General features: G+C 36.5%; 3 protein-coding genes across 4 annotated transcripts; 2 read left to right on the top strand and 1 right to left on the bottom strand.

The window, feature by feature from the left end:
- Window positions 1-79,153: 79,153 nt before the first annotated feature.
- On the top strand, window positions 79,154-81,250 carry LOC123005197 (glucose dehydrogenase [FAD, quinone]-like). Its single transcript, XM_044398850.1, has 3 exons — window positions 79,154-79,331; window positions 79,377-81,013; window positions 81,206-81,250. Exons 1-3 carry the CDS (start codon window positions 79,154-79,156, stop codon window positions 81,248-81,250), a joined length of 1,860 nt encoding a protein of 619 aa, XP_044254785.1.
- A 19-nt stretch (window positions 81,251-81,269) lies between these two features.
- LOC123005188 (glucose dehydrogenase [FAD, quinone]-like) lies at window positions 81,270-83,452 on the top strand. Of its 2 annotated transcripts, XM_044398842.1 has the most exons (4): window positions 81,270-81,659; window positions 81,705-81,749; window positions 81,807-81,920; window positions 81,987-83,452. In XM_044398842.1, the coding sequence occupies exons 1-4, from the start codon at window positions 81,428-81,430 to the stop codon at window positions 83,405-83,407; spliced, it is 1,812 nt and encodes a 603-aa protein (XP_044254777.1). In that variant the 5' UTR covers window positions 81,270-81,427; the 3' UTR covers window positions 83,408-83,452. The 2 variants fall into 2 exon arrangements, with proteins under 2 accessions (XP_044254777.1, XP_044254776.1); XM_044398841.1 differs by having other exon boundaries at window positions 81,705-81,920; window positions 81,987-83,451.
- Window positions 83,453-101,708: 18,256 nt separating this feature from the next.
- Window positions 101,709-130,672, bottom strand: LOC123005591. The gene is made up of 5 exons (XM_044399402.1): window positions 130,306-130,672; window positions 117,111-117,170; window positions 106,796-106,870; window positions 103,246-104,227; window positions 101,709-102,627 (listed from the first exon to the last, which is right to left on the bottom strand). The coding sequence occupies exons 1-5, from the start codon at window positions 130,435-130,437 to the stop codon at window positions 102,482-102,484; spliced, it is 1,395 nt and encodes a 464-aa protein (XP_044255337.1). The 5' UTR covers window positions 130,438-130,672; the 3' UTR covers window positions 101,709-102,481.
- Between the last annotated feature and the right edge of the window lie 13,507 nt (window positions 130,673-144,179).

The raw sequence follows: 144,179 nt of genomic DNA, 5'->3' as shown, positions 1-144,179 counted from the left end.
AAATTTTCTCTTGAGATTTTTTAATGATGAAAATTACGACGATAAATCTTTTCGTCGTGAAACGTACGACGACGCTTCGATCTCTCTGTTTTAATCAACGAAAAAGTTAAAAACCGTGAAATTGGACGGCACCGGAATATTCGAAAAGCGCGCCAATTAATCCGACAACTCACCATGCAATCTTTACCCGAACGAAATGGAGCCCAATTTTACGTTCTAATGCATATTCATAATCCACCGAAAAAATCGAAAACCCCAAAAAAAAACAATAATTACTGAGCTTTTGAGATTTCGCTCCAAGTCGTGTTTGGTTTTTTACTGTTTGATTAGTATTCACTTTCGGAAATGATTGAATCTTTATAAGTAATGTTATTAACATAATATCTCGGAAAGGTTAATTGAAATTCTATCGATGCACTCTTTTCGATTACTATTATCTATGCAAGAAGAAGAAGAAGAAAAATCGTTGTGTGAATACCGAGAAATTACACAAAAGCTATTATTTCACATCTAAATTCATATAATACGATGCATACCAACTGCTCGTTGAGCACCTCCGTATAATAAATAATAAACAGTTTGAGAATTTTTTCCCAAGACGATCTCAGTCCGTATTTTTCGTTTAATGAATGCATTAAAAATTGGGCAACTCTCGGCACACCAGTTGGGAAATTTATATTATGAATAATAATTGCATATAACGAATTACACGACTCGCATGTTGGCAGCAAATTACGTAGGATCCGAACCCATTTATCGTCATATGAACAGCGTTAGATAGCTGTAATTTAACATTTTTAACTCGACTAACATGCAATTAAAATATCCTCGCTGTTAATAAGTTCAAACCTACTACCATGTAACTCGAATACATAAATCGCTTGTAGGCCAGTCAAATTAAACATTTTTGCCTGAAATTCAGTGGTGTATTAACCCAATTTTGTTTTTTACATTGTAGTGTTTGATATAGCATTCTCTTCGTTTCTTTTTTTATTAATTTTGTTAATTCAATTAACATTATTATTATTATTATTATTAATGTTAATTCAAAAATAGAAAAAAATAGGGGATGATTTAAAAAACAATGACTGTTGATTCAAAAAGATTTCTTTCTCGCTCTCTCCTCAACAAATACGTAATTTTGACTAATTTTGACAAAACTGAGACCATTAAGCAATTCATTTTCGATGCACATTATTGCTACGCGTTTAATTTAAGATTAGGTAATGTAGATCTAAGGTAGTCTTTTACTCTCTTCAATGCTGAAAAGGATCTTTCACCTGTAAAATTAGTCACCGCTTTAGAAACAAACATTTTCAACAAAATCACAGGATTAGAGGACTAGTCGTCAATATTTTTCAACTTCAATTTTTTTAGTAAATCCAAATGTTCATTAGACGAAAGATCTAGAGGTCCTTGATTCGAAGCAATTTGCCTTCCAAGTTATGATGAAGATGTTCTTGGAAGTTTCAACCGAAATCATTATTTTCATTATTCATTAATCTCTAAATACGACTCTCGCCTCTTGGAAAGCTCAGCTTTCAGCTTGTCGATCTGTGAAATACCTGGATGCGAAATTCATCTTTTCTGTTGAACCCAACGTTTCGATCTCCTCCTGTCTCATCGAATTGTTTCAATCTCTTCTTCCTTTTTCTAGTGACATACTGGTAACTTACATTATCACATAATTTGATTACTTGCAGGATCAATATTCACAGTTTGAAGTTTTTGGTTCACTTGGACGTACCTAGTATTGTGTTCCAAAAACAGGTCATAATAGCTTTCTAAGTCAAGTCTATAATGTAATTCAAGAAACCCTTGTGATTGTGAGCCAACATTGTTCCAACAAAAAATAATGACCGTGAATTTATTTTGCTCCGACAAACACGATTTGATTATTTCCTTAAAGAAAAAAAATCTTTCTCTATATTTTGTGCTCCTTGAAATTTTTGCGCCCCAAGCCTCGGCTTCTTAGGCTTCTGCTATAATATACGCCACTGCTAAAATTGAAGAGTAAATTTGAATAACAAGAATATTTTAGTTTTTGGAAAGTCCAAATAACTTATTTAAAATCGTTCGTCTTTTTCCCCATTTGTCCTCATTTTTGCAAAACAAAAAGAAAGCTTCTCAAATCAGTCAAAACCTAAAGAACTATTTGCTTGGCTTGTTGGATTTTTCAAATCTTAGATTCGTTTAGAGCGTTTCACTCTCAACAGGTGTCCGTTTGAATAGACAAAAGGGGAAAACAAGAGAAAAATTAATATTTATAGTAGAGTACCATCACGTAGGACCTCCTCCGCGTTATTAATATCGTTCCGGGAACGAAATGTCGTTGCATTTGTCTCCGTGATGGTTATATGCAGGCAGCATTTCGTTTGAATACAAAGTTGGCGTGCTCTTAAGCGATTTATTTAATGCATGGATCTGGAAGCACACGTATAAGCTCATAAATCGGTCAAAATTACATTTTCAAGTAGCAGGAAGTGACGTTTTCATTCGGGAAATGTTGTTTATTGCGTATAAATAAGGCGACAGAAGTTTTTCATCACGTTGTAATTATGATTCGGTGTGTTTTGAGTCGCAAAATTTGTGTTGTCTGGACCCTATGACGTCTGCGAGTGACATTTACACACACACACACACATACACACACATGTCCATTTCGAGCGACCCCACGACTGAAATTCGAATAATTTACATAAAAAGAATATTTGTCGATATCAATGACAGATATCTATTCTCGAAATGAAAACGTCTGGTGTGTGAGGAGAATACGAGAATAAGAAGTGAGGGTGAATTGACGAGGATGATGTTTATGTATATCCTTTAAATCGAAACACGTGTCAATAGAAGGAAAAACAGACGCTTGCTGAAAAATTCCGAGGGAAAAAATAATCGAAGATAATGGTATTTTACGATTACGATCGGACTCGTTTAGGTCTCACTGTGTTAAAGTAGCCATAAGTTTCTTTATGCGCGTTATTCGTGTAATAGTATAGGAGACGTCATGTGGCGATATTTGGCATAAAACCTTATGATTCTGTATTAAACAAGTCCGGTGGACGGTTTAGGCTCATTATTCTGCGATTTATTTTTGTTTGAAATTTTTAATCAAATGAGAGGAAGGCAACAAGTTGTCGGAATATTGAAAATTGTTGCGACAAAGGCAGTGCAACAATGCTTGATGACGAGCGCAAAGTTGATTATGAAGACGAAGAAGAAGTGGAGAAGAGCGATGATTCGTCCGACCTTGGCTTAGGTATTGATTGATGGAGGTCGTGGTCTCGGTGGTTGGGTTAAAAGGCAAGAGATGGCTATGTTTTGTAATTGATCCGTAGTTGAATAATTAAGATGAATTTCTAGTTTTGGTATGTTTTATTAATAAGTCGTTTGAGTTATTAACGATGTTGTCGGCATGCGGGGTGTGCTTATTAATTCAGGAGTTTGATGAGCAAGAGTCGTCTCATTATTGAGTTATTTAGCGAAATGCATCCAATATTCATTAAAGGTTGGAGTTATCCGGCGTTCCAAACGTGATTTTATTTTTTAAATGATTAATGAAGTCAGCCATAATGCGATATGCAAGACTAACTAACTCGAGAAGGAGGAAGAAGGACTAACACAGATGTTAAGTGGATGGAGACCTACATTATTGAATATGAAGAGTTGTGGCTCTTTCGATAAAAACACCATTAAGGAATGCATTTATTTAGTTTATTAATTGCAAGAAGCCGGGCTTTTTGACAGCTCTAGATAAACAATTTATCTTGTTGTTGAAAATTTAAGAGAATCACTCGATCCGAGATATAATTGGAACGCTTTATCAACTTTATGAAGACGTTTATACTTAAAACCAATTAAACGAAGGGGGGAATTATTGTACTTGTACAAGAAGCCGTATTCATCCCGACGTCAACCCTTTTCATCTTTCGTCTTTCGATCGGATTCAATAACTTTATACATATTTATGACCACGGTGTTTAAAAAGCAGTTTAAGTTAATTACTTGCGTTAATAACGAGAGACCCGATCTTGATTTAATATGGTGGTCGCGCTGTAAGAACTTGTAACTGTCACATTCTGTGCCTTATCGCGAGTTCATCTTCCGATTTATTAATGTTCCTTTTAAATTCGTATCGAATACTTCGATTGTCCATTACATAACAGTCGTTCTAATCGCTTCTCATAATATGCATAATTTGAAATTAATTTTTTCATTCCTGATGAAAAAATCACAACAGTGGCGCAGCAGAGATAGAGTTTAGGGGGGGTTTACTTATGTAAAAAATTTTAAAAAAAAATATCTAGCACAGTATGCAGTCAGTGATGGTAAAATAGTAGCATAAACTGAAAATGCCCATTGTGTCACCAAAATAGCAAAAAGCTCTTACGCGTTTTTTTTTTATTTTACTTATGCTTTGTTCACTTATTTGTTCTTATGCTCTTTCTCTTTCTTATTATGCTTTGCGTTATTTTTTGCTCTTATATGCTTTCTCTCTCGCTCTTATTATACTTATTAAGATGTGCACATTTTTAAAATTTTGCGCTCTTATGCGCCCGCCATCTTTTATTGCTAATTTGAATTAGTATTTGAATTTGAATTAATGAAAAATTTCTGACTTAGGCGGGGTTTGATCACCGGGCCTACCTGGCGGTGATCTTATGCCGCTACACCACGATGCCGCCAACAGTTTCAATGTTTTAATTTAATATACATTCATACAGACTTAAAGTATGTTTCTTGCATTTTCACAACGTTTTGGTAATTTTCAAAGTTTCTTGAACCCCCAAAAGCGCAAATGGTTCAGTTTTAACGTACCGTTAAAAAAAAATGGAAATTTTAGGCGATTTTCAATATTGCTATAATAACTTCGGAATTATTGACGCTAGTCCTTTTTGTTTGGTACCGCTGGAAAGCAAATTTAATTTTTAATCATAATTATAGAAAAAAGGTACATAATTGTCTTACGTTAAATACGAGTAAATATCAAGAAAAATGCTGATAAAGTAAAAAATATCCAACATATTAATTCAACTATAACTTCTAAACGATCAAAAATTTTACAGTTTTCTCAACGCCAATGGATTTCTCGGAACATTCTTTATACATAATATAGTATGTATACATAAAAACATTATAACGTTTAAGCTACAGTTTTGCCGCAATTTACAAAATAGTATAATAATTTTATTGTTTCTAAAATATAATTTTAGTTTTAGATTATTATTCTGGTAGGATGGGGGGGGGGTGTTTAATCTCCAAAACTCCCCTCTCCTGCGGCGCCACTGAATCACAACAATTTGAAACGAGCTCTACGTTTAGCTTTGGACTGTTGGTGATGTTGTTTTCGGGATCGATGGGGAAGAAAGCTATTTCGTACGTGGAGAGAAAGAATAATAATTTGTAATAACGTGAAAAATCTTGAGTTACGGCCGGAGTTGTATTGTGTAAGGGACAATTCCACCCGGACCAGGGACGAAATATCGACGAGAAGCAAAGAAGTGACTTTTATTTTTTGCGTCCCGTATACCTAGTTGTGACATTGTTATTCAAATTTTGATTGGGAAATGATGGAAACAATGAATTTCCAAATAAAACAACAAATTCTCAGTCCATTACAGGTTGTATTTATTGAACAAACCGCAACGTTAACTAGATTTCGTTTTATGACCTGATTTGGTTGCTGCAATATAGATTGTACGTATTTGAAAAAAGAGAAAAATGGTCGAGTATAAGATCGATAAATGGTTCACATTGGCGTAAAATGGTACGAGTCGGGTTTCGATCTCCATAATGGGAGTTGAATCGAGCCGTCGATGGTCAATATAAAGATCATATCTTTTGTTTTAAATCCTCCTATTTATAGAAAAGTGCCCGGATTTATGTTCATTAGAGAAAGCATAAAATCGTTCATCATCCTAAGCATATCACAACAACTTTATGGTCCAATATATAACTGTAAATTTATTAATGCTCTCCATGTGCTCACACCATTCGAGCTTCGCTCTAAGGATGAATTGCCATGGTTGCGGCACAAGTACCGCAATGCAACAATTATAGAAGATATAAATAAGTTGCTACCACTACTAGCACCACCTTAAAATGTCTTATTAAAAATGGTCGCCTTTTTGACACAAACAAATTAATTTCGCTCTGATTTATACCGAGTGTTGGGGCGGATTTACAACTTATGATATTCTCGGGACGCGGAGGAAATTATTTAGAGGCTATAAAGCGTCCCAGGAATGTGTGTTACCGCAGCTGGACGCATCTGATACGGTCAGTTTCTTGGCAATGCAAAACTCGGAGTTTGTGTTAATTTTTAATTGTCGAGATGGAAGTGGGTGGCGGTTGGTTTACTCGCTGCTGTTCATCGTCCATTAATAAATAACTAAATCGGTGAAAAGGAGTTTTGTTTCTCGAAGGTGTTATGTGTGCGTACCGTTTCTGAAACATTCCTATGGTAATTGGGGGCCGTTAAATTTTATTGTAATGTTCGTTTGCTTTGTAGCAGTGTAGGAGTAACTGAATATGACCTATAAATTAGAAATTACGTACGAAGCCGCGTACTTATTTTATCTCATCGTAATTTATGGACAAAGGGAAAATAAAAGTTGAACTTTTGAATAATAAAACGAGCGGATATTACAATTATTTATGACGGATGGGAGCGATTCGGGAAGAAGGTTTCAATTATTTTATTCGTATACCTTATATTTTTTTCCCGTAATGAAACGATCGACCGGACATTAGGATAAAATTTATGAGTGTTGAATGCGGCCAAATTGGGAAATAATGTTTCAATTACGAGCTCTCATTTCCTGCATTATGAATTATCCACGGTTTTGATTTAAACCATGGTCGTAATCAAGCTTCCCTCTCGCTGCCACCCCCTACCAATGATTACATTGCACTTCGATTAAAATAGTTGGAATTTCACAAGTTTTTCAATTAATTCGCACCTCCGTCTATTCGAAGAGAGTTTCCTTTCCGGTAACAATAAACATTCTTCGCCTTTTACCTAAAATTTCCATTGGAACAGAGCCAGACTGATTAAAATTTTCGATTAAGTAGATTAATTAGGATGGAAACGTTCGAATTTGAAAGCTTGTAATTCAGAAAACTCCCATTTCCGGATTCACAGACCAATTTTCCCTTGATTAGTACGACTGGCAGACGCGATTCCGCCATGTTCAATTATGGATATTACCTACCTGTTATTGTTAAACACCATACCACTGATGAAGATTAAATGATAGGACAATAATTGAAAATACCACATTTTGTCATTTTTTTTATTTTTCAAATGAAAAACGTAATATTACAGGACATTGCTATATGTTCTGATTGCTTGCCAGATGGAGAATGTTGTCCTCCTCCTGAAAAAATAAACGTTTCTATAAAAAAAATCCTTTAACAGTGTGTGTGTTTGCCGCTCATTTAAATCTCCTTTTCCCTTGCTTCTTTCCTTTCGTTCATCAAACAAACCGTAAATCACGCCAAAACAGATAAAAACTAAAACATATAGCGGCGGCGGCGGCAGTAGCAGAATTCCACTAACACGGGTGCCAACGATGACGTCTTATAAATCAACTTTGAACGTCGGTAGCACCGTCACACGTCAAATAAAAGCGACTTTAGCCGTTAACATTTCGACTTTATTGCGTTTTCTCTGCGTTCCTGCAGATTTGGGGATGTTTTTATTATTTCGTTGCCTAATCCTCGCTGAATCCTTTCATTAGTCTCAGACGAGGCCCCAATTTGGTCTCGGACTTTGCGGTCTAATTAGAAACACTGGAACGGCTGAAATTATAATAGATGGCGACGCCGTTTGAGCATGTTTCAGTGTAACTCCGTTAACAAACTTCGAAGCACACATGTACCTAGTGGAGGTCAAATACGTATTATTCGAAAATCGTTTAATAGAATTTCTCGGCTGTCTTAGGCGCACGTATAATTAATCAATCACGCGAGTCGGTCCAAGCCAACAATTAACGTTTCATTTCTTTGTATGTTCTTCTTGTTTCCAACATTTAAAAGATATGTAAAGTGTAATTAAAAACATATGCTCTTTATTTATATGAAAGGTTAACATGGATGAATTGATTTATTTTGCCGGTCTGTAGCAAACTCTTAATGTAATCGTAATTTATTTATTGCGTTTTTATCTAATATTAAATCCTTATGTAAATATACGTAGCGTTTTCTTTTTTGGTCGGACCAGTACCTATGTGTTGAGAGAGAAGCTGTCTACAGGCCCACCGCTATTTATTATTGAGTATCTCGGCCTAAGTGCCCACTTACATGCAATTGTGTAGTAAACATGAATTTTCTTGAATTATTAGCGATGGTTTCTTCTTGACTGTTTTTGCCGATTTTTTTCTCGTTTCGAACGCACATAAACATAAATATTGATTAACGAAAAAATACTCAAGACCCCCTCCCTGCATCAATAAATTATTAATTATTTATCGAAGTCGAATCGAGATCGCTACACTTGGTAGTAGTAATTCCAATAATATCCACCACGTTCGAAAAAATCGCTTGATGAACGATATACCGTTAAGTTAATTATGAAGAACGAGAGAATTATTATTACGAACGACAACGTTATGCCTATCATCGCCGCAAAATGGAATCTCTTCTACTCGTAAGACGATAAATTGAAAACGGACAACTGTTACTAAATGAAATTATTACCTAGTCTGGTTTTGGCGTGGCTGTAGATCTGCGAATGCTAAGAAAAAGAACAAAATTCACGACAAAATCACTATAAATCAAGACGAAAAACGAAAAATTGCTTATGACTTGCCTCTGGTAGAGAAACAACGAAACCGATCCTTGACGACAAATCTAGTTCAAGCTTCGTCAAAAAAATTAACTTTGAAATTGGAAAGTTTTAATTCGTGCAATTTATCCATTTTCCAATTAAAAAAGCGAGGAACGGATTAAAATTTTTAATTGTCATTCATGGGGGCACCACCGCGAGACGCTGCCGAATCCGTTGAATTAGAAGTTATAATTCATTGGCTTTTTTCCGATTCTTATTCAAACCAAAATCCGGCGAGATTACGCCCCGAATAAAAATTCCTCCTCAAGATGGAAAGCTCGACCTCCTCCTCCTTTCCGGTGCCAAATCAATATCTAATCAAAACTGTATTTGTAGCTTTAAATCAATGTTTATTCAACTAGATGGGTTTGATTGACTGCTTTGCGAGTTCATTACCATTGGATAAATATTGGTCGGTTGGGATATCCTGCTGATATTTGGACAACATCATTTGCTCCTGCGGAAATATGACTCCGCTGTTCTTTTTTAATTAAAACCTCTCGACGGTGTCGATGATATGCTAATTAACATATTGTTCACGTGATGTTTAATCAGATCACAGCCGGAACGAGAGCGTACTTTATTTCGGGACACAAGCATTTAAATTAACCAAATTTATACCAATTAAGTTAACAAGACATCCTTTGGAGTAGATCTCTCCAAAGTGTTATTTATCGTTGAACTCGCGACGCATAAATCCCCTTATTTTATTACTTAACACCTCCCCGAGTCCAATTAAATAGGAAACAGTATCGGGTTCCCCAATAAAACTTGAATTTACATTTGTAATTCGATATGTGTGTTTTACAAATCAGGCGAGAGATAAAAGTTTCTGTCAACGTATTTTGCCATAAAACCAGACGATTTTAGGCGTGTACACGGACCATACAAAACGAATACATTTGTACGGGACGTGTTTCACTCGACTTTTATAATAATGTGTGAAATGTAAGCGGCATTACACGATTTTATCCAAGAGATAAAAACCAACTGGCCAAACAATCATTCAAACCATAATAACGCCTCTTTTTGCCCTCCTCGGTATAATGACCGCAAATAGAAGCACACCTTAATTGTAATAACAGGCATTTACCGCACACGTAACGTAAGTTTGAGATTACGGTAATTACTTCGTTGCCCAAAAAACACAAAGTGATGGTCCGCAGAGCGTTGTTTTTGTAAATTCCGCCATTAGTAAAACTAGAAGTTTGTTTGGCTTTTGAGGTTACCTGATAAAAGCTCCTCGGCAAAAACCTCACCGGAATAATATAAATTTCATTATAAAAGGAAAACCCTCGGAGAAATAGCGAGTTTATCCCACCGGTGGTGGATTTTTGTGGGTGTTTTAATGAATCGGCGTTTTCTCTACTTAGCTGGCCTCTGTTTCCCGTCGAGAACCTTTCTGTTTTTACTCGACGGCCCCTGTAATTTCGCAGATATCGCGTCTAATGGGACTCGGCCCCATTGTGGCCGATGAGTCGGCAGAAAGCTTCGGGAAAATGAAAACGGATGTTTTACAACCCGATCGACGATAATTGAATTTTATTAAAACACTGTTTTTTGCCTCCGGTGGATATTATTCGAATAATAATTTTTACGGTTTGGTGAATGCCGAACGCGTTTTATTTAAACAAAAATGATAATTAATTCTGTCACGAGGGAGGGCAATTTTGCGTTCTGCCCACTCATGTTCGAAATCCGCATATACACACGCCGAAAAAAAATTAAATAAATAATAAAATACAGGCTCTTTTCACGCGATGCTGATTACAAGCAAACCAACAAGCGCGAGGATAAATGGGACGATGTCAAACCTCGTTCCTTTGGTAATTATCCGTTAATGAGACGATATGGGATTGCGAGGCGGCCGATCAAAAAGAAAAAAAATTGTTATTAAGAAAGCGATAAAACGCGGATATTTAAACATTTATTTGAAACTCATTTTAATATGAATCGGACCGGCGCACGAAAAAATGAATCGTAAACAAGAAATTTGAAATTTACCGCACGCAAATCGCCAATCGCAATTTTATACGACTGTCGTAAAACTGATAATATGAGGGGACTCACGTCTCGCTCGGCTCGCCATGCCGTGTGTTGTAAAAAGCCGATTTCTGTCTTCCGCTTCCTAAAAATTTGATTAATTAAAATAAACGACACTTGATCGCAGATCCGTTTTTTCGTTTTATTTTAATTAAAAACCTCCGGGGCGTAGAATCTATTACCGTCGTAATTATACCGACGGAATCTAATTTATATTAAATATATCGAAAATTGGATTATAAAATGGCGGAGTTTAGTCTAAATCGTTTATCAAAATCACGCGCCATGAAATTATACTCGCTGTTCATATAAATTATTCACGTGTCCTTTTTCTCTTTCGGCCTTGTGAATTTATGACGTTCCAGATGAGAAGGGAATCATTGTTGATGATATTATGGCATTATACCACACGAGAGTAAAAAATTCCTTGTGCGTTTATAAGGTCGAGCAAAACCTAATATTCAAGACTTGGTTAAATGTTTCCGCAAATGTACCGCGAATATCGTTTGTGTTTTGATTTCTCTAGGGAAATTATGGTGTTGAATGTACGAGACTGTTTAGCAAAAGGACCTCGTACACTACTCAGTATACCTACATCATTCTTAGATTAGCTCAAACCCTAAGGGCGACTTGTTTATTAAAATTTTATTTCTCATACTTGAAAAACTTACACGAATTTAAGATATTGTTCGAGTTTTACGTCAGAAGAGATTAAATTTGACCGACGAGACGTAAAAATAATTCTATTATTTTTACGAACCCGAAGGAAGGCTAATTTAATAATGATGATTTAGCCGAAATTCTGCTACCAAGAAAAAAAAATAATTTGGTTGAGAATCACTTCATTTGAAAATTCCTTGTACAAATACTTGATAAAAAGTTTCAATTATTTAAGTAGGGGTGTATGTAAGCTTTGCGCGTTCGGAAATTTTCTAATTTAAAAAATTACAGTCATTTTCTCCGAGTTTAAGGATATAAAATTTAGATATCGAGCGGAGATAAGTCCGACTCGATTCACAAATTATAGGGAACGACTAATTTTGGATTATTTAAAAATGCCTTCTCATAAAATCTTCCAGCTACCGACGAATTATCGCATTAAAGTGCTTTTTATAGGTTTAAGAGATATTTTTTCCGAACCAAACGAGAAAGTATCTCATGAACGCCAGTTGGTGTCTATTCTGCAGCCCCCCGAAATTGGCTATGTGTCGAGACTGCTAATGTAGCAGCAGTTTTATTAATCTTTGCCACCCTCCCTGCACAGACTTCCCCTTGGAAATCTCTGTTTATTAGAAACATCGCAACTTTTTTCGCATTGTCAGCCATCCCGACTTTAATCGAATCCAAACACAATTAAATTTTTCGCCAGCAATAAGTTTTAATCACGTTGACATTAATTAGTCTAGTGCGATAAATAAAACGGCCGAAACAATTTGCAAATCATTTCGATTCACGTTGCTTTTGTTTTGACAGTGAATTAATTTAAGTCGTGTTCACGGCCATCTTTAGGTACTTGAAATTCAGCAACGCTTAATTTATTCATTCTCATCTTGAGTATTTGTTTCTCCGGCGTTCATTATTAGAAGATCATAAATTAATTCCGGAGATTAATTTATTAACGGAGTGGGTTTGCGCCTTGAGCGACGGCACCTCATTGTTGCTTCGCTTTCGACCCTTGACCCGACGTGTCTCTCCACTCTGCGGTGTCCCGATGTTGGTTTTAAAACCACTTTTTTTTATTTATTGGGGTTGCTTAAAGTGCGCGCCCGTCGCGAATTAATCTCATCACCAAATAAAGAACTGTTGCAAGATATTTCGAACCCTTTCTGTGACCACATCCGTGGAACATCCTGATGTTGCGGATGCTGCGTGCGTGCTATGCCCTGGGGGACCGTCAGGGGGCCTACACACGATAGGGGATATGTTATAGAGAGCGGTGGGAGAATCTCAATCGATATTGCTAGTTACAATGGACCGGGGACCGGCCTTTTCTTAATTGGATTTCATTAAACCGATCGCCTTAGAAAAGAAAATTGCTAACAAAATCTTACATTTTCTCGGAGGGCTTCAAGGCGAAATAATTACCACCTGGACGGAAAATATCCGCGTCTTTGAGATGATAATAACCGTACGTCAAGCGAATTATTCAAATTGAATTCCGACAAAAAAACTTTTTCCTCCGGGAGCGAGAGAAAGGCCGTGTTTGTTTTAGTTATGATGGAAGTGTCCACGGATAATGACTTGATTGGCGCTTGCAAACATCAAACGCCGAGCCTTTGTATGCAAATCTAACATCGGAAAGGGGTAGGTAACTCTTTTCTTTCGATTATATTAAACGTGGAAAAAATAAAGATCGCATCGATGTTATCGTTTTTATATTGGATAAGAAGAGTGGACGCGCCTTTTATATGCAGACTACTTAAATATCTGCCCCTGTAATTACGGTTAAGGTAGCCTAAAGGGATGATCGCATAAACCCTAACTGGCAGTCGCCTGTAATTGCACGGTTCACACCCTTAATCATGTGGGACGCTTTTGGCCATAATAACATCGAATGAAATGGTAACGTGGCCGTTATTATTATACTCAAACACATTTTCGAGGGTTGCGTGCTTTATAGGTTCATGAATATAAAAACTTAAATTGTTAGAGAGACGATAGGAAAAAACGAAAAAGCTTGCGGCGATGGATGCTATGGAAAAGATAACACGCATATGTAAACTCGAGTTTTTCTATTGTTCTTTTAGAATTTTTAATTAGGATATTTCCCGAAAACTTTCAACATTTCATTATTTATTTACAAGGTATCAAATTTGTCAAAAACTTTAACAGCCATAAACATTAAATACACCCTCTAGACGTAAAATTAATTACACCATAAATTTTTTAATCATAATTAATCGCTCCACGCTAAATTTGATTTTACACCGACATTAATTAATTTTGTTGACAAGACATGAATGATTTTAAAGGTGTTTTACATTTTTTCTGTCCTCCCAACAGATGACTTTCTGTACTTTTGTATAAGTAAGGTCCGTAACCTTGTTATACGGCAATCGAAAATTTGAAAGATACTTCAACGTCACGTTTCCTAAAAGCTTCCACTTCTTCTAAAATTCCACCGAATCGCTGCTCTGAATAGCAAACACTTTGACTCGATTGCTCTTATTGTTCTTTGAAAAACTAACGTTTCGAACAATTAAAACTTTTTTTCGTTTCTCGAGACATTGCAATTACCTTCGCGTTAATGTAGTTCCTTATCGACACAATTGCGTTTGACCAAGTACTTATTATGTAGAAAAAACAAAGGATAAGATCTGGCAAAGTAGACGCGTCTTGTGTCCGCCCGAGATATTTTGCCATTAATTCTCGTTATCTCACGACCAATAAATCCTAAATTAAGAAGATAGTGTAAGAAATATATCAACGCTATATAACAATAATTATAAGCTTCTGATCATAAATAATCCACCTGTTCGACGACGCTCGAAACGTCGTCGCGACGCTTGAAAAATATCGCGAGTGCTTCAACTAAATTAAATTATTTATACTGTGCGTCGGCAATAAATAGCGGCGAAAAGAACGACAAGTCGTTAATATTCTTTTATATGCTGAGAGTGCATATACGGAATTTTTAAAAGGCGAATACTAAATCATTTTTTTATTCGCATTTATTAACAACAACTGGACGTCTTTGTGCGCTGCTTGCAGACCCAGTGTGACGTCTTTCTGTACCAAAAGAAAGGAATAATCGCCGAAAATTTAATTGTTCTTGCTGGATATTCGCATATAAACACGGTTTAATTGGTACGAGGCAATATTTATGGACGCAAGAATGCATTTTTCAAAATGTCAATTAAATTTTTAATATTTGTTTCGGGAAAAAGTCGCTCGTGATGTATTACCGCCGGTTGCGTTTTTGATAATTTTTTGACATGTATTTGTGCCCTGCTGGAAATCTGTCTTATCAATCAATTGTTTTCTCGTGTCGGGATTTGAGTAATGTGCGCTACCTCGTAACCCACGGGGGGCTAGAGCTGTATATACCGCGGTGTGACTAAATGTCCTTATAACATCTTAGAATCGCGTTATGTTGCACACACGTACAGTATCACCGACAAGGATCTAACTACGACTTGCATGCGATAAATGATGGATGAAACCGGTAAACCCTTGTTAAAAATAATTGGCCTTCATTAATCCACTGCCGAAAAAAATACTAATTTTTCATTTCGGTGATTTATACCGCATGCACTATACGATTATTTTTCTCTAATACTTTTCTAATTAATTTTCGTAACGAAACGAGATTTGAATAAATCATCGTTATCGGCCGTGTCTTTGTATTTAAATTTCTGTTTTCCATTCACGCATTCGTCATGCACTTACCGTATTAAATATCAATAGTCGATCTAATGAAAAAAATCGGATTAAACGAGACGCCACGCTGTTCTTCCCCATTTAAAATTCAATAACGTTTTTTAAAAATAAAATGGTTTATAAACCATATTACCGACATCCGTATGACAGTAATCTGTAACGCATTGTCGTTTAATATTATGTAAATCTCGAAAACGATATTTCAGTCAATTCCTGGCGACCGCTGTATTTCTAAATTTAATCCGAAAACGTTCTGCATTTCAATCTCACCTCGTACTCCTCTCTGATAATATTTTTGCAACAGGTGAAGTTGCCTCAACCGTGCAAAACTAAAATTATCGTCGAATAAACGGGGCATTCCACCTTTATGTCGGCACTTTGTGTGATGCATCATAAGCCACCACTACGCCACCGTAAAGAGCTCACCGAGACTACTGCATACTATAGTCTCCATCTCAAAATAAATTAAGCAAGACGAAACTAGAATAATTCTCATAAAATAACCCATTTCGATCCGATATCGGCAAAGAAAAATCCTCTCCTTGGTTCTCGTTCTCCGATTTAAATCGAGAATAATCCTCGGTTGTCGTGTCTTGATCAAACCGAGATGATTTTTGCCACCATTCAATCACTGACTCTTTTATATCGTCCCATTCACAATCACGGCCTATTCAACACCCGATATACACCAACTAATCCGATATCTTCGACTTTTCGGCGACTCCTCGACTTATATCTTGTTCTAAAGCTAGAAAGAGAATGAGAAACACCATTATGAATATTGTAAAAGTTTGCATATGGTAATTTTCTTCGGTGCATTATGTGACGGGGTCGAGAAGCCGTCGTTGAATCGTATCTCAGAATCGCAAATTTTTCAGGCCCTCAGGAAAACCCGGATCCCGGTACCGGCGACTATATTGCCATTATCATGGCCTACTTTCTCGCGCAATTATGTCGCAATGAAGCGACGTTTTGTTGCTAGAACATTTCAAAAGTGTCTCTTTCTCTCGTGTGGCCACCGAGGACGACATTACCATAAAATGTCGACGAGTCTACCGTAAAACCCGCGACTTATTGTTGCTTATCATATCCCTGAATACAAATTCACTGCTGAAATTTACGACCTTTTCCCGTATCGTTATATTTCGAATATAAAGTACACGGAAAACGCAGATAAAAAGCGACATATTTATGCCGAGTTAGTATTTTGCCGCATCCACAATTATGATGCCACTTCCATCAAAACTCGACGATAAAATAAAAAGCTTTAGCGTTAGCGTCGAATGCTAACGATAAATGACTGCGTTAAATAACTATTCTGTTAAATGAACAAAGTCATAGACAGAGGCGGCTCGTCACTCTTGTAACGTTAGATCTTGATTGGAAAAAGCCCTCTACTAAATTAACTCGGAGACAAAGACGTACGAGATCGAATTAAACGTGCGTGATAAACATCTCTTTGAAAATAAGGAGGACTTTTTGCTAGGATCGATGAACCGGAGGAGAAATTTTTCTTATTTACACAATATACATTTTCTTTTTAAATTAAAACAATCTTATCTCTAATATAACCCATTAAAATTCTTCTGCATCGTCTATATTTCAAGTTAGTCCAGAGTGAATCTAATTCATATCATTCATTATCTTGACTTGTCGGAATAGATATTCTTTTGCTTTAATTGAGCCGTGCTGAGACAAGTTTGCCCATCCCAAGGGCGCTGTTTGTTTTTACGACTAACATTTTATTACCTGAACAATTTTTTCGATTTCTTTTATCCTTTGGTAATATTTCTCTGTATTTTACTAACCTGACTTGGTATCATTAATGATGCAATAGTTTCGCTTCTGCTACATAATTGGTTCAATGAAGATACTTTGAATGTCTATATAAAATACATGAGTTATTCATTGTCGTTACACAAAGATCATTTTACATGCCATTTTAACATCGCATATGTTCCATACATAATAAATGAGCGAGAGAAGATCACAAGTGCAATATTTAAGTAAAATTTGCATCTGTTATATGTCGGACTTTATCCGTGAACTTCTTATACTTCCGTTTCATGGCAAACGACTCATTAAAAAATTTATTCGACACGCAATCAAAAAATGTCGAAAAAATTAAATTCTCACCTGTTTTATTAATTACACGAGACGTACAATTTAAAATAATTTTTCCCAACGACGTACCGAATAAAATTATTTTTTTTATTTCCCTTGGTCTCAGTCGAGAATTGAAGTTTCCAGTTTTTGCGATGACTCAATTTAAAATTCACATTAACATAGACGTTACCGTATTTCATCATATTTTTTTGTATCTGTGACTGGAAACCGCTATCCTTTGAGCTCACCATATCAAGATATTATGACAATTGAATGCTAACTAAGTGGCAACAATGCATTATTTATAGAAAGTTTTTCCCCTCAACTACTCATATTGTTGTTGTAAAAATCTTACACAAAAGAAATGTTTAAAGTCGCTGACCACAACAATGCTAATACGAACAAATGAAAACAAAGTATAATTAAGTTAGCAAAGGAAAAGAAACGATACCATTAATCATCTACAAGTTCTCATTATGCATGTGCGCTCTTCCTAATCCACCATCTGCATCACACACCAAACAAAAAATTAATTAGCCACTACCGGGCATGCATTCTCGATACGCCGATGGTCAATTAAAAGAATATTTCGAGGAGAAAAACATATCGTGAGGCGCTAAGAATAGAAACGGACGTTTCAGTCATGCTAATAACCGACTTTTTCTACTACAAATAAAACCACGACACGAGCAGCTATCCAAAAGCCTCCAGGATTCATACATGTTGCAGCTATTTTCTCAAACCTCTTATTTACGAATATCAAAATCTTATTTGAACTTTAGATATATTACGCGTATTTATAAAATATGCTATACAAATGTAAAATTTTGTGAATACCTACTAATAAATCCGACTTTTATAAAGTGCTCTTTTCATCTTTCATTTTAATTGAAATGTAAACATATACCTAGGCAATCAAAAAAAAAATGGAAATAATATTAAAAATTTTGCGTCTCTTAAAATTTTACCATACAGTGAGCGGCAAAATTATTAAAACTGCAATCTTATTAAAACTGAAGATATTTTGATTTGGAAAAAAAGCTCGAACAACTCAATTTTCTTTTAAAAAAATACACAATTTTCAACTTGATTTAAAATTTTACACTTTTTGGTTTTTGAGTAATGACGCCATCGACATTTTTTTTAATGGAAACTCCAAATGTTTTTAGCCAATTTAATAGATCTTTTAATTATCGAAATGAGAACAGCAAAATATTAAATATTACATAAAGTTTTCAACTGTAATAAGCTAAGTGCATAAAAATAGCCGATAAAATTTTGACGTTTTGCTCAGAAATATGTTGTTGAGTCAATTTGACACGTAACAAAATCCCGAGTATGTAGCACAAATGATTTTGGGTGGAAAGTTGACGAGAAATATTTCTTCTTAGCAAAACGTTTTGACAAAAAACGTCAAAACTTTATCAGGCTATTTTTAAACACGCGAGATATTCGACATGATTATTATCTGAATAAAAAATAAATTTTGGAACAAATTATTCATTGTTTTGTATTTAAATTGGAACAATTAAAAAAGAAATTACAGTTTTGAAATAGTATATTATGATACGAGTTTTATAAGAAGCATTTTGTCATAAAGCAGTAAGTGCGACAAAATGAATTATAAACGAGATATCATACAATATTTTTTCTACTTTGCACTTTTTAACACAAAAAAATAAAATTTTTGGATTGTAGGGAATTTTGCGGCAGTTGGCGACATTGCGTGGTGACTAGGTGGCTATGAAATAAATTAATTTGAAACGTCATTATTTTATTCGTAAAAATGAATTTCGAAGGTGTCGAAGAAGTTTTGCAATGTACGGCGTTAGAAATACCGACCTTGACGACAAATACGATGAACACTTTACTCCCTGTGAGTTCACACGCCAATATTGTTCAGTAAGTTGACGGCAAAACCTACCTAACCACAAAAGTAACAGTAAGTACCTTTTATTTTACTTTGTCCTATGATCTAAAGGTATGCGTAAGCACCACTATAATCATGTTCATTCGGAATATTTTTTGCGATGATTAATTAAACCAAACACAGCAAAAATTTCGTATTTGAATAATTTCATTTGCGTTAGACCGATTGACACTGACAGTTCGATGGAAAAACGGTTAGGTCGCCAACATTATAAGATTAAATTTCCCTCTTTTTAGTATAATTTTTATAGCACTGTTTTTGTTCATTACGAAACCCAAAACAGTTTCGTAATGGACCTTAGTACGAACGCAAAGAAGAAAAAAAAAAATATTTGTCTAAGCATCTTTGACATTAGTGACTAATAAATTCAGAAGCGATTAAATTTTGACATATTTTTAACCGCGGCAAAATTTTGACATTGGCAAAAAATCGCTGTAAAATAGACAGAAACCATAGTAATTATAATTTTTTGATTGTATGAAAGTGAATCCAAAAAAAGTGAAATAATGTCAACACAAAACAAACATACAATTTTTTTTCGTATTTTTGTTCGTACATTTTTGTCAAAACAAAATATTTTCAGTTTTAATAAAATAATAAAATTAGATTGAGAAGCAGACCAAAACGCAAAAAGCAGTTTGTCCAAATTTACATTTTTGCAAGAGAGAACAAAAACTGTCTTTCTTTCAAGAAATAATTTTAATGTTTTATATCAGTGATAATACCTAAATGTGAAAAAATTTGTACGAATTGGGCACAATTGGACACTAATTTTACGGCTGGGGTACTTAGGCATTTTACAAAAAAACTTTAAAAACCTTTATCTCAATTCATAAAAACATGGGCAAAATGCATTTTGAAACTCTGCTCCTCAATTTTGCCGCTCACTGTATAATTAAAAAAAAGTTGTTATAATATTAAAAAACGGCAAGCAAAAACTCTATTTTTTTCTGTTCCATTATAAAAAGAAAATAAAAATTCTTACTCTAACTTTACAATTTCAATATGTTTGGCTTATTATTTTAAGGAAAATTGTTCTTATTTAAAAGAGTTTGTTGAATTAATGCAAATGAATGAATGAATGCGTCACAAAAAACGGTAGCGACCACATTTTGCATTACGTTATTAAAAAATATTACGGTGGTGTTGACTATCTCAGTTCAAAAATTTGGGACCGTTTTTTTGTGACGTCATTCGCCATCATATTACGAACTTAATATTACGGCACCGCTTTGTAGGAAACCCAAGCTTAAGCTTAGAAATATCAATAAAAAAGTTTCTAATGAACAGGACTTTTATTTTCTTTAATGAAAAATCATTAGTTGGTAAATTGTGAATGAAATACAATGATGAAAAACTCTTTTTTAGCAAATTTTGTGTAAATTATTAATTTGCTGCCCTATACAACCTGTGCCTAAATCAACCACTCTTCAAGAAAAAATATTAACTACCACTGGACTAAATTTTTTATTGTTGTTATGACGTTTTTTATCAGTTATCGACGTTTTTTATCATTATCAGTATGGGATGGAAAAACGGGTTTTCAAGTAAAATTTTAAAATACTTTTTAAACAATTTACTTCCACAGTTTTTCAGTTATTTTTGGATCATGTATTTTATTTTTATGTATTTTAAATTTAATCGGTAACATAAATAAATTATTAAATTCCCTAAATGTGCGTTTTTTACCATTTATCTACAGAGTGAGCTCAGAAAAAGCTTACAACTAAGTTTGTGAAGTTATTTTTGAATTTTGAGCTAATTCTCTTAGGGTTTGGTGTCGAATTGCGCCTACTTGTCGCACGTCCCTATTCAAATTGCAAACCCGAGTCGTTCCCATTGTCACAAGTGATTATTTGTCGGAATGTGGTGTCATGTCGACGTCATGTAGTGTCATGTACTTGGAATAGCGGTCCGTTTCGACGACACAATTGTGCAAACGCGCCATCCATCGGTCGCATGTAAATTAACGCCTGAAACAGGAGAACGGTTTCAGGCGCGCGAATTGTGCGTCCGAAATCCGATCTAAAAACCCTTCTCCTTGATTAAAACTTTAAATTAGACGAACGTTTTGCGATGGAGGTGAAAGTATAAATAAGAAATGTCCGTGTTTGTAAGTAGCGGTTGGCTTCTGGCTTTGACATCTTTATTTGTCAGCGGGGGGTTGCACCAACAAACGGCAGCCAACCGATTCTTTATCTACTCGACATTTTGTGCATTGAAACTACACCGACAAGTCACAGAACTAACGTTGAAAATAAAGTAAAAACAGCGCGAGACACGAGATGAACGTCCCTTGTGTATAATTCATGCGTGAGATCTAACGTGACCAATTAACTCGGGAAAAATCCGCTCGATTCGTTTGTCAAATAAAATTTAAATTTGTATCGCGATTACGTTAATGCCTTTTCTCGATGCGTAATCACGACGCGACCATAAAACAATATTTAGAGAGGCGAGCAAATAAGCAATGAATTTTAATGCGCCAACCTTGAATTATTGTAAAGCTGCGGATCGACTAGGCGTTCCTCCTAATCCTGAAAACGTACTAATGAAGCGACGTGTTGAAAATTCTCTCGCCTGAATTCTACGACGAAGGTGCAAAAAGCGAATGAAAATTTTTACTCAAAGAGTGTTGACCTGAAATGAGAAAACCTTGCGTTGGGAATTACACAGCTTTAAATTATTTGTCAGCTCGTCGCTTATACTGCTAGATATAACGCTGGGAATTTATTAAACATTAACATTCACGTAAATGTTCCATCGACTTTGCTGCACAGACTCGATGAACTAACAAACATACCAGTGTTTAGCTCAATTCGTGGTGCTAACAAGTAACGAAGGGAGGAGATAAAAATTCACGGCAATAAAGCGCAATACATCATTCTAAAAAGTAATACATCAAGAAACATGACTAAAGGCAGGCATTTTCTAATTTATTCTCTGCATAATGAGTTCTAATACTGTATGATCTGCGTGGGGTCCAATCCGTCTTCGCCTTGGCGTTGCTTCATCGTAATTGGCGCCTTTAGCGTTAAGGCACTTCTTCAACTTTTTCTTGATGTATTGACCACTACCACTAGTCGATTAAATCCCAAATTACCGAACGCACGATTCGATTAATTATCTCCTATAAAGTATCCGCCATTTTTCGTCATGATGTTTACAGTTATTTGACTGTTTTTAATATTTCCTCAAAGCGGGTGGTGCAATTAATACCCGAGTGCAATTTACCAATGCATCATCCAGCAAACAAGTGCATATAAATACCGACCCGGGTGACAGTCCTCGCCATTTTGCAGCTATTCTCCCGTATAAATATAGTTCCCGTGCAATATTATTTGCACATAGTAAATGGGGGGATATTAATGTATATGTTTTATTGCGACGATATGAACGCAACGAGAAAAACATTTATGGTGTTTTATATCACGTTTACATGGGACGTTTTATAATGCGTCACGAAAGGAGTAATAAAAAAAGCTCAATCTGCAAATTTTTCATCTGAAAATCGCTGCTCCTATGTCAACGAAAACATAAAAATACGACGCTCCAGGTAGCCGTCGTACGACACAAAAAAAGGTGTGAAATTCTTTCTTGTTTACACAACGTCTCGCACAACTGAAATAATCCGCACAGTTTTCACACCAATGGCACTTGGATACCGTGCTCGAGGAGGCTTCACAAAACGTAGCGAGAGGTTCAAAGCTCCCGCGAGCTAAATTTTTATTTATATAAAAAGTTTTAAATTTAGAAAATCCATAATGGACTTTCAACGGAATCATCTTTCTTTCAAATATAACATTTCAACTATTTATAAAACACAAAAGTTGTTTTTTTATCATGTTCAAGTCGTTTGTATATTTTCCAGTAAATGTAAAGAAAAATAAACATTTTGTCAGGTATGCAAATCCTGTTTGTTTTTTTCTATTAAGTTTGTTGTTTTTAAAAATACAAATACATAATTTTTGTTTTTCTCATCGTTGCAAAAGAATTTTTCTCCTTACTGAATAAGTGAATAGCCTAAACAAGATCGTGAGAAAACAAAAGATGGATTTTTATTTTCAACGTTTTCCGTTCATACATTTATATTCTGCTTACGACAATAAAATTTTAGAGCTCCTTACTCTAAATGCTACTAAGTAATCTCTTACTTTATATTATGTAGATTTGAAATTTGCTAGACGTCCCAATCCTCTGTCTGTGATGCTTATTCAGACTCAAAACCTATCTGGAACAAAGAGATAATGTTATATAAACATATATTCTGCTTTGGATTGATTTTAAAACGACCGAGAGTAAAGTTTCATACCGCTTCAAGTCTAGAAATCTTGAATACTCCTCGACGTTTGGAAATTTCATTTTAGTCTCTGTTAATTTAAATTGTTTACAGAGAAAACCGGCAAAGTTTGCCATAAGGAGTTGAGAAATTTGCAAAATCCATAATGATATGAAACGTAATGATTCCGGAAAAAAATCATAACATGATGTCTTGCTTTACTTATTGTTTGTTTTACTGGTATAACCGTTTGCATATTTTAAAGACGGGCAGAGTTCTGAATTATCGCGCATTGGTTTTGTCGCAGGTACGCCGTTTTTTAATTATACTTTTATTTATAACCCTCATAATTTCGATGTAAATGGCTCGGGGTCGGACCGATGGGTGGTTTTTAAAAATTTAATTTCAAATCGTGCAATATCCAATTAAAGGTAAATTATAGTAATAAAATCGGTGCACGACGCACCCGACACCAAGATCGCTGCCGACTAAAACAGATGGCCTCTTGCATGCCACAAAAATCATTAATTTGTCAAAATTTCACCGAAAACAACGACCAACGTTTGTTGCTAATAAACGTCATCCGTTGACTTTTAAATGTCTTCTCCGTGTCTTATGTACGATGTGTAGTGACCTCACGTAAGCCCTAACCCGGAGTGGCTTTACCGCCCGGAGTTGCACCTGGAATATGAGCCAGTCGTGCAGTTTGTGTATCGGTACATTCCGGACTTGCCGCCACCGCCAGAACGCTTTTCCATACATATTACATACAGTTCGCTTTCTGAATATTCAATCCTCTCGTTGGGCCCCCCGAAACATAAACCGATTAGGTTTGAAGAAGAGAGAGAGAAGCGTCGGTGGCGTTGAAAGCTCGTTTGGAAAACCGCGAATTTCGTCATAATCTCTTCCGGTAAATAATGGCGTTTCGGGCAAATGGCCGCCTAATCCCCGGAATTTCGACATTAAATAAGCTTAATTCGTACCGATGCATGCCAATTTAATATGAGAGACGGATGTGTATTGTGCATCGGTTAGCAGCACGGCGGTTTAGGCACGTTCCGGTGCACATTCCATTTTAATTTTTAAAACCCTGTTTACCACTAGAATGGCCACTAAATTTGCAATTTCCGGACGCGATTTTACGTGAAAATTAATATTTTGCAGGGATAAAGCGCGACGTGATTGCAGACAAAACGGATAAGGTTATACCGGAGCCGACAATAATGCTTTTTTTCTTTTTCATTTAATTTTATTAGTCGATTCGGCTAGAAAGTTTTCATGAAAGCATTCCCGCAAAAGCCACATTTCCATTACGAGCATCGGACTGTATCAAACTCGACTCGCTGACCAAAGAATCGTGGAAAATTGATTCGGTGCTTTTATTTGTAAGTTTATTTTCCCCTGGATGAAATTTTAAATCGAAAATATGGACGAAAAGCTCGTTTTACAACCGTAGGTTAGAGCAGTGAGTCAGGAGTTGTAAATGCACAAGTGCAGCTCTGAACAAACTTCACTCGGAGCCCAAAAGTTCAATTACTTTCGTCGTAAAAATAAAAAAAAAACAACACAAACGACAACTTAGAGGGTATATTAAAGTTGAAACATAAAAACACGGACATTGTGGAAGTTTCAGACGTTGCGGTTCCTTTACCAGATATTACTTCTTTGTTAATTGTTCCTTTGTAGTCCGATTCCACTCCAACTCTCACAGTCTGTTCATTAAAGTATGGCGCTTCAAACACAGAAAATCCAAAGCCTTCAGCTACCACTAATTACAGTATTTTAATCCAAGAAATCCGGAAACTTCAAAGTGTGTATCTACGTCTCAAGATTCTCGACGCCACCGCCGAAAATTCCCTCATTCCCTATTAAAAATTCGACTTTTTAGGACCCCTTTTTTGCTTCTTCTGAAACAATTCTATTTTTGTCGCTCCAACATCACTGATTTGAATATGAAAAGGGATGATCAGCTTGTTCCGAACCTTCTGCTTTCAAATCAGCGAACCATTCAGAACGTTATTCGGGATTGCGAGCTCTCGCGCGCAAATAACAAAGAAAAACTCGTGTGAAAACAAAAGATGAACCATGTTTGCTTGCCGGAAAAGTCGTTCGACAACTAACAAACTGATTTTTGCCACATTAAATAATAAAAAGCTTTCTTTAAATAAATAAACTTCAGAATCGATGAACAATCCAGTAACACAGCTGCAATTAATATCCTCAAATTTAATCTAGCCAGTTTTTATTAGATTTAACATCACAAATCTTGTTTTTGACTTATGACGTATCGATTCGAAATTACATTAACTTTATATATAAAAATGTCGGATAATATTTCACTAGGAGTATAATATTGTTTGGTTATACATCATCCTGTTTAGGACAAGAATAATATTTCAGTCAATCATCGAAGAAATAGGCTATAAATCGTTTTATTTATATAAAACGCGATATTGGCACCGACGCTCCTTCCGCATAATTCAACCATTTTTCTTGGATTTTTTTCAAAAAACGTACCACAAACACGTCTCATACTCTCATAAAATAAGTCGTGACGGTTTTCAAAGCTTGTTCCGCTAAAAGTACAAAGCGCACGTAAATCGACTACGCATTACGCAAATAGAATATGAATTCAACAAAACGGAACGTAGAAAACGTCAAAGATCACCGTGTATATAGCACAAAAAGGAATATTCACTGCACGAAACTCCAGACCAATTTTATCGCCGGATACCCGGACCTGACTTTTCCCGTTGTACAGTCCGAGACGATTTTATGTGACATCGAGACGCAACCAGCAATACACACAGACATTCTTTAAATGTTGTGACAACCAAACGTTTCCTTCACCTGTAACACGAACAAGCTTCACCTTTAACACTTCATATATTATTACCAAGACGTCGTAAATTAAAACGACAAGAAAAAATACCTGTCACGTGACGACTACCTCACACTAAATTCAAAAAGCACCGCATGTGTGCACCAGCTATTCTCACACACGATGTCGAGAATAAATTAAAATTTAGTTAAGTGTACCACAATGAGGATTTTCTTCTCGAATTTCCTCGACCGAATTATAATTAACCGAGTGTCACGAGAGGTAATTGAAAACATTTATCGAGGGGGTTATTTGCGGATGCGTCTTGTGTTCAGTCACGCCACTCTTAGCAGCTTACCGCTCAATTAACACAACGTTGAGTTGGCAAGCTCCACGTCAAGAAATTAGAAATATTACCGACGAAAATCTCTTTTATTTTCGCCCTAATCCGTTCTAATACCGTCCGCGATTAATAAAATTCGAGCACGTGTTTGGAACACCGAGGAGGTGGTTTGAATCCGCCCCTGGAACCGGGAGGAGTCGTCGTGCTATATGAATAATGAGCCGGCTCTACTAGAGGTAGAACAGAGAATTAAGTGGGTGGAAGACAAATTCGAAGCAGACAAGTGGATGAAAGATGCACGTCTGCACTTCCAACCGGTCTAATTGCACACAGGGAGGAAAAAATTTATCCAAATCCGGGATTTGTCTCGAAAAGGGGATTTATAACTTGACACTTTCAAGAATATGACGTGCATGTTGTTTTTGTCATCACGCTAAGTTTAGCAAGTAAACGGGGATGACGGAGGTCTGCGAGAAGCAGCGTCGGGACGCCCACCGACGTTGAACGGCCACACGCATACATCATCTTCATGTCGCCTCGTACATTTGTTATTGTCAAACTTCCAACTTATACTCACCTTCCATCCCGACAGCTCTTTCCTGTTTCGGGATGTTCTTGTTACTGTTATCTCTTCTACACGTTTTATTAATGATCGAAGACGGTTCCTCCTATTTTTACGCGGGGACAATTTCCGGACGATAATACCAAAAAAAAATAAATATTTAAGAAGAAAGTTTCAGAAATTTCTTTGTGTGACAGAATAAAGTTAGCGAATTTCTAAACTACACAGCAAACTCAACTGCAGACATAACCAACTTCTCACAACTTCTAACTAACCGCATCCCGTGTCATTTGCGGAAACATCGGAACAATTTAATTACAGTTTCTTTCATTGCCAGCTTTTCTAAATTGTTGCTTTGAAAGTTTTTCAAGTGGTCACAAAAAATGCAACCAGAGATCGATAGTAAAAGAAAAGCTGCAAACTGAATCCCTGGACCTAATCTGATTTTTATATTACGAAATACGACTGCACCGAGGGTAGGATAACTCGGGAAAGACAAATTGAAAATGACAGTAAGCTTTTTATTTCTCTCCGCGATTTTTTCCGAGACGACCGATTGAAAAATAATTTTCAATAAAAACGTCAAGAACAAACGTTCGATCTTGGAAATATTTCTCTCTCCGGGTTTTCTATAAACTCAATCTCGACGGTGCAATGATGTACAGCTTCTTCGGATCCGCGATTGGAGCGTTCTGATATTAAAAACTATATTTCAGATTGCCGAACATAAACCCGGATGGAATTCTTATTTATATATTTAGGTACGAAATAACTCCCGAACAAGGTGCGAACACTGTGGCCTAACTAAGTGTTATGTAACTTTGAAGAGTCAATATAAGCCAGGCGAGAAGGATAAATTTCCCCTTTCCATCCGGTTTGACGCTCTGAATAGGTAAGGTGTGTAAATGGCTTTTCATAAAGAGGAGATTTCACTTAGGTATCTGTAGATTAGAACCTTGGTCAAGAGTAACTTCTGAAATTGCTTTCGGGTAAGTTGAGTAAGGACTCGGTCCCCTTCAAAAGCAGTCATTTCCGATTCCTATTGTAGGAAGAGATGCCCTCACAGTCCACGCCTTCATCAATCTTCTTGCACTTTAAGAAAATTTTATGAGCTATTACAAAAATTCCCCCAATTTCGTCAAAAGTGGATTAGAAATAGCGCGTGTCTTATTTACACGGAATTACTGGGGTCGAATCCTTTGATTCTCCAAGTAATTGCAATTTAATCGAAGGCAGGATTTATGCGACCCTTGCGTTCGGTGGCAGGTGAGCTGTTTCGTCATTTCGGTAACGATTTTACGTAAAACCGTCATTAATCAGAAGACACTTAAAAATTCGGCAATTTCCGAACCTACGCTATCTTGACGTACCCATCGGAGTTACTTGACAGCTGAGAGATCGCAGGAGGCCGTTCGCAAACCAACATACACTCACGCTTGAGTAATGTTAGTTTAGAACGGCGCTTAATTACTTGTTCGGAGGCGGGCCGAAGCCCACCCACTTCGGCTACTTAGCCCGAACTACTCCCACCTCCCGAAAGTTTTCTTCAAAAATTTTAAATGCTACAAATAAAAACCAAACCGATTTGCTGAGTTGTACAGGTTTAATCAACTACAGTAATCTCTGATACATACATACTTTCTCAATCACGCAAAAATCCACCTGATGCGATTTGTATTTTTGATTAAAATAAATACTTATTGAACACATTAATAAAACATACCTACAGTTCTTGTAAGTAAAAATGTTGTAAAGGAATAGAATCTTTAAAGTGCATTAAAAACGAGGTGGTAAATATGGCATTATTTTCAGTCAAAAATTTGAGTAATAGTATATTAAAGTACAAGTTGCAGAAGGCAGAAGCACAAATTTGAAATTTCGAAACGAGCCGCGTGGCGGCGAGTTGAGGAACAAATGAGTGCTTGAAGAACCTTCTGCAACAAGTGCTTTACCTATACTATTTTTTCTATTTCGCCGCTTTATATTATTTTATAAATTAAAAAACGAAAATTATTTTTTTTTCTAGAGAATTTTGCGACAGTTGGCGACATTTATGTGTGGAATAATTTTAGGCGGCTGTAAAAAATAAAAATTATTCTTATCTTCCCATTTGAAAATGAATTGTGAAGAAAGTCCGTCACTAAAATTAAATTATAAATTAAATTAAATAGAAAAAATAAAATTTTAAATAAGTTAAGGTCCAAACGTGGTAGGCCATCCAAATGGCGTTTGATTTTTGACATTTCAGAAATGTCAAAGAAAATACTGAAATATTGTGTATGGAGCAGTGTGCTCCTCCAGAAGTAAGAGAACCTGCTATAAACGCAATTGAATACTAATTTAGCAAAATATGCGTAACTTGACAATTTGTATTTTTAAGGTTGGCTATCTTGCATATTACCGCCCAAGAGAAGTAATATTATTACAGTGATGGTCAGTGAATTTCGTCCACCCAATTTCTGTGAATTCACAAAGATTCACTGTAGTCTGTGCTTTATTGTCATGATAACTGACATTCAAATACGTATTGTCAAATTTAATCAAATTCGAACATACGAGCAGTAAGTGCGTTTAATAAAATAAAAATTATCTCTCTGGTACAAGAATGTATGTCTCTATACTTGTGGACATACCGAGGACTACCATTTCAAAGGACAAAGGTAAAAAATAGCAAGAAGCATCGATAATTCTGTCAACATGACAAACGTTAATCAAAATTCTGAAATAAGATTTGGAAAACCTAAAGACTAGTTTACACTTTTAATCTGTCAGGGAAATTGGGTGGACGAAATTCACTGTCCATCACTGTACGCTTCATGAGATTTAATGATGTATTTCCTAACTTTTAAAAGGTTAGTAATCTGCATATTACATTAGTGATTGTGAATAAATAAACTTTCATTCATGTACATATTTTGTGTTACTCAAAGTATTACTGTCCTAAGCAGGGGCGAGCTGGAAAATTTTTATATGGGGTGCTTGAAATGAGGGCTCAATACAGGTTGTTTCACATAATTTTACGAGGCCAGCGCTTATAAGATGCAATCAATAATACATATTCCGATACGAACTTAGGTAATTACAAATTTTGAAAAATTGGATAATCTTCTCTAGTTTGTTTATGCTTTCAAAAACTACAACGTTTTTAGTTAGTTATTGATTTATGCCCACAAATAAATTCAAGTAAACGCAATATCTTAGATCGAGTGATTAAAAAGTGTGTGACATAATTTTAACCACGAATATCCCTCTACAAATTAGAATAGACAGCACCGTATTTATTGAGCCATCTCAAAATATAGAAAAATTACAGCTTTCCAAAAATCAGTATGAGAAAATGATTTTCTGAAAATATTTTTATTACCGTTTATCCGATTATTATGAAACTTTGCATGTTAAAGGACAAAAAGACACTCTTAGATTTGGTGTAAACGAAAGTCTTGTGAAAGCTATATATTTCCAGTAGCAATGGGCCCTATTTTGGATCATAACTTTTTTTGGTCTATTAACCCATATTTTTAATACCAAAAATTGAAAGTTCAATCATTTTTCCATAAAAAAGGTACTGTTGTAACGTGCTTTCGACATTTTCTTAAAAATCGGCTCTCTGTTTCGGCGTTGGTTTGAGTTGATGAATCAAGAAAAAAATAGATAAACAGATTAACAAAAGTTTATATCGGAAATCTACGTGGACGAAGTCACAAGTGTAAGCTAGTCTTTGAATACAAAAACGTATGTCTGTTTTTGAAGTAATTGCACGTGAAACGTCAAATTAAATTAACAAATTGAAAGGTAAAACTGCAAAATGGGCTGGAATTAATCGCCGACGTATAATAATAGGATCGTTCTTTTTGAAGGTAAATTATAAATTTGATCATGCCACTTTACGTTTTGACTTTTGACAGTACGAGAAACTTCCCTTATTATAAAGTTAGATGGCGGTCCATGAACAAATTAGAATAATACTCAAATAAGTCAAAAATAACATGAGCGCCATTGACCGCTGAGCGCAATTACCCGTCGCTCCCCTATAAATGTACATACCTAGACAGCATTAAAAAAACTGAACTTTAAATTGATGTTTTTGACAATATATCATAACTTGTACAGTCTTATTTGTAAAAAGCCAAATTTGCCCGACGTAAACTTTTATTTTTTTAACTTATGCAATTGTCATGTTTGTCCCAGTTTTTTATGTTCACCGATGGTACAAATATAATGGACGTTTGTAGCTGGAAATGCTTGAAAATTTAGGAATCGAATGTGATGTGTTCGCAAAACCCGGTCTAAATAAATGTCAACCGTTGAAACATGACGTTATAATTTAGTTATCTGGATTCGGTTATAGCGGTGAAATTAAACATGACGTTCCGCGTTTACCTGGCCGAAAAAAAATTCTCGCGTGTAAAAATGTTGCGGTCATAATTATGACAGGGGACTAACGTCAAAAGCGAATTCAATTAAAACCTGTAATGCATGTAATCTAATTGCTGTTAATATAATTTTCATCGTAGAATAAATTGGATTGGTTGCGGCGGTCATGTTATCTTTTAATAACGTATCGAAAATGACAAGAGAAAGCGGCTTTTGCATCGCAAATGACTTATTTTTTCCTACAATTGAGGGATTTTCATAGTGCATGTGGGCGGCTTACGTGTAAGGAATTGTCGAGTTTCGTCGAGTGGCATTATTGGATAGATCCCAAAACAAACACTTCTAATGAGTAAACACGGCCCTGTTTATCTACGACAAGCGAATGTCATCCACTTAATCATTCCATAGAAACGTCTCTAACGGATAATTAATAAATGTGACGCCAGTGCAGATCATTAATCAACAATTAAATCCCCCAAATTGACGTAATCTCAGACGTCTCTCCTTTTTCGAAAAGTCAAGAGTCGAATTTTCGAGCGAGTTTTCAATGATGGGACGGCCGCGGATCGTTTGGTAGCCACGCCTCGATCGAAAATATTCAGCCACTTATTTCGTCTCAATATAAATAAACATACGACCATCCGTTTCAATTAGTGTAACAGATTAGCTGTTTGGCGGTCTATTTTTAAGATACGATCGCTTTTAGCGACCACGAGAGTAAGAAAAAGCGAGGGTTGGTACTAAATGCAGAGGGTGGCCTCATTCTCTAATCATATATACGTTACGGCTGTCATTGTCAGAGAGACCAGATGCCGGAGTCGAAGGCAAACTTAGTTAGGTAGAGCCGGATAAATTAGCAGTAATTACAATTGAATTGAAGTTTAGATTAGATTTGCGCCGTTTGGACATAACGACTGTTTTATTGCTTCCGAATTATTTAACTACGTGTTAATAAGCGCCCGTTTTTGTTTCAAACATTTGCATATTGATGGTTAGATCGTTAACTACAATTTAGGTACGGATTTCTATATGTCCAAACGTCCCGGGGAATTTTATTGCAGCTCGTGAACGACTTTAATATGGTTCTTGTTTATTTTCTAACCGTTTACTCAAAGTCTTAAAACTTGTCTTGATTAATTTTTTTTATTAACTCGGGTAATAAACTTGAGCTTTAAATTTGGTAATCATCACTGGCAATTACCATAAATTACCAGTGGTGCTAACGCACGTTTTGTGAACAATGATCTATTCACTAGAAATTCGTTTAACATCTTGTTAACAATTTAATTATTTTCCTCAAATAATATCCACTCTGGCCGTTTCCTCACACTTGACCACACAAAGACACCATTCAATGTTAATTTGTTTTATTTTAAGAAAAGAAAAATGCCTCATTTGGGTTGCTTCACCCGGTATATAAACAGCATTTAATTATTCCAACATGCCACGGATCTGAAAATAGTCCCGACTGCGGTGGACTTGGAATTTGGACTCCATAAACTAAAACATGTATAAATGTCGCGATAAAATCGTCAAAAATTTTTTTCGTCGAAAGTTGGTAACCCGTCTGGAGAGGAACAAGTTAAAGGCAACTCCGCTAAGTAACAGCTTAATCTTATTTTGAGTAAATAGAGAAGTTTGGAATTGAATTGTATGAAGCGAAGTTCGGCTGCTGATAGTTAGGAAACTAAGATAACCGAATTTTTAGTACCGCGAGTGGCTCGTATAAAACCAAAAAAAGGGTTTTTAGTTGAGCTAATTTCCGAAAAACAACAGTTTCTTGAAATATACGATCGAACGTGTTTTGGCCAAGTTGACTCTCGAGGGATTCGCCACCTCGTTCTGAACTTCTCAACAGTTTCAGTTTACTAAGAAATTTATAGTCGCATCGTAATTATTTGGCACAGTTTCCAGCATTTTCTGCAAGTTTTCCACTGGTACAAGAGACAATTTGCCGGTATGTTGCCACATTACCATTTTTCTCCAGACATGTTAGCTAATGAAATTTAAAGCCGCTGAAACGAGTTAATCTCGCGACCATTAACAGCTCTAATTCCTGAAAAATCCAATACGCAGAGAGATCCAGTTTTTTTTGTGTCTTCAATGTGCAGATAAAGTGGTCGAGGTTGTAATTTTCCTTTAAGTACGACACAAAGATTTGTTCCAAGCTCCTTTTTCAATAAGTTTTTTTTTGTTGTATGTGTTTCGTAAATGTATTTTCTGTACAAACCAAATGCAGCCAAGCAACAAATTTATAACCTCGGTAAGAATTTAATGTTAATGGAATGTGGTCTTGGCGAATTGAAAAACAAACCCCGTGTTTTAATGGACAATAAGATGGTGCTTTCAACCAGACGACTTCTTATGGCTGAAAGTCAAACTTGTGTGCAACGAGTAAGTTATAATTTATAATAACGTCACAAGCAATGAAATTAAATAGACGCGGTTCGAGTTTCTTTACAAAGACGAACGGGATGGTCCCAGTTTTTCGACGGGCTACTTAATTGCAACGAACCAAACCTGGAAACTGGAAACGGCCAAACACGAACCAATTTGTTTCTATTTTATCGTAACAAATCCACGATTTCCGGCTGGATCATGGAAAATCCTGTTTCCTCCACTTTTATCGTCTAATACCATTCGAACACGTCGAATTTAAAACCTGGCCACCACTTTTTCCTATCATCGTATATAAATCGAGTGTCGCAACGGCTCGACTCGACTCTTCTAATCTATATAAAATAGCGATCCTTCGAAAATAGAATACACGAGCAAACACTTCCGGAGTGCTTGCGTTTGTCGTGTTAACGCAGCAGCCGCTCTAAATCAAAGTCGATAAACTAATAAATCCGAAAAGGCACTCGAAACCCTCCCATCATCTTTGAAAAACACCGCCACTAATTACGCGACTTGATAAGACGTTTCAAAAACAGACTGCAACATTAAGATAAAAGATAATCTCAGAAGGACTTTATAACAACTTTCAGTGTTTAACTTTGTATAATCTCGAGTGTTTGCAGGAGCGATCCTTTAAATATTGATTGTAATCCGAAAACGCCGAAATACGATTAAAACAAACACGCCGTATATCGACGACAAAACAGATTTGTGTTAACAAGACTTTGAACTACCCACATTTTATACTTATCGGGCGACATTCTCTTTGTTTACTTGCTAACTGTTTCGCGTGATTTACACTCTACCGAGCCACGAATCGATCGAGCTTTGTAAACCTGGCCTTAAATAAGAATATATACAGGATGTATCAATTTCAGTAGCTCGACTGCCTCGAGGCCACCGTAATTTTTGCATTTTTAATAAGAATATATTTTCAATATCCGAAGAAAATCGGTAATTGGTCTATCGAAAAGAGAAGAGAAACGTGGAAGAAGCTAAAAAAGACCACACAATACGTGTGTTTGGTGTTTATTCTTGGAAAGTTCGTTTGCCAACATCTAATCTGACGTAACACCTACAATTAGGCTTTTGAAAAGCAAACATAATTGGAGAGAGTAGCTCGCTTCACACTCGACATGGTTTTAATGAAGAGATGATGGTTCGGTATGCAAGTAATTGATATTAAAGTGTTTTATTTCCTTGGTATTTTTATTGGTCGGGGATCGGTCTCTCCATCTCCACACAAATGATCTCATTATGTGATTCAGTTGATGAACGCATCTCTCGCGATATTAAGGGTAATTTTTTCCCCTCCTCGCGCCAAAAAACACAAAACATGTATAAAAGAAGATTTATCTGTAGGTATTGTGCGAACCTCTCGCCGGCGCTATTTAATTACATAAGTAGCAAGAGTAAGTAAAGCTTTAATAAATATCTTATGGTAATTGCGTTAGTGTATTAGCAGCGAACAAACATGAAGGAGCGTCTGCACATGTACAGGAAGATTCCCCGGCAGGCAAATATCATCAAAGCAGAACTACCGTAATAATTCGGCAACAATACCGTGAAACACGATGGTTCGAGATCCTTTAGCAGCAGGCATGCTAATTTGCAGATCCTTCGCTGCGAAGGACACAATGAAACACACACTAAATAAGAAGTCCCCCATCATAGCCTCCATAAAGACCACCATTACCGGTCTAATAAGGGGGGATACGGCTCCATTACTTCTCAAGCGCACTGACTCGATGTATTGTCTAACGGCCCAAAGGCATATCTCTATGTCCCTCGCTAAATGAGAGAGCTCTTCATTACTGACGACTGTTCCACACCACCAACCAATCGATCACAAATCTTATTCGTACTCAAAAACAAAAATAAGGTGCCAAAGCAAAAAGCTCGTTTCTTCAGTCGGCTGAACAAGTGAACAACCATCGCCGGGTCCCATTTATCGCGACCTCCGACGTGAGCTAGCGTTTAATTATAAATTAAGTAAATTTGTGATGTTATTTAAAGCCAAATTGCTTAATTTAAAATGCACTAGCATCAATTGTTCCAATTTCGAGTTAATTAGGACCGCCTTTTAAAATATTCCGAGCAAATCACATTAGAATTTCAATTAATTATTTTGTTTTTTAGATGCTTCACGGAACCTTGATGTTTTTTAATTAAGACGTTGCCTAATCCGGAGCAAATATACATCACATCCAGATGCACAAACGGACTTTGAATTGCCTTATTAACACAATTAAACATTTTATGGGAAAAACGACCAACAATATACTTATCCGCATCAGACTCGACGGACGTTTCATGAATTTACCATCAAAAGAGAGAATAATGTAATAAAATAAATTATTTAAACGTGCCGGTATATACGTACATAATCTTGTAAGTCGCGTTCAAACATAAATGACCATAACTGATAACACAGCAATAATTTATAACGGTCTTTTTGTTAATCTGCATACCTGTCAACAGACCCAAATGGAATCTCTCATTTGTATATATTTACTTAAATAAATTATAATTTGAAATAAAAATCGATTTTTACTTTTCCCTTCCTCTAATTGCGTGTCCCGTAATGAGCTCGAGATCCACGATTTGTCATTGACCGTCATTTCTAATTACAGTAATTGGTCGTGTAATTGCAAAAAGCATAATTATGGAACAAATCAGTGCAAAATTGCCCCAACATCATCTCATTGTTTTTCCTCGCCCAATTATACTTCTAAAATAGGAAATAACGGTAGAATAGCAAAAGAATCGAAGATTGTGTCGTTACAAACTTCATCATTGCAAAAAAGACAATTTAATTAACACAATTAACAAGCAAGTGGTAATTCGATATAATTAACGGGCATACTTCGTCTCAGCTCCGAGTATTCACCCCGGACGTGTCCTGCGTTTAAAATCGGCGACGCGAACGACACATTGTCGTGTTGTGAAGGTTCTTGTTTTTAAAATGCGTGGAAAGGCAAAAATAAAATTTTTGCTTCGTGTATGTGAAATTTTTTGGCCGTTTTATCGTTAATTCCAGTGGCGTGTGTGCGCGTATCAATCGTTCGATTAATACTCTTAAAACGAGATTTTTATGTGAACATTGCTCCGAAAGCTGGCTCACGCCACGTGATAACACGGATGACTGTTCGTCAACCGGAATCCGCGACGACTCCTCTTTTTCCACATATGAAAAAGTTGCCGCGTTTCTACCGATGATGGGTTTTGGGTCGAAGACCCACCCGTGCCCGGCGCGAAATAGGGAAGAGTCATTTAGGTTCTTAAACTCTACATTCCTCTCTACTGAAAACTAAGTTGGTTCCCGGTCATGGTCGAATTGGTTCCCGGCGATCAGGTCGGTCTATTAAGCAAATTAAATTATTCAGAAAATAGGAATGTAATTTTAAGTACCGGCGACGTGTTTTGCAAAATCATTATTGTTGTAATATATCTTATACGGGATGTTTATAAATGCCTGGGCATCAAATTGGCTTTGCAAATTATGTCAACATGTTTTTGACAATCATTTGCTGCTTGACTGATATTCTCAACTCAACACTTTCAATCTGTTAAAATTATCGGTTGAATAAAAATTCAAATGAGCAAAAATGAGTATTTGTTAAGTGAAATTTAACGTTTGTCCGTAGGAATAAAAAAAAAAGTGTAAACAACGATTCCATATATGTAGGTGTACTACGACGTATAGTCATCACAAGAAGGCAACAAACTTAACATAGGTAACTTGATGCCCAGGCATTTATAAACACCCTATACAATAGAACAATATAAAAATAAAGCATTAACACGCTTGGAGTTTATTCAAGAAGTTTTGCTTTTAGTTGGTATACTCATACCACATTATAATTGTATTATAATTACGACTGAACTAAATAAATTTACTTTTTTTGTTGAAATTAATTATCTCCTTCGACTGAGTTCACACAACAAGTGCTCTGTTCTTGTCAATAATGTAGTGAGTGCAAAAACAATATTTGGATATTCTCCCTAAAAATTTGTTCATATTAAAATAGTCAAATGCATTTGGTCATTGTTATTATTTATTGTGTCGAAAATATAATCATTTTATTATGAGTTGCATATTTGAAAACTGAAAAAATTCTGTTGTTGCAAATTCGATCCAACAACGTTTTATGCACATTTCTAAGTTTCTAGGACCGTAACGAGTGCAAAAAACGTCTCACATTTGGTCCAATTTAGTTTTTTTTATTTTTTGAGAAAAAGGACATACAGGGTGCGCCAGAACTCGCGCCCCAGAGAAATATACCATGTAAGGTGAGATACCAAAAATATGGAAAAACAATACAAGATCATCAATATCATTATATAGACATAAAAAAATGTGAAATGTCGAAAAATGAATGTCAAATTTTTTTGACAGATAGAATTTTTTAAACATATTTTTTATGTTCCTGGTATCTTATCTTACTCGAATTTTTTCTCTGGGCCGCAAGTTCTGGCGCATCCTGTATTTACCAACATGTAGCATCTTATAGAAAAAAATCGATTTTACATAAAAAAGCTCTCATGCTTACGCTTTCTTTAAACTCATTGAACCGGACCAATCTTCCGAAAGCAGCAAACTAATGTCGCTGCGCCACCACTCCTCCAGCCAGTGTGTCTGCTCGAGAAGAGTCGAGTTGGTTCCCAAATTCAGTAAGCTTCTCAACTGAATTGGTTCCCGGTTATGGTCGAATTAGTTTTCGTCGCTATTATGAAGTATCACCGCCATATTCCTCTTTAGGCCAATTTGAGTAAATTGTACATTCAAAATTAGGTTTGTTCCCCGGACGACAATACAAGCGAGATAATGACAATAGAGGAGCGGTCTAACTAACGAAATGAAATGGGTCTTTTAGTCGTCGGCGTTATTTCTCTCCAGACGGCTGTATTGCCGTTATCAGAAAGCTGCAGGCTTATGCTGTTGATAACAAAGCTTAAACGTGCTTTGAAGTATTGTGTACATTTTTGTCGACGCTCATTGGGGACTTTCATATTGCCTTCCCGACTGAAATATTAACTCGAACAATTTTCAAAAAAATTCTAATGACTCATAATAAAAATTCTTTATTCAAGAGCCAACTCTACGATCCGTCATAATTCGCGCAAAGTGGCGCCACATTCCAAATGAGCAAAGAGCAAAAGTCATGATTAATGCTGACTGAAATGCGAAAAGGTTCCAACAATCCGAACCAAATGAAATTTTACTGCTGCATCCAGGAATAGAGGGCAACTTATGCGGATGCTTTTATACCAGAAACTTTTCTCTGTAGGTATCACTAAATTAAAACATTATTATAAACTGCATTGTAGGAACTCATCTCAAGTTGAAAACAAGTTTTCAACTCGATTGTGCTTTATGTTTTTTATTACGAAATTATTTGCCACCTTCAGTTATAAAAATAACTAGATATTTCACTGCTCTTTTATTGGACGACGTGCTACGCTTCTGTGCAAAAACTTCCAACTAAAACTTCACAGCAACTTGCCTTTCTGAATTGAAATGAGTTTGATAATATTCGATATGAAGTAAGAAGCTGATAAATGAAAGCCATTTCAAATTTATTTCTCCTAAACTAGAAATCTAAATAAATTCAATTTCCCAGTGACGTCGTAGAGAATTAAACACAATTCTGCTTCATCTCAAATTGACAAATAAAAATATTAAACCGAGATTTGGAAAGGGTGATTTCGGTGAAAAAGGTCGGTCCTTGTGAAATACGAATCGTTCCCTTTTCAACGCCAAGACAGTGGCGTACCGCAACGCTTCCTATATAATTGAGGACCGTCTGGCTTCGACCGGAAATATCAGATGACGAGACGGCCGCAATAACGATTGAACTCCTTCCGAGGGAGGACTTTGATCGAGCCTTAGCAAAGGAGTCGCTTTCTCGAATTATTGAAGTCTCGGCAAATCGGCCGGCTTCCGCTTCTTTTACATCGTTGAACGCATAAATTGATACGGGGAACCTTCTTCTAATATTGAAATGTATACGCGGCCGAGAGAAATATGGTGGAATTTCCGGTACGATGCTCCAGCAACAGTTGACTCTCATCGGAAAATCGATCAAAGAAATAATCTACGAGTTAATCCCCGAAAAGTTTTAAGACCTTTTTCTTAAGCTCGGAATTTTTTCCTTTACGGTACGACAGTTTCACTGATCCCTTCTTATCTTTTCATCCTTTATGAATTATAGATAACATTTTTTACCAGATTTATCCCTTTTCCGGATGTCCGTTTCCGTTATTACTTTAATCATAGGAACCATTTGACGCAATTCATCTGGAGCTTTTGATTTATTGTATCGAAACTAATCCGACACTCTCTCGGAAAATTCTCGGACTTTTGTGTCGCTGTCGGTGCTTCCAAAGCCAATCTGCGGTGATTGGTTCTTCGGGAAACGCTCGAGTGGAGCTTGAGTGATGCAAGAGGCACCAGGACAAAGCTCGCTAGTAGGCAGAAGGTGTAATTCAGAGTCAGAATCCGAAGGATTGAACTGTGTCGTAAACAGATCGTGTCTCCAATCCTCTTCTCGACAAATCCCGTCTGATCCTCTTCAGGAATAGGGAACAGGATCAATTCCTAGTTTAAAGAAGCGTTTAATTCGTGAATACATTCACTTTACGTATCTGAATTTCGCTCCAATTACTCCCGACTTCTTTTTGTTTTCTCGACTTGCAAAAACCTCCCGAATGATTGAAAACCAGAGATTAAACTTGTCATCGGTGGGATTCCTTTCTATATTTAATAGGATCAATACAACATTGAAAGGGCTACACTGTTAAAGCCCTTCGATTTTCGGCCAACTCTTCCCTAATCCGGCTCCAATTTCGCCGATTTGTTCGCAGTGCACCATTTGAGTCAGTGTTACAAGATTAATTTTTAAAAACGGCTCGAATTTTCATCAATTTTTTAAACATCAAACGTGCAGCTTTCTCGATAACGGTGTAGTTATAGGGGTTGATGGGACAAGTCGGGCGTTCAATTTTATTCACATCACATCAAACCGAAATTGACTTTCAGGCCAGCGAGCCGATAAAACGTTCCACGTTGTCGATATCCGCGCGTTAGCGAGAGATTTTTAAATAAAAAATATTTTAATACACCTTAAATAAAAAATATTTTAATACACCTTACAACAGGGTCAAACCGAACGAAAGCACAAGACTTGTGTCAATATTATCATTTTTTCACTTTCCTCACTTTTTCGGTTTGTTGTAATTAACCACATTATACGGTACGATGCAAATTAAAAACAAACAGGCAACGCAGAAATAAATTTACTTTCGCTGTCTTTTTACAGGAACTCGTTATAAATTGAACAATGGAATTTAATTGCTTTACCTTGTTATTGCCTTCTAAATGGGGTGAGGAATTCCTTTAGATACTATAAATTACTGTACCTATTTATTCTATTAGATCAAATAAAACAAACTTGCCAAAACTAATAAATATTTGTTCGAGCAACAACTTCGTTTCCGAGTTTTAATAATATCCTATCATGCAATAAAACAATTAACCTGTTTAGGATGTCTATAAAACTTTGACTCATTAACCAAATTGCCTTGTAAGTTTCGCAAGAAATCATGTCAAAGATGGCGATTAGTTACTTGATTAATTCGCTTCTATTATAATCCAAACCGTCATTAAGATGTTGATAAATCGTTGATTGCCCTTTGTATAGCGAAATAACTATACTTGAAATATTCAAATTGATAAGATGCGAGGTGGAGAAAATAAATTTCCGGCACTAAGCACTGAAGGTCGTAACTCTGTCAATAAAGCTAAACCGTCTAAATTATGAAAGAAACAAAAGTTGCGTCTGTAAACTTTTCCACCACCGCTTAAATAACTTATGATCTATCTGTAAGAAAAAGTTTCCTTCCACTCGGACCCTAAAAATTGCTTTCACGTCTGAAAGCTAATGTTGCACCGTAATGCAGGAGTTTAAAGCTCGACGACTGAAATCCAAGCTCCTTTTCTTTCCAACGTCGAAAAAGTTACAAGGAGACGTCGAAGAGTTGCGTATGGGTGCGTCCGTGTCGATTTTCGTTTCAGTCGTCCAGATGGCGTTCGAATTCAGGCCGTCGCAATAAATTCCGGACTCTCTGGTGGTTGTAGAACTGTATAAGATGCGAAGTTGAGGAGCAGCCAGCGCATGGTGGAGGCGTTTTATGTAGCAGTAAATCCAGTAAACTGCTGGTCTGCGCACAGTTTGTTTACACGAATGCTGAAGCACTGAACCATATGTAACATAGTGTGGCTAGTTCCCACTTACGGTTACAATGGCTCGTCCGAAATATAAGACACTTAAATGAAATTTATCACGACCACTCCTTTGTATTACTAAACTTAAATGCACTTTATACTATTTTATAGCGAAATTTTACCGGAGATGCGATAAATAACTCTGTTTTTATGATCTCTTCAAGTAAACATATTTTTCAGACAGGAAACTTCTTTTCGGATCGCTCGACCTGCCAGACCTCATTACCGACAATATTAAAAAATACAACTTTCCTAATTAAATTCCATAATGCGACCCAATTAAGGGCCGGCGTCGCGGCGCGACTTTCGACGCCAATCGAAGATTGCCAAAGTAAATTATAAAGCGGAGACGTGTTTGCGTTGAGAATAAAGCAAAGAAGGATGGTTTTTCTGCGAATCCAGAAACTCCGAAGGACCCGGAGGCGACAGCACGTGTTTCCGAACACACGCCATCAGCATAATCCACAAGAACAGACAAATAATAGCGGGAATAATCCAACTCGGCTGAAACAGAATAACCAATCAGGATTGTCACTGCAGATGTTCGCCGCGCGATCTGAATATTCAACGCCATCGGGCGGTCTCCGGCGATGGAATGTTTGCGGATTGCCGAATTATCATCATCTGCGTGAGCCCCAGAGATAACACGGCCGAAAATGCGCAAAAATTAACCGAAAAATATTTGTTTATCTCGAAAAACGGTTTTCGCGTGTAGGTGGTCTAAATCTAATGAGTCGTGTGTGCACCACCTATACATATCATGGCGAGACAACGGCAAAATAAACCACATAACGTAATGAAACCAGTAGTTTATTGGTGGGAGCTTCCAAAGCACGCAACTCCTATTAATTATTGATTAATGCTAATGGACCGAGTAAAATGTAATCTTTAAAATTATCGACCACATTTCGTTATAAACATGAGAATACACTACCCCGACCGCATCAGAGGCGGCGGCGATGTGATGCAAAACAAGACTTACGGGATGAAATCCCTCGCATCGGGAAGAGCACTCTGTTTAATTAAAATCCGGGTCAAAACTATAACTAACAGAACGAAATTCGAAAATATCCAAACTTTTAAAATATGCATTTCTTAACGACTCGAACCATATTTATGAGCGCATGCACTTGCACGCAAAATAATATAGCATCAGGTGCAGTAAAACCTTTTAAACGATCACATAATGACGAACGAGCGCTTAACTTTAATTTGTTCGCCAAGGATCTTAAGACATCAACAGTTACTTATTTAGAGTCGTTAAATATCACAATTAACTAAATGTTACTTTTTGTCGAGAGGTGTAAAAGCTGCAAGTAAATGGCAATCTCGAAATTTTACCACCACACTAAAACTAATTGAAGCAATCATAAAATTTGTAATTTTTGTCGATAGATCCGCCCATTCTATACTTCGATTAAATTCTTTTGAGATAAATGATGCCCCGACTTGTAGAAAATTACATAAAAACATTAAACAAACTAGTTCTAAGTTCCTTTAATAAGTAAGTTTACAAAGAAGGATATGCAAGTGCAAGAGCTTTTAACATGTTATTTTGTTTTTATTTCACTTTGAAAAAATGCGTCAGGTGGAGTATTTTTCCGAAATAAAACATACGGCAACGACACTTTTCGTTGAAAGTTTCGCTTGTAAAATAGATGTTCTTTTTAAGGACGTTCCGTAGGTTTTTATCCTTTTTTTATAATCGGGCGTCAGGCCGTCTGGCAAAAACGTTGTTCTCATATATTTCTTTAACGTGCATAAGCAAAAACGCACGTTGTGTATCCAGGGAACTCGATTCCAATCCCTTAGATAGCAGCGTATCCCGTTTTTTACTGGCCTTTTTATGGACACCTTTTGACATTTGCACTTTTCGTTTTACTGCTGACTTGGGACGTACGTGGTGGCTACTTAGGCAGTTTCACGGTTTCTCCGTCGTAAAAACTTTTTACTCATTAAGTGTCGACGCGTCATAATTCGCGTTCGACCATTTTTCAAGTATCGGTTTCCGGTCAATCGGACGAGATATAAAAGGACGATAAAAATAAAAGAAGAGTTTTTCGAGTGGTCCGACACTGACAGTTGTCTAATAGATTTTAGTCTCACTTAATAACGCCGGTCCTCGACAGGAGCGTTAACCATTAGTCAGAATTGACACCGGAAAAATAATGCTACATAGGTCCAAATGAAATATATCGACAACTACTCTACACGACACCCGGACTCCATTACGAAAGACCTCACACAATCCGGAGGGTCGAAACGATGATAAGATCGGTCCCTTCGGAGATTCCGTTTTTAATGAGGGTCAAGAAAGTGATTTTTCTCTCGTAGTCGCATCATCGAAAAAACGCAATTAAAACTCTTCAGACGCGACGGCGACGACGACTTTCATCGTCATGAAAAATTTATTGAATTTGAGATTCGTTACAAATAAATACGCCCTCGAGGTGAGCAGAAAAAGTAATCAAAGTTCGCAAATTGCTCATTGTTAAGTTTAAAACAAACTTTGCTTGTTTTCAAAAGTTTAATCGATGAGGAATAAGACGCTCAAAGGTAAGGCTTAAAACGCCAAACATTAAAGAACAATTTATATTCGCTCTTTAAACGCGGACCCCATTTTCATCATTTTCGCCGAAAATTAGTTTCGGATTATATTGAAAAACGCTTTCTGAATTTTTTCTTCCATTTACGACAACACGTTTCCTTTTTGCGCTTCCTAACCCAATCAGTCAAGACAACTTTGAAGTGACCTTATCAGGCGGATGTTGATTTGATACGCCGTCTGAGCTTACGCCTAATCGAATAGAAACTATTTACTTCATATTAAATGAACGTTGAAATAAGATACTGAAAATAAAAGGGACGAATGCTACCAAAACGAACGCACAATAACGAACCTAATACAAATAAAACCGAACAACCGAAATAAATCACAAGTAAACGGAAATCGACACTGCCGACCTGATTACCTTTAACCGAAAAAAAGACCACACGATCGCACCAAATTAAAATAAATCTTATCACAAATCGGAGTTACCCAAGGCTCCTTTCTAGAGCCATTCCTATTTCAGACTCGGTCATTCACAAAAACTCTATTTTCATCGGTTTAATTCAATGAACCTTGTTATAAATTAAAAGAAAAAAATAAATTGGCACGATTCACAGATCCCTACATTCATGTCGGAGAGGCCGAGAATAAACGTTGAAAGAACATTGTATGCATGCCTGGAATTAAGCAAATGTTCCACGACAAGACACCCAAATAAAACCCAACGAACGCAAAAGGGACAAATGCCACGACGGCCGACTCTGGATTAACTCCAGAAAAGATTTATTTCTTTTCATTACATTATACAGCCGTATAGAAAGCTCCACATACTATGGGGTGACTGTTTCGTGCACTTAACCAAATAATAATTTACCGGTTAGGCATTATCCGCGCAAGCAACTCCGAGTTCCGGGGCCATAAACAAGGGGACGGTAATGCAGAATATGGGCTTGTAGCGGTAAAGTTATTCCCTCCCACGCCTTCTATCCGTATATGTATTAATTATTGCATGGCGCACGTGTTCATTATTCCATATAAGCTTACAGGTGACACGAAATAAAGCCCTCTTCGCATCTACCATCGTTGAGGACTCGCACTAACTCGATGAATAAACTAACTATACGAAGGCAGTACGTGCACACGTCTCCGCGAGGCTGAAACAAGAACACAACGAAGAACATCGCAGTGGTAACAGCTAGTTAGTTAAGGGATGATGTAATTTGGCATAATCTGATTGCCACAAGCAGATTTGATTATGATAATGGGGTACCGGGGGCCTTCGAAAGACCCAAGAGATTGCGCCGCTGTCCTGAAATTTATATCTTATCGAATTATGAGAACGCTGAAACCTTCCTCTTCGCCCGAGACCAAAAACTATTCGACGAGAGAGAGAAGGAGAAGATTTAACGTCCCCGGAGTTGTTAAATTTAATCACTGAAACAGCCGACGACGAATGGTAATTTTGGCACCCGAAACGTGGCTCATTTTTCACGATTTTCGTTCGATCATGCTTACCCGGAAGAGCCCATGACGACCCGTCATGAATGTGTTGGTCATTGACCCGTTATTTGAATAAATAAATCGGAAGAGACAATGACAAATCAGGCGCGATATTGCGTGACGGAATTTTTCCCATTAAAATTTTTTTATTTATTTACTACCAACTCAAGGATCAAGATTCGCGCTGAGGGCGCCTCTCTTGTTTGTTCGAATAGAAAATTGCTAAACTTTAATTGGTTATGGTGCACGGGACACGGCTGTGCCAAACTACTTCCCAAACTACCTTTTTCGAGTGGCGGTTTAACGGCCGTTATTTTTATTATCGCTTGTTTCTTCTTTATTGTTTTTTTCATTCTCTCCTCTTCTTCATATTTATGATTAGAAAATTAAATGGGTAGCGGCACGTCGTTATTGCCTTTGTTTGTGCGTAAAACAACCCCATTACGTTCAAATTACCAGCCATAAATCAGAACAACGCCGAATGAGTTTTGAATTAATCGCACCTTTCATAATGCAACTATTAAAACACTTCTAATAACCCTTTGTCTCGACGAAGAAACAATCATCGACGTCTTAATAACTCGGTGTTTGCAACCCCAGGAATCGATTCCCTGGTAACATAAATATGAAATTTACGATACACTTGCCTTTAAATGACCCTACTTAAAGCCTTAATAAACCGACATGAAATAGTTTGATAGAATCGATAAGTTTCGAAAACTTTTCAGGTGTTTCAGATAAAGTGCCGATATTTCTCTGCCCACTTTCGTATCCGCTAATGCCATTTTTTCGAACTACACATGCGATATCTGCCCTCCCATCTGGCGGGCTTCTTATCTGAACAATGCCAGTTAATTACCGAACTTGCTACCTGGCAGCATGACGTGACCGCCGCAATGTTTGCTCAAGTTCTTGTCTTGTGGCCTCCCTCGGGCCGTGTCCCTCTTGGTGTCCGTTGGCCTCTCGCCCACCGATAACACCGACACGGGAAATAAAACCGCACCATAGCGACTTTTCGGTCAAAAAATATTTCGAGAGCAGACAGGTGGTTGTGGGTGCAGCGCAATTTGACTCCAGTTAGATTCGGACGCGATTAATTAACGAGTTAACGGTAACGTTAAGATTATGGTCACGCTCTGTTTGTTTGGTGTTATACATAGAAGAGGAAAAGAATGATGCATTGTTCCAGTCACCCGATGAGATCATTAAACCGACAAAAAGCAGTAAAACATTCACTGGTAGATCTCTTAGGATCAAATCATGTTCTTTAATGACAATGATTCATTTTAAACGTCTAAATCGTAACGGCTCCTGTTCGACTTTACATTATTCCATCGTGTCAGCAGAAGAAAGTTCTTTATCTCGTCCCAGTTTCGCTCGGCGACTTGTCTATTCGACTAGAATTCATCACAATACTTGTCCGCTCCTATTTATCATCCAAATGCGAAGCTACCAAGCAAGAACAACTCCTCTCCTGAGGAGTAAAAAGTCGCGGTGACGAGCAAATGATAGAGGAGATCCTCTCCTCTATTGATATTTCGGAGCGAAATTTAATCGAGCCTTCGAGTCCCGTCTTTACCTCAAAAACGTTCCGAATAAATCACAGTGATTGTAGGTGAGTTATCGACGATTATCATCGACATATTTGCTTAAGTACGTGGCTGCGTTCGAAAACAAACAAGACGATCGACGTCCGATGAAGAATTGTATATAAAACTCCTCGTCGTAATCCCTATAATACCATGTTTAGATTGCATATACTCGACATGTCCTACCTGCAAATTTATTTTTATTACGGGTTGACTACACGCTTTTATTTATAACTCAATTGTTGCAGATCGGTCGAGCATAAAAGCGCCAAACCCCAAATTATGCATTTCACGTACCTATACAATATCATGCTCGTTATCAATTACATCTTTCGTTGCAAGGAGAAAATTCTCGCCCCGAAAAGTAACGCTACGTCTTCTCCAAGCACAAGACGCCAAAAGCTCCACACAACGGTATACACTAACAGCGCAAATTGCATTGCATTTCAAGTGCCACTTTTTATTAGTTTGTGACTGGCATTGCCCTGCTCTTCACGTACGCGCTTGGAATTATTTCGACTACAAGGGGAGGTGTATTTCGGATCTTTTCCGATTTACACCAGTTGCTGGAATTTCTTTGTGTACTGAGTCTACAAGCCAACATTCATGAAACAAGATTCGACAAAGACTAAAATATCAGATTCTTGTCGTAAATTTTTTTAACTAATAAGTTATTAATAATTGTGACAGCTACCGAAGCGATGAACCCGAAACGGCTAATTGGGAGATACCTCCGAGAAACGAATCTTATGTCAGATCGAAGAGCAAACACCATGTTTAATTCATTTTTAATTAATTATTTTTAATAGTTTGACTTGATTTTTTATCTTGTAAATTTCTTTCGTTATTTCAAAATATTTAGTCGGATGTTTTTGCGTCCCGTGGAAAAAAAAATTATTTGAATGCGTGCCGCACGCAGTTGTCACCTTGTTCTCGGACGAAAATTACAAATTATGTCGTAATAAAAGTCATCTTTATCCTGATTAGCATACAAAATAAACTAATTAAGCTATGATATCCCTCCCGAATAAGACATAAATCAATTAGGAGAGATCTCAGTTTTAATATCGACGATTTAGATGAAAATTCTTTTAAAATGAGCCAGGTGATTACGTTGTTTTCTTCGGCAGGTGTTTCTTTCATGGCTGAATAGTTTCAAGTTCTAATTGCAAAACAATTTACTTCCAACTCATCCAAAGAGGAAAATAGTGTTTGAACAGGTGCTTTGCTGAAATCGAAAACGGAGAGAGGCTTAAAATTTAATTGTTTAATTGGAGCATCAATAAGGCAATTTTGAACTAAATAAAGTTGAACGAGGCTGGGTTATTTACTCTTTGATGATTTCTTTGTGGCATCATCTGAATTAATTTGATCGAGCAATGAGCAACATAATCTTGTTAGTAGCGGCTTTATCGCGAATTTTCCCCGCCTGCGCCAAATCCTTTTTAATTGAAAGCAGATCGAAAGGTCGCGCTACAACAAACCTGACATGTTAACTTCTTTTCGCCGATAAAATACGTCCACTTTTGCTTCATGCAGACCGTAAATAAACCCAAAGCACACGATTTTAATTTATAGACTTGTTCCTTGTGTTTGGAAGTTTTCTCTTTTTAATTCGTTTGCATAAATTTATACATAAAAAAAGAACCGAAATTTATTTTATTCGTTACCGAATTTATGACTTGAATAAAACCCATCCTATCCTTTTCATAATTTTACATCCGAAGAGAGGGATTAATTGTTTGTTATTGCAAGTCCGGTTATGCGGATTATTTATCATTTCCCTCTCTCTGAAATTGTCGCACAGGCTCTCTCCGCTCGCTCTTCTTTGCCTTGTTTGAACGCGCTCCCCGATAATCTCCAGGACAAAACTCTTCTGATTTATGGGTTCAAACATGGACATCACTTCACCTGCATTTCGCGATTTATGAGTTTGCGGGATTCATCTTGCCTGCGCACAACTGATAGTCGACGACTGGACCTTACTACAAATTTCCTTTCTACCCAACTCCCGAAAAAAAGATACTGTTTTATTGACGTTTTGTATTCGAAGCGGCATACGCCGGCAAATTGCCACAATCGCAATAAAACTGAGCTAAATTGCTCCAAGAAGCTTTATTTAACGCATGTAAATGGACATTAAAGAAAGGAAAGGGATATGTGAGGGATCCGAGCGAAATAACACTCCGTGTGAGATTTTTACTGCTTGTTTTTTATTTTTCCAGATAGTTGGTATGGAAATCTTTGATAAGGATTATCTTGGGTTTCGTGTTGGAAATGCTCGTGTCCGTCTGATGTGCGGGCAAGCATCGAACCGATCACCTTTTATCCTGAACAAGCCAGCGTTGGTGGTTCATTGGTGGTTTACGTGACATCATATCAGAGCGAATTACCGTCAACCAGCATCCAGCAACGTCTACAACCATCATCTCCATGGCCGGTTAATCGCGTAAACACACACCGCCGATAAGACAATAACGACTCACGTTCACTTCATTGAATTTCAGCAAGATATCGATCGATTTCGGGACCGACTAATTTTTTTACCCCGCGGACACGAATGGTCCTAACGCTTGTCATATGCCATTACACGGGAAAATTTTCGAAAAATTTGAGTTCATCGAACCGAAAGAGGTGGCATTCGTTCTTATCTCTTTAGAGATACGGTCCCGAGATTAGTGGAATATTTCCGCGGTGGTTTCCTGTGGTGTGCGATTTTTAATTAATGCTTCACGTGCGAATTCTTCGGATTTGTACACACGAGACTATTTACATAAATTGCGCCTTAGAACGAGGAAGAGACGACGTTACACAAAAGAAACGAAATGTTTGAAAAACCAACAGAGAACCCCTGACCGGGCCGAACAATAGTCTCCTATTTAACCCAAACAAAAAATTCAGGTGCGACCTTTAAAAAAAACAAACTGAGTTATAATTTACACCTTCGAATCCTTGGCTCCGGTAGAGAGAAAACAGCAGGGAACAGGTCCAAAGTGGCATTCCCCGTCATGTTTCTTTTATTGTCAAAGATTTAATTAATTTGATCTTTCGGTTGGTAGTCTTGTCGATAAAGACGATGCTCACTTTAGATCTAAGCCAAAGTAAAATCATAAATTCTTCACCAACTTCAAGTTGTCTCTACTTTGCTTTATCTAGAGATAGCACCGATACGTTCGAGAATTATGCAGCCGGAATGGCCTTGGCAATGTCCGATTCGACTTATTTATTACTTTTATCCCCCGGAATCTGATTTATATTGCTCAAATTGTAAAATAATGCTGCGACCGCCCTTTAGGTGCCACTTTCTTAACGATCGATTGATTAAAATAACAACATACATACGCTGTGTAATTATTTCCCCCATCATTAGTATTAAATATTTGTGCAAGTCAAACTGGGACGTATTTATTAAACGTCTTATATTTTGCAATTCTCTCGGATCTGGTGGTATTAGCGTTTGAGCTTTCTCGTCGACAGATTTAAATCTGTTTGAAGTGACCTTAAGGCGACTTTAAAATGAACTCGGAGGTCTTAAAGAATCTGGAGCGGCAACATTTCTCTTACGAGCAATTTACATTAATTCATTTAGAATGACTCTAAAATTATACTAAGTGAATTTAAAGTAACTTTGCGAAGAATTTCAGAACGACTTTGCTATAGTTTCGACGCTCGATCTCTAATTATTATCGACCAGACTTTGAATATTCTTTAAATGTCGACTAAATTACATTTTGCTTTTGTCTCTTGTTATCGGTAACCATCGAGGACCGATCTTCCTCCATCCCTTCTCAGTATCGCAGATGTCGCACCAATTAGACCGTACTATTTGTAGACGTTAGATCCGCTTTTATCTGTTAATCTCACAGATGTCGTTGGCAGTTGACGCTCTCGGACGCGTGCAGTGCCATTTCATGTTACAAACACTCGCCGCAGACAAATCTAAACGGTTGCAAGAAATTTAATTAAATTTTTTGCGGGGAACATGACGAGTTAGCGTCGCTATCTAATAATAATAATCTTCGATGACTATGTGCGTTTTACGTGAGCACATAGTAAAATGCATTGCCTTTACTGTTGGAATAATGAGTGAGTTGTTAATTTAATCAAGGGAAGTTTTGTGAATCGCTTTATTTTTGCATGACTAATTTCAAGATGAACAATAAAACTACAATTTAAAGTTTATTTAATTTAAAACAATTTGCGTATGAGTCATTTTAATGTAATCTGGTCGTATTTCATGGTAATTAAATTGGAGCCATCTCAGTTTAACTCTACTGCTCTGAAATCCTGGAGGAATGCCTGTTGAAAAATGTTCCTCAATGTCATATCCGCCATCAAACGTGGATTCCTGAAAAAGTCAATTCTTTAAATCAGTCGTAATAGAGTGATAAAGGCAACAATTTGAGAAATGTTGTTCATATTTTTCACGTCGATTAAGACACTATCTTTTAAAATCAAATAGAAATATTTTAAGTGGTGGCCGGAACAGGAATTCTGAGAATCTGTGTGTGTCCTCGTCCTGATGTTGAGTTTTTTCGTTCAGGTGTTAAAATTTTGGCTTTGTTGCTTTCGGGTGGGTAAAATATTCCGGTTCGTTGGTCCTGTCAAGTGCATGAGGAGTGCATCAACGTCAGTGATATGATAATATCTCAATCAAGTAAAACCAGTCGATCGGGAATATGCAGGTTTCGAGAAAATTAATTTGATTTCTTGCAATGTGCACGAATTAATTGAATATGTTATTTCCCAGAATGTAATTAAACGAAACAAACGTTCAGTAATTACTTGTAGGTACTTGTTTTATGTGTGCTTTAATTGCTAATTTAAATATGAAATTGTAGAAATTAGTTGCCAACTGGAGATAATTAGTAAACGACGAACAAATTGTGCATCTATTAAAATATTCTATCGGGTACGAATTAAGTTGTATTAGACGCAATAAAAGATCAAATTCTTTCGGTCATTACTGTAATAAAGGGGTCGTTAGCAAGTGCTATAAAATATATAAGCAAAGTTTACGGCCGTTTTAATTGTAGGAAAGGAGAAAGATTTTATCATCCATTAAGTAGTCGAGAAATCACGTTTTTAACTAAGATGACACTCAATCGACTAGAGTCGAAAGAGAACTCTCGGACTAATCCGGCATCATACAAAAATCCATTAAAATCCATAGTCCGAGACAATGAATTATCAATCTTCCTCCTCACAATGTAACTGATTACGTCCCGACCTTCATTAGTGCTCTTTTTTCTCGAGTTTTGTTCAATCTGCTACTGAAATTTTAATCCGCCGTGTCCGGACCTAATTAAGATGGAACAGCAGAATTTGTTCCAGTACTCCCCGTAAAAAATAATTAATGTTGTTTATGTTGTAACGGGGATGCCCCACTCTGAATTTCATTCATTTTCATACGCACACACTGAAATAATTGCTCCACTTCATTGTTTAAATTCTCTTGTCCTTTTTGTTTGTTGACCGACTCGCCCAGACATGTCCATTATCAACGGCAACAAACCATAAAGAATTAACTTTTTTTTCTCAAAAATCGAATGTGGATAACCACATGTGTGCATAGTCAGCATAAATTTAACAACTTTTAACAACTCTATAAAGTAGTAGCTTAAAGACATGTTAGTTTAATGTACTGATAAGATTAAAGTAAAGAGGTGAAAGCTCGTTCGAAATTTTAAATTGACAACTCTATCCTAAACCCATCTAAAACATTAATAAATTGTATTATCATACAATCGTCGACGTTAATTTATTATGCTATTGTCGACCAGATTTAATGGAACTTGTGTGTAATAGTTGATATTTTCCGGAAGCCATTTTACTTCTCGTAATAGATAATTGCACCAATTTGTAGTAAAATATGGTAAATAAAAATTCGAAGTAATTAAAACATTGTGAAACACCTGAACGTAATGCACAATTTGCATATTTTCTCTCATGCGCTGTAATTAAACTATTATAAATAACAGTACACCTTGATATATCAATGGGTAACCGATCAAAGCACCTTAACTCAATTAATATATGCCGTTTATCAAACGGAAACCTTGGTTTAGTTCTACTTGACAACCGATGTGTTATCTATGAAGTGTCGGACGTTCGAACAAGTGCAGTTTCTTGCGCAAAATTAATAAATAGAGCGACTTTCACCGCAATTATTGAGTGTTGTTGTATTTGCACACTTAATTAAAACCTTTAATAATAGCTAATTTAATTGTTGATCAATTATTATGATTACGTTTTTTTCAATTCATGAAAGGTCAAATCAGCCAAATTTAGACAACGGTATTTTAATTTAAGTTTTGCTCGATATGGTTGCAAATTGCTTCAAAAAGTTAGACAATTTCAATATACCAAAAACAAAACAGTTAGCCAGAATAAACAAGGCACCGTGTCTTTCTGATTTTTGACTAACTATTACTACCTAATTATTCATTTCTCCATTTGACGAAAAAGATGAATATTTTAATTTAGTATAAAAGCATTATTTGCAAAATCACAAGGAAGCTAATTTCATTTATTTTTCTGATATGTATTAAAAAAAAATGTACATACGTATTTAGGTAGGCATTTGAAACGACTTTTCCATAGGTAGGTTTGTATTTCCAATAAAGCTAAATAAGAGCGCTTTTCTTGAAGAAATATAATAAAAGTTTGTTTTGTACAATAAAAGATCAAAGCCAAAAATGAAAGTAAGCTACATCTAAGGTATGTATTTAAATTTGATGTGAAATAATATTATTTTTTGATAACAAAATTCAATTTTATAATAAAATATGAAGAGAATTTTTGTTCATTTTGTGCTAAAAGCAAATCACTGAAACGTTTTATTTTATTTTAATATAATAAAAATTTGTACAGGAGCGAACATCTGTGTTTATTTAAAACAAAAATATAAATCGTTTATAAATACATTTTTGTGATATGCACAACAAATGGATTTTAATTAAATAGCACAAAAAGCTTAGTTTTGTGCAATGTATTCGATCCAGGACCGTCTGATTGATGCGTGAGGGTAAAGTGGGGCGCTGGGGCGCCTTAATCCAATTATCCATTGGCTAATTGCCTGTCAAAGTAAATGTACGAGTCCGGCACTGCGGTGTATGTCAGATCCAGCCGGTTTATAATATAACGAACGCGGTTACCGGTGCGATCTCAATTATTCATAAACAATTGTCGATAGTCGATGATAAATGTCAAGGACTGGTCGTCGAATGCAATAATCTCCCAGTTGTCAGGGCAGTCTCTGCATGTGTATTTGTCATGTAAGAACTCGCATGTCTCTGCCAGCTTTTTGCTCCCGCTATTTAGAACATGTTTCACATGCTAACTCCGATAACTTGTTAGTTTGTATGTGGAACATGTCAACTGCATTATATTTAGCCATAGGTTATGTTCACTTTAAATAAGCCACGTTTCTCTCTTCTCGACTACAAACATTCGCTCCGGGGGCGACTCTCGACCAACCATCTTTTATTTATACACATCTGTAGATTGTAAGTATTTAGATGAAGAAAAATATCGATAAAAGAAAAAGAAAAAAACCTGCAAATCACTACCAACGAACGATTGTTGTCAAACGACTAATTTGAATTTTTACAAACAAAAAAATTTGATATCAAAGCTTTTATATCAAACACTCGACGAAATCAACCGGAAGTTGCCATCTTTGATTCCGCACATTTCCCAGTTCAAAGCAATACGAGTATTAAAATTAAACTTGCCGTCAGAGTGCTTTTTAGTTTCTTTTTAGTCACGAATTAATATCAAACGGGAAATTGATTACAATTTGAAAACTCCAAATACCGGCAATATGCGACAGAGATTGTGCAATAAAAATTAATGACATAATTACAATCTACTCGACAAGACTGAATAATTATAACAAAATTGCATTCTCTTATGATCTGACGTTTCCTGCAAAAAAATCTTGCCAACCTCCTATTAATATAAAGAAGTCTTGACGCTCTGCAGGTTCTGCATTAGCGATAATTAGTGAGAGATCTGACTTTGGTGCATTTCAAATTTGCATCTTGCGATTCATAACACGACCGCAAGAAGAAGAAAAAAAAAAGGAAAAGATCCTTTCGTAGCTGAAAACCTACTCGGGAAAGGATTGAGAGAATTCGGAGAGCTCACTCTTGAGACGAGACCTCGCGGGGACAAACAAGTCCAAAAAATTCTAAAAAATAATTATTCAAGCCGTTGTGATTTTTATTCCGGAATCTAAGAAAGTAGGAGAGAAATCCTCCGCCTCCAAGTTTGATAAAAGCGAAAAAGTCGAGTGATTAATTAAAACAAGATTTAACAAATGCTCCCATTGGTATGAAAAAAAAATTCATGAAATCGTACAAGAGCCGGCGCTTTTGTAGGTTTCCCAAAAAACTAAATTTGTGTTAATAATCAGCTTATGAGCGGCTTTGTTTCGTTTCCTGTTGAAATCTAACACTGGAACCGAGTCGAAGACCCTCATCTTCGTCGACCATGTTTTCGGTGCCACCAATCAACAATCAACATACCGTCACTCGATACTCGACTCATTCTTTGATTACTCAGGGGGTCCCCGCATTATTACATGCCCCGGCACTTGATCTGATGGGCACTCGACTCGAAAAAACCCCACCATTGGTCGGATGGTTGCATCCTGTTCCTGCGACGACCAACCAAAGCGCTACGTGTCTACCATTGTTTTTCCTTGTGTTTTCTAGCTCGGGTAATTAACCGGAAGTGGCAGGGCGGATCGTGCTATCATGCATTACGTATACGTTCAACACACATCTGGGTGGAGTCTCGATGGCGAGCCCCTCGACGGAAACCCTTTCGACAGTGCAATTTTCAAAAGTGCTTGCATCAACGTGAACTGCCTTATTAGGACTCTTGTACGAGAATGCTCACAATGACATATATAGGGGCGATGGAGGAAGAAAACTCCTTTGTTTGATCCAACTCTGGCATACCACATCCCCAAATGAATAAAAATTCAAAATGCGTTAGAGAATCTTAATGATAACCCTTTAATTCATGACCACCTTAATCAGGATCCGCCCCGCACAATTAATCTGCCACACGCTTAATTTTTCAGATTTTTTCAGCTGACTCGACGCCATCAGTGTGGTTTTAATGACGTTTCGTTTCTCATCGCACCCAAAAAATAAACTCATACGTTTTAATTGTGTAATTAAATTTTATCAATATGTTCTTTCCGAGTAAAAATAATTAAGATTCAAGACATTTTATCACCGGATGAGACTTTATCTCTCTTTTACTGCTAAATTAGACACTATAAAGTACACGCTCCAAGTAGGATGATAGGTACGAAGCTAAATAATTTGTCAGCTGTTGAGCACTGTTGTGTTAGTGAATAGAACCGAGAAGTTTCGAGGTCGAGAAAATGTATATTAATTATATCGTGAAACTGAGAGAACTATCACTTTAGTTCGCCCTTTCTAATTAACTCTAACTGAATAATTAATTTGATATAATAAACAAAATTGGATTAAATAAATAGGTATACGTGGGATTCAAGAGCCCAAAATTATCAAAACATGTAATTAGCTTTTTCAAATTTTTGGCCACGAAATTAATTTCAAACGCGGTGGGAGTGTTTACCTAAAACAACAACGTTGTCAGTCCGTCACGCCCATTTATATACACAACCTATTAGTAATCTACATAAAATTATAACGGTTGAGTCTCAATATTCTCCACAAGATGAGGAAAATATAACATTGCCACAATTCAAATAAATCAATGAGCTGTTCGTGCTCAAGTCCAATTATAATCAGATTTTCAATAAAACAAGCAGTGAGTTTTTACTAGCGGAAACAAAACAGATGTAACAAAATTTGTCAAAATTTTGTGCTCCCAGAGCCGGCAATTTGTGAAAATTGGTTAAATTTGGGTGCGTCGTCGAGACCCACCTGTCAGCCGGTCCACGCGATCATCTCTCGTCCCGAAAAAGGCGAACAAACCTAATAGAAATGTCCCTGTGTTCTGTGTTAAATTATTCATTTATTTAATAGTGGTATATAATTTTCTTTAATAAATTCCATTTGATGGTAGATTATCTTATGCATATTAAAATCGCTATTAAGCGTATTTGTATGTAAAACAGGAAATCGTGTGAAATGTGAAGCACGGACATATCCATGAGTCGGCGGTTTTTCTTCCGTCGCGAAAAAATCGCTCAAGTTTTTTCTCGTTCTTTCCCTTCGAACATCGTTGTATAAAATTACAAAAGTGCCATTCCGTGGGTACGACTCATTGTGCAAATCTCTTATGAAATTTGCCGACAAAAAGTAATAAGAGATCCACAAAGGATCCGATTTTAAAAGGGGTTTGACCCTTCAGCGAGCACGGTAGCCTTTGCCCCCTTTGTGTGCGCTCAACCGAAATCTGATAAATTCCTCGGTAAAAAAGAAAGACTCCCTAATTAATTCCCCTGCTCTTTATGAAGTGTGGTCGCGCATTGCTCGAAGAGATGCTATTTCCTCGCCTTTTCCTCTCCTAATGAAGAAATTTGCATGAATGCGTGGGCGTGAGCGATTTAGAAAGGCGCCACTTAATGTTATCCGATAGTTGTATAGATTGTGTTCTTTTGCGTTACTACGAAAAATCTGATAAAACCGAAGGGGTTCTGACGCACGCGAAGAGGAAAACGTTCACGTCTAAATTAGCCCTCGACGGGGGTCGCAAAACCTCGTCTATAACTACCCTTTTTATCCTCCACGACCCGAGAAAGAATCTATAAACCTTCCAAGAAAAAATCTGATATTATCTACGCTTTTTTGTGCATAAACTCACTGCTCTTACTAAACTTTTAACTTGATTTTCTTGAATTTCAATTTAAAATAAATTGTGCATCATAATAACGAGAGACTCGACTACAACTTAATTAAACTTGATAAAAATATGTACACGGAGAGACGCTTGTTTCATAGAATAATTTGATTAACTTCTCATTCATTCGCTTAAACGGAGAGATGGCTCTCTGGGAGTTGAAAGTGTTGTCGCGAGGAAATTTTCGACCCTCTCTTTTTCCATTAGTTCGACTCGTATACACAAAACATTTTCGTATTTATGGCTCCATCAACATCCCTCGACCACCACCTCCGAGTCATAATCATTAATCTTGTTGGTGCTTCGATAGGGGTTTTTCAGCAGACACTAGATGCTATAACACGAGAATCGAGAAAAGAAATAAAAAATGTTATTGTGCAACGACACTACTCGTAAGGGACCGGTGCACTTGTATACTCTGCAGAGTTGCAGTCAACGACAGGAGAAGTAGTGGAAAATGAACTCTCGTGAGGGCTTGTATTACCTCGTTGAAAGAAGAGACTCAACTCTTTTTTAAATGACGAACTTGCAACCCTATGCTTCGGTATTGTGATCGATAAGGAACTGTTTTCAACCATTGAAGGGAAAATACTCTAATAAAACGATAAACCTCATCCTTCTAAAAAATGTATTACATTTTTGCTTTATTCGCTAGTAGATAAGTGGATATTCTTACTGGTATACAGGATGAATATAAGGTATGGCACAAAGCGGATTTTATTAATCATTTGTTTCCAGAAAATAATAATTAATATAAATTAAAGTAATATAAAAAATGTGATCGTATTTTGAGAACGAAATTTTGTTTTATTTTTGAGTTATGCGTTTTTTTGTCAAAATTTCAATTTATGTAAAAAATTCAAAAAAAATACAGTAGATAGTTGTTATCTTTAGATCATAACCTTCATGAAAAAAATGGTTGCCATTTAAAAATATAAAAAAATGTTGAACCTAAAAACCAGAGAAAATTTAGAAAAATTTTATTCTTGATAAAACAACACATTTTTTATAATACTTTATCATTCATCAATTAGTTTTTCCAAAAAATAAATAGTTTAAGCAAAAAAACGTTTGGTTTCATACTTTTTATTCACCTGGTATATTTAATACCTTTATAAAAAGAAAAAAATTATTAGTGTCTGCCACTGAATCTAATTGAAAAGAGGAATCAAAATGAATTTAGTACGAATTAATATTTGAAAACAATGGGATATAATTAATTAGAATACTCGTAAATATTAAATTATCTGCATTGCTCTAAAAATGAGATTCTACTAAAATTCGCGATTTTAATTTACATTTAGTTTCGGAGCTTTTGAATATTGGTAAACTCCATCCGTGTCAACTAATGATAATAATGAATGCTTTAGCCACAAAAGCGCTTTTCCATCGATTGAAAATAATTCGCAATCAATTTATTTAGTGTAGATTCGGTCCACGTATTCTATTATTACATTTTCGTTATTCATTATTTGTTGCATGTTGGAAAATGTTTTTTCGTTTGGTCGAAAACCCGTCCGAAGGCATTTTTAGTACCTTCCGGTTATGGATGATGAAGCACCTCCGAACACGACGCACCAAACTGTCTATTCGGCCCCGTATTAACAATGAATCATTTAATAACCAACATAAAACATGGTCCCATTATAAGGCCGTCCTTCGACGATGGTTATATGGCTCATTATGTTAGAAGATGACGGTCGAATTAAAAAGCGAACGTTATCGGCTCCGTTCCAGATGCAATCGGACGTTTAGAGAGAATATTTCTAGCGGAATGATTAAAATTTATAGCTTCATTAGAGGGAGGCTAGCACCGAATCTGTATTATCATCATCGTCTAGTCTCTGTATCGGAGCCGTTGTTCCTCGAATAATTAAATAATTCAATTACGGCGAATTTTTCTTGCTCTCGCTCGGAGAAGGATTATTTAATTTAAAACAGTTCCCCTCTCTTGCGACGCTTTCACCAAAGAATGTTAATGCGAGCTTTATAAATTTTCAAAAGAAATAATAATAAAAAAATAACAACCGACAACAACAAAAGCGAACCATTTGCTTAATTGAATAGACTACGAAAAAGTTTTTCACTTTGAGCATTTCGCGTATTCGATGGCACCCACTTTGAATACAAAACTTAATTAGTTGTTTTTAATGTAAATTAGAGAATTAAGAGTCGCTCTATAATTAACTCGACGGAAAAAAGCTACGCATCTATACTCCGTGATTACAGGGTTGAAAACGACGCCTTGATCAAGGTGTGGTGTTAAACGAGCCATAATTACATTATTAACACGAATAACTAACTATCTTTAGATCGGAAAACATAATTTTTTTGACAAGTCACTCGCAGGACACGACGAATCTAATAAACGACCGGGACTCTTGGGTGGCCCGGAAAAATATATATCGATATTATACCGACACTAAAAACGATCGCTTCTCTTTACTTGACGACGAGCTTTTGCAACATCATGTGCAAATGATTTTAAAACTTACAGTGGTTACGACAAATAAGAACGAATTTATGACTGTGCGATGCGAAGTTTACAAGGACATTTGTATTCTGTTTTCGTATTTATTGCTTCGTTAAATGACAGGTTTATTTTTTATGCAACCGAATTATTTTCTTGCGCCTATTTCATATTTTAATGACCAAATACTTTCGGTAAACGTTTCACTTTGCACTTTTTAGCCCATTTCTAGTCACTTTTCCTTGTCCATTTGGTTCTAAATATTTTTATTACAGTCATTACAACCTGCCACACACGTCTACGGACGTTAAAAAACTCTCTTCGGACCAAATTACCAAATTAAAACTCTTCTAATTATATACAAGAAAGGTGGTCGTGTCATAGATCATAATCTTTGATCATACTCTCACTAGGTCTTAAATATAATTTGAGACGTAGCAGTAGCACTAACTTGAATAAAACAAAAACTATAACTAAATTGGTAGACGTAGGTGTTTCAATATATTACAAAATATTAAAAATACTTCAAGCTCGTTTATCATCAACAGACACTTAACAACTTATAACGCAACACAATTTCTTTGGGTAAATGTTAATTTACACCTGCTTTATTCAAAAACAAAAAGATGTTATCGTAATTTCAGACTTTCGTGCAAACATCAAATTAGGTGCTCACATGAAAATATAAAGAGAAACATATGTTGGCAAGAGTTAAACCGTGCTTTGAAAACACCTGATAACAGTGATATTTTTTCTCCTGTATATGGGATTAGGTCCTTTTTTATATTCCGGTCTTAAATTTGACGAATAAAAGGAAGACGCGTGCTATAGTATAATGTAACCCAATATGGCGTAGTGTGTGGCTTGTGGAATAATTTTGAATTTGTTGTTTTTTATAGACCCAAGCCGGTCATAACCTGTCTAAATTACGAGTATGAGATTTTTTCGGAATTTGTATAGGTGCCAGGTACAGCTCCGATATAACAATTCGTTCTTTATGTTTATAAGACAACAGACAACATAAATGCCTACACTTAATTTCGCCATATTTATGCGAGTTCTCTCTCGCTCCGTTTATTAACTCGAAATTAGAAAACATTTTTTCAAGTTAAATATTGAATCAAATAACAATAACTATTTATCATTTCCTTATTCCTCGCAAACACGTCAGAATTTTAAACAATAACGACCCGACCGAAACGTGTTTCATCCGAATTTATAGCTAATAACGAGCCTTTTCGTTTTAATTATGTTGGGGACATAATTTGAATTTATAAATTCCCATCAGCGCTCATTTGTAACGTTGCTTATAAATAGCTGATAATTGCCGCTTAAACGGTCGTTTAATTAAATCGAAAGAAATAAACTGATCCTCGTTGAAAACTCAACGACCACGCCACGATAAATAAAACAAGAGAAAAAAAATGATCATGGCGCGCAATTCAAATTAAATCATCGCAAGAAGAAATCGTCGAGGACACCAACTCGTCCCATTACAAGACTTAATTCAACAACAAAAGCCTTTCAACGCGGATGACGTTAGCGTTATACCTCGTATTTCCTACATTGTTATCGCGAGAATATGGCAAAACCGCACTTAATTTTACTTTATGTCTTCATTTAAAAGTGCTCCAGCCAACTAACGTACAATTACATGCATAAAAGCTCATTGTCTACGACCTGAACGGCACGAGGCGTGCTTAAAACTGATTAAAGGTCCACGACACCCTTAACACACACACCACCCATAACCGTTTCTTGCGTTATATTTCGACTCACCTTCGCAATATCTGACAAGCCAAACGGCCGTTACGTGCGATTTACAACGCACAGCTTTTGCTCTTCGGGGCAAACTGACCATTATACATCGTCACTAATTCATTCCGCAATGCTCAATTAGAAAGATGTGTGAAAATGCAATAAAAAGATGACGATGCTTGTTCACACGTTTGGTTTGCGGTATGACAATCCTAACAATTGCAAATTTCAGAAAAACATAAAGAAGTTTAGACTCATTATTTAAAACAATATTTCTTCTAGAAATTATAAAAAAAAATAATTTTAAGTTATATTTAAAGTGAGTTAGATATAAAATTTTAGGAAAGCTTTTAAAATTGTTGGATACATTTATCCCAAGGATTCGTTTTGCCATTTGTGTTTTATCACAATTTTAACTAAATATTTGGGAATAAAGAAATTAATACTATTTTCACTTAGCTCCACTTTCATCCTCTTAAATTAGTAGGTACTTAGTACTATATCGAAATTAATGTTTACAAAATGACTTTTCAATTATTCAGTTAAAGTTAACATTCTTTGAAAAATTAGAAACTCTGCAGTCCGTGCTACTTTTTACGCAGAATGGATACATGTTTACAAGCTGAAGAAAAACACTTTGACTACCTTTAACATTACTTTTTTATTTCTGCTGTTTGATAGTTGAAATAAAAGTTTTTAAAGTTTTTGTCTAACATTTTTTTGCAATATTTTTTCTTATAACACCTTACAGAAAGAACTTTTGACTTTTAATGAAATTACTTTTATTCGTTATTTGTAAAACAATAAATATCGTTTCTAGCAAGTTGAGCTTTTTGTATTTTGTGTTGCACAACATAACATTTTGACGAGAACTCTACGGTGAATACTGTAAATCTATTCTTTTAAAAATGTCATTTTATTTATTGTAACATTCTTATAGGTAAATATTCGTACTTAGATAAGTAAAAACGAAATTTAGTTTTTAAAACGACTTTATCCTTTTTTTTTTCTTATAATATAGCAAATTATGTAGACTAAAACAAATACAAGTTGGATATACATAAATACGAATATATGTATATGTTAAAAAAATGTTTATTAAGTTTCATTCGAAGGTATACCTACATGGTGTCAATTTTAAAAGTTTCAATCGGCAATATTTCTAGCACTAAAAAAGTTATTGAGAATCACTCAAAATCGTTTCGGTGGTTCCTAGGGGGCATCAAAATGACATGGAAAGTGACGCACCTCCACCTACTCTTGAAGCCACAGCCACCCCAAGTTGAAAATTTTAAATGACACGATCCTACTTTTGCCCTTTTTTAATTATTAAAAAATGAAGACTTTAAATTTTCATTTTTTTATTATATTCAAGGGTGAGTGGAGGTGCGTCACTTACCATGTCATTTTGATTTCTCCTAGGTACCACCGAAACGCTTTTGAGTAATTCTCTATAACTTTTTCCGTCCTAGAGATATTGGCGATATCAACTTTTAAAATTGACACACTGTACACAACGACGTGACGTAGAGGAAACTGGGAAAACATCATATACAGTAGAACCTCTATAATACAAATTAATTATTGCAAAAGTAGTCAATTGAAATATGTGTATTTATTGAAAATGTGTGAATATAAAGTATGGAGCCAAGCGGTTTTTTTTGTAATCACTTGCCGCCAGAAAATAATAATTAATATAATAAATTAAAGTAATATAAAGTACGTATGTGAACAAATTGTGTTTTGTTTTTGAGTTATGCGAATTTTCGCATTGATTTCATCAATTAGTTTTTCGAAAAATGAAATAGTTTAAGAATACTTTTTATTCACCTGGTATAAGAAATCATATATGTACTTAGTATGAGTCTATTTAAAGTACATTACAACTTATATATACAGGCTGTATTATGAAAAACGCCCCAAGCCATAACTTATTTTTAAAGTTGTGACAATACTTCTTAGAACAAAGTTGAACATTTTTTGTCATCTATCGTTTAGAATAGATGCTAAATTAATGCTGTTTTCTGTTTCACCGGAAATCACATCTACTTTATTTTTTTAAATGGAACAACCTGTATATTTTACCATTTTGGATTTTTGTTTAATTGTCTTTTAATAAGTTTTAGTATCATATGCCTAAAACTAACCGTTCGTGAGATATTCATCAAATAATGTATTTATTAAAGTAGGCAGTGGAAAACAATAATATCAAGTAATGTTGACAAATATTATTCCTTTCCATTTTCTCTTACTGTTTTTATACTTTTTAAGGTAATCATGGATGATAATGGTTAACAGACATATTTTGAATAAAATAAAAATTGTGGGAGAGCACTAGGCTTTTACACTGGGTGATTTCTGATGAGAGACGTTCCAAATCGTCGAAAATTTAAGCGACTTAAAGAAAATTTGAGGATGTTTTGGGCTTTTAGAAAACCCAAATTAAAACATCTCCAATTTCAAAGAGATACAGAATTAGATAGGTATTGAAGAAAATGCAAGAACATAAATTTAAAAATTGCAAGTAACGTTGGCTTATCGCAAGCAACTGTTCTAATTTGGGTTTTCTAAAAACCCCAAACATCCTCAAATTTTCTTCAAGTCGACGAATTGGAACTTCTCTTATTGGAAACCGCCCAGTATAAAGGCGTTGTGGTCTCCAACTATTTTTATTGCTTTCAAAATATTCTTGAATCATGTCTGTTAACACATTATCACCACAACACCAAAAAGTATAAAAATAATAAGAGAAAATACAAAGTAATAATATTTGTCAACATTATTTAATATTATTGTTTTCCACTGCCTACTTTAATAAATTTGTAATTGACTCATATCTCACGAACGGTTGGTTTTAGGCACATGGTACTAAAACTTGTTAAAGCAAGGAATCCAAAAGTGGTAAAATATACAGGATGTCCCATTAAAAAAAATTAAGTTGATGTCATTTCCGGTGAAACAGAAAACAGCATTAATTTAGCATCTATCCCAAACGATAGATGACAAAAAATGTTCAACTTTGTTCTAAGAAGTATTGTCATAACTTTAAAAATAACGGAGTTATGGTTTGGGGCGTTTTTCATAATATAGCCTGTATAATTTTATATCAAAAATAATACATAAATATCAACCTTACCATTCAAAAAATTATATAGCTACTTTTTGTATTATCTAGTGTGATTTGTTGCACTTGCTCTTCGCATTAAGTTCGTATTAAAGAGGTTGCACTGTACCAAAAATCACTTTAATCTTTCTAGTATCTTACTGATAACTGAATAGTTCTCGTGTTTCGCACGTTTATGTTTCTAACAGAAATTAAACTTTACAAGAAAACCGTTTTTATTACGCTACTTAGAAATTGTATTTACTATGTCGACTTTAGGTAGGTAATTGCCAATTGTGTTTCTTATTACCTGATAAAATAAAGACGAATGGTTTAGCGAAATGGCTCGAGCAAATGTTCCTGATTTAAAAAAAAAGGAAATGGTTTTAAGTAAAGAAAAATGAGAAAATTACAAAAAACTTTTTATTACATGTTTTTAATCTTACATCGCAACAGAAATAAAGTTAAAATAAAACAGTGTAATTTTGTTTTATTTTACATGTACGAGTGAAAATATCATTCCATTCCTTTCATTAAAAGTCAAAAACATTTGATCACTATCACATCAGTATTAAAAGCTTTTTGTTATTAATTTTTCCATGATGCATAATCCATTTTAATGCATTTTTTAAAGTAATAAAACATCATATTTGCCATCGAATATCGAATTATTAATTACATCCATGGAAATAAAACGCCAACGAGACACGTCGTTGATGACACAGAAAGCAGGCAATAGCGACCCGCTTATCACACAATTACCCGTTAATTTAGCGCTATCTCTCGCCCCGTCACTCTGTTGTGACATCCGACTTTAAAAACAAAAAAAAAAAAAATTGCCTCCCCCATCAGGTCCGGAATGAGGATGCGGAAACAATGCGCCGTGAGGAGAACCTGGATGTTGGCGATTTCCTCGGTCGAAACAATTCCGAGCACGCCATCGGGGCCGTATTTGTGCCGGTCTCGAGGCTTAGCTATGTGTTACATGCTAGTTTAATCTTAATCTGCGATCAATAAACGTGGCACTTTAACACCATATCTACGCTTTAACTGTGTTTTCTCAGCTCGAAAAGCTCCGGGAAACGTCGATTTATTCCAATATGTATCGGCATCCCGACTAATCTCTAATAATGAGTCCTTAATCCTGCAAGCCATTAGCGGTGTCGGTGTGTAAGGTGCTCGTAAATGTGATTGTGCAAACCTATTATTTTACGACTTTATTACACGTTGTGGACTCGTCTCTCTTTTGAGATTATTATTGCGATATCCGCGTTTGTTCTCTACTGTGTTAATTATGTTTTTATCTGATATAATATTCCTCGACTCGTCTTATCTACCAAATATTTTAGCTCTTCCACACGAATTACAGACAGGGGAAGTTAAACAATGAAACGAAATGTACATTTACGAAATTATTAACTAAATTGGGACAATAGCTGTAATAAATTCGGGACGAGATCTATAAGATAACACTTCTAACACCATGTGTCAAGCGAACCTGTAGAGCAGTAAATTATTTCAAACAATTAACACATGAGAAAACACAAGAAAACTATTTTAGTTCAAAATAAATTGTACAAATTCGACAAATTTAATTTGAGGGACCGGAAGCTAACTGCTATTGATATTTCATTTGTACCAATTATCGGCGTAAAATCTCCCACGGGCTATTCGATTCATTTTAAATATCGAATTCCGCTCTCACGTGGAAACCCTAAAACAATTAAAACCTCATTTTTCAGCTCCAAGTGGGTCCAGATTTTAGTTACTACAGATTTTTGCACTCTCTCATATACCCAAAAGTTCTGTACTTTGTAGACACAACTTATCAACTTACCTCTACACCTATTAAAACTTTTGTCGCAGACCAAGCTTCTATACGCTCCCATTTTTTCTACAAACTACATAGAATCTTGAATGTTCACTCTATTTTCCGGATTCTAATAAGTCCAGTAAATGATAATGCAACGGGATGGAAAATACACAGGACTTTCGAACGATTGCGAGCTAAAAGCCTGGAATTATTCGGTTTCATCCCTCTGCTTCTGAGGGAATCGTCCCGATTTGTCCGGAAGAACCGTTTCTTTATATAAAGTCCAGCAACTCCCGTTACGTTTATTTCGTTGGTAATTGCGGATGTCTACGTTTTATACTTTAATTGAATTGCTAAGTAAACTGAATTCAAGTTTTTACGAATGCCGACGCGGTATAATCTACCGGTCAACACATGGTCGCAGATTTAGTATTATTGCGACAGTCGTGACACAAATTTATAATCCTCGATTATTACACATTTTAGTTTTTCGCAGTTTGAGCGAGAAAAAACCAGAAAGGACTAAATGTGAGCCGAAGGAATGTCATAGGTGCCTCCATTTGGTCATCTCTGCATTTTTCCGATTAGTACTTCAACTTTTTCAACGATTAGAGGAAAATCGTCGATAATGAAACGATTCCGATTGCGCGTATCTTCACATAAAAACCCATCGCAATCACGTCGACTTTAACACAGCCAGTGTTTTTAATTAGGTGGCGAGGCTAAAGCCCGAACCGCATATGAATGTTTAGCACGTCGCTCTTATTGTCTCAAAAGTGGCTTTTTGTCAGCGTCAAGTATAATCGACATACTTCTTCGCGACGTCTGGCTTATTAACTGCGCATTTCCAAGTGAAAACCGACACGACAAAGACGAAAGCTCCAATTAAACAGGTGACGAACATCTCCAATCAGAAGCGATTCCGCAATAATATAATTAAAGTACGTTTCCTTGTTTTCGAGACATTTGAATAGATAAAAGCTTGTCCTTTTTTGCGTTAGAGACGAAAATGCCGCTCAGACGCCCTGCTTACCCAATTATACAACTAATTATCATAAGTGGTGATAAAACCTGATGTTAGAAATGAGCTTCGGAGCTATTAAAAACAGAAACTAAATAAACATTTATCTTTCTTCGACAAAAAGTGAAATAATGAAGGGACGAACTACTTTTAGCCACAGGAAGATAAAACAGAGCCATCTCTACGAACTAAAACTAACTTCTCATCTAGGAGAGCTTTTTAATAAGGGAGACCGTAATAAAATTATTTTTATTGGACTGGTCGTAATGAAATAATTATGTTGTAAGTCAACGTGTCGTGACTTCATGACTAAAGGTAATTTGGTTATCCCTGCAGGACGTTTCAGTAATATGTTTCTGGCATGATTTTTGAATGACTATCAATTGTAAAACATAATTTACTCAAAACGATTAAAACCGTCGCTGATTATTATTAAAACTGCGTTATATAACCAGTAATTTACTAAAAATAGACAATTACAGTTTCAATTAACTTGGAAACTACTCGTCCATTAGAGAATTTTAATGGTTCTAATGAAAGAATTGTGCATATCATTACGAAACTAGATCTACAGCAATATGAACTCATCCGTGGCTCATATTGCCGCTTCTCACGCAACTAAATGATAAGTAAAATTCTAATGGTTTCCTTACACTTGTTTTTCCCATAATGCATAAACCTTTATGATGGAACTGTTTTTTGAGGAAAAAAATCTATTAAAATAGTGCCACCATCGCGCTCCATAATCCGATGTGGTTTTTTCTAACGAAGCGGTTAAAAGAATGCGTGTTTGCGTGATGTGAGGCAGTTTCACTTTTATCAAGGAAGAAGCGACAGGTACCTCAATTACCGATTTTCAAATACGTGGACTTTACCTGTATAATTTATCGTTTGTAATTACCGGTCTTACACCCGAACGTGTCACAAGAAAGGTTATCGGTTTAATTGTTTCCACTCGACTCGACGAAATCCAGAATTACCTTTTTCGCTATTTGGTTTAAAAATCATTGAGTTAAATTGAGTCATTACGTCCCTTGTGATCATAAATTTTTTATAACTTGTAATCGGTTATAGTTGGTAAGATATAATTTAATAATGGTTGTTATAGCAAAACATGCGATGTAAAAATATAGTAATTAGATGAGAGATAATATCGAATTGCGGATAGTATATATTTGGAAAAATCAATGTTTGCTTAACTTTTGTAAACACAAATTATGATGAAAATAACATAATTTTGTTGTAACTGATTTCCGTGTATTATCTTGAACTCGAATAAAAATTAATTATATGAAATTTAAATTTGTTTCTGTTTAAATGTATCTCTTTGGTGAGTAGAATTAATTAAAAGCATAGCTACACGGAATATTAATATCGTTAATTAAGTACTAAAAACGTGTTTGGTTTTGAAATTTGAATAAACAACATTTCATTATTCTCATATTTTTCTAATGATAGAAAAAAGTCAAAGCTTGATTTTACAGTTTTTTTCAGACATTCGCATGTTATCTTGCAATAAAGCCTCACCATGTGCGACAACTCATATTGTTTGTTAATATTTATATGAATTTTATGCAAACTCAGTAGAGATTATATAAATTACAAACATTTTTAAAGTTTACACCTTATAATGAAATTACTCGCGAAAAGACAACCACAAACTTGCTCTTAATTGGCCCATTTTTCAAAAATTTGATACTTTAAACTGATCTGCTTCTGTCGTAGAGATAAAATTATTACGGCAATTTAGCGTATCATAAAAATGATGCATCTCTCGGGAAAGTCAAAGATATTGAATTTATATAGCAGCGTTCTTTAAATTCGAGCTCTTACTATTCCTCCGATGACGCCATATATACCGAAAGCATTTTTGTTTCGTGCAGAATTCTTTAAAAGTTCACTTAAACCAATAAAAATATCGACGTTTCGTCGAGAATTCGCATTACCATTAGCCATAAAAAGAGGCGAACTTGGAAAACCTGATCATCGTTTTTTTTTTTAATATCAGTTCCGCAACGCGACGCAACCATTACCGTAAATCCGTCTCGGAATAACGTAATTAAAGAAAGATCGAATTGCGATGCAAATAATCAAATAATTGTTTTAATTCACATATTCCGTCGCCGGAGAAGTTTCTCGACGATTAGTTTAACCACGTTTGGAGCAACGACTTGATCAATTTAGCGCAGTTTTGGCGCTAGTTTGAGTAGATTTCCATGTTAAAGACCAGAGGCGTAGCTGTAATAGGGTAAATAATTATCGTTAAGTAGAAAAAGACGTTGAGAGTTGAAAAGTTGGATTTTTTGGGACTATGCGGTAAATCATTATCGGGTTCTTGGAGTGGTCGGGAGCAGCTGTTCCGAACGAAGCTATTCGATTGTAATTAATTTGGACTGTCCAGTGAGACCTGATGAGCAAGCATTATTATTAATCCACTTTGAGTAGAACGCCGACGATGGTACTCCACATAATAACCTCGTAGTGAAACTCTACCCGGGATACCCATCATCATGCTAAGTACACGCTATTATTGAATAATTCTCTTAAATTACCTGCAAATGGTCGTCGTCGTCGACGATCTCTCTGTGTATATATACACGAGGATAAAAACCGCGACAAGCGATATCTCCATTCCGGGCCTCTTAAATTTCGATTTCAATCTTCTATTATTATATTACACAGATTCCGGTGCTGAAACGACGAGATAATTTTGCAATAACGAAGCACAAGGACCGTTTAAAAACTCGTCGAGTTTAATTAAAGGTCATTGAGCTAGCGAGACATCACAAGATTATTAACTCGATTTAGACAACAGCGTCAAACAATTAATAAAACGAGCGTGAAATTAACATAAATCTAATCAGATTCCCAAGTAAACATCATTGTTTTGTTACTTACGCGTTGTGTTTTGTTGAATCGTGCCGGCGACGTGGTGTTGCATTTAAAATCGTTACACGCTAAACTAAATAACGGTCAATGAGCAGTAATAGCTGCTGGAATCGCTTTTAAATTACATTACCGAGTAAAATGGCTCAAATTAAGGCATTTTTACGCAAAAATTACCAAGAAGAAAGACCAAATCATCACACAACGTCTAATTATGTCTACCTCTCCAAAATTTTAAAAAACATTACGTGTCTGTGCTTAATAAAAATTCAAATTTTTAACGAAACGAAGAAAACATTTGTAAATAATTTTTCGTGAAGCTTCCATTATTCTTACTCAACGTATCGTGAAATAGAACTTGATACTTTTATTTTCATAAAAGGGAATTATAAAGTGTTGTAATAGATACTTAACATCTGCATCTGCTTTAATATGCAACCATTTTTGCAAATCTACCCAGATAAGTTGTACAGCTTTGTATTTTTGGTTGGACTATCCTAAATTTATATAAAATCAATTATTTACGGTACGTTCTAATTCAGTAAACGTACACAAAATCAATGGCAATCAAGTTAATCTTACGAAGCTATCAATATTGACAAATAATGTTCCATCACTGTATGACTGACTGTACGTGTATAAAAAAATTCTCAAAAACCGAATATGTGCCTCTATTTCATTTAATAACATATTTAAAGCATTGCATAATTAAAAATAATAGATTCCGATGTAAATAAAGAATAAATAAATCATTGATAATAATTTGTCTAATTCTGATTTATTGCTTCGTAGTTAAAATGTTACTTACTGAACTTAACTTGACAGTCGTGATAATAAAAAATTAAAACACTCATAAATATTAACACAGTACAATATTATTCACTAGATATAACTTTTATAGGCCATAATCAAACAAAGCAGAACAAAAATTTCATCAATCATTATTTATTAGTTTCGAAAACCTAAATTAAAACATTTCGAGTAATTTACAATTTCAACTTTTAACCCCTTGATAACGTTTCAAGATGATAAATAAAACTCGTCCACATCCATTTCTTCTTAATCAAAAACTATTAATTTTTGGCGTTTCCTCGAGCGTCGGAATTGTTTGAACTTGATCCGATTAATAGATTTCAAAGTTTCAAGCAACTTGGAATTCCTTAGGGAGTTATCGAACCCTTTAATCTTTCAAGAGACGTTATAATATTACTCCGATCTGTAAGCGATCTTTTTCTGTTATACATCGAGTAAATGATTTTTTACGATTTTACGTATCATCAAACACTGACGATACAGCCTATACGAAAATCTCCGAGGCATTTAAAGAAATTCGTCGTAAACGGACCGACTATTTTACGGTCGCTTTGTTTTACTTTTCCACTACAAAGGAACGACTTATTTTATGGATAAAATTTTGCGTTTTTTTTTCAAATTATGACTGAGCACCGGTGGGGCTGGTGGCGATGATAGTCAAAGGCGCCCTCTGTGAGTCAGGTGTAATCTGGGGAATGACACACAGATGGAGCAATAAATCAGCGGTAAATTCAAAAATTGCATTGCCACAGATGATTAAATGGATTTATTACGAGAACGTTTGTTTCTTTCGGATTGGAGAAGAGATCTACCTCGAGTCAGGTTTATGAATAACGGTCTCGATGGTTGATATGAATAAAATTAGCATTCGCAACCTCCGGAATGCCTACGCATTTGCATGGCCGCTCCGGATGACGGATGTGCTTCATTACTCACGGTTAGCCCTATGTGTGTGACAGCCCTATTATTTTCGTTGATTAAGTCACTTTACTTGACAAAATGTCTTGGCACGTGACTGGGGCGAAATAAATTGAAAGTGGATCCGGTCCTGGCGGCATTTTTCGCCTTGTGTTTTAATAGTACGGCTCATTACGGCTCTGGATTACTACCATACAATAGTTAGAGAGGTATAAGCATCCGAGCGTGGATTGATTATGCGAATCGCCGTGGTCCGGAACAAGTGTTCCGATGATTGGACGCGATGGCCCATCCGCCTATAATAAACACGGCGATGACCCCGAAAATTTGACAAAATACGGCCTTTGGCGATACATCTTCGTTTGGAATTTCATCGATAATTATCCTGGTGGAAAACCGGCTCCATTACAGTATGCAAACATAAACTAAACGCTTCAAAGGCATCCAGTAATTAAAATATTATGGGGTAATTACTTGAATCGGTGCGGTCATTACCCGCAATATCTATTTGCACTATGGCATCGACCAAGTGAGATAGATCCTGATGAGGTTCCCAAATTACAATTTTATTAACTCAGTCCAATCACCGTCAATATTAAAGAAGAAAAAATCAAAAGTGATTACGTTCACTCGTCGACAAAAACGATTTAATCGTCCTTATGAAACGAAGCGTCAAAAATCTTCAGCGTAACCAGAAGTCAAAGACAAAAACGAGACAACCTCATAAACGAATGGGGGTCTTTGTTGCTTCATCCTTGTAATTTTATATCACAATCGCCAGGTTTTGTGGCTTGTGAAGATGATTCTTGCTTTTTCCCATTAAGACGATGGGACCCTTAAGCTATTTTCATCAAAATTGTTCCGCTACCGTGTCTTTTCTCTCTCCCAACCAAACTTTAAATAACGAATTTATAAAATAAACCGACCGAAATTTATGATTTCGCCCTACTGTATCAAACAAAAGCACCAAACAATAAGTTCCTTGTAACAGTACACGATTTCGAATTATGAGATTCTAAATTGTGAGAAACTGGAGCTTATGAAAAGGTTCTCTCGCTTTTAAAACAAAGTTATTTCGGTCAAAAGCGATTGCTTATTTACTTATCCTTTCAATTTCAAAAGACAATAACTTGCGATTTCAAAAATTTTAAACAATAGGGCACGAATTTACGAAAAGGTTAAAAGTTACACGTCTTCAAATTCCAAGCCGCAAGCAATGTAGATGCCTCAATTATTTTGCTATTAAGAGTGATTTAGTGAAAAAGGGACGCGCATAAAAAGATCATAAACGTAATTAACCGAGAACAATACAAGTTTTTACTCCAGAAAACATTCCCACCACCAAAAAATGATAAATTCCTATCTGTCTTCTTCTCTTACTAGAACTGCTTACATTCAAATCCGTAAAATAATATAAAGTTTATGATTTTATTAGTCATTAAATTGTTAAAGTGTAAAACAAGATTTAACGTCGACTATAATAACGGCAGTGGGTGTAAGTGAATATTAATGTCTTTTATGTCGTCATTTGTACACAAGACTGATAGAACTGATCGTATTAGCCGTTCGAAGTAGAGAATTTTTAACAATTTTTCTCGTTTTCCTCTCATAACTCACTTTAAGCACACAGTCTTACTCTGTAATAAGTGCTCCAACGTTCTTAAAAATGAAAAGGGTTCCGAAACTGATCTTATAAAAACCTCGTTTATCTTAATTAGTTTGTCGATTTCTAGAGTTCTAAAATATATTGAAGCTCAGAAACGTGTTCGTTAGATGAACCGATTCTAGCTCAACTCCGCAACAACTCAAACACTGACGTTGACCCAGTTGATAAAGTTTGAATAGGAAATGATGACCAAAATAATTTTCCATATCAAGATTGTAAAAGCAGTCAAATTTTTTTTGAAAATTTGTCCCGACTCTCATTACATCGAATAAGGGACGGGCGATTTGCACTTTCGGGGTTCGATGCAAATGATCGTCATGTTCGTCGACACAAACAGAGATAATTAGCATAAATAACTATTCCTCTGCCCCTTTCGTTGGAACCGGCGTGTATTCAGCTCACGTCCGACATTATGAGCGATAAGTAACCGTCGGTTATTAACCGTTTGACAAATGTCCATCGATTAACCGAAAAGCGGGGGGCTGATCGATTAGGGGATGCTCCGCGGTCCACTTGAGACAGGTAAATTACCGCCCGTTCAAAGAAGTTATCAATTCGCTGTCAAAGAGTAATTGGTCGAAGAGTGAGTTTGCAGACAGGCGTAGGCGGCGAGCATTATTATGCGACAACCGCTAGCCATCATGAGTGATTGCGGCTACTTTGTTTGCAGGCAGCACGAAGTAATTACGTATTCATTTAGAACGAACATAAAGACTTAAACGATCGTTTAGTTCGGCATTAGGGGAGTAAAAATTGCCAAAAAGTCGAAAAGTTTCCAACTCTCCGACTCTTTGTCTCGACGAAGAGTTCAATAAACCGTTTCAGTAGGTGGATACGTTCTAATCCACACATTCACGACCAAAAACAAATACAAAGTCGACGACAGTTTAAATTAAAACTAACTGTTTATGGCAGAGATGCTACAGGACAATGAGTGCAAAAATCCACGTTTTAAAACCTATTTACTTTACTTAATTGCATTCCTATCATGCATGAATGGGCTCGGACAACGATGCTACCTTTTTCAAGAATAATTGCATATTTGATAAATTATTGCTCTGTTGCAAGTGTTTTAAAACCAGCTTTTTCTCCCTTTTTATTGCACTATCGACTATCTAACATCTTACAAACATGTAAACAAATATTGTTACCATATCGATCATATATTTGAAATTTATTGCAGCAAAATTTTATTACACGTATAAACTCCCACATGTTGAACGACTGACAACACCACAAAATGAAATTTATACCCCATGAGTGTGTTAAAATTACATAAACATTGTACAAATTTACGTCCTTCAAAATTAGTATGTTGCACAAGTAAAATGGGGCTATTTTCCGATGTAGTGTCGTGTCGTAGGGTCAAATTTAGCTCAATAAAAACAATTTGTCGAGTAAATCAGATATAATTGCAATGTGTGTTCGCCTTTCGCGGGCAAACCAAATTAGTCCTCTATTCAACGGGTGTACAATCGCATACGTGCCGAAATCCAATTATTAATTTAATCATAATACTGGAATTATAAAATATTTACCGCTCGACTGCCCCATATTTCACCAACAAAGCATTATTAAATAACGATAACCGTAAATAAAGCTTATTCTAAAATAATAGCAGCGGTTTAAAGAAATAACAATCCGCAGCAATTTAGCATTTTGCAAAGTGGAAAGAATCAGCAGTTCGTAATTGTGATTTATGCTATTTACTATGGCTTGCTACGTGAATAATGGACTAATACTAATTTATTGTTGGCCGTGTATGCAAATCACATAATAAGATTATCGTTTATGGTCCGTATACCAGCGGCAGATGTATAGAAACCAACTGAAACTCTTTTTGAATTATGTTCGATTATTATTAAATTTCCTTTCGCAGCAGTCGAGGAAAATTCACCACCGAAATCCGACGCAATCCTTATATTAATCACGTCACTTACATCCTACCTTTTATTGTAACAAATCTTGGCGAATTTCGTTCCGTTGGAGTTTTCAGTAGAGTGCCGAAATAATAACAATATAAAGGTCGAAAGATGAAGACGCGAGATAATATTCCTGCTGCGTCATTTGATAATTACACGAGAATTTTATTTATAAAGAAGTACAAGAACCAAACGTGTGTCATCACAACACAACATCAACGCTTCACAGAACGAAATCAAAAGACAAAACTTTAGAAACTGAACAATCAAAAATTTTCTAAATTTCATCACACACTTCCTCGAAAAAAGACCATTATGCCCACATGCCAGCATCAAAAATCTAAGCCAATTTATTCTTCATTTCGCATTCTTTCATCATGAAAGTAGTAATTTGTCAGATGTTAACAACAAATTGAATATGGAAGCGAGTAATGTCTATACCGCCATGTCTTTTGACAGTTTTTCTTATTCTTGCCGGAACAAAACATGAAAACCGTTTCAAGACCCTTTATTATAAATCCATTACGACAATAACAAAAGATAAATCCTAGTCTTTGTTCTATTACCAGATGAGAACGTGTAGTAAGTACACAACTAGCAAAAAATTCAAGTTTTTGTTTCGGAGGAATTAACAAATTTTTGCAAGATGTCTTGAAATATAAATGTGTTTCTTTCTTCTCATTTTTTTAAATATAATCTTATGTCTGCCATCTGGGAAGTATAATAACGTCGGAGTGGGTAATAAACATGCTACCTCGTCGGACATGTGATACGAGAGTCATCGCTATTCAGAAACACGAACATTTGATGTATTGTATCAATTAAAATGAAATTAGTTGTGTGGCGTATTAGCCACAATATGGGCAGCACTGGGCCATGTCTATCGCACTTCACCATCGTTTCATTTATGTTTATTACAACACTTGGCGAATGCCGAACAATGCGATTGGAATCTTGACGGTTCCTACGCCTCGTCACTGTTTCTGAGCATTTTTTTATTAATTCTTCTACAAGAAAACCGCATCCTCTTTGATTGAGTTACAACACCTATGATTTAATATAAACCGCCCGAACACCTCTGCTCGCCATTCAATCAAATCCTACCTGTTTGTGTATACCTTCTAAATCGAGAAAAATGTCCGACACATCCAACTATCCAATCACGTCGCTGTCTCCTTCCATTAGATATTTCGTAAGTCGACTAATAAATGTCACGCCTATCTTCGATCGAAACAAGGGCTGTAAATTTTTATAGAGAAATAGGATACATACGATATATCGTCCAAGTCCCTTTATAATGGCAATTCGATACATCAGCTCCATGTCGAATAAAAGCCTCGACTTTTTAATCGAAATTTACCCATCAGCTAACCAACTAGACCATATGGCGAACAGAAAGGGCACACCGACACAATCAAAAGAACCGAAAAAGGTCGAGGATCAGGTAATAAAAAGCTCAGTTTGTTTGCGCTTTCGCAATTAACATTTTAATTAGCTATGATTAATAGTAGCCTACAAATTGGTCCCTTTCAATTTTCTTTTGAGAAATTTTCATTTTATATTCAACTAATTGCCTCATGCCGGGGCACTCATTAAACAGATACCCTTCACTAACTTCGTTAAATAACTTTTCTAAACTTTTACAGAACGTTCCTCTTTATTACAATCAATAGGTCTAACCGTCACATCGCCAAAAACCGTAAAGCGACGCAATTAAATCAACAAATGGACAAGATTTGCAAATTATTCTTTATTATCACTAACCTTCTTTCCGAAAACCCAGCTTTAAATTATCGAAAATGACCGATAATACCTACATAGTCAGCGATAATTTGACAATTATACAATCAACACTCATGCACTAAAATAATCTATAATTGTTATATAATTACACAGTTTTGAGACATAAGTATGTAGTACTTACTACGCATATGGAAAAAATGGTGAAAACAATATTTGGTTTTTTTATTCTTTTCCTCTTAAAAGTAGTTAACGGTGACCCTAAAATCGACTATTACAAAAATTTAATAAACATCTATAAAGAAACTTCAGAATCGTATAAATTGCGACAGAACAATTCCGAATTCAAACAAGGATTTTATTCTTCCGAAATCAAAGGTAAAAATAAAACTCTCGTGATCATCACCAAACCATACATTGCAGACTTTGGAAATTTCGATTTTATTATTGTGGGTGCTGGAGCTGCCGGTAGCGTTCTTGCGACAAGGCTTTCCGAAATCTCTGAATGGAGTATCCTTGTTTTAGAAGCAGGGGGTGAAGAAACAGATTTTTCCAAAATCCCAAATTTGCTGAAATACGTACAAATGAGTGAAGTAAATTGGGGTTATTTATCAGTACCACAAAGAAATGCCTGCTTGGCTATGGTGAATCAACAGTGTATGGCAATACGTGGTAAATCAATCGGAGGCAGTACCGCACTGAACGGATTGATGTATGTTAGAGGTAATCCTGAAGATTACAACAAATGGGCTCAATTAGGTAACCCTGGATGGTCATATAATGACGTCTTGCCTTATTTCATAAAATCGGAAAATTCGCAAATCGATGGTGATCCTAGTTTTCACGGCAAAGGCGGTTTGTGGAATGTTGAGTACGCTTATCCTCATTCTGAGATACTTCCAATTTTTTTTGAAGCGTGTGAAGAATTACAAATACCACTACTTGACTTTAATGGTTATAAGCAAATGGGAGTAACCAAGACCCAAATAAATAATTTAAATGGTAGAAGACACAGCTGTGGAGAGGCTTTTTTGGATTATTCTCGTCACAGAACTAACGTACAAGTTGTCACAAATGCTCTAGCAACTCAAATAATTATCGATAAAAAAGCTGCTCAAGGAGTTATATTTGTCAAAGACGATCAAAAATTTCAAGCAAATGCTAATTTAGAAGTGATTGTTTCTGCAGGAGCGTTCAACACTCCCCAGTTGTTGATGCTGTCAGGGATTGGTCCTAAAGACCACTTACGAGAAATGGGAATTGAAATAATTGAAGATTTACCAGTGGGACAAAATTTGTTAGAACATCCCATGTTTCCGGGTATGATATATCAATCTAATTATACCCTCGGCGATATGAGTATGGATGAGCAAATTAAACAATATTTGAAAGGTTTAGGACCTCTCACCAACCCAGGAAACGTCGATGCTATCGGTTTTACAAACGAACAAGATGGAATCCCGACGGTAGAGTATATGTTTATTCCGCCAAATAGTACGTCTAATAATATGATGCAAATTCTTAACTACGATCACCAACTCATGACTTCGTATTTTGATCAAATAGATCCGAAATCAGTTTTTCGTTTTCATTTAATTCTACTCCATGAAAAATCCCGAGGACAAATTAAATTAAAATCAAATAATCCGATCGATTTCCCCGATATCGATTATAATTTATTTGACGAAGATAAAGATATTGACAATATAATTGACGGTATCAACTTTATTCGAAATTTGACTCAAACTAAAGCATTTAGAAAACTCAATGCCACTCTCATTGATAAATATCCGTTCTGTACAGATCTTGACAAGTACTCGAGGCAGTATTGGGAATGTCTTATTCGCTACATGAGTCAAACCATGTACCATCCATGTGGAACAACAACGATGGGTCCTGATAGAAAAACCGCTGTTGTCGATAGTCAGTTAAAAGTTCACGGAGTGGAAAAATTAAGAGTAGTAGACGCAGGAGTTATACCGTTGACAGTTTCTGGACACACAGCTGCAGTAACAGTAATGATAGCAGAAAAAATTTCAGATGTTATCAAAGCTTTTTATGTCTGAAATGAAATAATAATTTTAATATTTTGTGAATAAAGATTCCACAGTCGTAACAATAGTTTAATTTTTTTGTTCATTTTTTTAATTTAATTTTGTAATTTTGTTCATTGTTGTAAGCTCTCTTTAATTTGTTTATGTATTAAGTATATGTATATTTAAATACACCTAATGCAAATTAAAAATGATAAGACACAAAGCAGTTATAAAAAGTCGCTTTTTTATTCATATCTTTAGTATAAAAATGTGGGCCGCATTAAGTGTGTTGTTGGTAATACTGCGAAAAATTATTAACAGTGACTAAATACTTAGTAAATAAAGAATTCTACAGTCGCAACAATTGTTTAATTTTTTAAATTCTTTTTATTGTTGTAAGCCGACTTCAAATATACCGAATACATAAACAAATTGAAAATGATAAGACACAAAGAAGTTTTAAGAAGTCGCTTTTTATGCACACCTTTAGTAAAAATGTGGGCCACATTAAGTGTGTTACTTGTAATATTGCCAAAAATTATCAACAGTGACCCGGCTGTAGATTTCTATAAAAAAGTAATAAACGAAAATGTAGCAAAAGTTGAAAATTACAAGTTACCAAAAAATAACGCCGAATTTATAAATGGGTCACAAGCAACAGAAATCAAAGGTAAAAATTTTAAATATTTCTATCCCCACTTAATCGACATTTTAGATTTTGGTGGTTATGATTTTATCATAATTGGTGCTGGTTCTGCTGGTAGCGTTCTTGCAACCAGACTTTCGGAAAATGAAAATTTTAAAATTCTGCTTTTAGAAGCAGGAGGAGATGAAAATGATTTTAGCACAATTCCATCAATGTGGGTCAACTTGCAAATGAGCAATATTAATTGGGGTTATCTTACCACACCTCAGAAAAATTGTTGTCTTGGTAATTAATGTCAAAGCATATTTATAATACTTTATAATAATATAAGTATTTTATTTATTTTTTAAGGAATGAAAAATAGACAGTGTCTGGAGCCTCGTGGCAAAGCAATCGGTGGTAGTAGCACAATAAACGCAATAGCGTATGTGAGAGGTAATCCCGAAGATTACAACAAATGGGATCGACTAGGAAACCCTGGATGGTCATACAAGGAAGTTCTTCCCTATTTTCTAAAGTCGGAAAATTCTCAAGTTGATGGTGATCCAGGTTTTCATGGAAAAGGAGGTCTTTGGAACATTCAATACTCTTTACCTCCATCCGAATTATTTTCAAACTTTTTACAAGCGAATAAAGAACTAGGTTTAGAAGCACTAGATTATAACGGCTATCGTCAAATCGGAGCATCCAAGTCGCAAACAAACATAAAACGTGGAAAGAGACAAAGTACCGGAACTGCTTTCCTAAGTTATGCTCGAGAAAGACGTAATCTAAATGTTATCACCAAAACATTAGTAACTGAAATTATTATCGACAAAAAATATAAAACTGCCGAAGGTGTTGTGTTTATCAAAGATGATCAAAAATTCAGAGCAAACGCTAATTTAGAAGTCATAGTTTCAGCAGGAGCGATAAATTCGCCACAGTTATTAATGTTATCAGGAATCGGTCCTAAAGAACACTTGGAAGGAATAGGAATCGATTTAATTGCAGATTTACCAGTTGGAAAAAATTTGTTAGAACATCCAATGTTTCCAGGTTTAGCTTTCCGAACAAATTATACAGTGTTTGCTGAAAGTTTAAACGAACAAATAAAAAGTTTTTTGAAAGGTAAAGGTCCACTATCGACTGCCGTAGAAGCTGTGGCTTTTATGGCAGGTCCAGACAATATTCCATCAATTGAATATATCTTTATGCCCCAAACTGGTACCCCATCAGCCTTTGACATGTTTAATTTCAATCAAGAACTGGAAAACACATATTTGGCTAAAATAAACTCAACCACCGATTTTAACATCTTCGTCGTTTTGCTTCATCAAAAATCCAAAGGAGAAATTCGACTAAAATCCAAAGACCCGATTGATTTTCCCGAAATTGATCTCAACTTATTTGAGAAACAAGAAGACGTCGACACTCTTATAGAAGGTATCAATTTTGTTATAAAACTGACAAAAGCACAAGCATTTCAAGATATTAATGCTACACTCATTGACATTCCGATTTGTCAAGAATATGAAAAATATTCGAAAAGTTTCTGGAACTGTGCTATTCGTCACATGAGTATGACTATGTACCATCCATGTGGAACAACAGCCATGGGTCCAAATAGTACCACTGCGGTCGTAGACAACCAACTAAGGGTATATGGAATTGAAAAATTAAGAGTTGTAGATGCTGGAGTTATGCCTTCCACAGTGTCCGGACATCTAAATGCACCCACCATTATGATAGCCGAAAAAATTTCTGATGTAATCAAAGCTACTTACAACTAATAAAACTAACTGTAAATATTATTATTTTCCCTCCTATTTATGACGTGTTAAGTTCATTTAGACACGTGTGTTATAGGGTGTGTTAAAAAACAAGGCACACAATTAATAAATAATGAAAAAGTCTCACGTATTGGATCAATATAGCCTACAGACATTCACACACGCACATTCACAAAAACGGATTATTTACCTCCCTTCTGAAGACGTGTCCTATTGATCTGAGGCCACGTTTGGCACAAAGGTCATTATTTTGACAGAAATTACGTGATTATAATCGATCGACAAAACTACCAGCCATTAAAAAGAAATAAACTCCGACATTATATTAAAAAAAAATAGTAGGACAATTTGAAAAAAACAACGCACTTGACAGAATTATTAAGCCATTTACGTGATTAGATCCATTCGGTAGTGTTAACGGTCATCTATCACGCTCTAACCTATTTATTGTAGTTGTAAATTGCATTGCATGAAGCTGTTGATAGGATTTTTGACAAATTACTTTGTTAATAATTCGCAGATGGGAAACGAATTACATTATTCGAATAAAAATTCGCTCGGTTCTATTTCGAGTGTCTCGCGTCGTGTTCTTTTGGCAAATCAATGAGTTTCATCATTTCTTTTTTCTGATGAATACGAATGATGAATGAAAATACTCGTTTTCGGTCCGGCCATAAATATAAATAATAAATTTATATTCCGATTTCATTCCGAACGAATTTATTGATAAATCTTCCCGGAATTTTTGTGCTGACACAAAAAATCATCTCCTCTTGGTATAATTAGTGTAAATTTCTAATTAGTAGCGAAATCAGAAGGTGTAACAGTGGCGGCGTGTTCAGACCTATCTGGGATCACCCGAACCTGCAATAAATCCGACCCACACTTATTGTTGTTGGAAGTTTTGACCTCGGTGGTCGGACAGGCATGTGCTATGACTTGTGTTCAGCGCTTGGCTTGATTGCGATTTATGCCTTTTCGTCTCGCGGACTACTTTTTTTCTCTAATACTGAAACGTCGATTCGATAGAAAAATGTGGGACACGTCACTACTGACTCAGAACTAATTTCGACAATAAAAATTTAAGTTCACGGTGAATAATTAATCGAAAAAAGGGGTTCCGAGTAATAACAGTTATTCTCGGTATTGTCTAAATGTGAGGAGTTGTTGAATGTTGTCTTCTTCACCTTGTTTCTTTTATCGATTATACAAAGTTGTAGCTTCGTTCCCATTTCTATAACTGTATTATAAGAGGAATAACAATAAGCCATAAAAACAGTTGTGGTGAGATTTGCGTCATATTATTTCACCGGCTTCTGGTCACTGAATAACAAACAAACGTTCGTGATTTCCGTACTCAACTGTTTTCTGATCCCATTCCCGTTCTTTCGATCCTTATATATGGGATTTTATGTACAAAGTTCTTAACCCAAACACCATATTTCCTCACGTTCTCTCGAAACAGAAAAGACAAAAATCACGACACGATCTACAAGAGCAAGTTTAATTAATTCAAACTGACCCTATAACCGCTCATTAGTTCAAGGCAATTACCTCCAAGATTACCACCATTAAAGAATTACATACACTAATTGTTGCTATTGTTACAAAAAGACCAGACTTCTTCAAATTCTCAGGAAAAAATCACCCCACCGTGACGCCGACGCCACCAACCCCCTCTCGATCCCAATATACACCACTTACTAGTCTGATATAATGACCAACAAAATCCATAAACAATCCCCATAAATGTACGACTGGTGGGAAAATGTTTGGGGATAGTTTCATGACACCACCCCGACTAATAACAAAGCCGTCACCCTAAAGTCGCCGTTTTGCCGGTTAACCAAACTTTTCGCTTTCATTACATTACAGAAGGGAGTTTTTTTGGCCGCTTTTATGATAATACGGGCAGGATTTTTACTTATCTGATATTAACATGAGCGTAAGATAATACCAACACCTCTTGACACCGTTTATGACAACTTTGCATCGCGTGATATTAATTTGGACTCATTAAACGCACGCTACTGTACTTATATTTTTTATTTATAAATTAAAAGTTTCACAAAATGTAAATATGATGCGAATAAATAAATAATCTCGAAAAGGTAATTACATAAAACTCTTTGTCCTGACTTGCTCCGTTGTTAATGTAATTTGTTTTTAAGTAAGGTAACTCCCAAGATGATGAAGTAACTTTCTCAGACAATAACGGAATGGAATAATGGGCTATAGTGTTTCTTGTACGTGTAATATCCAAGTCGTTTTCTTGTCTAAATAAGTAAAAAATGAAGTTTGAGAACTAAATATCAGCGACGTCACTTGTACACTTTTTCAAAGTCTCGCAGTTCGTGCCCCGGAAACTCGCATAGGAAATTATAACCATTTGTTAAAAGCGAGTTTTTCTTGGTGCGATACCCCAGGCTTTTTTCTGCGATTTATTAAGGTGAATTAAGAGAATTACGTCGAGTAAAAAGAACAAGAGTATTCGATGACCACGCAGATTCTAAACTTGCGTTATTATAACAGACAGGTGCAAAAATTGGAACCGTTACAATTAAGTGAATCTTTAATTTAAAAAAATCTTCACAATATTAAAGCACTGTTATTGGCACTTTGTAAATAATGCAACCCCAATCAAGTCTTCTAATGAACACAATCCCCGGGGTCTGGGAAGCAAACAAGCAACATCCCTGAAGAAGAACGAATTATAAAATAATGGCGCATGAATAATTAAAAACGTTTCGCAACGGGTCAAATGCTGCCGTCTATAAGCCAAAGTTTAAACATTCCTCGGTGAGATTTCGCTCTTGGTTGTGCGTGATTTAGCTTTGAAGCTGCGAATTTCATAAATTCCAAGAAGCTTATCAGAAACTTAGTAAAATTTCTCATTGTCTGCCTCGCGGATATTCTTCCGGGGTACGTACAACGTACCGGAACTTTGGCAAAACTTTGAATTTTGTTTATTCGCTCTCCTTTCACAAAAGAATCTCATCTCAGCTGAATCTCCATTCCGATTTAATTCATTAACTGAGAAATTGTTTCTTTTGCGGAAACTCAAACATAATTTTTAGAAAAGTATTCTTTACGAGCTTCGCCCTTGATTTCAATATTAGTTGAAAATAACAAAGCACCTGTACTGGTTGTGTGATTCGGAGAATCGAAACTGGCAATTCCCACAACACGTCCACGACATGGAACATCCAAGAGCAAACACAACCATCGTGTAAAGTAATATTTTAATTCAGTCGTGAAAAATGGGACGGACACAACCAACGACTCGCACACATTTAGACCTAGATGTCCAAGAACAACGGCGCCCACGAACCAAGCGTGATGAAATTGAACCTTTAGAAAAATAATAACCGAATGTTAGGCACTCAGAGATTGAAATCTCGAAAATAAAGCCAAGTGACGCCTTCAAGACGCATGCAATTGCAAGTTCACACCCTTAGAAAACTTTATTTTCACCATAACACACACAAATAAATACAACAATTTTGGAGAAGCATTTCGAGTGGCAAAAAACGTAAATTGTGCTCCGAGTCGCCCTCGAATCGAATATTATTCAATCACCTCTATTATCCTTCAATTTAGCAGAGAATTCGCGATGCATTTACTGAGGGATGTATTTAGTATAGACGTAGGGGACCAATCGTCGCTTCGTGCGCTTCTTTCGATGGCCCTTTGTACGTGACAGTCGTTCTTTTGTTCGTCATGAATTTATAAGGAGTGTGGGACGTTCGTAAACTATTGTGCCGCATCATTATCAGTTCTTTAGACATACACACACACATGGTTAAAATAATTTATAATTTTCGAGTGGAATACATTACACCCCACATTTTGGGAGGTACCGTGTCTACAGTTTACAAATGACCCTTATGCATTCATTCATCACTCGTCTGTACCTTATTTAGAAACAAAAACAATTGAAACAAACGCATTTGACCCGTATTATGTTAAATTTTGTTCGATATATAGTGAATTTTTTCCGAGGGTTAACGTCCCGCTGTTCTTTTCAACGTGAATTAACTATCCTTGTCAAAATTAATGCACCGCAAGGGGAACAATTACAAATGATGTACTCTTCGTCATGGATCAAAGGGTTGGATGAAAAACACTCTCGTATACTACCCCCGTTGTGTTGTGACAGCGTTCATTTTTTCTTAATTGTCTGTTAGATTAATCCAAGTCATCACGCTAACCAGGTTTCGAGTTAAATAAGATATTTCCGGTTTTTCAGCTATTGTTGCACTTGTTGAATCAGCAAATTCTTTCCTATTGTGGAACGATAATCGCACGTCTTCTGTGTATTGAAAACAACTATCGACGAGTCAAAGTTCATCGATTAAAAAAATGAAACGAAACACACACTTCGAGCTCGTAATTCAGCTAATAAATAATTGTTTTCGTCGTCTTACATGTGTCGGCAGACCCACCTAAGACGAAATAACAAAGTGTCAAGAAGTAGGTCTTTCGTTCAATTGAAGAATTGTTTCCTTTACGAATTCTAAATGTGTCAGCGACTCTAAGACACAAAGACCTTCGCGATCACCGGATCTGACTCCATTCGAAATCGAATAGACGTGTGAAATATAAATTTCACTCTCCTTATTTTTTTCCTTGATTTTCTCAAGAGCTTCCGTAATAAATTTAGCACGGACTTATGTAAATCACCTTAGGAAATTTGCTGTCCAAAGAAATAACATATAACTGTAAAAACGGGACAAACACGCAAATAAATCAAGCACAGTACCGCGCGTAATTCCCTACCAAAAATTTAAAATAGAAACACAAGTTAAGCAAAAAAGAGAGGCAACTGCTCGAAAAATTCGATTTCATCTCTACTTTTTTGATTTACGTCTAATCTCGAAAGCCCATCAAGGAACGTACCCTTCTCTCTCGAACTATTTATAGTCAAAAGATCACTTCTCGTAACATAAATCATGTGATGAATGTTTTCGGTTTGTTTGGCTGTCGCTCCGTCCCGCCCCTTTATCAAATTAAGAAACTCGAGGATTTTAATTATTTAAATTTTCGTCGATGTTTCTGATTACATCATCAAGTCTCGCAAAGAATTTTTCAATTAAGAAATGGAAAAAATTAATTGCAACCGACCCGCACGACGTTCTTCTTCACCCATGAATAAATCATGAAGGCAACGAATGTGAGGAAAACAGGAAAAATCACGTGTGATCTTTCAGGTGATTTTCAGAACAATACGAGAGAGGTGTGGTCGAACATACGGACCAGAACTTGTATAACACCATGTGTCCCCACGTTGCCTCTGACACTAACTAATGGCACTCTCTCACCCTAAATCCCATAAAAAATATTTATAAACACCCGAATTTAAAAATATTGTGCGCAACACCGAATTTTAATTATCAGAGCACGTACTCTGTGTTTGAATAATTAAAATGCATTTTAATGAGCATCAGATACATGTGTACGTGCATCTATTTTATTGCATATAATAATCGGAGAGCTGGCCAATAATTCACGTAAATCCTAGTAAGGCTTGGAGATGTTCCAAGAGCAAGAGAAATTAGATTTGTCCGCGAATTCCAAAAACCGCACAAGAGCATAAACGTAAACCACAACAAAACTTGATCTCGGATGAGAATTGCTCTAGTTAGACACTTGGATGCAGGATGTTTGAGTTTAGTCGAGAACTAATTTCCTCTGTGATACCAGATTCGAGCATAAAGATATCAAAGCGGAATAATTATCGCAAAAAAAAACGAGACCAAGAAAATTCAATGAGACTCAAGTCTGGGCCAAAGTCGGGTGGCCCTCCTCTTTAAAAGAATGGGTCGTCACGCGTCTCACGTCAAGGTGGCGAGACCCAGCAATCACTCTACCATTAATTATTCATTATACGACCGAATCCCACTTTGGAATTGCAAAAGAGGCACAATTACCCCCACTGAAAGTCATAAAACAATAACAATGCACCAGAAAAGAACAAGAAAAACCGCGATATAATCACATCTGTGAATACACATGTTGCGATGATGACACATTAATAAACAATACTCAACTCTTTTATGGGTTTGTTGGTAGGTGCAGCGGTTACATGCGTCCGAGGGCATTGTGATATTTTTATCGAGTCACGTATTTCGGCCCATTGATGGTATAAGTTTAACAACTCCCTTAATTCATTCTTGTTTTCGTTTCGTATTTGCATACAAAAAAAGACGCACCCCGACGTGGGCGTCACGAGAAAATTACACGTGTTTACAACGGGGGATTCACCTGTGATTCGGGAGACCACCGGTGCGACATTTGCATAAATTTACCAAAGGAAAATGGGTATTAGGAGAGGAAAAAGAAGGCCGGTTTTAATTAATTTGTCTGGAGGTAGTGCGGTATTAAGGGCACCGCGAGCCTTATAAATAATAATTTTTTAATTATGTAAATATAATTCCGAAATATTTTGTATCAAATGTCATTTAAACGTAATAAAAGTTATTTATTGCCTTGCCCACGGACCGGTCGAGCATCATCCAGGAATTATAATAACCTTTAATATATTACAACTTTAATTGATTTTTGGGAAGAAAACAAAACCTTTTCCGTTTACCCGCACTAACTTATAAATAAACATCAACTTTCACTCTATACTAGAGAAAAAACTTTTGGCGGAAATGGACGAAAAAGTTACAATTTATTTCAATTACTTAGAGCCCTATATATCACTTAAAACGGTTTGTTGCTCTTATTTTGATACCGAAATGTGTATAAACGAAGACTTATGCGCCCCGCCGGCTCAAACAATGCCTCGTCTCCCATTTATTAGCTCGAAATGCCATCTAAGCGAAATTCCTTGACCAATAAAATATTTTTTTAAAACAACGACTCGACCAATTTGCCAGATCACGCCGATTAGAGAGAGGATTCGAATCGCCCACAGTCTTTTATCGACGCTCATATACTACATAGTTAGTGGGCATAATTAACACGCCGGTGTCGTCAGCCAACGAATGCCTTTCCGATCGCTTTTATTCAAAACGTTCCTATCAAGATTCTAAAGCTCTCCGAGACTAGAACCAGGTGAGGTCAATTGAGATCAAGTCGTTCCATTGTCGATGCTTTTTCTACATTTAAATTTACAAAGACTCTCTTCACAGACCAACCTGCCACAGGTTAATTCGGTTTGTTCTCTTGTTTCTTTATTGACCATCGCTGTCGAAACCGGCGAGCTTTACATAAGTGTTGCACAAAACAAAGACGAGATCCATTACTGCAACAACTCCCGTCATCCCTAATCCGTTTTCCAGTCTCTGTTTCAAACCATTACACAATTCAATAGTTTATAATCGGTTAAAGCCAGCTTCAAGGCTGATGCTCACAAGTTGGATTTCTTGGAAGCAGCGATTGCGACACGACTACCTGCACAGGTAGTATAGGTATATGCCAAACTCATCGGTTCTATGACAAGTAACAAATTTACAAATAACTTGACGCCTCCGAATTAATCGCTTTGCGGTTTAGTAATGATTTTTTCTTTTCGATGCGCTTTTCTTCCTGAGAAGGGTTGACCTCAAACAGACGAAATACCATCCGAGATGATCAAGTTTCGTGGAATTTCGTGATTTAAGCAATTTTGATTAATGACGGAGTCGCGCTCGACGTGTTCGAGCTGATGTTAAACGGAAATTTTTCAAAGATTGGCACTTCCCGGGCATCTTTTTTATGCCATTTAACAATTCATCCGTGCTATAGAATGAAAATTCGATTCAGTAATAAAAACACGTTACTAAATTAATTTATAAACCTGAAGGATAAACGCAAAACCTTTGATCCCTTGTGTTTAATTTAGTCGATTAAAGCATTTCTGTGATACTCATCTTAAAGGCGAATTAATCAAGTATTTACTTTCGGCCGAACTGTAAACAAAGTCCGTTTTCAGAGCCGTGCATTACACTTTCATAACCTTTAAACGGATTCACCTAAAAACCGTCTTCTTCTGCGACTGGGATTAACTAAGTGACCTAATGTCAACAGAAACCTTTAAAAACTTGAATTTTTATTGGATTTACTAATGGCCGCATTTGACGGTTCACAACATTTACATTTACAAAGAAATTGGCACGTGTTTCCTCCGGATTAGAATCCATCAACACTCGTGTAATAGCTAACGATAAATCACGGAGAGAGTGTTTGAATTTGTTTATTATGTATTAAGTTGGTACCATGGGTGGTCGTATCGTATCAAAGACAATCGAGCGTGGGTCTCTTTAAATTTTAATTGTAATTTTTTTCAAGCTCACCGTTTGATGGAAAACTATGAATCCGAAATGAGAAGGCAAAAAGTAAGAAACTCCAACGAAAAAATTAATTACTTTCGGAACAGGTCAGGCGTATAGAGAGCAAGTAATTGACTCCCTAAAAGTGTACTAATTGAAGCAAAAATGTAACCATCAGAGGTCACAAAGTTGAACGAGAGGTGTTTCCAATGTAAATACAATAGGAGGGGCTTTTTAAATAAATTAACATTAATCATAATAACACATTTGAAATTGTAATTTAACAAAACATGAGAGGTGTAAGTAGCAGACTGTGTTAAAATTTACAACTTTCGAAAAAATAATTCATAGTCTTCCGAGAAGCGGTCAGAGAAACGGCGTTATTAATATTCCTGCAGCTAGTTATGTAAAATATTAACTCTGGCTCCGGTATTCGCTCTGAAACAATATGTCCGAGAGTACGCCTCGTTTAAAATGCATGCTGTTGCATATCCCGCTCTTGTTTTTATTTTCCGCGTATAAATATATTCCCATATTTATTCAGCGTATTAAGTGTGCGTTAATACACATCCACCGGTGTAGGTTTGAGTTAATTCGAAGCGTCCAGATCCAATCACGGCGATAGTAATTCGGTCATCACCATCACATAAATACTTAATTGCTGATTGGATTCCGGCATGAGTTACGATTGTCTTATGATTATTCATAACTGAGCGTAGGCCGGCTTGTATAAATAGTAAATAATAAAGCAGCGGCTTTTCAAGCTCATACGTGAGATCGTTAAGACCTTTTATTTACATGAGAGAAATATTAGCGTGAAGTGTGTTTTAATTGATGTGGACTGCCGTAAAATCGACTCCTTCCAACCAATTACCTGTTTCGAAACACATACAGGACGGATTTTAAAAGCACTTCGATGACAAATTGCCACTAAGTATACCTACAAAGTTCGTGTTTACAAACAACTCCTCCAGTTTTGCAAACACGAAATTGTCGAGGCTTTTTTCGGGGACTTTATAACGAGGCAGATATCTAAAATAATTTTGTTATTATGCAATTAATTCTCATCTTGATTGCAACTATATAGTTAAGTTTTAAATAATAACTTCCTCGTAACCAATCACACGTAGGAAACATAAAATTTAAAGTTCAGCTTGCGCGAATGATAATTGTCCTGTTTTAATGATATCGGTCAATTTTTTTCATTTATGTTAAAATTCGTCTCATTTATTTATGTGTATTTTCGGTCTGAAGATTAATTATATCAAATGCAGATAAATTAGATGTTCCTAATTAGTGACAGCTACAAGTTAATTAGCGCAGCGGTATTACAGTTTGGATTTTGCAACAGTTCACGTTCACGACTGTAATATTTGTAAATATTTGTATAATTCTCATCAAAGTAGTATTAGCAGGATTACTTATGTTAAAAAATAATTTATTACTGGAGATAACTTGAGGACATAAAAGCGAAAGTCCGAGCAGCAATAAATCATAACTGTAGTCTATATTCTTCCTCTGGCTAGATCCTTGTCTCATGCAATGCATCTTAATTTAGAAACACGTTGTCATTTTTCTTCATTTCTTTTTTTAAATGAGAGAATTTACCTATCGGCTCATCTGACTTAGTAATAAACACATCTCGATTGAAAGGCGACATGTCGAAAAATAAAGAATTTTTCGTATAACGGTAAACAAACTCTTGCGGTAGGATCGAATTAGAATCACTTTTCCAAACCGTCCGTCCGTTTCGATGTCAACCGAAAACCGAATCGCTTTTGTCACGTTAAGTGGGCGCGTAATTTCGGAATTCTTTCAAGTAAATTAATGTCTAGTCACGTATGTGATGGTCAGCGATCCGTACCTGGTCTTGTTTATAATATTTTATAATATTCGGTGGGACTTCATCTAAATGCATGAGGAGTCTCCCTCCCGCCTCCGGCCCCCTCGAGTCGTTTCGGAATCCCGCTGCTTTGTAAATAATCATTTTCCACTCGCATTAATGTTTGTTTGACTAGCTGGAATCTTTGTAATTTCGTATCAAATCCGTGATTAACAAGTGAGTTATAGAGGGAGTCCTGGATCTGATTAAAAAATCGCCTCCTCCGGCGCGATTTTTTATTGTTTATTTATATTGATGGAAAGTTTGTCGGCGCGGAAGACTTTCTTATTTCCCAAAGGGGCGTGTCCCGTTCAATATTCAAATACGCGTTCGGTGTAAAGGAGATTCAAACTTCAAATGTTTAGCGTCGATATATCTGAATGGGGCTATTCTTATGCAAAGACAGGGACAAAATGGTCGCCATCGCTTTAAGAAGGTTGTTTGAATACAGCTCCTGTTTTCTTTGATTCCCAACACGCGCACTCGGACTATAAACTTTAATGCAATATTGGATTTCATCACAATCACGCAAAAAAAAATTTATTAGCCTAATATCGTTAAATTTATCAAAACATTAAACGGGCATCTCTTGCGTGCATTCAATAACGCAAATATTCGGAATTTTCCTCAAAACAGCTAATAAAAAGCTCCTCGAACAACGCCGGCACAAAGGAGAAACCCGCCGCCGCCTCCGCTACTGCCGCCGCTCGCCCGCCGTCTTCTACTCTTTGCATGTGTACAAAAGAAACTCCTTGTTTCATAAAATAATCTGCCGCGTTGTTATTCCGGGCACATCTTCAGTCAGATGCATCAACGGATAATCTAAAATAGAGCCGGAGTTACGCCACGTAATCCTTCTTCCTTCCTCTTGCTCCTATACGAAAACAAAGGCCAACGACGAAAATCAAACGAAACTGGTAATGCTAATGGGCCACGGGACGTTCAAATTCATGCAGGTAGAAAGAGGTGTGCTCTACTACTTGAAAAAACGACAAGAATTCCTAATGAATATTGTTCGAAAACGATTAGGTTTGTTGCTTTTGCATACAAATTTTCGATCGTATCAAACGTGGACTTTTTGTCAAAAAACTCTCATTTTATGGTCAGTCATTTACAGTGTCTCACGGTTGTGATTTGACAAATCTCGTGTCGGAAGAATAATTGTCTTGGTGACGTAGAATTATAGATTCGAGAGAAAAAAACATGATAATGAGAAAGGGAATTAATAAATTAGAATGACAGGTGATAGGATTAAAGCTCTAAAATCTGTAGAAAAGACGAAGAAGAGAAAAGGTCAAAATACTTGAAAACCGACATGAATATTGTATAACTCGGTTTGTTGATGTTTGAATACTAATCACAATGTAATGATAGTATCGAAACTTTGCAGCCGGTTATAGAGGAAGAGCAGAAAATGATATACACTACGATTTAATTAAAACGTATAAAAGATCTGAATTTCGTTAAAACTATTATTATAATAAATAGTAACGAAACGTGTTATTATATACTTATTTAAACAAGAAATAATTGGGATTTATTGTAGATGTTCCGTAAAATAATTTAGCTCGATTTAATTTCCCTTGGAAATGCAGTCTTTATAAATTATGTATCTAACAACATACAATTTAAGCAAGCATTATGAACGTTTGCTTAACATCCGTGATATTAAACATCAAACGTAATTTCTAAAATCTATCCTAAACGATTTTAAACTACGTCCATTAACCAACCACAACAAAATTTAAATTACAATTTAATGTGTTTATAATAATAAAATCCTTCAAGGACTCGCCAACAACATGTTTTAATAAAACCCATTTAGTTATGTTCCATCTTAACTAACAGAAATCAACCAATATTCAATTCTATTGCCTCCATAAAACACCCTCTCGCACTATAAACTTAAACTGCTCAACAACTATTTAAACTTTGCTTAATACTTTGAGAGGGTCGCTAAAGTTTCACAGAAGAAGAAGAAGCAGTAGCAGCAACTGTTTTAGTCAGCACTTTCTAATTCAAAGCATCATCTTCACTTGATTATAATTTATGTGAAACGTCATTAAGCCGGCGTGCGTACCTGCCGCATCTCAAACTGAATACGTAAGAAGAGCTGCCACCCTTGAAATGTTAATTATGTTGTGTTCATACCAAAACGTACAAAACCCCCTGAAAAAATCCCCAACATCTGCGACATTTCACTTTATAAATAGAATTTCGGATGACCTTACGACTCCAGTTTCCTGGATGACCTTCCAGATGCACTTAATACCCTGCTGACGCTGCAAGAAACATCCTTTCTCTTTCAGGAAATAACATAAATAACAATCAGGAGTGCTGAAATTTATATGACTTTTTCGTTGAAGGGGATGGCGTAGATTTTTCTACCATTATCACGAAGAATTCGTCTCCGACCCCCCCGATCTCAATTATTTCGGATTTGATTTTTCGTGTCTTTGTTTGCGGTTAAATCCCACAATCAGGACCGGCTTTCGTGCGTGCCGAAATATTCCGTCGGCACACAACAAAAAACACTAATTGCTTGTTGTCGGGAGCCACCCCTGGTCATTAGTGCAGCCGCCCCGTTCTGCCTCTTCATTTCCGCCCTGTTATCCCGAATTTACAACGGACATTGCGAAAGCCACACACACATGTGTGTGGATACGTCTGTTAATGAAGAGAGACGACAGAAAATTATAAAATATGTCACCGGACCTGCTGCTGAGGGACGTTTTGACCAAACGGAGAACGTCCGTGTCAAAACAGAGGAGGAAATGAGAGAATTATTGACTTGGGAGAAAATTCGCCGGTGCAACCACCTGCCAGACGGTTCGATGAGAAACGATCTCTAATTAAAATTAATTAGAGTTTTTATGGGGACATTAAGGGTTTACAACCGAGGCGATATGAGGCGAAGGCTTGATCAAAGTCGATTAATGAGTTTGACAGTAGTTGAAATGATGATTGGAAAAATATTAATTTGTGAATTATTTGATGACTAGTAAAATAAAACATTCATTGGTCGATTTGGTAGTGTTTAATTACTGGAACTCATTCTGGTTACAAATTGAATAGAAATTATTTACACTGAAATCGTTCAATATTTAAAAATGTCATGATAACAAAATGTATATTTTGAAAAGCGTATAAATAACGCACCAGTCATCGGATTAAAACTCGTTTTCCCTCCCGAATATAATAAAATTTCGTCTGTGGATTAATTAATCGCGAATGGATCTGCGGTAATTAATTTAGCTGGTGTTGATTTTTTGATGAGGATGAACAGTTTCGACTAAAGCCGGAGAGAGCACACAGAGTTTGTGTTTTGTATCGCGTTTGCTCCCCCGCCCGAAATCGTACAAGGAGGCAGGAATGGCTGGCGCAGATAACCGAAATCGGGTTTCGCGTTTGAATAAGGACCCCTTTGTGCTCGCAACATCTTTTGATCCTTCTGATGTATTTGCTCATCCAGCGAGCGGTGAACACTCGCTTAAACGCGTCCCATCCACGTTTTATAATTGCTTTCTTGGCCGCAGGCTGCACCACACTCCACCTAGGAGGATGGTGCACGACGGCAGCCTCATAAATTTATCGCTACAACGAACAGAAGCGGACATCCATCATGGATACGCGAGGGTAACTTTCTCGAAATTGCTCGAAAGAACGTAATTGTGTTGCTGGAAGGTTTACGATTCTCAATTAACTTGTATCTTAGTGTATTTCGCACCCTTCGCTCATGGAGCTCATTATTCCGCGCTATATTTCATTTCCAAGGTTTGCCGCCTAGTTTTTCACTATACAATTTCTTTAAAATTTTATTAGGAACCGAAACCGAATCCATAAAATCCCAGAATTTCGTGTTTCAAATGCATTATTGCATATAAATTTTGACGGAACGCTAGTTAAAGCAAAATAAAAACCGCTCTCTGGCAAATATCGAAATTGATATGGCCGTCGTAATGTAAGCGGATACCGAAATTGTAATTTATTTCGAAAATGCCCCGCGTTGCCAGCAGCGCTACACTCGGCAGGATGTTATTTCTCAAACATCTGTCGTTCAGTTATGTTTTCGCACGTTATGTTGATTTTACATAATAGCACGAGTACATCCTTTTTTCGCCAAATATCGGACCTTTAGTCTTTTTGTCTTCGGTCCCTCCCTCGCACACGACAAAGAACGCAAACTCTACTAAACCATACAAATTGCATAGCATCCCTGTTTCGAAATTTATGGCTTTTGTATTAAATGAAATGAGAAAAGCAACTCAAATTGATGATAAGCAATATAAAAAAGCTGCCGCGAAACCTTCTACATATACTTCGGTTCATTGGCTTTTATACAGGGAAAATATTTCCAATTTCACGAGCACCTTACGCGAGACAACAATTTTTTATTTAGGCAAACTCGCAACAGCAAACACAAAAAGTCAATTACTGTCGGAAATAAAATGAAAAGGACTTCTCCTCTGGGATGGCTATATCTGTATCATCATTAACTCAGGTCTTTTCGATGAAACCACCTACTAAATCTGCCTAAACGACTTCCATTTTTTCCCTTAGTCGGAATCCTATCCTGATTGAAGTCCTCGACCGCAATGGACAGTACATCCAATTCACCCGACTCGAAATTCATCCGGATTATTTGGATAGTGCTATAATTCAGGTCCTTCCGAATGGAAGTAATGTTCCCGTCGGTTGCTTTTATTCCGGAAAAATCGCCGATACACCCAAGACCGGTCTTTGTTACTTTTTTAATTAGCGATCATTGAAATATTTACACAAAACACACATTACGTCGACTTACAATTGATTTTCCTTGCGAAACTCGCATAATAGCTTGGAAAACTCGAAACGCCGGTCTAGTTTAGACAAACCAATAAGAACAGAGAAACATATAACAAAAGCTTTAATTACATATATAACTGTAACTCTCAACGTTCTATTATTTATAATTCTGAAAGTTATTTTGCTTTCGTCAGATTATCCGAATTTACCTTGAATGTTAGTAGCAGACTGCCAAAACACAAGATAAATTTTATAGCGATATTACACCGCAAACTTTCTTGGATTAAAATCATTCAACAAGTTTATAGGCATAGCATGTGTAAATTTCATTAATCCGACCTAGTTTAGTCCCGACACCCCCAAAGTTGTTCTTCTTCGATAAAATACAACGTTTCACACGTTACAACTTATTAAGTTTTCGTGTTTTCGAGGAAAAGTTACGCCACTGGCCCTGGTGGTAATTAAAAGCGATTAAACTTCTCCGAGACCGATAAACCGTAAAACAGGAAGCGTCCAGTAGTCAAGTTTCGCCATTAAGTCCTCGAAAAGATGACAAAGAATCAAATTAAAAAGTGATTAAGTTAGAATTTTAAGTGAATTCTAATGTAAAACATCTTTCGTCCGAGAGAGGAAAAACCCGAAAAAGACCAAAGTAAAAGAATCGTCTAAGGCCCCCAGAGGAATTCCATTTGTTGTTCTACCGAACGTTAATCCCGATTTAAATTTATAATGAACGAGATTATTTATTCAAGAAATTAATGAAATTTCTTATTGGTATCCTATTGATTTCGAAAATTCATAATTCAAATGATCCCAACCAGCGGCGTCCCTTTCAATCAATTATGAGATGTAAAAGTATTATTACACAATGTTTCAAACTTGTCATAGATTTAATTGGCCCGAGATTGACAATGTCGATAACCGAACCACTTCGTCATCGATCCTCGTTTTTGCCCACATGATCTTCCCCGATGATTAAATCCGAGACTTCTCAACTAATGTATTTAATTAGCCAAATCAATTACGCGACGCCATATTGTGGCAATTACGCAAAAAAAAATCGAAAAAAATAAAGCTTATCATCGATGACCATCGCCGGCGCATTTCTAGCCACTGAACTAATTGCATCCCGACCAGGACCGGACTGGTATAATATAAACTGTCATTGAAGCTTAATTAGACGGAATGGGTGTCGCCGCACAATCTATTAAACCTCGTTGTCCGACATTAACGGCCCGCGATATTTCACTGTCGTACAATATCAATTTTTTAAAGTGTATAATAAATTATTCGGAAGTCCCCGTGAAAAATATGGAGCTGCCAAAGTAATAAATAAACAACGCAATTAAGAGACCAAACAAGACTTCGAAACGTATTATACACGTGGTCAGGTGATAACCTTTTCCTTTTGTTTTTCCTTCAAACGAAAACGGCTTCTGGTAAACAACAATCGAACCGAAACAAAATGACAAAGCCAAATATTTCGCTTTAAATGCGTTTTTTATGTCCCTCCTAATTTATTCCATCAATTAACTTTATAATGGCACGTCAGTTATGGAGAGGCCGTTAATCTCCGACCACCTCGGATTCCTTTAAATGGATAAATTTTAACACGACGAATCTTGAAAGTGTCACCGTTTCATTACGCGATAAAATTTTTATTCGAGATTCAATTTCGAATTTGATTTGACTGGACGTGAGAACAGTTTTTTTTTTGTAAAACTGTACCGTGTCCCCTCGTTTTTCGTCACGTTTCTGTCAGGAGCCGCAATAATTGTTAATAATCCAGCGGTTTCTCGTGGTGCATCACAAGTTAGCATTCCCCCGAGTGCCGTAGAGGGCAAATGACGTCATGACCGGTCTTGGGATTGGGATTCATCTCTGGGGATTATCTCGCGCCAGATGCGAGACACCCCTCGTCAGTTCAGTCAGAGTAACTCGATATAACTCCATACGTGAACAAACTTTGAGCAGTCTTCGATGCACTTTACACCCGACTTTAGCGATTAACATAACGCCAAATTCGGCCGTTATGAATAATTCAAGTCAAAAATGTCGCCAATCACAACACCCAATCTAAATGGGGTGAAAACAAACAAGTCTTAATTTGGCGAGAGACTTTGATATTTTTATATGTCATGGAAAAAATGCGATCGAAATGACTGATACGGCCGAGTTAAAAGCCTGCTAGGTACTTTATGAAATGAAGCCATCATTCCTTGTCCAAATAAACAATCTGTTGTCTCTGCCACCTCGGATTCATTTAGATTTAATCGCGGGAGTTCCCCGGAAACAGCGAGCGACCACGAAAAACCACGACGCGATCTTATCGTTATGTCATTATTTTCGAGTAATTTAAATGGGTGTGCGTATGGAAATAAGGCCATTAAAACATAGAATTCTCTTGATTTATTACAGCAATGGCCGCTTTGATTAAAGCGCACTACTTGGTAAAAGCGCAACTTCCGATTATCAACGCTTCAATCTAGAGGTGTCGTTTGAATCGTTCATTATTTTACTGGATTTGTGACTACCAAGATTAAATCGCATAAGATACAATCGACGCGGCCCACATACAACAACCATTAAAATTTCACAACTAGTGAAATCAAACCAAAATTCGAAACACCCTGTATAATAACTTCATCGCGACGAAAGCCATTAAGGCCGACTCTGGCAATATTGGATTTCTTGTTTTAATTTATGATTAGTTCCACTTCTGGGAAACAAACTGCCACATTAAGATGGATGTGGAATAATAACTGAAGAAAAACACTCCTTGTTATTATTACAGTACAATGAAGATGGGAAAGATGTTTTTTCCTTGGTACTCGCTTAAAAACTGCCATTAGATGGCCGCAAAACCGGCGGGAAATTTGAATTCACCGAGTTGAAGATTAAAAACACTAATGAAGTCGGTTACAGTCTGTGCCCATAGCAAGTGAAAGATGAGACATGCAGTTCCTGGCTGTTTTCATCGATCAGTGTCGGCACGTATTTTAAATCCATCATCGTGAGTCTCATGAAAAGCTCAAATAAACAAACAATTAAGTCAATGTTTGGTTATATATCAGTTGTAGCACGTGCAACTACCATACAGCCGGGTATATTTTGTTCGATTTCCCGGCTAAGCCTTACAATTCCATTACATTCAATCGATTCGGTTGGCTCGAGGTGACGGTAATGATTGCAGATCTCCACAATTTCAATTTCTGAACTGAAAGTTTTTTTTTAAAGGACAAGATTTCCCGAGTGGATAACGTCACGTTTTTCGAGGTTTTCGAACGTTTCATCTGACAGCTTATTAAGATTGATATTGTTTGGTGAAATTATGTATGTGGGGGTGGCTTTTTGTGTGCTGGAATGAAACGCAACGTTCCACTGATAATAATTATAATAATTATATTTACATTTAGCCATGGAACTGACTAAGACCATGTTTAATAGAAAAATAACTTATATGATATATAATAGATAATTATAATACAATAAAGTATTTACAACGAAATTAATTTAATGATCGGTTAGATGCGGACGTCGATGGCTCGAGTTTAAAATATTCATAAAAATTGTAATTTCCTAGGTGTGGAATAATAGGTCAATCAAGCAGGGAAGGATTTATTCGAAGGAAAAAATCTCGAGCACGACGATGCCCGGTCGTAAAATACGAGACAAAGAGCACATCTGATGTATGAAGCTAACTAACCAACAATAACTACTCAGCTACTGTCCAAATATTGACAAATACATTATTGAGTTTCCAATAAGATTATCAGCAATTTACAGTTTTCACGGTTTTTGGACGTCCTAAAACTGGGAGTAAATTTATGTACAAAAGTCTAAGCGTCAAAAATAAATAAAAAATTGACAAAATAATAACACAGTCATTTCGAATCTACATCGATTGAAAAATTGCTTCGTCTTCATCGCAACAAAATCAGTTTAGACAGTCTCAAGCAAACTTCGACATTATCAGCGTAAGAAAATGTTCGAATTTAGACTAGTTTTTATACACATATACACTTAGGACCATTTTAAAAATTGTCTCACTCGCGACACTTTTTCACTCAATTTTTTCACATAAACTTAGGAACTTTTTTAATCATCCAGTTTGGCGCGAGTCGTTTTGATTGCATCACAACTATGCCGTCACACTTGAACTTCGTGTCGTGCAGTCTTTTCGGATTCACTTAAAAAATTGCTAGTGTGGGCACCTTGAAATGTTACTTCCGGCGTCTCACATTTGCCGTATTTGGTCTCGTCAGTCGACATCACAGATATTATTGGTTGGAAGCCTGAAACAAAAATTTTCTTGAAAAAAACTCAAAAGAATAAATTCTACAAGTCTGCCCATTCACAATATTAATATTCAAATTAGTTTCAAAGTTGTTTCATCGTCCTGTCTTTATGGCTATAATATATTTAAATCCTCACGTAAAAAAATCAATTTACGTCTGTTTCGAAAAACAGTTATTCGTGGACTCGACTTTTGTATAAATTCAGTTTTAATTCGCGCTGAATTGGAATAAAACCCATCCGTCCAAACTTTTTGATTACTTCCTGCAAACAGTTGTAAAATTACTTTTATTTTATCCATTTACGTGCGCAATAAAGCTACGATGCATGGTTTGGATTCTTTTTGTGGGCAGATACATGTTTTCCAAGCTTCTCTAAACAACACTTCAATTATTATCACCGTCGGTGTTATCGATCTATTAACCAACATGACAAGTAATTTAGGCCAATCGCCCACGGACAACAAAGTCAAGACAAACAGAACATGCAAGGGGATTCGGAGCCGCGTTCAACCCTCCTCAAGAAATCAACATTAATTGCCATGTGGCGCGGAGAGATTCTTTCAACGCGGAATCTCGATGTCAATTTTTAGTTTCCTATACTAGAAAAACAATTACCTGTATACCCGGTAAAGTCCTCAACCAGCTTCTGACTCCTTATGGCGGAAGCCCCCGTGATCATATTATCTATCGCATTGCCATACCTCCTCCTACACCTCCACAACACTACCCCCAAGAGTACCGCGAAGAGCACCACAGCGAGAGCCGCCCCCCACATTGCATCGTTGCTGTACCACTTCGCTTTGGTACTCTCCCCTTGATACGCACTCACTAAAACGGACAAGAGGGGCGACTTATAATCGATATCTTCTGGTAAATCTTGCTGACTCTCGGTGGAAACTTTCTGTGCTCGTCCCGTGTCCAAGTCCATCATTTCCGATTTAAGATTTTCGACTCCGGGGATCCTCGAGACGAGTTCGACTTGGATGTGATAGACCGTATCGGGCCAGAGGGACAAAGTGACGCAAGTCGAATCGGTGAATAAGTTGCCTTTCAGCCCGCCTCCGTCCACTTCCCAAGTCACCAAGTAAACACCGCGGCTGGCTTTCGGCTCCCAAGCGATCTCCCCGATTACTAAAACTTTCTGATGGATCAGGGAGACCTCGCGCAATGTCCAGGGAGCGTCCGAATCAGTCGTCAAACTCTTGCTCGTCGTGGCTTTAATTTCTGTGTTTATCGTCTTCTTTTTCTTGCGATTTTCACGGAAACTGGCCTCGTCGGGGCTATAAATAGTGACCAGACCTTGAGGGTCTACCACTAGGACCCGCAACATCGCTCCCTTCTTATCCGTGTTGAGGGGAACTCGGGTGGTTAAATCAAGAGTTTGGATGATTTGTCTCCAGACGCCCCCTTGGCTCTTGATCATCACCACGTAGACTAGTGGAGTTTTCTGTTCGACTGATGACGGCCTTGGCCACCGGGCTAGAGCCCCCGAGACTTGGATAACTCCCTCGCCTTTGGTGTGGATGACCGGTTGTGTTTGCTGGATTTGCGTGGAGGCTTCCGCGTGGAATCTGCAAGCCTCTTGACAGCCAGGGAACTGAAAGAAACGGTAATTATTGGACATCTAATTTACATTTAGACAGGCATCGAATCGCTGAAACCGGTATAATTACGGACGTACACCTGAACTCAATTAGATGCGCGTTCGACGACTAAGCAACTTGCCTTATAAAATCACGTTGAAATTCAAATCCGGGGAAAAACACCCTTTACTCTTACTTTTTCCAAGAATAACAGACCGGTTGATTGATAGTTGCATTCAAACACATTTTCTTAGAGAACGACAGTGAACAATGGACTTCCATAGAACCAGAAGTCACATTCGATTGTGAGTACATAAATGTATGTAATTGAAAATTTAAATGGTTATTACCGAGTTTCAGTGAATAATAGACAAACCATCGACTAAATTATTAACTACAGCTCATTCATCAATACAATACGAAAGTTTGCTTCGGAAAGAATTCAATTAGCCATCTGTTTGCTTATCAATCGATTTTGATGAAAAATAACAAGTGTTTTCTACGCAGAGCCCTAATTTAACGATTCTTCAAAAAAATTGTTTTATTTTAGTTTTGTTACAACAACTTTCTGAGAATTTAACAAAACAAAATACTGAACCGGTAAGTTCGGATGCATATTGTGTGCAGTCAGGGAGGCAGTAATCCTGTTGGATGAGTGAGAGCCCAGTTTGTGGCTTTGTTTTAATCCAATATTAATAGTGCTAGTTTTAATTAGTGCAAATCCCTGGAATAAAAATAGTTTTTGTGTCGTCGCGTATGTAAAGCAGTCCCAATTCTATTAGGTGGTTTCGTGAATAGCGTAGTTTTTCAGGCGTGCCCTGATCTCCGGTTTAATTGCGGTCGGATTTATCAGCTTGGTGCAGCCTCGTGTCCTTCATATGCATGAGAGAGGCTCGAGAGTTTAATTCTTCGCGACAATAGAGGCGTCGAAGTTGGCTAAAACCGGGAAATACACTTTATTTGATTAAATGCATGTCTGGGATAGAGAAACCGCATTAGTGCCGGAATGCAAGAGGCAATAAAGACTCTCTCACATTGGAAGAGAGAAAAAGAATTCAAGAGAAACACAACAAACGTTTTAAATGTCGCATACTTGCTCACACTTTTATGTGCTCTTAATTAAGTATACGTTTTAATGAATATGAAGGTTCTCCTCGATGGCGGGACCTTTCGCGGTAATAACGCACTTGTTGGATATTTTACGGCCTCGTTTGCTGCACGATTAATTGCATCAAATGTCGGAATAATTAGCAACGACGGTCACTTTCTCTTCGAGCTGATTTATGGCGGCGAGAAAAATTATACGCTTTGTGACCTTAACGACGCTAAACTAACCCCCATATGAATAATTTAGACGAATTTGTAACTGCCAAGCTGTTATTTTCAATTAAAAGTGATAATAAATGCCGGACTCGCGACCCGTTTATTGTGTAACACTTAATTAAAAATTATGAAAGTTAATTCACTCGAAATGTCAAGAATATGCCTAATGGTAGCTCTCGAGAGATGATACGAGCCATGCACTTTCAAATGAAGGAGCATCCATCAAAAGTTGCCTTTTAGAAAAATTAGACTCAATTAAAGATAATCACTTTGGTATTTAAGTCAAGAGTTGGGCAAGGAACTATTTCCTGTACAAATACAATATTAAATAAATAATTTTGAGACTAGTTTTATTTTTATTTGATTCCTGCGTGGCATATAAAAACGTAATTGCAAAAATTCTCTCATTGCACATCGAAGAGAGGTAATTCTGTGGACCTCCCGCCGTAATAATTACCATAAAGTACCCCACGAGCTCATTACACGTGATTTTTATATCTAAGTTTGCATTCCAGTTTTTTTGCCATAAAGTACACTAAATGGATATTATGCATTCCGATTTTTTAGTACGAAATATCTAAGTACGGCTTTTTCTTTGCCTTTATTGTCTGAAATCCTCTTGCTGCCGGTGTTTGTCCCCGTTTTGCATATTCAATTGTCATTGTTTCGACGCGTCTCGAATGCAGATAACAGCTTTTGCATCTCAAAGAAAAGATTAATAGATTTAATTTAATGTTGTCTAGTTGGAATGGAGCGAAGGGTCTGTTGGAGCACAAGCTTCGGTGTTTATTAAGTTTGCGAGGGTATAGTATCGGAATTTTAAGGAGTAGAACAAGCACGTTAGATTGAAATTCACGTCTTGCCCTCTCGCCACTTCTCTAATAAATAACCGATATTTATGTTCCGTGTAATTAAACTTTCATTCTAATCCGGCCTTAGTTTTGTATCTCCCGATGTATCTCCGGGGAAACCTCACGATTCCCGGATTTTAAAGCCGGTAATCTGGACGGAATTAATCAATAATTCAAACAGTCGCGTTGCATGACAATTCTTCATTATGGGAGTCCCGGTGAATGCTCCATTATGTGAAACGATACAATGCGAGCCATTATATTTGGGCAGTTACATCCGAGAGAAACTCCAACTTGTTACGTTCCGTTTTAATTTATTTTTACGCCTTCGGAACCCCATCGATGATTAATGGTCGCGTCCCGCACGGATCTCTTCCGAGACCCATCCTTTTAACTTTATATACTTACACAGATCTCTTTCTCTTCGCACATGACCCCCCACACTTGGAAGTTGGACTGCAATAGCTCGCAGTTTTCCCAACACTGAAACACAAAAAATTCGGTTACAGACGGGACATGGTTTAGTTTTATCAGCGCCAACTGCGGCGCTTAATGACGAAAGTGGATATTAAACGAGCAAATAAACAGAAACACATGACACGAACTGTACACATGTTGGGAAAAAATTACGACCTCATCACCGCAACAGGCGCACCATCTCACCAACAATCATTACGGGACGGAACACCCAAATCGAGAAGAAACCGAATCATGGAGACGACCAAAAGGACCAAGCCGCAATGCAATTTTATCAATAATTCCATCAACGGAACAAATTGGAACGAATCACTGCCCTCGATAGCCATTATCAACAAAGTTACCGAAACTTTTCTTTCCTGAAAAGACGACAAGATACGAAAATCACTTTATTCAAACCGTAAACACACTGTTAGACAAGGATACATTTGCAGCTAATTTGATTAGATGAATAAAGAGAGAAAATAACAGTCCATAGTTCAGAAACGATGGATCGGGATGTTTCGAATGTGTGAACGTACACAATAAAGGCATTATTTCTTCATTTTCAAAATCTATTTGAATGAAAATAAAGTAAAGCGATTTTTCTTAATTCCCCAGGCTTCGTTCAAAACGTGTATAATAAAATAAAATAGAACTCTTTCTTCGCATTGCTGGTCATTTGCCCCACAAGGGCGGAATGATCGTTGTTTTATGACTTTCAATCTGGTTGTTTGACCCATTAATAAAGCAGTAAAATAATTGTAAGTTGTAGCTTTTAATTTAATCGTTTTATGCACAATACATCTAAGTGAAGTGAACGATGACCGTAAATCGAGTTTATTTCTTTAAGAACTGGTTTTCAACGATCAGACAGTCTAGGCACTAGTATTTTCTCTCGGTAACAGCTCTATAACACACTATTCTCGTAGAACCTCGGTGAGTTTTGAAATTACAAGAGAACCTTAAGTCGTGTCAAATTATTTTTGTTGTATTTTCCGAGGATACGTTTGGTAAAAAATTCTGTTTGCGATCGAGATAAATAAGTGTTGCAATTTGAGTAATTCGCGAATCCGCCTCGTCCAATTAGTCGTCGGTCTTTTGTACTTGTGTCAATTAAATCCGTTCCGCGCCTCTCTTTTGTGTCAATGTCAGTCTTCGGCTGTTGTATCAATAATATTTTGTTCTTTCTGTCACAGTCGTCTCGAGTAACGAGACGAAGAATGTCGGACCATTCCACATTGTTGTTACAGAGAGAAATAGAATCACCACGTCACGATTTTCACGGTTAACTATTAAATAAGATGATAAAGTATAAACGGTATAAGTCCCGACTTTGAGGTTAAAACTTGGCTGGGAGTATAAACTCAATTACAGAGTGTCATCAGCAACAATGAAGAAATCAAAACCACACGAGATTTCTATGCGAATAATGGAGACGTTTAAGTAAATACAGAGTAATGAAAGGTTCGATGAATGAAACTACCGTGAAAAATGCACCAGAACCCAATGACAACCACAGCCTCTGTAATTTGAATCGGGGAACGGCTCTAGATAATCTATTCCATGTATATGATTATCATTATTACATATTGTATTGTCGCCTGGCTTGATCGTTTCCGATGATACCGGAGTCGCTTCAAGACTCGCATGATTTACCCGAGTATTAAATACGGTAGCGTGGACGGATTTCGCTGCGGGTAACCACCGATCCAATCACACACATTGTGTTTAAAATTGAACCATTACCAGACGCAAAAACGTAAACACACCCATTGGAAATATGTAAAATAGAGCAATAAGCTTTCCCCCAACGAGTTCACAAACTCACTTTCAACGATAAAATGTTTGAGAGAATTGAGAAAATATACTTATAGATTTTAATAACGGATTGCATGAGTGATGAATTTCGGAACAAAGGAGATAAATACTTGTGTTCTAATTGGAGTCGAGGCATTTAATTGAATTACGCTCATCTAATAATACCCACATTGTTTCAGAGATTTAAGTCGTCTAAAAAGTGTAATTGAAATGAATTATGCCCACATGCGAAGCGACGTCGTGTCCGCCCGCAACATTCCATCTTGGTCGTCTTCTCGTGTGTGTAGAGGAGCGATCGATTACGTGAGTTATTGTTTCTTTAATACCGATCCAACAATCAATCTTTCACACATGAAGAGGTCGTGAGTCCAACGGAGAAATTAATCATTCAACTTTAGTTTATATTCAGTATGTAAAAGCTACCTACTGATCGTTTGACGGCTTCACGTATGACCCAAGGGGGGCTATCTTTCTATAATGACAGACCAATCCATGATGTGTAATTCGTTTTTTTTAACATCTACTGGAGATTTAATTAAATTCCTCGTGTCACAACGACTTGCGCGTCATTTTTCCTCGATTCATTCAATCCGGTCCATTTCATCCTTTAATCCGACAAAAACCTAAACAAGATTCGATTTCGCAGTGTGAAAGATCGAGGCGATCTCCTCACCTCGAATTCCAGCAACTCTGACACCTTTCTATTCTATCTTTTTGGGTCTTAACGACTATTGTCCAGACGACACCTGGATTTCTATTCAAACTTTGTTTGGCACAAATAACCAAACTGAATCGGTTTTCGAAAACAAGCCGTCGACCAGAAAATTGCAACCAGGTGTGCTGCAAGGATAATTGTGGGCATTTTGCGACAAATTGCACCCAAATATACTGTCAGCGTGTTTAAAGAAATTGGGCAATTCAACGGAAAAAATGACAGGTAGCGGCAAGCAAAATCGCCTTTGTAGTGGAAAAAATTAATGGTATTGCTTTACTACCAAAGTGAATAATTTTCAAGTAGGTTCGCCCAAATCAGAACCTCTCTCTTGTTCACAGATCGAATAACACGAAGCAATTAATTTATGTGAGCTATTCTTTACGGTTCTACAATAACGATTTATTTCCCACAAAACCGTATACTCCTCTTATCTTTGTCATTAAAGTTTATCGGTAATTGTAAAATTATACAAAAGGGAAGAAATCACAATATTCCGTCTAGTTGTTTAGAGATGTTATCGTTGAATTTCGACAAATGACTTCTCGGTGGAATGGTAGAATCGTAATTCGCGTTCACCAGTCCGTCATCAAAGACCAACAAAGTTAAATGAATTTCTGGTGTTGAAATTTGGAGTGGATGCATTGCGGTTCCCATAAATCTGTCTTGCATCCGATGAAAACCGGGGGCCAAACGCCATTATTTTCGTTCCACAGTTTCATTTCGAACAATAATTGGATGCGTTTTTAATTTAAACGTACTCGATTCTATTTTAAATTTAATGAATCGTCCGCACGCTTCGATTTTTACTCCATAAAAATTTATTCGCACCAAAGCTCGGCTTTAGAATCCATTAGAAGTTACAAAGTTGTGACATTCCTAAACACTTTTTTAACAAAAGCTCGCAGCACGAATTCATCATTGCCGTTGCATGTGGAACTTTAACAATTAAATTTTCCATTATTCGGTTTTACCTTTTTAGCCCGGCACTTACTCATCGCTTAACGCATTTTCTGGCCCGTTTCGTGCCAACAATGGCGGCCTTTTTTCCAAAATCGCACCAACAAGACGGATTGCCACGAAAACGCTCTTTCACTTCGACGCATCGAGAGACTCCTAACAGCCGCAATTTCAACCAAATTACGCCCCCGACCACTCGAGAATTTTTCCAATAATTCGTCACGATTAATACTCTTTTTATGTGCTGGCTGTTTTAGATGCACGTTCGCGATACGCTCAGACACGGCATAAAGGGGGTACCGGCCACTATAATAGCAAATCACTCCGGGGCCATTTTAGCTAATTTCATGATTTATAAGTATATTACCGATACAACAATGCATTTCGCATCGCCAGGTTTTTAATTATCTTCTCCGTATGCACCGTTTGGACCCCTCAGGGCGGCATCCCAACTCGTAGTGTTGATTTGGAATTATTCAAAATTTCCAAAAAGCCCATTTCGACGTCTGAGTGCTTTAGTTTGCTTACATCATGACACATCACATATCGACTCTCCCAACGAAAACTATACCTAGTAACTCATAAAAATTCGTTTCTAGTACGATGGCTTACGTAGGGCCCAAAATACAAACCAATGATAATTTTTTTTTGAACTATTATTACCAAAATATAGACCCTTAGCAATTTTCAATAATATTAAACAGTTCTTCGATTTTTTATTAACAATCAAAGATTCAATGCAATTTACTACAGTTTTCGTTGGGTCTGTCGATATGTTTAAATTAATTTTTTTTGTGTTATCTTTCCGAGAATGAAATTGTATGAAATCCGTATTGTACATATTAACATAAGAATTTACAGTCATTCACTTTAAAGTATTATATATAGTAAACGAAATGGTTCTGCAATGTCTTGCGAACAGTGAACAAAAATTAACAACACAAGGAGTGCAAAAATCAATTATCATTCCAAAATAGTGTTGAAATCTTCTTAAAAAATAAATTTTGTTTATTTATATGAAATGTTTGCAGACCATTTACTACTCAGGGTATACAGGGTTATTCATAAATATGAAGCAATATTTGAACCTCAAAAATAAGCTATAAAATGATGTTAATTTAAATAATAACTCGTGTCCTATCTCTACTGATAAGAATTTTATAGCCCTCGGAATGTGGGCATAGAAATTTGTTTTTTTTGTAATAACTTGGGAACCATTTGACCAAATGTAATGGTTACTTGCGAGAACATACCTTTTAAACTAGTAATTACGAAAACCGGAATCATCTACTTAATTTCCGGTTTCAGCAATTACTGGTCATATTTTCTATGTTTTTTCGTTTTTTTTGGCCTCTTAACATTAATTTTTTTTGTCAAAACAATAGAGTAATCAATTTTGAATGCATAACCTTTTATACCTCTAAAATGGACCGTTTTAAAGATATTTTAATTTAAAGTGACAACTACACAACACTGAAAGCAAAAAGTATGAATTTTGAAAGACTGATATCCACGACAATAAATGACCATAGTCACATATTTTGCTGTCAAGCATCTGTCAACTTGAGATTGTTAGACGATTAATCGAAAATATTTAATAAAAGATTTTAGTTCAGACTCGAAACATAACTTAGAATAAATCCAAATGGATCTCGTAGTTATTTAATTCATAAAAAATTCACAAAAATTTATCGTCAAAGTTAACAGATGCCTGGCAGGGATTTATGTAAACATGGTCATTGGTTGCCGTGGATACCACTTATTCAAAAGTCATATTTTTCATTTTCAGGGTTGTGCACCCCTGACTTTAAATTAAAATATCTTTAAAACCGTCCATTTTAGTGGTATAAAAAGTTATACGTTTTTTAATCGAAATTGATTACTCTTTAGATTTAAGCAACAAAAAATTAGTGTTAAAAGGCCAAAAAACAGAAAAACAGAAAATGTGACCTGCAACTACTGAAACCGGAAATTGAGTAGATGTATCGTATTACTATTACTAGCCTAAAGAGTATGTTCTCGCAAGTAACTATTCCAAATTCTATAATATTTGGTCGAATGGTTCCAAAGTTATTACAAAAAAATAAATTTCTACACCCACATTCCGAGGAATGTAAAATTCTTATCAATAGAGATCGGACACGAGTTATTATTTAAATTAACATCATTATATAGGTCATTTTTGAGGTTCAAATATTGCTTGATATTTATGAATAACCCTATATTTACTTAAAAAACAAAGTGATACGATAATTATCGTAGAGTGTGTATTTTGGGCGAATTTGAAACAAAAATAGTGACAAATAAAAAACCTAAATGCACTTTATTTGATAAACCCTAGTAGAATAAAAATCAATTTTAACATTGGTTATCCTTGCATGCAGATTGTCCTATTTACATGTAAAAACACGTTTAAACTTAGTTAACACTGTTTGACATTACCGTTACAAGATGATATTTCAGTGCAAATAATTTTTTTAAATTAAAACGTTGAAACTTCCTCTTTTTTAATTTCCTTACAAAACAAGTTCATGTAAATAATTAGGCAAAAATAAAATTTTTGGTGCAAGTGTTTAATGTTTAAATAGACTTCGTCCTCTTTAGCTAGCTGAGGGTTGATGAAGTCGGCCAAAATCGCGGTAATAACTGCCGATAAATACACTTGTCGCTCGTCAGGGGTTGTTTGTAGGGCGTCCCGTTGGGGTTTGAGCATTTCGGGGCGCCTCACCGGGACGAACCTGAGAATTTGACAAAAACTATTTGTCTTGATGTCAGATTCGTCGTTGTGTTTTTATCGCGTCGCGTCTCTGGAGAAATTGCAAACGTCGATTTATTTTTTTCAATTTGCGGTTACGACGCTTTCCATATCATTCCGGAGTGATAAGTGGAGGGTTTATAAAGAGTGTAAAAAGAGTAGCACCAGATTGGCCCCGATGCAAGTACTTTCTGATATTAGATATTAGCCGGCACTCGTCGAGGGGAACGAAGAGCAAAGTCGACCATTGTAAGGGCACTCATTGTTGGTAGGGTTGTCGACGTGAGGATCGGTGTGGATTGTTGTACTTAGCATGTGACTAAACCTCCGTATCGCCGAGGCGTTATCACGCGAGGATATGGGATATCCTGGCAATAAATTATCCTGAATTGTATATACGGGGGACTTTACCCATTCCAGACTTCATTATACCATTGACACATGCATTTGTCATGCTTAGGCCAGCCGGCACGCAATAAAAGATGCACACATTGGGATTAAAGCCCGATCCCGAAAACAATAAGGGATCAACAGGAAATGCATTTATTTAATTATACAGATGGATGAGTCGGGGCGGTGCGACCCTCCGCGTGATTCATTTCCACCAAATCTCGATTTCGTATTAAGATATCAAAAGTTGAGCTACGGTTCCCACAAGTCCGACACTGGAAAATATGAATTTATTGCACATATCTATGGTGGGTGGCACTCCTCATGCTCCTTGGACGGATCGCGACTGCTCACGACTCGTGAGATATCGGCATTAAGTAATGACCACAACACGATCACGGTCACTGTAATTTGTTGAACTCGATACCTTGACTCGATTTAACCAGCTACTAATAATGAAGAAGTAATAAATAACACCACCAAATTTTCGTAGCAAAACTCGATATATCAAAATGGAGGTTTCAGAGATAATTAAATTGGCAAAGATCGGATCGTTTGATGGGGCAGAGTGCACCAAAGTCGTGGTTGTGCCTCTCAACATATCTCGATCTAAGCCAAGCACGACGCGAACCTTCACAATGCCACTTTTGTAATTACAGAAACTTCCACTAAACTACAGATAAAATATCGGAGATACCGTAACACTGATCTCTAATCAGCTGATAGTTGGATGAGCCAAGAACCGGCTCTCTTCAACCGGAAAACTCGCCACCATTTGTAATTACGAGGGAGAGACTCAAAAGGTCATCGATGGGAAGAAATCAAAAATTCGATATAATTCATCTCAATATTTAAATAATAAAAGGTCACTAAACTTGAAACAATACCATAACGTGGGAGGTGATGAAAACAAATGGTACATTTTCGGCCTACCTTCAAGGCACAAAAACACATTTTTTAAGCGCGAGCGACCATCTGCTGAAATTTAGTCAAAATTAAGGAAGAGAAAATTCGTTTTTCGGTTAGACGATCTATCATATTTTAACTTGTCATCATTACAAGCCGATTTATGGCAAAAAATTTCAAATTTCGAGAGTGCTTATAGAGTGACAAATTACATACAAAAATTAGTATTGGTATTCCACGTCGTTCTTTTATTGGCCCCATTAATAATCCGGAATTCATTTAAATAAGTAAATTAATATTTATTATGCAAAATGAGTATATTAATTTTATTCCAACCTTTAGAATTTATTACAGAGAAAGAAATTCTTGCGTAAAAAAGTAGCGCGTGAATGATTTAGAACGGCTGTATAGTCGGCCAAAATGCCACAAATTACTTTCGGTGAGGTGTATCGAACTGATGAACAATCGAAACATTTCAACAAAAGCTCGCCCCGACAAAAACTCTCCCTCGAATTCGTCTTCAACCCCTCCGAGACAACTCTGGCGTCTGATTGTCGGATGAAATGAAAATTTTTCGTACTTGTCGCAAAATTTGCCGCTATAAATCACACCGAAATATACAATAAATTTGTACAAACAACAATTTGGAATATTTATGAACAACTTTATTGCCTCGTGACGTTTTCCAGAATTATTATTTACAACCTATCGTCCAATTCAGTAACTCAATCTGTAACTCCATAAAGCAATAAAATTCAAGCCCGGTCAGTTATTGTAATAATGTGATAATAAAAAATATTTAGTTTTCCACCCCCTGCAGTAGGCTAGTGTCACTTTTATTGCTCGAAAAGTCCCGTATTTAGTAAACGCACCCGACAGGAGGGCCATCCCCCATAAATTTATTAGGGTCTCTCTATACACTAAAAATTTGTCATGTTTACGACCCGCACCAAGTTTACAGGAAATATTTCGAAATTACGGACCATTGTTTCAAATATATGGGGTAATTTACGAACAAAATTGTATAAAATTTTCTAGTTAAACCCATCAGGAGCCCCTGGAAACGGGTTATAAGTTGTCAATATGACTATAAAGGACTGGCAGCTCGGAAACATGTTTTCTCTTTAATTGGTTAATGAAATTTCGCAATTAATTCATTGTAATAAATAATCAATAACTGTAATCTGTCTTGGCTTCTAGTAGTCAATTAACTGATTTTTATCAACATACCAAGAGTGGTGTAACTGCTCTGTCATAATCCACTGTAAAAATTTTAGACATTTCTATTTAGATTTCAAGGTCACGATCTACTCTATTTTTGCTACCAGCAATTAGTGTTTGTTATTTTTGAACCCGAATACAAGGAATATTTGCTTGTACAAACACCAATACGGAGTCACAACACGTCAATAATGATAAATAGCCTCATTACTAGACACTTGCAGATGTGACAGTTTTGGAAGTGAACATGTGCGGCATTAGAGCAACAATGGATGGAATTAACTGGCGACCATTTGGACGTTATGATCGTTATTTCGTGATTCATTGCAGAAACTGCTGACGGCGCTAAATGAAAAATTATATAAAAGTCGTTTCAAATTGACAGTCTATTTGTTATTTCAGCGAATAAAGCAAACAAAATTGTAAAAAAAAATTCCAATTTTTGACAAAACTCAATTAGTAATAATGAACGTAGACGTACAATGCGCATCAAATCCGACGATTCCAGAGCCGGCATTAGTGCAGTTTCGTTATTAAAGTCATAAATTGCATGTTGGCTGCATTTGTCGGCCCGAGGGCACCGTACGTGACCTAAAAATGCACCGTCTGAAGATTTCGATCCGCGGTTTGAGGAGACTCCATCCAATTCCGTTGATAACACAGCCTTAATAGTCTCGTGACTGGAGCTCTGATATAAAAACGTCCTAATAAATCGTAATCGGCGAACTTTAAATAGGTACCCCGGATGAAAAATGAGATCAAATACAATCAATTCGCGGTTTTCGGTTCGAGGGTCGCACATTTATCAAGGCCCTAAGTGCCTCGACAGTGAAACAAATTTCCGCGATGCGGTGTGTGTGTGACAGTCCCTCGACCGGAAATATATATTTTTATTTTGAAGATTATTATTGATGGGTGAATGGAGAAATTAATGAAGTTTTGTGAGGATTAAGCAAGTGTAATGGTTGTTTTTGGTGTTTGCCAGCAAATGAAATATCCGGCTGAAAGCCGATAGCGCAAGCTTTATCGAAAACAGATGGTGTTAAATGAACTTATCCTCGAGCAAATGAAATTATAAGGTGGAGGCACAATTACAGAGTGTTACTTAAGCGGTTCCGTCGCTACTGCAAAAAGATCGAATCGATAGTGGCGATTGTTTCCTAAAGTATATAGTGTCTAAATAGGAGTGGACTAATCTGGCAATTTATCTGATTGAGGACGCCACGAGCTACCGGTTCCGTTATGACACGAAGAAGAAATTAATGAATATGGGCGAAAAAGTACCAGTGTGAAAATCGGACTCGAACCGAGGAGGAAGAAACTATAACAAAAACAAAACCGGTATAAAACATCACGTCCGAGACGGGAAAAATCATTACTGGACCCAACAGAGGTGAAAATTACGTTCTTCGTGAACGCTGCCAAATGCCCGGAGCGGATTTTACAACCCGAAATTTTCGGTATTCACTCATTCGAAGAAATTTTTTTCACATAATACTCACCATGAAACAATCGGGACCTTGCAAACACATTGACTCTCCATTAGGGCCGTCGTTCGAAAACTGCAACAAAAAATTAGTGTTTAAAATTGAGCAAAAGTGAAACTGAATCTTCCACGGAACAAGTCACCCGGAAAAAACCTTGTCTCATAAATATTTTATTGCCAGTTAAGTATGTAATTAGCGTCTCATAGCGCGCTCTTGTGATCGGATAAGAGCTAGAGCGCGGATTATCCAGATACCGATCTAAATGGTTTGAGATGCGTCGGGAGAAATCGTGATTACACCCAGAATTTGGAATCCCAGTTCTCTAAGCCAGCTTATACGAGCTTAGAACGAACTAGAGGGATTGTTTTGCTTGCCTAACACGAAACGTAATACCGAACAAACAACGACTTTCACGTATTCTTCCACGCTCAAGGTATTTGAAAAATCTCTACCTCTTACAATAAAAAACAAAACGTCTACAGGAATTTGACTATACAACTACGAAAAAATTCGACGAGGATTCGCTTTGAGCGCTGCTTCCGAACCGCAACACCTACGACACTCGGACCACTTCCATAAATATTCAAACGCCATAATAATACCTTAAATATTCATTACTTATTATAAACATGTCACATAAATAATCTTACATTTATTGGAAAAAGCAGACGGCTTCTGTAAACATATCCAGGCATTGCTCCCTAATTAATATCTGGGCCGTTCACTCACAAAACACTTTTATTGTCGATATAAACAACCAATCCATAGCTACATTTAAAGACCTAATCCCGTACTTTGTGTGTTTATAGTTCGCACAGAACAATAAAATCAAACAGAACTCCGCATTTATGTCTCATGATCATCCCTTTAAAAAATCTTTCCAAGGCAAGGCGTGAGTGAATCGAATTCGACTCGGAACGTCACGATTCGTAGTGGCTCTCCCCTATTATAATTAAACACGTCTGTGAGTTTAATCAGTGCCGAGATGCAATGTCCTCATCCTTTTCGTCGTGGTAGGTGTTTGTTGGTCGAACCATTAAAGCGATCGTTGCATGACCATCTACGATCGTACGCGCCATGTCATTGTCGTGAGAAGAGCTTTTAATTGTTTTTAGTGACTTTGCCGGTGCATAATTACACACCGACGAGGCTTAAAAATCTATATCACGTTCCGCGATTTTCACCGACATCTATTTATTCGCGGCGATTAGCCAGTGTTGTGCAAGGAAGAAATGTAATCGAATTATTTACTTGTAAGGACATAAATCGACCCCACGAGACTATTCCGAGGAAAACGAAACAAAAAGGACGCCTTCCTGTCACGCACTAGGTGGTAAAGGGTTTTCAATTGAAGAGTCTGAGTTTTTAGATCGACAAGTTTGTATGGTTTTTACGCGACATTAATGACCAAATGAAGATTTAAATGTGCCGATAATGGGCAATAGCATTCGCATCAATAAATTTTATTGACAAATTTCGGTTCAACTTTGTGCACAAAGCCGTCCTAGGCTTTTTTAACAGTTAAATCAGCTGTTTATGGGCTATATTTTGTGATTTTCAAGTTGTAAAACTATTTAATGTTTCGCTAGTAGCACTTCCGTTTCATATTAGTCAAGACTAATTAATAAATAACGTTGCCATTAAAACTGACGGAAAATATCACATCAGTAATGCAAACAATTCGACGACCACAGAGCCATAAATAGATTTACGATTTGGTTAATTTCGACAGTCCATTTAATATTACAAAATTATGACCTGAATATCGATTTGTATAGTAGTGTTTTAAAAGGATTTTGAAGCAGTTTTTATCCTTTGGCCCTTGGGACCGCTTGGAGAATTTGTAGTGTTTTAAAACTGGCTTAGATAGTGTCGACCCTCGAGCTGATAAACTGTTTCGATAAAGAAAGCGATGGGGACAGATTTTGGGGTCCGTCTGCGTATTTTGGTAAAATCGCTACCATCAATCAGTCATCGAGCGTTCGTTAGGGGGTGTCCTTTATGTGAGGGTAACTGACCGTGGTCTTAATTCGTTTTATCGCCGTGACTCACCTATGGATGCAGAGTTTCTGGCCCGGTGCCAGTTTAATATCGTGCGCCATGTGCATCCATCGAGAGTAAACAATCTGAGCAAGGCAAACGATCGGTGAGCGCGAACTTACATCAATATCGGCGGCGCGTCACAAGTGTTTATACTGCAGGGAACGAATTCGGCCGCTCGGGGATGCCCCTAACCGAATTACGTCGTCATGGCGACGATTTCGGTGCCCTAAAAATGGCCGGTGCTGCGAAAGGAATACGAGAAAACAAGCCGAACATGTGTTGTCTTTGTGTGCTGAGATATGGCGCGCGCCTCGGCATAATTCCCATTAAATGTTAAAGATACAAAGGAATGTCACACAATTTAACGTAAACATGCGCTACCATTTCAATGCGCTACCAAACTTTGTGTAAATTCGACAGCAAAGTACCGCGCGACGATGGCTTTATGTCGGACTCGCCACCGAACATCCTTTAATCTAAATTCCTTCGGTGGGAATTTCACGATGTTTGCAAAAAATCGATTGATGAGAAGCGATCCTTTGCCGAGGTAATGTTTTGGAAGTAGCAAGAGATCCTCAAACGGTTGCACTAACAAATCGCGTCTGCAGTACTATAGTTTAATGTGTTCACTTAACACCGCAACGACGCCATTCAACAGCGAAATGGCCGTCTTTATCTGGCCATTGTTGCGAAATGTCGGCAGTCCACTGCGGGAACAACGACTCCTCCAGACTTGAATAACTTTATATTTACAAGCAGGTGGCACGCAATGCGGTTATGACAAATACAAAATTTCTGATAAAGCCACAGGTTATCCTTACTGATAACAGCAAACATACTCCTGGGACCTGGAAGGATTCGAGGATCAGTATAACGAATAAACGGGGCCACAACCCCAACTTGCTTTATATATAAGCTATTCAAGAAATGCAAAATCAGAGCAGTGTACAGAAAGCCAAAAGTGGGTCAGAGTAATGAGAGAATCTTCTATTTATAAAAATGTAAATATTAGTGTGTTGTGCAAGATTTATGGTGGAGCGTTAGCAGTATTTTGTTGTGTAATAAATATGGCATCCCTTGTAGAGTCCCAGTTGTGAAGGCAATCTAAATATTAGAGTTCCCGGTGCTGGCCGAGTTGACCTCAGGAGTGAATATCAAATGTAAGTTGACCTCCGACATCTCACAGATATGAGACCTAGGCTAGATACGAGTCATTACCAATTCAAATATGTTGGCTGTTTGTTTAATGTAGCAAAGAGTGGACCGTGCAGAGTGCATTAGATGCACAGCTGCATGTTCGTTCCGAAACTGCTTTGATCTAATTAGAATTGTAACATAAGCGTTGGAGAGTATTTTTCGAATTAAAAACTGCCGCAATTTCCATCGATACAAAGCTTTTCATAACATCAAAGCTCAGTGGGAAATTATTTAACGAATTTAGCGCGGATATATGTATGCATTAGCACGTTATGTATGTCCGCATCAAATGCGGGTTAACTATAGGGAATCATCAAAGGGCCAGCGCGACAGATGCGAATTATCCTTTGTGTCCCACACACACACGACCAGATTTCACCCCGGGCCAAAAGCCCTCTCTCTGTTTACATATTATTGAGAAGTTCTGTATCAATTTGGATACATTACCAGCTTTTCCCCAAATAACGCTGCTTTGTCGCAAAAGGGATGAAACGTGCCACCAACGCTACACTGTTATGAAATTAATTTAACATCTTTCACAATAAACATCCGGTCAGATGTGCCAGATCGCGGCCTCCGGCGTTACATCATGCAAAATGCACATCTACACTATTAAAAACGCATTTGATCGGCCGAATAAGCGCTTATAGTGTTGAAACATTATTCACAACAGGTCTTTTTCTCGAGAAAAAAACACACAATCCGAGTCACATTAGTATTCATATTTCTCAATACATAATGGCCGGAATAGTTTGGGCGTGTAAAATGTCACCCTAATGAATTCCGCGACCAGCTGCGAAGCATTTTTATACATGACGCGTTTCGCTGCATAAATTTCGCGGAGAGAACTCGATGCAATATGTGTCGTGTGACATACCCACACGATGATCCTTCTTCCTTCTTCTCCTCATTATACCAACCGAAATTTCCACGTTACAACGGAATGCTTTGATCCTAACTGTATAAACAAACGTTGCCGGCAATAAAGATTTTATGAATTTGTTTTATATCACGCATCGCTTTCGTGTTGAAAGTGGCGTGAATTGAGCTTTTAGAACCCGGAATCAATTTTGGATTCTTTAAGAGAAAAGGGATCGGTGGCGGATGCGTTACATAAATTCACCACAGTAGGAGACGATACTGCCGCGCATATAATCGCTGCACTAACGAGCAAAAGATAATTTTCATGATGCAAATTATCGTCGGAGAGCTTGTTCAACATGTGTCAAGAGAAAGGGCAACTTACTGCCAACAAACATACTGAAACTTTGAAGATTTTTGCGTCTTGACATTTTCTTACAATAAATAATTAATTAATTAGTATTTGCAGAATGTAGATAAAAAGTTAAGAATGTCAGATGAAAAGGGATAAATAAAAGTCTTTGTAACTCGTCGCAATTTGATGTAAATTTATTCAAAAACAACAGTTTTCAATATTCAATCGATAGTAGAGATCGAGTTTTTATCATTCTGTAATAACAACTGTGGAGCGCAAAACGGAATGCAGTCAATAACACACTTCTATCTTTACACTGGAAGGTATTGACGCTTCGAGACGGCAAAATCCATAATTACAACTAATCATATTTTCAATAATGATACCACTGTAAGAGAAAATTATAATAAACGGTTTATAATTTCGAGTCGTTTTATTGATCAATTAATATACAAAACAAATTTCAATTTATGCAAATCAACACATTAGTCCGTATAAGAAATAGAGCGACAGTTAGACTATTAACCTTTGCTCCAATTCGCCCTTCACCTTCTTCCTGTAAAAAACGCAAATCTCCTTTCTCTGATTAATGTCAGGAGAAGAGCAGATGTCGAAATGTGCAAAAGAGGTCATGATTGTTTCCCTTTGTAATTGGAGCAAGTCGTATGTGATCTCTTAGCGCGCCATGAATTTTTATGGAAACGGCGACATCGTGCCATTCGACCATCGTGTTCGCTTTTTTTCTTGGTGAATCTGCATCGAGTTGAACTCGAGGCCGGACCGTTACGACTTGGCTTTTTGCTCGTCTCTCTTCGACAATGCTTGTGTTTATTCAAACAGTCGGACGTAAATCGTTGCGGTTAGTTCGCGTTAAATATGTACTTCAATCAGAATCGTGGGTACCGTTCTAGTTACGCTTTGCCGCACCGAAATGATACACATCGCTTAATTGGAACGCATTTCGCACGCAGAGAAATTATGACGCGGGCGAGCGAATTCGCACATTCGCTCAAAACTAACTACACTATCAACATAGTATTTTCAGAACCGGACTAACCACCGGGAATTGAGGATACTTCCTCAGAAGCCTGGGGCCAAACCTACTTCGAAAATAAAAACCCCAATAATTTTAGAATTTTGGAAATTAGTAGATTTTGACTTTATTAGTATATTTTTTATAGATTACTGCGAAATAAAACATTGTTCAAACGCAAGTACAAAAAAAAACAAAATAAAATTCACAAAAAATAATCTTTTTTCAAATAAGTAGGCATTTCAAATGTACCTAAAAAGAATGTACCTAATTCAAAGAATGATTTTTCAAAATTTAACAAAAAGACGAGAAATCTGTTCAAAAAGAAAATTCTATTTTAATAAAATTTTGCGTTGATTAATGCCCGGTTTCTGGAACAATTTAGCATTAGATATATTTTATCGGTTAGATAGTTAGGTACTAAGGAAGCGCTGATCTGATTGGTGTTTCTATAGCAATTATGAAACCGATAAAATGTATCTAAACGATAAATCGTTTCAGAAACCTTAATTAGGTAAGATCCTTAATTAGGTAAGATTTTTTTGTAAAATTATAAATTAATAACTCGACTTTTTCTCTATTTATTTCTCCATTCAAAAAGTAGTTCTAGGTCCGACTGAAAACTATAAGCCGTCTTTCAAACCTTTTTTTCATTCTTGTTAGATTTATAATGAAGATTATAAATAATAGGTACAATGGAAAACTATATTTGTATGTTATTTGGTAAAAACCACATATTTCATAAAAAAAACTGTAGATTACATATTAACATCGATAGTACTCGTGGTTTTATTACTTTTTACGCGATTGATCTTTTTTTGATTGTTTACCACGTCTGTTTCCAAGACAGTAAGTTGTATTTCCTCATTGCTATCCCCAAACTCGTCGGTAAGTATTTTTTTTGTTTATTGTTGCTAAGTCGATAAGCATTCAAAAATGTTCTAGAACGCCAAAGTATTAAAAAAACTAACAAAAATCAATCTCGCAAAAAATGTCATAAGCATCACGGACTAACCGATCTCAGACAATAATTGGAGTCGTCACTTCGCTCCTCCTCCAAACAATTGTCTTTGATCGGTAAAATGTTCTTACCGTTCTTGATGCTTAATATACTATTACATGCAATTATGGATCCAGTTTCCAGTATACGTAGAATAGACATGCCTAAGCAAGGCATTCAAAAAAAGTAGTTTAAACAGGGAACAAAAAGCGGCTCGTTGGAGCCTGATTCCCGAAAATTGCCCAAATAGGTAGTTAGTCCATCAGCTTGGTAAAAACTTTGAAATCGAATAGTTTGGAGCCGGTCCAAGCGCGCGTATGCATCTGCGTGATATTTCACGGCATTCCCGGCAGTCTTATCGTATCGTTAACTCTAACGATCTCCTTTTCCGAGTCATTTGCGCGAAGTCGTTCTTTGTTGAAGAGTGCGTGTGTCGAGAGCGCTCCGGTAGGTGCTTTCCTAATGCGTTTTGTGTGTCGTGTCGGTACGGTATACGTACACGGCTTATACATATTTACCCCCGAGGGCAGCGGCCCGCGCTAACAAACGCTACCTGTCGCTCGCGGACCGTAATTTACGACTATTGAGTCCGGATCTGTCATTACCTCCGCCTATCGTCCATCACCGACGGCTGCCCTACTATACCATTCAGTTGTCCGCGCGGCCATATCGCCGATTTTCGGATAAATTGGGCTTTTGAGCTTGTGCGTTGGGGTCACGAGGTGGGCCGGAGCTGCCATACGGTGGCCATAAAACAACATCGTTGCCGCCTCGGCTTGGGTGGATCTTAATTGGCAAGACGAATCAAACGACCTTCCCATTGTTGAATGGGGCTTTATGAGCTCGGCCACGACATATACAAATTAGGGACGAGTTGTTTCGACTAATTAAAACTAAATCTTCTGAAATAAAGCCCAAGTCTTGGATGATTTTTTGAAATTCGCAGACTGCGATTTGGGTAGAACGTGGCGCCGGTCGGGTTGTGTTAATTCGTTTTTCGAGGCTATTGTTTTTGGACACAAAGAGCCTTGGTTATTTAGCAAATAAAATTTCAATCGGGCCTGTTAGGTTTGGGATTCATATTCATGAAGGCCCCAATAAAATACAGTTTATTTAGCATCGCGAGCCAAGATTTATGTGTTGCGAATTTTCACTGTTGCCTTCGTGTTCCGAGAAGATGTATAGCATTCAATGTAAATGGGGAGAAGAATAATACTGATTGCATGTGAGCGTGTGTGATGGCATTGTTTCGTCAAGGCCTAGTTTAACTTCTCGGGGTTGGTCCCCGAAATAAATCCAATTCTGCGATCGCTTTGATTGATTCCTGACCAACGGTCGTTATTTATTCCGGCGGTGTTTTGTTGTTCTCTTTGTGCACTAGTTTGTTTTAGACCAGGTGTTTTAGTGGTGATGAGTATTATTTATTACGGTCGACTGACAGGTTATTTTGTTCGCGGGGTTAATTAGATTTATGATGTATTCGGTTCTGTTGGTTTAAATGATTCGGCTTGGGTGTGGTGTGGCGATGCCGGCGAACCTTTCAGGAAGAACGTGCTTGCGCTCTCTTATCTCGCACCACCATCTCGAGCACCATTACCGAGGCCTAAATATGATGAATAATGCGGCCTGATGCTCGACGGTGACACAAGGCGCCGAAAACAGCGTCCTCGATGACGCACGACTGCAAGCAAAATCGAAAGGTGAAGGACGAGGAGGAACAACGAAGCCTCTCTACGGCTATGATGGCAATTCCCGAGGACAAGAGGAGGTTAATGAGGCCGACGGTGGACCACACATGCATCGGGAATTCGGCGGCGTTTTAGAGATGCTTTGACCATCTCGCAGCGACTACCGATTTTGACTTTGACCCCAATCTGGGACACATTTATCAAGCCTCAAAAACAGTAGCGTAGCCTACAAAATACACGAGTCAACTATATTGTAACCAGAAAAACTAAAGCTAATTTAGATTCTCAATATCTCAAAACAAGTTACAACTTACAGTTTACAACTGAAGAAATCAGTTAAATGATCTAGATTTTATTGAGAAAAATGTAAACGTTATTCAGGAAGTGTTTCTTACTTAAATAAAATATGAATACACCACTGCTTGAAAGTGAAACTTGCTCTCAATCAGTGACAATTTATTTATTACGCAATAATGTTTGCACATTTTTATGTACATATTATTATTTGCTGACATAAATTTCGTTGTTTAAACATTTTTTAAAGAGATAAGAGGTTATGTAGAGATAAGTAAAGTAATACCGTTAAACGAAGCAAAGAAAGCCAACACTCGGTACATGAAGAACTTCTATTCAAACATTCAATTTTAATCACGAAGTCGTTCATTATAGCCTAGATCGACTGTGTAATTAATTAGTTTCAAGACTTTGACAAACAGATAAATGGGTCTATCGTACAAACACAGATAAACAAACATTCTTTATTTAATATCAAAACTTGGCTAGAGAATGTGTTTGTAAAGGGTGAGGCAAAGTTGTACGATTACACAAAAATACACAAAAATCTTTTTATTTATTATTTTGACAAAATATTTCATAAAAGGCCGATCCCTGTGTGAAGCTTTCACTGGGAAATAATCCAAACAACACACCCATCGCTTCAAATTGTATCTTTGATAAATATAAGGTGTGCATCAACAATGTAGCAATTCATGCGATGTTTAATGGTCAAAATAACAATACGTGTAAGTGTAAGCGTGTCATTTGCGTTGCTTTCGCTTTTTAGAAAGTCATCTTTAAGGTTGACAATTGTAATGTCTGAAATTCGAAAAATTCCGATACTTGTTTCAATTAGAAAATAATTAGGATGAGGTAATCAAATTATCGGCCGGCCTCTCCGAGAAAATATTGCTTAGTAATTTAGCAATTTAGTTTTTGTGTGACGACCGCAGCCGATACGATTACACGGCCGTAATGGGAAAAATCGGGCCGACGCGTTCGACAAAAAACGTAAATATATTTCGAGAGTGTGTGAAATGCAGAAATTCGTCTCCGGGACTCCTCTTCGACGGAAACGAACACGTAATTGCAGTCTTGCTCCACGTACTTCATAAACTCGCTTTAGTCGAGTTGCAGGCAAACACACAAGGAATATTTTGCAAAATCAGACCTACGATTTAATTACAATTATAAAGTCAGCTTGAATCGAGTTTAGAAATTCAAATTCTGTCACATGGTCTCGCTTGTCATTGTTTCTGTTTAAATTGCAAATCTAGTTTACTTCATAAGATTATTTTCGGGAGTATAGACGTCGTTGGCAGCACTTAACTGTTCAGTCTTCTACTAAATTAATTTCGAATTCATTGTGAATTCCCCTCGTCGCTTCGAGGGTGCCCCCTTTTATTAAAAACGAGAGTCACGCAATAAACAGAAATAACTTTATAAATAATAAAAGTTGCGGCCGTTCTCCCGGATTAGCATAGGAATTGAAACGTTTTCTCCCGCCAGAATACAAAAAAATCTAACTCGTTAATAAATACAAAGACCGGCACGGGTTCACCTCGACTAGTTTTCGAGATTTTTACCGTGCGAGTCGCTTGGAAAAACAAGCATACATGCTGTTTCTATCATTTTAAATTATAATTCTAAAACAAATGTTTAATTAATGAAGACTTTTCCTTTTTGTGTCGCGTCAATTCGAACCGAGCCACGACCGCAATAATTTAATACACCTCGATACATATTTTCATAAAACGGCCGTATCTTTACCCGTAATTCTGGTTTACAGCTGTATTAAATCAGCCGTATTAAATATAAACTAATATACAATTCCGCAACTAGTCTGTCGATGAAAAAATCCCGCGCCATTTAAATTTCAAAAGTCGATAAATTCGGATTACAGCCCAGACGGGGATTAAGTTATAACTTGGTGATTGAATTCCGTATTTATTGCCGGATTTACACCGTTTCAAATCATTAACGAAAAAACGACGTGAAGATTTTTTTATTGGCCCACCTCCGTCAATTGTCACGACTACTTCGAGGGTTTCAACGTTGTTGCACTCTAACGGTTTCATTTACATTCCGAAATTAACTGTCAGTCAAAAGAGACAAAAGAGACATTTTATTAAACGATTCTAATTACACATTGACCTGGTAACTTGCATCAATTAAATCACACACGTTATGTCTGCACATCTCAATGCCAGATTGGCCAATTAGAAGCACTAACAATATGGCGGAAGAGGGAATTTACACACGTGGGGTGAATAAGCGACGACTCCAACAATTGACACGTCTGGCTGTAGTTTTGTTCAAGATTTAATTTAATTAAAACAACTACACATCCCGGTAGAAATTACCTTAAGAAACTTCATAGCAGGTGAATAAAAAGTATATATGACATGTTTTATGCTTAAACTACTTATTTAAAAAAATAATAATTGATGAATAATTAAGTACCTACTATGAAAATGTGATGTGTTATCAAGAATAAAATTTTTCCAAATTTTCTTTTGTTTTTGAGTTCTGCAAAAAAAATTATTTTTCTAAATGGCAACCCTCTATAAAACCATTTTTCTCATAAAGGTTATGATCTGAGGATTACAACTATCTACTTTATTTATATTTAATTTTTTCAAAAAAAAATTTACAAAAACAAAGCATAACTTAAAAACAAAACAAAATTTCGTTCTCACAATACGATCACATTTTTTATATTACTTTAATTTATATTAATCATTATTTTCTGATTAAAAAAAACCGCTTGGTTCCATACTTTATATTGACCCTGTATATTAAATTTTCCGCCAATTCAAAAAAAAAACATTTCAGAAATAACCGTCGCTGGTCGTTTTTATCCCGAATTACTAAAACGGAATCATCTATTATGTAGTGTAGTAGGGTGGAATAAAATTTTGTTCTACTTTATTTGTTGTCTTGGCATTTTTGTTAAATTCGATGGTAACAATAATGAAAAATTCTTTTCATTTTCTGTCCAATCTCTCCTCAATCTAGTTCATTTAACATAATCATTTATCCTCCCCCAATGATCCACTAACTCAATTTTATCTATTTCCCCAGCTAAATCTACAAGCAATCCCAATTTCGCTTCCTCCTTGAGAATCATCAGCAAAGAAATAAAAATGTGAGATGCTTTCCCTCCATTAAAATCATCGTAAAATTTCGCTTTTGGTTTGAAGTCGTTTCGAGTGTCACCTAACCAAATCCCCGCTCGTTCCTCTATCTCGTGGAGCCACGAAGCCGCAAACAAATTCACAATGACAGTGTCGTATCCGAAAAACCTCAGCTTTTCGTACAAATCTTTCCGCTCATTACGACAATCACACTCACAATTCGCTTTTTCTCTGTCAAAATAAGCCAAGAATTTGTCTGTAAAATTTGATTTTTCGTCGTCGCCAAGATGGGAATGATTGATATCGACGATGTCTCAATACCTGAATTTTTTCGTCCGTCCCATTTTTCAATCAAGTGCAAGCAGATAAAATCAGGCCCATTTTATTTTCTAATCTTGATGGGTCGCCCAGGGCCGGTTTTACCTGCCTCGTGATATAATTTTAATTTGTCTCGTATTTAACTGCAATTATTGGTGAAATGAGGGGGTTGTGTAATGGTTTGGGGATTTTAATGGCAGGTTTGAGATTATACGAACTTTATGAGTGCATTGCAACTGCACGAATTCAAGTCTTGCGAGGATCGCTCTGTTGGTGTAATTATAGTTTCAACAAAATCCATAGCCATCGATATCGTGTTGCAAAAAATATGGTAATTTAATTATACGTGGGGTACGAAATTGCCGGTTTTCGCCGGTTTCATTATCTCAAATTTTCGATAATCAATTTTCACAATTTTGACACGTCGGCTAATATCATAGATTTGTCTTAATTAGAAGTCGATTAGACGATTCGATCGATCCTTAAACAAATCAATTTTGGGTTAATTTGACAAGTCGCGTGTTTTCTTTGGAGAAAAATGCAAATTTTGAGATTATGATTCTGGAGGATCGTTTCGAGCGGCCACTAATGGAAAAGCGACGAGTCATTGTCAATATATATTCAAATTTAAATCCCCTCGAACTAGGGGGTGACCCCCAATGCATTTCTGTGCACGAAATACAAAGATCAATCAAAAGCACTTTGCTCGCACGCACTACTAATGAGAAAAACGTTATATAGACGAAGAAATTTTCGAACGACGAGAGACAAAGTGGTTTGTTCTCCTCTAATGAAGGTTGTGTAGCTTACTGGAAACTTTTACCTGAACTGTATGTCTAAATTGCTGTCGGCTCAATTTGCTTCAGGCAAACCGATTAGGAACCCAACGATTAAGTCAATTTCAACGGAACTACACTACAAAAACTGTATCCAATTTTATATTACCCGCGAGAAAAACTTACAAAATACGAGATTCGAAGATTGACTCAACGAAAAAAATTAATAACGTTCTAGGGTTGCATGAGACAAACAGCAAACATTGCAGTGTTTGTAATTGCGTTGAAATGATTTACGACGTAATTGATCTGCGGAAAACGCTCGAAAATTCAAAGTTTTTAGTCGTGACCGGCGAGATCTTGGTGCATTTCGTGACTGTTAGTATCAATGTTGCTGAATCATATCGAGCAGGTGCACTTGATTACAGAAAAATGGTTCTTTGTTTCGGCCAGCACTTGCGGAAAACAATTTCCACGCGAGGGGATGAGACAATAAAAGTCCCGAATACAAATATGGCAGCCTTACCCTTTCAAGACAAGTAGCTCTGCATTGTGCGACCCTTAGGGGACTTCCTACATCCTGCTCTCCGCCAATAAAAATCGCCATCGACGAAGTGATCGAAGCCAGACCAAGGACCGTACGCCAAAACAACGCCATTTTTTCAAAAAAAAATCAAAAAAACACAAAATCAAAATTCAGACACTAAAACACATTCACAGAAAAAATAAAGAAAACACTGGGACGATCATGCAGGAAACTTAATCACACCACGGACACTTTTTTAGGGGTAACTTCGCGCGGTGGAGCTTTGATGGCAGCTTTCATCCGAGCTTTCATGCGACCATCTCCGACGCGAAAACTGAACTGAACTCAACTGAATGTTGGATCCGAACTGCGGCGCTCGAGTTGAGTGGGAAGTCGGCTTGCGTTCGGGCAAGAACGGGCTCTTCGAGGGTTGAGCCAAGGGGTGCTTCCACCCCACACTGGTTGAGGATCACGCGAAAATCAAAATTCTTGACGATTTTTGGGATTTCGCCAAACTCAACTCCACATCCTCTAGCAAAATAGACCATATCCAATTTAACAAATTCTAAGTCACTCAAAGCAAAAGTATAATTTTTATTTAAATGTAAAACCCTAAACCAACAGTAATCACTGTGTATATGCAAATGTCTTCTAAAAGAATGCTCACATAAACTACAAAGTTGCCTCCTACAACAGACGCACTAAGTCACCGTCACATGAAGTTAATTAGTTGGAAAATTGTACGCGCTTTTGTTAGTCTCTTAATCTTAAGAGATGTTTTAATTGTTAACAGAGTCAACTTAGAATTTATGATACTAAAAAATTCATAAATAATAAACTTGTTCTGTCGACTTGATTTATGAACATAACGATTTTTCCGACTCAAAAATTGACTGTTTTTGATTCTTTTTTTTTGTATTTCTGACTCATTTTCTTTCGTCTACTCCATCTACTCCCATCTGTATTATCATTTATCTTTCCCCCTAATCTACGTAATTTCATTTTCTCTATTTCCTTTGCTGAATCTTGAAATGATCCCCTTTTCCGTTCCTACTACATTTACGTTTCAATCAGATTTTCCACTATTAGAGTAACTCAGTCTCTGTCTCCGAAGAAAGCTTGAGGTCGGTAGTCTTGGAAATTGTAAAAATTTGAAGCAAAATTTTTCTAAACTTTTTCTCTCTTTTCTGATAATATGTAGTGGTAAAGTAAAATATAATAAAATTATTTAATTTTTTGTGTTATAGTGCTTGTGTTGTTTGTAAATGTTGTAAATTATGAAGCACTTTTCTCCCGCCGATGAAAATAAATGAAAAAGCTTCAGTTCTGTGTATAATGACCGAATTATGATACTGTACAAACAAGGAGTAAAAAAATATGTGTTCGCTTTGACCAACCCCTAAAAACAAAATATTTGCATATAATTACGAGTGTATGTTGTGTGATGGAACATAAATAAATCGATTAAAAAACTGTTCACCAAAGCCTCTTGGATATTGCAAACTTATTTGTAAAAAAATAAAAGCGTCGCTTCTTTATTACATCGAATTCATCACCCACTTCTCCGGCTGGTAGCACGACTCTGGTAGCTTAACTCCGTGTCCACTTTGCATTTTGATAAGATAGACGCGACCATAAAAATGGTGCCCATTTCAGAGGCCAGACATAACACGACTATATCACAGATGCTGGGACGAAATTAGTTTATTTATTTTGGTCGACGATGCGCTCACCTGCCACTTGAGGGAAAATTAACTTTAGCGAACAAAAAGAAGACACAGTGGCGGAGGTGGACAAAATTCGGCATTACGAAATGTGGGATTGGCACACATCCACTACTTTGATCACGGGTTTAGTTCGTCAATAAATTAGATTTGTACCTACATGTTTTCAAAAACTTTCAAACATTTAAGGATTTATTAAGAGGAAAACAAAGATCTTAAGGTGTCAAAAAATTTATTTATTCGCACATCTTGACTTGGCTACAAGTACAAAAACAATTTCAGATTCTTGTTAATATTTTTATTTTGTGTTTACATTTCCATGTCCAAATAAATTGTCACTGAAATGTAATGAACAGATTTATATTTTCACAAAGTGGCCGTTAACAATATTTAAAAATCGATAAAGTAATGACTTCCTTTCACCACCATTACAATTATTAAAAAACTGCTGCAGTAAGTTGCGCTGAAATGGGGAAAACGACAAAAACACAAAAGGTAGGTAATAGTACCTACTTAACCTAATAATTATTTCAGTTTTTATCGTTTAAAGAGTGCAACTGCTAACATCATCGTCTGTTGCGACATTATCAATGTTTGATTAGCTCATATTTCTTTTTCCTCTGTAGATATATTCCCCGAAGCTCGTCTAAGCAATCGTTTGGATTACGCCACTTTTCACACGAATCATCAATTCATCACTAGCGTGTTTTGATACATCTTCGTGTCTCTTGAGACAGGTTGTAAAATAAATGTTTTTCGCGTGTTGAAAAATTCAGGGTCGGAAAAATTTTTCTGGTCCCAACGTTTCGTTTAAATTATGCATTATTGGTCGTGTGGTGTCCTAATTTTCCGGTGCAGGAGACAACGGCGTGTTGTATTTTGTGCAAAATCGATGATGCTACAGGATCCAAAATGCCGCAAAAGCGTTTTCATGACGGCAAAACAGATCCCATCGCTGAATGTGTAACCTAATATTTGTTTATAACACATAAGATAAGCACTTGCAGGGAAATTACACTCTATAAGCTTCGACACTGCTAATATTAATTAAGGTAAATGTGGCTGCTTAGCGTGCTTCATTTTGAACGATAATCCGGGAGATAATAGAGGTTCACACTATTTGAAAACATTTCATTGAAAAAAAATAAGGTTTTTAAGAACTTTTTGGACACCTCACTACAGCGCTTGAAATTAAAATTGCAAATTATTGAGTCAAAATTAAGAAATCAACTTAAATGAGAACCTCTATTGATATATAGGTCCAGCATGCTGCAAATGACCGATTCATTTAAAGAAGCGAACTAATTGTGCCACCGTGGTCGAAAAAACCTCGCTTGGGTCCGTATTCTAACGAAGACATCTAATTAAACAAATCAACTCATTTACGAGCAAGTTAATTAAGTCATCACCAAAAATATCCCCATAATTAAGGTGAGATCGTCGAAACCTTATCTATAAGATCGTTTTACCGTTCTATGTCTGCAATTATGTCGATTTTACGGCTCCTGTTGGGTTTAATCAAATTTTTCGTCAAGAATTCGCTTTTTCGAGGTTCAAAACACAGGTGTCTGGTGCGTGCATGGGCGTCCGGCAAAATTATACGTTCCGATAAGGTACAGTGACAAATTATTTGTGGAATTGTGACCAGTTGAACGCGTTATCGGTTAAGATCGCGTATTGACGGCTTGCATAATTATGTACATTTAATTTGCATATCTTGGCTATTAGTCGAGTGTACAGTTATGTCGGAGGCGCTCGGCGATATCGTACCTACCGCAAATAAATAAATCGTCCCTTGATGCACGCCACTGGACCCCTGACAATTAAAACGTCAAAAATGCTTGATTTGTGACCGGAGTAGCGCACGAATGTACAACATAATTCGCAATTGCTACGTAAACGTAACGTAATTATTTTTGCGAAAGAGGCGTTACACCCACGACGAGAAAAATCTCCATCTAACTGTTTTTTAATGCATACCAGACTCATAAATTTCGTCAAACTAATGAACTAGAAACCTAATCAATTAACTAAACCAACGAAAATGATCGATACCTCCATATATTTTCTTGAGTGAATTTAGGAGCTATAGAATTGCTAATTAAGCAAGGCTAGATCTTTATTTCGTTTTGTGTGTAATTTTTTTCTAATTAAAGATTTTTACGTGTTGTTCTATCAATTAAAACGACTCTCAAAAACCAATTAATCCGATATGTGTGTATCTTGACAGTTTAATTGGTTTTTTGAGCGGGAAAGACGGAAGTACGTCCTAGCAACCTTTTTTTTTTCAGAAGGAACAAATGTAGGACGTGGAAAAATAGTAAGGTATTAATTTATTGTACCTTCCATATACATAAATAATTTGTCGCCTTGGGTAAGCTCTTGAAATTGCAAGAATTCTGAAATTTGTGTCTGCTTCGTGTAAAACTAGAAGCGAGTGCTTTAAGCTCTTCTATTGATAAATTTAAGCGCAATAAATCGCGACTTAAGTGCTTTATAAATTTACCAACAAAGTACGCGAGTTGTATGAAAGAAATAACTCGGATACGTCACGAGTTATTCGAATAATTCCGACAAAATTTATGATTTCGCATTGAATTCTCGTATGTCCTATCAAAAATTCAATTATTCCGATTTTGGTCGCGGCTTACATTTCACATAAATCAAAAGCTCGACATTCTTAATAGGTGGCCCCAATTTCCTTTCGGTGATAACTCTTAAGAAGAATGTTACAAATCTAAGATACCTCAGTCTCTTAAATCTCGTTAAGCCCACTATAAACTTGGGAAATCCGACTAGTGCACGCACCAACAACTCCCAACATCTATGACGAGTTCAACGCACGTACATGTGTGTCTTTTTTTGGTGATTTTTTACCGGATACGGTCCTGACTTGGTAAATATAAAAAGCTCCAAAGGATTTAACGATAGTGTCACCTAACAGAACACATAAAGCTGTTATGTGGTCGCATTTAACGGCTCGCCTCTAATATCTCCTCCATACCTTTACACTATTTATTGGAACAATATTTTAGGAAGGAAAAGTGTACTAAATAATTACGAAGACGACGCTAAATGAGACTAAAGACGAGCTTTTCTAAAGCCCACAAGAGTCGTTTATTTATCTAACTGTAAAAACATATTTTTCCAATACTCTCTTTACATAAAGTGGAGTGCCTTTTTGACTCTTCTCATTCAAACTCAAATAAAGCTGAAGTTTTCAAATGTTTCTGATTAATTGTTGGGAAAGGTTTCTGTTACATACTATAACAAAGAGTAATTTTTCTGTCAAGTAAATAATTAAATCAGCGGAAAATCAGCAAAACATAAATTGCTGTTTTCGCTACCTCCACAAGCCCAGTATCTGCCCACCTTCTGCAAGTAATTTATTAATCAGTGTAGGTAAGTTGTAACGTACTTAAACGATAATTTTTAAAACTCGGAATATATTGTTACACCTAACAATTTCTCTTGGTTTCTGCAGAAAGTGAAATAGGTTTTGGGTACCATTCCCACCTTTCTAGTACAACAATTAGCGTTATGGTCAAGCGTCCAGCTACCGGCACACACACACTCCAAGAACACGTTTCTCTTTACGGAAAATTAAACGTTTTATAGTCACCGTGCACGATATTTTGCCTTATTAAGCACGATTCTCGTCCTTAACAGCTCTATTATTATCAATTTTTTTCTTAGTTATTCTAGCACGTAACAATTGAGCGCGCATTTTTATTGCACGTACGGCAATAACACAAACGTTGTTGTTTAAATAAAAGCCATAACTTTATCACGGCCATAAAACCTCACCGGAAAATTACTTCGACCAGTTTTCGATAAAACAGAGGCCAAGACGGCAGAGTTCGATGAGTGGCGAGGGAACGATACTAATTGAGGCGCACCTCAAGGGTCCGTTCTAAGACCGTCATTATTACCGATACGATCGCGTGGTGGATAATTTCTATGTCGCCACTGATAGAGAACTGGTTTGATAACGCAAAAATAACATACGAGATAGAAAATCGCATTATTGGGATTATTATATTAGAGCGAGGAGGTGATTGGACGTTTGTTGCCGCTGTTACACCGTTCAAGTTTCACCTTCGATGGTAATAAACTTGTTACCATTATGCTTATGACAAAAATTCACGAGCTTCCTGGACATGAAACACCATTATTTCCCGCTTACTTATTGAGAAAGTTGGTAAATATGGTGTTTTAGATAGCAAAATATCAGTTGGGACTTGGCGTAAATAATCATTATACTCGGCTATTGCCTCGGGATATGTGCATTATGGAAAGACAAAGTAGCACAATTCCTTCTTTCATTTGACATAAAATTTACTGTTAACAAAAATGTAAATTACGTGAGCCAAAACATTTTCAAAAAGAATATTAAATGTTTTCTGGTTGAGCTAAAGTTAAAAATTGCTTTCCTAATTTATTTTTCTACAAGCGCCACGATGAACAGATAATTTATCCCGAAATAATAAAAAAGACAATAGGAGTGTATTAAATTGGACGGTTTTAATTTAAAAATGAAATGGGAAAACATGGAATTTTTTTCGTTGTATTTGAAATTAACTTTGATTCAAAACATCCCTCCGTTATTAATAATTGAAGAAAAATTCTTCTGTTTCGTAATTTCCTCTCGGAAAAATTATGATTCACTTCCACTTATAAATAAATAACCAGTCTATATCGAGTTTGTTTACCTGATGGCTAAAGCCAGTGTAGGGACACTTGATAGCACCGGAAGTAAGCTCCATGTTCCGGTGAGAGTGGTTGGTAATGCCCATAATTACCCCTTTAATATGGAAGGATCTGTGCGGAAGTCGCTCACAAAACCGAGTAAATAAACTAGTAGGAAACGAATCTTTCGATGGGGCTTTTCGGGGGAGATATAAATTTGGTTTATGTTTTCCGTTTAATTAAAAACAAGAGCGATGAATGGTCGAAAAAATCTTAAAGAGCTTGTAATTTTGTGCAGGAGGTTATAAAGTGTAATTAATATTTTTTTCATTAAGGTTGAGTTTAATTTGTTGGTTACGGTCATATACTTTTGCAATCGCCACTTATCCCTAACTATTTTATTTATTAGACAATAAATAAGAAGTTGTTCGGCGTAGTTGCTACCATTACTACTGAATTATCGATTCGCATATAGTAAATAACTGTAGTTCCAAGTTAGTTTATGAAATAGTAACGGAATGGCAATTTGTTGTAATTTAATAATAAATAAATCGGCGAATGGACGAAGAAGAGTTGGAAAAAAAAGGGTCAATTCTTCGGTTTGTTTTTCTCTCGGGTGAAGACAAATTGCAACATTTTTTTCGTTGCTTTAATAATGAGGTAATTGGTTCTTCAATAAATTTTCAGCTTGTATACATAAATACCTTAATGACGGCTCATAAATCAAGCGAATAAATATGCAACAAGTCCGGTAAGTATAAAATCGGCTTTTATCTGTCAAACAAATTCTCAATCGAGTAAAAAGATTTTAAAAATCGGGTGTGTGCCTAAATTAATGAACTTCTCTCTCAGTCGACAATACATCACTCCGGGAGTGTTTCTCGTGGCAACATTTTCGATTGTGAGTCAGTCAGAAGTCATTCTTTTCGTTTCATGGTGGGTGGTGTATTTTTTCACCCGACAAAAAACTTTCGCTCCGGAATAAAGAATAGTCCTCCGGTATATAAAGAGGTAATTAGCAGTCGAGGTTCCTGTCAAGTAGCTTTACTCTTTCAGTGCGTTTTTTTGAAAGAAGAAACAAAAGATAAAGATCGAGTCAAAAAACCGAGACTCTTTCACATAGGGGAATTTTTAGTCAAGAAAACACTGATTAGTTTCTTGCATGTTGGCGGAGATAATACTTTGTGCGCTCAAGGTACATTTTAATTCACTTAACCGAGTAAATGAGTCCACCTCGGATACTGTACGCGGTTGATGACACCTCCGAATAAACACTCTGATTGGACGCTGTCATCACATGACACACCGACACGCCCACCAAAACCATAATTAATTACATTCACTTGAAACAATATTTGGTTTTGGATGCTGCGTGGGTGATTACTTTAACGGACAAAATAAAAAACAGATTGATTTATCAACGAAATAAAAAAACCATACAGAGAAAACCAAGATATAATTACTGTATTTATGTAAATCCTCCGGTAGAAATCTTTGATATATCGCCCTGCTATAACCACACCTAACACGAGAAATAAGTAATTTAAATTGCATTTCACTTGCCGCACATGCTTCAATGTGATTTTTTTACTATTATTCCAATAATGTTAAGGGCCGGTTGGATCACCGTGGAGAGACTTTTAATCAAGAATTTATCACAAACTTAACAATTATGCCCATATCTGTAGGTTTCAATTAAAACTAAGACTAGCTTTATTTATGGTAAGATCTGGATTCACGCTTGTAATTTCTACAGTTCAGTGGCTCCAGTGCAAGAAAAAATTGATGCGCGGTCGAGCAAAAAATTATGTATATACTACATTTTCCCAGTGCAACACCAAACTCGTATTCTTACTCTATTAAGCCTAGAAATAAAAATGATTTCAGGAGATAAATTAATTTGAAGAATTCGTCTTTCTCGACATATGAGCATGTAGTGGCACAGTAGCTGAAGCTTTTTTACGATTCAGGGTTAATAAAATCAGGGTGGTCCTTGTGTGATGTGGTGCACTATCACTGTGGTATCTACCACAAGTTTGTTGGATCAAAAACCCCTTCCTAGCTTGTTCTACCAAGAATGAGGGATGATCGATTAATATCAGTTGCATATTCATGTTTCTACCAAAGTTTTTATTTTATGTGTTTGGTCGTTAGAAATCGATCGTCGAGATAATTTTAGAGTCAATTGAGTGAGTTTTTTAGTGAACGTGAGTTGAAATTGGAAAGAGATTTTTTGATTGTTGTGGAAATATTGCTCGGAGTTCGACAAATTGATGGATATGGGAAATTCCTTTTTGAAGTTAACAATGAAATGATAGGGAGAAGTATGCCAGTATTTTTAAAGTGAAATTACAAAGTCGGCAACATATTGCAAGTTGTGTTAGATGAAATTGCTTTCGAATGACTTTGAAAGTTGAAGAATTTTACTTTAAAATTTACGTGTCAACATTAAAATTCTTTTAAAAACGAATTAATTTCGTTTTTAGTGAAGTTGGTTGACTATGGGGTGATGAATGTCCAGTGCACAATGTATCGTAAAAACTTGATTACAACAAAGTAAAAAACAATAACGCCAGTGCAGTCCGTAAATTGCAATTACATAGTCCAGTGACTATGCTAATGCTCCTGTTTTTCACTGTCGGCTCGTCTTTCACAAAAAACGCGCACACTAAAATAGTACCTATCCTAATTATAGGTGGCGCACTACCAGTTCTTTGTCTATACTTAGGACTTTGTCATTCCCCTTAATGCAGCATTTTGTCCCTAATTGCAATAATGACGGGCGCCTCTTCCGCTTCTGTGTCTATGGCCAGTCGTAGACACTTTAATATCAATTTAAATTTTTAAACAAACTACTGCCTCGAAGCGTACATTTTAATACGCTCCGATAATTTTAAATTTTAAATTATTCCAAACATGTGCTACTTATTCTAATAATTTTTAATAGGGCCAATATTTTGGTAATCGTTTAATTAGGGGCTCGTCTAGACGCATCATAAAATATTGTTTTTTGATCATACAAAATAGCATAATAACGGTGTACGGTCCTTAATTTTCAAAACATAATTGCGTCCCGAAGAACATTTATTCAAATTTCTCGCAATAAGTAAATATATTCCGGAATGATTATCGTAATTCCGAACTTGGTCTTCTTAGAAAATTATTATTTAAATTAATTTGTTTATGCCGGTCCAAGAATTTATGCTAAACGGACCGTCATTACAATTATACCGAAAAACAGGAAAAAATTCTTTTAATGGCAGCGGCAGGAGCTTTCTTCTAACTCGTGCAAAAAGCTCCAAGAGAGCAACCATCTGGCTCATGGTACACGTCTTTAATCTAATCCGACAAAAACCTCCCAACAAGGTGGCGTTAATGCTTCATTTTGAAATCAATTACGATTTGAAATTTCCCGGTCTTCGCAGCTGGATAGACAACTTTATAGTTCTCATAAATAAAACACCTGTCCATGTATAACAAAAAATCCTTTTCCTAATATAAATTTTAATGTTACAATCCCAATAAATCTCCCGGTTCATTCCTGAAGCAATTATAAATGATGGGAAAGGCAGTAGATCCATGCCTCAGGCCCTAATACTCAGGACCGGACTTTCAAGTGTCAGCACGCCACTGGGGGGCAATTATTAAATGCTGATCGTCGACGGCGTTATTACCATAATTGTTTTCAATTCTAGCGGTGTGTAATTTAGCCCTACATCATCTCCGCGAACATGATACTTTACAAACATTGTGATTTTAAAAAATAAAGCGAATTATGTTATGCATTGTAATTTATGAGCGTGATGTTATTATTAATGCGCCAATTTGCATAATTTACCCGACTTGCAGCGAGAGTGCCCTTAAAAGGGTGAGCGCAAGAAAAACGATTTATCTCTGCTCTCGAATTTTTCACGTGATAAGCTCTCCTTGCTCTCTAATTGTTTCTCCATTTTTATGGGCTGTTAGGACGGACCTAACGCGAGCTTGTTTTGCCGACTATACAATTATGGGAGGCCGGAGGCAGATGAACAAAACGGTGCCATCCGGGCCCGGTGATACCGAAAGCAGTTTTATAGCAACGGACAAAACTCGAGGGAACACAGGGAAGAAATTGACCATTGAAGGCAACCAAACAATAACAAAGAAGAAGCGAAAAACATTGCTCTAATTTAATCTCTCTGGTTATTAATAACTTAAAATACACAATTCAATTCAACTTAAAACCTAAGTATATCGCTAATATTAGTCCCTAACGTAACTCATTTTATGAAAAAATTGCAATCTTATGGCACCTGATTAAATAAAAAATCTAGGGAAATCCAGATCCGGAAAATTTATTCAGGTGCTTTATTGATAAAATTTATCATTAGCTGATTTTAATAAATACAAGGTGTTCCACCCCTGAAAGGATTTTCAATGGATTTTTTCCAATATTGCAGAAACCATTGTAGACAAAATTACAAAATTTGATACAACTAATAACCTTTATCCACAATCACTCTATAAAGATACTTTATTCCACACTTTAGATGCGTATAAAGTACCACTTTATCCACTAGTGGAATAAAGTAACTATATTCCACTGTTAGTAACCAGCGCACCGCGTAACAGCCCGAAAGCACATTTGGCATGACGTTTAAATGTCAGTTTAATTTTTAATTAAGTTTGGAATAATTTGGGCCTGTGATTGTGGATGAAACGTTATATTGCAGTCATGTGTTAGTCGCGTTTTATCCACTTAAGAAAATTAACCGCTCGAACTGACGTTCTAGCGGTTAAACATTCTTGCGTGGATAAAACGCTATCTAACACACTCTTACAATAAATAACTATTATACACCCAAACGAATTCAAAGATAAAAGGTCGAAATTTTTACTCAAAATCTTCCTAAACTGGGGGATTTAGGGTAAAAAGTGCCCTAACTATTTTGACAGTTGGTTCTTGCCATTTTCAGCCACAGAATTCTAAATTTCATAGTTTTTCAAAAAAAAGAGGTTTCTTGCGTTTTTCCGACACAACTTACCGTTTTTGAGTAAAATCAGTTTACAATTTGTCTTACAGACCATAAAGCGGATAAAAATTAAACATTAAATTCGCTTTACCGTTTAGGACACCCCTAATTAAAAATTTTTACAACTGATCTTTGGATGCATTTAGGGGTTTACCATCTGCAATAACTTTTGTAATTTCATCTATTCTTCAATAGTGGGAAAACCCCATTAAAAAACGCATCTCTTTCAGAGGATATAGCTGGCTTACATAACATTTTTTGCTACAAATTGAATATTCTATCACCTGTAAAATTTCTAACAATACAAACGGAACACCCCTGTACTATAAACCAGGTTTCAGTGTTTTTGTCCATCACTTTTTAGAATAAATTACATACCCTTGATATTGTGTAGTTGTCTCTTTGGTGATCTGTAAGTTTAAAAGTGATTTACCAGCCGTTTGAGCACTTAAATATTGGTAAAAAGAACATAATATTTTGGCCTGTTTTTTGTTTTGGGAAGGGTATAGTTCGATTATTTGGGGGTGATCAGTCTTGGTAGCGTTCGCGCGCTGAAATAAAGAGTTTCAGCTTTCCTCACTATAAATCATTCCAACATGACATTGCTATAAAAATGAAAATAAAATTGCACTTGCTATAATTTTTCAGGTTTCACGTGTTTTCCCCGCATTCGTTGGTAAATCGAATCGAGTGAAAACGGCTTGAAACTTCATCACGGTCAGTTTTCCTGAAAGTTTCTCTCGGAAAAATTGATTGGTGTTGGTGTTACGAAAGCGCGTTTTATTTAAATGAGTCTCGTTTTTGGGTAAATTAGACAGGGGGTGTGATTTACGCCGGTCCCCGGAAACATTTCCATGTATAACATTTCTTTTCCGTCGTCGGAAACGAATAAAAAGTGACGGAAACCGTAAACATCTCGCGGACTCCATTAAGTTTTCCGTGGAAAATGCTCACAGGGATGGGATTATAATGAAAACTGCTAGGAATTTGTCTTGTCTCGGTGTGAATTATGCAAATGCGGGCCGCCAACGTGGAAACGCGCGTCTTAAATTGCATTTCCACACCCTTAAATAAAAGCTCTCCCTCGAATAAGCAACAAAGCGACTTTCCAATCTAGGGACTCTAATGATCCATCCGGAGCTGTAAGTGTCTAAAATTTGGGACCAATTACATCTACCTGGGGCCCCACAAAAAGATAAAAAGCGGTCTTTTGACAGAAAATAAGAATAAATCAATTTGTGGTTGCGGACGCGAGATCACTCTGCGTGAATCCGAGTTTATGTCAAGATTGCCTTTTTGCGGATCGAGTCGTTCTCAGAACAAACATTTAAGAGTGTATTTAAGACCATTATGGTTAAGTCGGTCGCGTAATTTACCAACAGCGGTGTCATTAAAGTTATGATTAAAGTTTATGTGTAATTTTTATGTGGCTTCGGATCCCACAACTCTTGAAAAATTCATTATTTTAAAAGCAGACGGTGTAACGAAGAATACGAGATAACTATTCTTATCCTACCATAAGGAGATTTAGATAGACGGGACATTTTAAAGAAATAATTAAGAAGATTAACATAAATAACGAGAAGGATAAACACGTCATATTAAGCACGTCTCAAAACCCTAATCTCCTCTTTTTATCTTTACACACTTACAAACGGATTTCTTATCAAGATTCAAAACCAATTCGAGGATTACGAATTTTGACGTGTGACGTTGGCACATTCGAAAATATTGATTTTATCACGGCGAGCTTTCACCCTGAAAAACTCCAACTTTAATGACAAAATTAAGATCGATGCTTTCGTATTAATAAAAAAGCTTCGGCAACGGCCTGAAACTTGATGGCGACGAATGGAATCAAGACGGAAATGTTGGGGGAATATTCAGAATACGGAATCTTCAGGGAATTTACCGCTGCGTATTCTATATACATGCAAATGCAATTCGGGATGGGCCGCAACGAAAATAGTTTAACATCCAGTCTTCAATCGATGTCATATAAAATTAATAAAGGTGGATGATGTCGCGACTTGTGCGTGCTCTGGTTCCCAAAGCAGCGCACTGTGCAAGATTTTCCCATGTGGTACCTAGCTTTCTTGCATTACAGAAAATATATTTCTTTTTTTTTATTGGGTACATTTTATTTTGTCTCACAAAGCTTATCATTTCTTTATCTTTTATTGAAGTTACCTTTTGTTTACTCATTTATACACTATTGACAATAATTACACTATTACACTTGTATGTTTTAAAGTTCGCGTTCTTATGCGCTCGCCATCTTTTAACGTTTATTTGAGTTAGTATTTGATTTTGAATTAAAGAAAAATTGCTAATTTTACGGGGGCTTGAATCTCAAACCTACCTGCCCAAAAGCGGAACCTTATGCTGCTACGCCACCACACCGCCGACAATATCTATGCTTTAATCCAATATATTCATACCTACATAC

The sequence above is a fragment of the Tribolium madens genome, unplaced genomic scaffold, assembly GCF_015345945.1.
Source record: "Tribolium madens isolate multiple individuals breed KSU strain unplaced genomic scaffold, Tmad_KSU_1.1 Scaffold_20;HRSCAF=117;Tcas5.2_LG4, whole genome shotgun sequence".
In the NCBI taxonomy this organism is placed as follows: domain Eukaryota; kingdom Metazoa; phylum Arthropoda; class Insecta; order Coleoptera; family Tenebrionidae; genus Tribolium; species Tribolium madens.
Note: the sequence above shows the minus strand (reverse complement) of the source record. Positions and strands in the feature narration are given on the sequence as shown.

Bases quoted from the DNA above. Each gene is read 5' to 3' on its own strand.
- LOC123005188 (XM_044398841.1), top strand. From the start codon at position 81,428: ATGATAAGACACAAAGAAGTTTTAAGAAGTCGCTTTTTATGCACACCT. The intron at 81,660-81,704 runs GTAAAAATTTTA...TCGACATTTTAG, and splicing joins ACAAGCAACAGAAATCAAAG to ATTTTGGTGGTTATGATTTT. The intron at 81,921-81,986 runs GTAATTAATGTC...TTATTTTTTAAG, and splicing joins TCAGAAAAATTGTTGTCTTG to GAATGAAAAATAGACAGTGT.
- LOC123005197 (XM_044398850.1), top strand. From the start codon at position 79,154: ATGGTGAAAACAATATTTGGTTTTTTTATTCTTTTCCTCTTAAAAGTA. The intron at 79,332-79,376 runs GTAAAAATAAAA...CATACATTGCAG, and splicing joins TTATTCTTCCGAAATCAAAG to ACTTTGGAAATTTCGATTTT. The intron at 81,014-81,205 runs GTCTGAAATGAA...AAAAATGATAAG, and splicing joins ATGTTATCAAAGCTTTTTAT to ACACAAAGCAGTTATAAAAA.
- LOC123005591 (XM_044399402.1), bottom strand. From the start codon at position 130,437: ATGGCGTTGTTTTGGCGTACGGTCCTTGGTCTGGCTTCGATCACTTCG. The intron at 106,871-117,110 runs GTGAGTATTATG...TTTGTGTTTCAG, and splicing joins AAGGTCCCGATTGTTTCATG to TGTTGGGAAAACTGCGAGCT. The intron at 104,228-106,795 runs GTAAGTATATAA...CGTTTCTTTCAG, and splicing joins GCGAAGAGAAAGAGATCTGT to TTCCCTGGCTGTCAAGAGGC.